The 124,169-nt window shown below is 44.4% G+C and overlaps 1 protein-coding gene across 1 annotated transcript; it reads right to left on the reverse strand.

The window, feature by feature from the left end:
• Positions 1-65,527: 65,527 nt before the first annotated feature.
• On the reverse strand, positions 65,528-120,700 carry UQCRC1 (ubiquinol-cytochrome c reductase core protein 1). The gene is made up of 13 exons (XM_078661780.1): positions 120,565-120,700; positions 109,773-109,913; positions 108,948-109,034; positions 107,385-107,514; positions 106,787-106,985; positions 100,756-100,835; positions 91,235-91,350; positions 90,101-90,244; positions 86,825-86,985; positions 84,189-84,274; positions 83,530-83,618; positions 81,669-81,744; positions 65,528-65,796 (listed from the first exon to the last, which is right to left on the reverse strand). The coding sequence occupies exons 1-13, from the start codon at positions 120,625-120,627 to the stop codon at positions 65,732-65,734; spliced, it is 1,437 nt and encodes a 478-aa protein (XP_078517906.1). The 5' UTR covers positions 120,628-120,700; the 3' UTR covers positions 65,528-65,731.
• Positions 120,701-124,169: the final 3,469 nt, after the last annotated feature.

Consider the following 124,169-nt stretch of genomic DNA (forward strand, 5'->3'; position numbering starts at 1 on the left):
CTGGATGCGACTAGGCAAGAGTAATATGCTGCCTAAAAAGTACCAACATCCTGGAAAAAGCAAACACTTATAGGGAATGCAAGATTAAGTTTAGCACGGGTAATGTAAGCAAGAACAACGGGGTTACCATAAAGCTTTTACACTCTATTCAGAAATCATTGAGGGCCCGATTCACAGAACTAACTTAAGACAAAATCCTAAATTTACTACTTTTGGTATTCACAGAAGTTAGGATTTTGTCTTAAGTTTGTCTTAAGACAAACTTAAGACAAAATCCTAACTTCTGTGAATACCAAAAGTAGTAAGTTTAGGATTTTGTCTTAAGTTAGTTCTGTGAATCGGCCCCTACATCCCTGACACACAGAGCCGCGGTACACATTTTCCAATCCACGGATTGCTGTACCTCCAGGATTGGTGAACTTCCCCCGCCAGGGACAAGAATGTTGTTCAAAGAAAGACAAGAAAACACAAGTAGCGCTTCACTGGCAAACTCTGTGCTAATGTGTTTGGGTGTGAATAAAATCAACCTGGAGCGTGGAGGAATGGTGTTTGTCGTGTTAATAGGGGTGCTCCGTCCCCTAGCACTGCCTGCCCTGTGAGACCGAGGCTTCTTTACGGGGAAAAGGATGTTTATTTTCGGACTTGGTGTCCAAAAGGAGCCCGACTCGCCTACATGATGCTATGTGAAAATAAAGGTATGAAGATTTCAACCGATTAAAAAAAGCGAGATGCAGGCAAGGGAGTGAAAGTGAGTTGTCTTTCACGATGGACTGGAGGCCACACGTGGGGTGTTCACAGACTTTGAAACAGTGGCATAGCGACATCATTTGAAAAATGCATGCATCATTTGAACACCTGCTAGAAGTTTCTTGAATGACTGCAAAGTCGCCGAAATAAATATAATTGGGAAAGTATAATGAATTGCACCAAAATGGCAAAGAAACGAGAAAGGTGTTACATTGCATGCTGGGGATTGTAGTAAACGTGGACTACTTTGGAACCTGGTAGTCTTCAAAAGGCGTGCAGTCATAACGCCACAATCCAGCTACTTACCCGTGAACAAGGCTGCCGAGTCAGCTGAAACGCGTTGGGTTTTAAAAGGACTTGCTGCAAACTGCCACTTTGTTGTATTTGAAGATTAAACCTTCGTGTGCCTGAAAGTCCCGTGAGCAGTGCCTTTCTTTCAAGAGCGTGGAGGAATGGTGTTTGTCGTGTTAATAGGGGTGCTCCGTCCCCTAGCACTGCCTGCCCTGTGAGACCGAGGCTTCTTTACGGGGAAAAGGATGTTTATTTTCGGACTTGGTGTCCAAAAGGAGCCCGACTCGCCTACATGATGCTATGTGAAAATAAAGGTATGAAGATTTCAACCGATTAAAAAAAGCGAGATGCAGGCAAGGGAGTGAAAGTGAGTTGTCTTTCACGATGGACTGGAGGCCACACGTGGGGTGTTCACAGACTTTGAAACAGTGGCATAGCGACATCATTTGAAAAATGCATGCATCATTTGAACACCTGCTAGAAGTTTCTTGAATGACTGCAAAGTCGCCGAAATAAATATATTTGGGAAAGTATAATGAATTGCACCAAAATGGCAAAGAAACGAGAAAGGTGTTACATTGCATGCTGGGGATTGTAGTAAACGTGGACTACTTTGGAACCTGGTAGTCTTCAAAAGGCGTGCAGTCATAACGCCACAATCCAGCTACTTACCCGTGAACAAGGCTGCCGAGTCAGCTGAAACGCGTTGGGTTTTAAAAGGACTTGCTGCAAACTGCCACTTTGTTGTATTTGAAGATTAAACCTTCGTGTGCCTGAAAGTCCCGTGAGCAGTGCCTTTCTTTCAAGAGCGTGGAGGAATGGTGTTTGTCGTGTTAATAGGGGTGCTCCGTCCCCTAGCACTGCCTGCCCTGTGAGACCGAGGCTTCTTTACGGGGAAAAGGATGTTTATTTTCGGACTTGGTGTCCAAAAGGAGCCCGACTCGCCTACATGATGCTATGTGAAAATAAAGGTATGAAGATTTCAACCGATTAAAAAAAGCGAGATGCAGGCAAGGGAGTGAAAGTGAGTTGTCTTTCACGATGGACTGGAGGCCACACGTGGGGTGTTCACAGACTTTGAAACAGTGGCATAGCGACATCATTTGAAAAATGCATGCATCATTTGAACACCTGCTAGAAGTTTCTTGAATGACTGCAAAGTCGCCGAAATAAATATAATTGGGAAAGTATAATGAATTGCACCAAAATGGCAAAGAAACGAGAAAGGTGTTACATTGCATGCTGGGGATTGTAGTAAACGTGGACTACTTTGGAACCTGGTAGTCTTCAAAAGGCGTGCAGTCATAACGCCACAATCCAGCTACTTACCCGTGAACAAGGCTGCCGAGTCAGCTGAAACGCGTTGGGTTTTAAAAGGACTTGCTGCAAACTGCCACTTTGTTGTATTTGAAGATTAAACCTTCGTGTGCCTGAAAGTCCCGTGAGCAGTGCCTTTCTTTCAAGAGCGTGGAGGAATGGTGTTTGTCGTGTTAATAGGGGTGCTCCGTCCCCTAGCACTGCCTGCCCTGTGAGACCGAGGCTTCTTTACGGGGAAAAGGATGTTTATTTTCGGACTTGGTGTCCAAAAGGAGCCCGACTCGCCTACATGATGCTATGTGAAAATAAAGGTATGAAGATTTCAACCGATTAAAAAAAGCGAGATGCAGGCAAGGGAGTGAAAGTGAGTTGTCTTTCACGATGGACTGGAGGCCACACGTGGGGTGTTCACAGACTTTGAAACAGTGGCATAGCGACATCATTTGAAAAATGCATGCATCATTTGAACACCTGCTAGAAGTTTCTTGAATGACTGCAAAGTCGCCGAAATAAATATAATTGGGAAAGTATAATGAATTGCACCAAAATGGCAAAGAAACGAGAAAGGTGTTACATTGCATGCTGGGGATTGTAGTAAACGTGGACTACTTTGGAACCTGGTAGTCTTCAAAAGGCGTGCAGTCATAACGCCACAATCCAGCTACTTACCCGTGAACAAGGCTGCCGAGTCAGCTGAAACGCGTTGGGTTTTAAAAGGACTTGCTGCAAACTGCCACTTTGTTGTATTTGAAGATTAAACCTTCGTGTGCCTGAAAGTCCCGTGAGCAGTGCCTTTCTTTCAAGAGCGTGGAGGAATGGTGTTTGTCGTGTTAATAGGGGTGCTCCGTCCCCTAGCACTGCCTGCCCTGTGAGACCGAGGCTTCTTTACGGGGAAAAGGATGTTTATTTTCGGACTTGGTGTCCAAAAGGAGCCCGACTCGCCTACATGATGCTATGTGAAAATAAAGGTATGAAGATTTCAACCGATTAAAAAAAGCGAGATGCAGGCAAGGGAGTGAAAGTGAGTTGTCTTTCACGATGGACTGGAGGCCACACGTGGGGTGTTCACAGACTTTGAAACAGTGGCATAGCGACATCATTTGAAAAATGCATGCATCATTTGAACACCTGCTAGAAGTTTCTTGAATGACTGCAAAGTCGCCGAAATAAATATAATTGGGAAAGTATAATGAATTGCACCAAAATGGCAAAGAAACGAGAAAGGTGTTACATTGCATGCTGGGGATTGTAGTAAACGTGGACTACTTTGGAACCTGGTAGTCTTCAAAAGGCGTGCAGTCATAACGCCACAATCCAGCTACTTACCCGTGAACAAGGCTGCCGAGTCAGCTGAAACGCGTTGGGTTTTAAAAGGACTTGCTGCAAACTGCCACTTTGTTGTATTTGAAGATTAAACCTTCGTGTGCCTGAAAGTCCCGTGAGCAGTGCCTTTCTTTCAAGAGCGTGGAGGAATGGTGTTTGTCGTGTTAATAGGGGTGCTCCGTCCCCTAGCACTGCCTGCCCTGTGAGACCGAGGCTTCTTTACGGGGAAAAGGATGTTTATTTTCGGACTTGGTGTCCAAAAGGAGCCCGACTCGCCTACATGATGCTATGTGAAAATAAAGGTATGAAGATTTCAACCGATTAAAAAAAGCGAGATGCAGGCAAGGGAGTGAAAGTGAGTTGTCTTTCACGATGGACTGGAGGCCACACGTGGGGTGTTCACAGACTTTGAAACAGTGGCATAGCGACATCATTTGAAAAATGCATGCATCATTTGAACACCTGCTAGAAGTTTCTTGAATGACTGCAAAGTCGCCGAAATAAATATAATTGGGAAAGTATAATGAATTGCACCAAAATGGCAAAGAAACGAGAAAGGTGTTACATTGCATGCTGGGGATTGTAGTAAACGTGGACTACTTTGGAACCTGGTAGTCTTCAAAAGGCGTGCAGTCATAACGCCACAATCCAGCTACTTACCCGTGAACAAGGCTGCCGAGTCAGCTGAAACGCGTTGGGTTTTAAAAGGACTTGCTGCAAACTGCCACTTTGTTGTATTTGAAGATTAAACCTTCGTGTGCCTGAAAGTCCCGTGAGCAGTGCCTTTCTTTCAAGAGCGTGGAGGAATGGTGTTTGTCGTGTTAATAGGGGTGCTCCGTCCCCTAGCACTGCCTGCCCTGTGAGACCGAGGCTTCTTTACGGGGAAAAGGATGTTTATTTTCGGACTTGGTGTCCAAAAGGAGCCCGACTCGCCTACATGATGCTATGTGAAAATAAAGGTATGAAGATTTCAACCGATTAAAAAAAGCGAGATGCAGGCAAGGGAGTGAAAGTGAGTTGTCTTTCACGATGGACTGGAGGCCACACGTGGGGTGTTCACAGACTTTGAAACAGTGGCATAGCGACATCATTTGAAAAATGCATGCATCATTTGAACACCTGCTAGAAGTTTCTTGAATGACTGCAAAGTCGCCGAAATAAATATAATTGGGAAAGTATAATGAATTGCACCAAAATGGCAAAGAAACGAGAAAGGTGTTACATTGCATGCTGGGGATTGTAGTAAACGTGGACTACTTTGGAACCTGGTAGTCTTCAAAAGGCGTGCAGTCATAACGCCACAATCCAGCTACTTACCCGTGAACAAGGCTGCCGAGTCAGCTGAAACGCGTTGGGTTTTAAAAGGACTTGCTGCAAACTGCCACTTTGTTGTATTTGAAGATTAAACCTTCGTGTGCCTGAAAGTCCCGTGAGCAGTGCCTTTCTTTCAAGAGCGTGGAGGAATGGTGTTTGTCGTGTTAATAGGGGTGCTCCGTCCCCTAGCACTGCCTGCCCTGTGAGACCGAGGCTTCTTTACGGGGAAAAGGATGTTTATTTTCGGACTTGGTGTCCAAAAGGAGCCCGACTCGCCTACATGATGCTATGTGAAAATAAAGGTATGAAGATTTCAACCGATTAAAAAAAGCGAGATGCAGGCAAGGGAGTGAAAGTGAGTTGTCTTTCACGATGGACTGGAGGCCACACGTGGGGTGTTCACAGACTTTGAAACAGTGGCATAGCGACATCATTTGAAAAATGCATGCATCATTTGAACACCTGCTAGAAGTTTCTTGAATGACTGCAAAGTCGCCGAAATAAATATAATTGGGAAAGTATAATGAATTGCACCAAAATGGCAAAGAAACGAGAAAGGTGTTACATTGCATGCTGGGGATTGTAGTAAACGTGGACTACTTTGGAACCTGGTAGTCTTCAAAAGGCGTGCAGTCATAACGCCACAATCCAGCTACTTACCCGTGAACAAGGCTGCCGAGTCAGCTGAAACGCGTTGGGTTTTAAAAGGACTTGCTGCAAACTGCCACTTTGTTGTATTTGAAGATTAAACCTTCGTGTGCCTGAAAGTCCCGTGAGCAGTGCCTTTCTTTCAAGAGCGTGGAGGAATGGTGTTTGTCGTGTTAATAGGGGTGCTCCGTCCCCTAGCACTGCCTGCCCTGTGAGACCGAGGCTTCTTTACGGGGAAAAGGATGTTTATTTTCGGACTTGGTGTCCAAAAGGAGCCCGACTCGCCTACATGATGCTATGTGAAAATAAAGGTATGAAGATTTCAACCGATTAAAAAAAGCGAGATGCAGGCAAGGGAGTGAAAGTGAGTTGTCTTTCACGATGGACTGGAGGCCACACGTGGGGTGTTCACAGACTTTGAAACAGTGGCATAGCGACATCATTTGAAAAATGCATGCATCATTTGAACACCTGCTAGAAGTTTCTTGAATGACTGCAAAGTCGCCGAAATAAATATAATTGGGAAAGTATAATGAATTGCACCAAAATGGCAAAGAAACGAGAAAGGTGTTACATTGCATGCTGGGGATTGTAGTAAACGTGGACTACTTTGGAACCTGGTAGTCTTCAAAAGGCGTGCAGTCATAACGCCACAATCCAGCTACTTACCCGTGAACAAGGCTGCCGAGTCAGCTGAAACGCGTTGGGTTTTAAAAGGACTTGCTGCAAACTGCCACTTTGTTGTATTTGAAGATTAAACCTTCGTGTGCCTGAAAGTCCCGTGAGCAGTGCCTTTCTTTCAAGAGCGTGGAGGAATGGTGTTTGTCATATATATATATATATATATATATATATATATATATATATATATATATTTATATAAAAATACCTGGATGCGACTAGGCAAGAGTAATATGCTGCCTAAAAAGTACCAACATCCTGGAAAAAGCAAACACTTATAGGGAATGGAAGATTAAGTTTAGCACGGGTAATGTAAGCAAGAACAACGGGGTTACCATAAAGCTTTTACACTCTATTCAGAAATCATTGAGGGCCCGATTCACAGAACTAACTTAAGACAAAATCCTAAATTTACTACTTTTGGTATTCACAGAAGTTAGGATTTTGTCTTAAGTTTGTCTTAAGACAAACTTAAGACAAAATCCTAACTTCTGTGAATACCAAAAGTAGTAAGTTTAGGATTTTGTCTTAAGTTAGTTCTGTGAATCGGCCCCTACATCCCTGACACACAGAGCCGCGGTACACATTTTCCAATCCACGGATTGCTGTACCTCCAGGATTGGTGAACTTCCCCCGCCAGGGACAAGAATGTTGTTCAAAGAAAGACAAGAAAACACAAGTAGCGCTTCACTGGCAAACTCTGTGCTAATGTGTTTGGGTGTGAATAAAATCAACCTGGTCACTTTCCGACCACTCTGTCTTGCTTTATTTTGCTATTTAATTTTCATACGCTTAACCTTTTATTCCAGAGGCTACACTTTGGAATAGAAACATTTCAGAACAAGATGACATTTACAACAAAAGTGTTATTCTTTTTTGGATCCATTTCACAGGGGATAAAATAAACAAAAGGAGGAAAGAAAGGGTGAGAACATTTCTTGAAGTCACGATTTACAGTGAGGAGCTTGTCATAAAGAGGGAATAAGAGGAAGAAAGAGAGGGGGGCGCTCACCTCTCACCTCAGAAGGCACTCACCTCTCACCCCAGGAGGCACTCACCTCTCACCCCAGGAGATACTCACCTCTCACCCCAGGAGACACTCACCTCTCACCCCAGGAGACACTCACCTCTCACCTCAGAAGGCACTCACCTCTCACCCCAGGAGACACTCACCTCTCACCCCAGGAGACACTCACCTCTCACTCCAGGAGACACTCACCTCTCACCTCAGAAGGCACTCACCTCTCACCCCAGGAGACACTCACCTCTCACCCCAGGAGACACTCACCTCTCACTCCAGGAGACACTCACCTCTCACCTCAGAAGGCACTCACCTCTCACCCCAGGAGATACTCACCTCTCACCCCAGGAGACACTCACCTCTCACCCCAGGAGACACTCACCTCTCACCTCAGAAGGCACTCACCTCTCACCCCAGGAGACACTCACCTCTCACCCCAGGAGACACTCACCTCTCACCCCAGGAGACACTCACCTCTCACCTCAGAAGGCACTCACCTCTCACCCCAGGAGACACTCACCTCTCACCCCAGGAGACACTCACCTCTCACTCCAGGAGACACTCACCTCTCACCTCAGAAGGCACTCACCTCTCACCCCAGGAGACACTCACCTCTCACCCCAGGAGGCACTCACCTCTCACCTCAGGATGCACTCACCTCTCACCCCAGGAAGCACTCACCTATCACCCCAGGAGGCACTCACCTCTCACCTCAGAAGGCACTCACCTCTCACCCCAGGAGGCACTCACCTCTCACCCCAGGAGACACTCACCTCTGACCTCAGGATGCACTCACCACACCCCTCAGGAGGCACTCCCCTCAGGAGGCACATGCCTCTCACCTCCACAGGGACTCACCTTTCACCTCAGGATGCACTCACCTCTTGATGCAGACATCTCCCCAGGAGGCACTCACCTCTCACCTCAAGAGGGACTCACCTCTCAAATCAGGAGGCACTCCCCTCTCACCTCAGGATGCACTCACCTCTCACCCCAGGAGGCACTCACCTCTCACCTCAGGAGGCACTCACCTCTCACCTCAGGAGGCACTCACCTCTCACCTCAGGAGGCACTCCCCTCTCACCCCAGGACGCACTCACCACACCCCTCAGGAGGCACTCCCCTCACGAGGCACATGGCTCTCACCTCAAGAGGGACTCACCTTTCACTTCAGGATGCACTCACCTCTGGATGCAGACATCGCCCCAGGAGGCACTCACCTCTCACCCCTGGAGACACTCACCTCTCACCCCAGGAGGCACTCACCTCTCACCTCAGGAGGCACTCCCCTCTCACCTCAGGAGGCACTCCCCTCTCACCTCAGGAGGCACTCCCCTCTCACCTCAGGAGGCACGCACCTCTCACCTCAGGATGCACTCACCACACCCCTCAGGAGGTACATGCCTCTCACCTCAAGAGGGACTCACCTTTCACCTCAGGATGCACTCACCTCTCGATGCAGACATCACCCCAGGAGGGACTCACCTCTCACCTCAAGAGGGACTCACCTCTCACATCAGGAGGCACTTCACTCTCACCTCAGGATGCCCTCCCCTCTCACCTCAGAATGCACTCACCTCTCACCTCTCACCTCAGGAGTTACTCACCTCTCATCTCAGGAGGCACTAACCTCAGGAGTCACTCCTCTCTCATCGCAGGAGGCACTCACCTCTCACCCCAGGAGTAATTCCCCTCTCACCCCAGGAGTCATTCCCCTCTCACCTCAGGATGTACTCCCCTCTCAACTCAGCACCCCCACTCCAGGCACACAGGTCAGATTAGCACCCCCACTTCAGGCACACAGGTCAGATTAGCACCAGCCCCCGAGGCACACAGGTCAGATTAGCACCAGCCCCCGAGGCACACAGGTCAGATTAGCACGAACGCTCGAGACACACAGGTCAGTTTAGCACCCCCACTTCAGGCACACAGGTCAGGTTAGCACCAGCCCTCTGGGCACACAGATTAGCACCAGCCATCGAGGCACACAGGTCAGATTAGCACCCCCACTCTAGACACACAGGTCAGATTAGCACCAGCCCTCGGGGCTGGTGAGCAGTAGCACCACGCCAAGGTTCTGACCCCCGCTACTGAACATTCACACCACTCACCCTGTCAACTGCGCTTTAAATCCACATAGTCAGTCACACCAGTCATATCCCAGCAGGCAGGCGTATGATGGCAGGCCCCCTCCGGAGCCCCCCAAAATATCGCTGGCAGGTCCAGGAGCTGGACTGAGTCCCACAAGGAGAGGACAGGTGCCAAAGAGAGGGTTAGGCCTGAACACGTCTCCTCGTGGGGGGCGAGGCTTCTAGTCATATTGCTTATGCAGTGGCGAAGCAAGGTCAGGTGGTACCCGGTGCGGAAAATGTAATATCTTCGTCTGACAATGAAAATTGCCAGACAAAGTTATTAAACTAGTTTTAAATAATATTATTTTGCCATTTTGTCACCCCCCTCAGTGAAGACACCTGGGGCGGCCCGCGCCCAACACCCCCCCCCCCTCCTACGCCACTGTGCGTATGCTGTCAAAGACTTGCCCAGTCTGCACCCTTACTGCCCCAACAACACTCATTGGTTCACAGTCCTCCTTGGGATATATAGTGGTCGTGGTGTGACATCACAAAGGTGGGGGGCAGGCTGTACAGGCCTGGAGGAGTGACATCACAAAGGGGGTGGGGGCTGGATGTGCAGGCCTGGAGGAGTGACATCACAAAGGGGGTGGGGGCAGGCTGTACAGGCCTGGAGGAGTGACATTACAAAGGGGGTGGGGGCAGGATGTGCAGGCCTGGAGGAGTGACATCACAAAGGGGGTGGGGGCAGGATGTGCAGGCCTGGAGGAGTGACATCACAAAGGGGGTGGGGGCAGGCTGTACAGGCCTGGAGGAGGGACATCACAAAGGGGGGGGGGCAGGATGTGCAGGCCTGGAGGAGAGACATGACAAGGGTTGGGGCAGGATGTGCTGGCCTGGAGGAGAGACATGACAAGGGGGGTTGGGGCAGGATGTGCTGGCCTGGAGGTGTGACATCCCAAGGAGGCTGAGTAGGAATGGAGGAGTGACATCACAAAGAAGGTAGGGCCAGGATGTGCAGGCCAGGAAGTGTGACCTCACAAGGGGAGATGTAAAGGCCTGGAGGAGAGACATCACAAACTAGGAGGGGGCAGGATGTGCAGGCCTGGAGCAGTGATATCACAAAGGAGAAGGGGGGGCATGATGGGCAGGTCTGGAGGAGTGACATCACAAAGGGGTGGGGCCAGGATTTGGAGGCCTGGAGGAGTGACATCATAAAGGAGGGGGCAGGATGTACTGAACTGTATCGCCTAACAAGGAGGGGTGTGCAGCCCTTTAGGAGTGACATCACAAAGGGGTCGGGAATGGGGTCAGGAAGTTCAGTCTTGGAGGCGTGGCATCACAAAAGGGTGGGGGCCAGGATGTGGAGGCCTGGAGGAGAGACATAACAAGGGAGGGGGCAGGATATACTGGACTGAATGAGTGACATCACAAGGGAGGATGTGCAGGCCTTGAGAAGTGACATCACAAAGGGGTGGGGGCATGATATGAAGGCCTGGTGTGTGGTGTCTTCTCATATGGTCTAGGTTCTGGACCAACACCTATGACATCACATTCGGAATATTGGGGGGGATTCGAATTTTGGAGAACTGTGGTGGCGGCAGTGGGGAGCTGCTGTCATTGGAGGTACTTGTGCCCCGCTCTCCTTCCGACAAAATAAAGGAATTAACTTACTCCAGACTCCAGCGTCGTACTTCACTACAATTCTGCGACGACTAATGAATTTACGCTCTGCTGCCTGTTTTCTCCTACTTCTATGTGAAGGTATTGTGGCAGTCTACGTTCCGCTGAATGGATTCTTCCACTTCGACTTGAAGGTATTTGTGGCGGTGCCTGCGCATCTTTGCGTCTCTCTCGCTGCCTCCCTTCTCACGTCTAAGTCTACCTACATCCATTTGAAGGTACCATTAAGGGGCTTAGCACAATTGTATTGTATTTAAGGGGCTGGAGGAGTGACATCACAAGGGAGAGCAGGAAAACACACAAGATGATGGACGGAATGTTGCACATTGGCAAAACATTCACCCCAGTCATAGATCTGGGTTTAATCCATCGTTATTTTGCTCTTCACGCCTCCCCAGTTCAGACATGGCCATATGCAAATCAGTCTTGACCCTGTGCCTCATGGGAACAGTCCAGCCTGAACTGCCAAGCCATGTCTTCCCTGGACCGGAATCAAGCATCCTAGGACCGGTTTCTGGCTATCAGCCGTCATCAGCCAGGATAGCTTGACTTCAGTGGCGTAGTGAGTACGGAACCCACGTCTGGGCATACTCTTCCCACATAGGGCGAACAACAAAATACATAAGATGATGGACGGAATGTTGCACATTGGCAAAACATTCACCCCCAGTCATAGATCTGGGTTTAATCCATCGTTATTTTACTCACCACGCCATCCCAGTTCAGACATGGCCATGTCTTCCCTGGACCGGAATCAAGCATCCTAGAACCGGTTTCTGGCTATCCGCCGTCATCAGCCAGGATAGCTTGACTCCAGTGGCGTAGTGAGCATGGGACCCTCGTCTGGGCATACCCTTTCCACATAGGGCAAACAGCAAAACACACAAGATGATGGACGGAATGTTGCACAGTGGCAAAACGTTCTACGTGAAGGTATTGTGGCAGTCCACGCTATGCTGAATGGATTCTTCCACTACGACTTGAAGGTATTTGTGGCGGTGCCTGCACATCTTTGCGTCTCTCTCGCTGCCTTCCTTCTCACATCTAAGTCTACCTACATCCATTTGAATGTACCATTAAGGGGCTTAGCACAATTGTATTGTGTTTAAGGGGCTGGAGGAGTGACATCACAAGGGAGAGGGCACAATATACTGGACTGGATGAGTGATATCACAAGGGAGGATGTGCAGGCCTTGAGAAGTGACATCACAGAAGATATGGCGGCGGGACACTCCATATGACATCACAGAGGAGGGGGGCAGTCTATACAAGCCCGAGGGAGTGAGATTACAGAGGTTGAGTAGAGACAGGATCAACAAGCCTGGGGAGTGACTACCTAGAGAAGGGGGGACAGGAAGTGCAGCCCCCGGAAGTAACCTCACAGAGGAAGGAAGTGGGAAAGCATAAGCTGGTCTGGGGAGTAACACCAGAGGCGGGGGCAGGATGTGCAGGTCTCAGGGTGTAACATCACAGATGCAGGGAGCGTGGGATATGCAGGTCCGAGCAGAGACTTCACATGAGGAGTATGTCATGGAAGAGAGGGCTGCCATAAAAAATAAGGGTGTGCCCTTCAGCTGAAAGAGAGGTAAGATATGGCAGAGTTGGGTGTTGTAATGACTTACTTATTTCTTTATGGTTATGCATTGTAGCTCGTGCCAGGATTGTTCCTAGTCTCCAAGGGGATGATTCGATCATGGCAGTTGGAGACTGAGGGCTTACTGGCTGGCAGCTGAAGTTGGTGGTGTAACACAGTTACTAATAAACGCCTACCAAACCAACTAGTGTAAAACGTTTTAACACTGGCGACGAGTGATGCTTGTTAGGGACAAGCTCACCACCAATTCCCCTGAGAACCCACGCACTTTTCTTCATGTGACTGGACGAATGAGGACGGCAGCCAACAGAAGTATTGGACTGAAGCGAAATCTGTTCAACCTACTTCCTACTACTCTGGGCAAGCATGAGTGTTATAAAGTGGACTGGAAACAGGTAAGTGAATAACTCCTTTATTACAGCCTCCACTCTGTCACCACAAGCAAGTTGAGCACAGGGCACAGCAACCAACAAACTCTGCCACTCAGGCTGCTCTTTTCAACATTCCAAGGCAACCTCTGGCTTACCAGAAGGAATGTACCAAGAGGTGAAAGGTGGAGGGGCAGGGGACAAAGGAGAAACCAAGACAGGGTTCTTAAAAAGTCCCACTATACAAACCCGGAAAAGGAAAGAGATTATAACACATCTCCCCCCCAAAAAGCAAGGAAAAAATAAAGGTTAACATTATTGCATCACAAAGTCTTTATGCCATTTAGGTGAAACTATGGCTCTTCTGATGCAGCTCCTTTGGTGAGTTGTCCAGTCTCCAGGTCAACAGAAGTCTGAGAGCTAGCGTGAGGGGTGTCCTCTGGCTTGGGCTCTTCGCTAGGCGGTCCATGCTCCAGTTCTGCCCATTCTCAAGGACCACTGTGTTGTTTTTTTGTCTCAGCTATTCATTTGGGTTCATAAAACTTGGATTTGTGATCCCCCGGGAGAGTGTGTCTTTTTACAGCCACCCAGTCTCCTATGGCCCACCTCTGGGGTTTGGCTCCGTAATCATACTGATCTTTGTATTTGGCTTGATAAGAAGCTATTCTGGATTTGACATTGTCATAAGAGTGCCCCGTCACCTCTACCCCACCGATCCAGTTGGGGTAGAATTTAGTACTGGGTTTTCTTCTTCTGAGTGACGAGAAGGGAGAGATACCCGTGATCAGGTTGGGAGTGGTGTGATATGCCCAGAGCATATCTTGTATAGCGTGTTCAACAGGTAGATGGTTGATGCAAGCTAGCTGTATGCTCTCTTTCACCATTCAGTTTCCTCTTTCGACTAAGCCATTGGCCCGAGGGCAGTACAGAGCGGTTTTAAGGTGGGTAATGGCTAAACCATTATTTTTATTAAGAATCCAAAGGAGAGGGAGGACAGGTACTGGAGCCAGTTCACTTCCCTTGGTATATATGTTTTATCAAAGAGAACTAGCTCTGGAGTGGGTACTCCAAGCAAATGTTTCTTTGGAAAGAAAACACATTACGTTTATAATAAAGCCCTCACTCACCAACCTAGTTGGTGACATGCTTCATCATCAGGCCCCACCCAAGGCACCAAGTGCAGCTTGGGTGTGCTACAATGCCTGGATATAGCGGAGCTGGTACTGTGTCGTGAGAGTGCTGTGAGGAGTGAATGTTAAAAAAGCGGTCCTAAGGGTCCCTGGAATAAAAAAGACTATTTTAATCAATGGGCCCTTGGCAGCTGATAAAAACGAGAGGTGGATATTTAAGGAGATGTTAGGTGTAGTGCAGAGTGAATGGCCTAAAACGTGTTATTGGAAGGCCATAAATGTGACACAAGCGCTAAGGTGTGGTATGTGGTAGAGGAGGATTTCCTCTAATGGCTCTTTCCTGTGGTGAAGGAAAAGGACAAACAAACATTTAACATACTGGTATAGTTGTTTCGGGAGCGGAGTGTCCGTGCTCTTATGTGGCCAAAGGCACAGTGAGCACGAAGTGTGGCGTAATTGGTTAAAGTAGATGCCTGGTAATTTATGCGGTACCGAGTGAAAATTTAGATTTTTCACAGCCTGCTGGGCAGAAAATCTGGATTTTATTAAGGACACGGAGGCTAATATTATGCAAATCTCCTTTATTACCACAGCTCAGCAGCAATAATGGAATAGAACTTTGTGAACATTCTAAAGAGAAGACTAGTCCCTCTCTGACCAGGCATCTTCCTTCTTGTCAGGCTGCGAAGAAAGATGATCAACGTGAAGAAAAGATTAAGGAACAGGATTCCAACGAATAAAGTTTCAGCATCAGAATTCCAACGAATAACATTTTCAGCTTCTAATCCAGTAGATTATTAATCTGAAAGAAGAAGAATACATTTCCTAGATATTGTTCAAACAAAAAGGGTGGGTTACAAATTATATTAAGAAATAGAGGCGGGATAATATTAGCCTCCGTGTCCTTAATAAAATCCAGATTTTCTGCCCAGCAGGCTGTGAAAAATCTAAATTTTATGGCACGACACGGAGGCCATATTATGCAAGTTCAAAGTGCATTAAGAACATTATCAATCACATTAGAGATTGGTCTAAAGTAGCAAGATCTAAACATAGTATCATTAGACCAGTCTGCCGCCTTAAGAATTTCTTGTAAACCACCACCAAGAAAATAGGCTTTAGAAGCAGAAGCGCCCCTAAGGGAATGCGCTCCAAAAATAGAGGTGTTCACACCACTTTCGTACATAACTCCTTTCACCCATCTGGCTAGAGTTGGAGAAGAAACTCCTTTATGGGGAAATCTAAAGGAAATCAATAACTGAGTTTCATTTGATCTTAGACTAGCAGTCCTCCTCTCATACTCTTTCAGACATTTAACCACGCAGAGTCTTTCATTCTGAGGAAAGAAAGGGTAGAAGATAGAGGAAGATAAAGTTTTAGTTCTTCTCTTAAGGTAGAAGCATACACCCTCTGGTTGAAAGGATCTGCTAGAAATATCTAGAGCTTTGACATCGGAGGTTCTTCTGAAAGATACCAGACATAATAAAACAGTAAGTTTGAAAGAGATACGTTTTAAAGAAAGGGAAGAGTTCTCCCCCCAGGATGATAAGGTTCGGAGTACCAGTGTTACGTCCCAAAGAGCGGTATATTTAGCGGTTGGAGGATTAATGACTCTCATGCTTCTCATGATCTTTTTAGTGAGTAAGTTCTGTCCAACGGAGAGACCATCAATGAGGGAATGCCCTGCAGAAATTGCAGATCTATAGACATTAACGGTTCTATAAGAGAGTCCTGAAGTAAAGAGTTCAGACAGGTAGTTGATAACATGAACTAGATCAACTGAAACGGGATCGTGATCTCGTTGAAGACACCAGCGAACCCATTTGTTCCATGCCAGTCGATATGCTTTCCTTGTACCTTGAGCCCACGACTCGGAAATGAGTCTGAAAGCATTCGGCGAAAGCCCAGGGATTTGCCATTGTCTCCTGAAATCCTCCAGGCCGTCAGAGTTAGAAGACCCTGATCCACGAGGGGATGGACGTCTCCCTCTGGACCCGAGAGTATTTCCCTGAAGGAGGGTATTAGAATTGGAAAGTCTATGCTCATTTCCAGGATGACTGGAAACCAGGCTTGGGACCTCCAGAGAGGAGTTATCACGGTCATAACCTCGGTGTAGCGTCGAGCATGAAGAAGAAGTCGAGGAAGCAAGGCAAACGGCGGGAAGGCATAAGGTTTCAGACCTTTCCAGTCTTGTAAAAAGGCATCTACTTTCCGAGCTAGAGGGTCCGGCCTCCAACTGAAGAATTCCTTCAGTTGTGTGTTCAGGCGATCTGCAAAAAGGTCTGTCCTGAAAGGACCCCATATTGATTGAATAGTCAGAAAAATTTGTCTGTCTAGTCTCCAGTTGCTCGAATCTTTGAAATTCCTGGAGTACCAGTCTGCGACACCATTGCTCAGACCCGGAATATGTTCCGCTACTACCGAAATACCTTTGTTCAAGCAATATTCCCAAAAACTCTTCGCAAGGTCCGTTAGGCCCTTGGAATGTGGACCGCCCAGCTTGTTGACGTAACGGACTGCTGAAACATTGTCCATGCGTAATGTCACACAGCATTTCGCTGTTTTGGGTGTAAAACAGCGAATCGCAAATGAACCTGCCAGTAATTCTAAGCAGTTGATATGCAATCTCTTCTCTTGAGTGGTCCAACGACCCCCTGTGGAGTATTTCCCACATCTCGCTCCCCATCCTGCCAAGCTCGCATCTGATTCTATTATCAGATCCGGTTGTTCCCCGAAAATGGCTCTGCCGTTCCATGCTTCCGCATTTCTGAGCCACCAGAGGAGTTCCGTCCTCGATTCTTGATCTAGGGAAATCATATGGGAATATGAATGGTTCGATCTTAGAGCATTCGCCTTTAGTCTTTGGAGTGCCCGATAATGGAGGGGTCCCGGGAAGATGGCTTGGATCGTCGAGGAAAGGAGGCCAACGATTCTTGCCAGTACTCTCAGAGGGAAGGTCTTTTTCGCAAGAGCCTTCCTCAATTCCTTCCTCATTTTCCTGACTTTTTCGGAGGGTAATTTCAGTTCCGCCTTGAGAGTGTCTACCGTAAAGCCTAGGAACTGTGTTTGTTGGTCGGGAATAATACAAGATTTCTTGGTATTTATGATGAAACCCAGATGTTCCAAAATTTGAATTGTAAGGTTGGTGTGGAGGGATGCAGTCTCTTTCGATTGGGCCATTATAAGGATGTCGTCTAGGTATATGATCAGTCTTACCCCTCTCCCCCTGAGCCAGGCGGTTACGGGGCGTAGTACCTTGGTGAAACACCAGGGGGCGGACGATAGGCCGAACGGGAGACTGCAGAATTGGTAGAGTTTTCCTAACCAAGTGAATTGGAGGAATTTCTGGTGAGGTTCCCAGATGGGGATTGTTAAGTAAGCGTCTTTCAGGTCTAACCTCGTGAGCCAGTCCCCTTTCCGTAAAATGTCTCTCAGGAGGTGTATACCCTCCATTTTGAAATGTTGGTAAACTACCCAACGATTCAAGTCTTTTAGGTTTATTACGGGTCTTTGTTCTTTGTTCTTCTTCTCCACTAGAAAAACATTGCTGAGGAAACCTCTTGTTTCCGTCTCGATTATTGCCCCTTTTTGTAACAGTTCTTGTACTTCTTTGGAGACTAGGTCTCGGTCTTTGAGAGAGAAAGTGATCTCGTGGGGGCGACGTGTTTGAAAGGGAATACCCAGAAAGTCTATTTTGTAACCCTTTACTGTATCTAAGACCCAGTTGTCTTGTGTTACTAAGTTCCAGTTCCCAGCAAATTGGCGTAGTCTCCCTCCCACCCTTGGAGGGGTATCTGAATGGTCTTTTAAGGTTCTTACCTGAAGAAAAGGAACGTTGTCTCCGTTCGCCTCTGAAGGTACGTCCTCGGTTTCTCTGTCTTTGTGGAAAGAATTGGGAGCCATAGTTGTTGGAGAATCTTCCTCCGCGGGTATTGAAGGGTCTCGAAGATTGAGTTCCGCGGCCGGGGAAACGACCCCGTATTCTCCCGGCCCTGGCAAAAACTCTATCATTGAATACTTTTTTAATATCTTTTTGCGATTTTTGAATCGAGCTGAAGGCGCTCACATACTTGGCCATTTCTTTTATGAAGTCCTCGCCAAAGAGGAGACCTTGAGAGTCAGCGCCTCCGTCTTTCTTGGCTAGTTCAATGAGTTTAGGATCTATTTTAAATAGGACTCCTTTTCTCCTTTCTGTGGAGATGGCAGTATTAGCATTGCCAACAAGGCATATCGCTCTTTGCACCCATTCTCGTAGCTCCTTGACATCAATTTGGTTATTCCCTACATAAGCCGATTCTGTCATTTCGAATATTTTGGTAAGGGGTCCTATTACATCAAGAAGGCGATCTTGACATGATTTTAGTCCTTTGTCTAGACCTTTCCTTGGGTCCCTGTTGTTTTTGGCTATAAAGGCCACAACCTTAGGGTCTAACTCTGGGGTCATAGCGATTTTATTTGGTAGGGATGGGCGTGGGCATTCAGATCTGAGTCTAGATCTGACTTCTTGGGGTATTTCCCTCCTGAGCCAGAATGACAAGTAGTCAACGATATGCTGGGAGGGGGTCCATTCTGGAGAGAGTGGGTGTTTAATTAGGATGGGATCAAACATTTCTTCCCCGAATGGGTCTAGAGGCATACTGTTAGAACCTGAGGCCTTAGAGGCTCCTTCTAAGCTTCCGCTTTGTCTAACGTTCTCATCCTCCACATCTGTATTAAATCCTGATGAGCATGATAGCTCAATTTCTTCTTCACAGCTTTCGTCGCTGTTGATGTGGATAGGGAATTCTGGGCCTATATCTTGCCCATCTGGGGTGCCCGAGGCACCAGTCTGGTCAGCGCCCCTAGGGCCTGTAGAGATAGAGCTCTTTAGCTTCTTTGCGCTCTTTTTGTATTGAGTCGTGATAATAGCCCTCTTTTTATTACTTTTAGATACCCCATTGGTCTTACTAGTAGAGGGTAAATTGGAAAGGGAGTCCAATTTTTTATTGATAGCGTCGTCAATTGAGCCTAGGGCTTTCTCTAGGGCCTTATTGACAAGTTCCTCTAGCTTTTGATCTAGAGATGGGGATGTAGACATGTTAGTAATTATGCCCCTTATTGGTAGGTATTCCCTTGTAAATAGGTATGCCTCTGCCCCTTTTTTTTTTTTTTTTTTTAGTATAGGGTTTATGAAGGGAAAAGAGCTAGTTAATCGGAAAAATTACCGATTAAAATCGCGAAGTTGGGGTGTTGTCCTAAAGAGATAGCAGATTGTGAGGAAAAGACCGTTGTCGCTCGTGAAATGCCGAAGGGAATGGTTGTTAGGAATACAAAATGGTTGCCACGCAGGTTGCGACGTGCGTGGTTCCCGCTAAGGTGCTTTCCTCTAAAGCACGTCATTGTTTAGGCAGGGATCATGTTTGTTGAATAATGTGCGCGGAGGATAGTGTGCGCGGGGACGATGCGAGAGGAATGAAGGTAGGATGCGAGCGGGAGCAGCGCGAGGCTGCTCAGCTCAGCGCGTGTAATCTTTTAAAAAGTAAACGACATCGCATGAGGAAAGGGGGGTTGCCCGGTCAATTTTGTTCGTATCCCAAGCCCAAACGACACCGCCTGAGAGAAAGGGGTGGCGCGGTCAAGAATATTTGTATCGGAAGGCCGTACAACGATCTCCGCTCGTAACTCTGGGTAAAGCAACCCATTAAGGATTATAGCGATTTGGAATAAGGGCGGAGTGAGGTCATTAAAGGACAGAGAAAAGGGGGGAAAGTTTCCAAACTAGAACTAGATGGTAAAGAGTCACTGCTGACAGAGCATTGCTGATAAGAAGTAATTAAATCATGCTAGAACAGATAAATACGTGCCTATAATAGTAGGATTGTCATATTAACATGGTATCAACTCTTAAGCATTCAAGCATTCGGCATACATTATAAGTAGGGCTAAATCATAAGTTATGGTACTAAGCTTGGAAAGGTAGTACTTATCTTTCTGAGCAGCAGCAACAAAGAAGGAAGATGCCTGGTCAGAGAGGGACTAGTCTTCTCTTTAGAATGTTCACAAAGTTCTATTCCATTATTGCTGCTGAGCTGTGGTAATAAAGGAGATTTGCATAATATGGCCTCCGTGTCGTGCCATAAAATCAAGGACGCGCATACCGTGGTGCATCGTGTGACTTGAACCAAGGCGAGAAAAGCAAAATATCTTACTCAGGAATTTGATGAGGGATTCGGTTGTGATTTTGTTCACCATTTTGATGATGTCCCAGTGTGAGTGAAAATCAGAACAAAAGCAAATCTTCTGATGACACCTCTTTAATTGATCAGACTGATGATGTCCAGTGCCAGTTTTTCCCAAGGTTTTTCCGGAATGGAAACTGGGGATATTGGTGCCTTCTGGGTGTGTTTAGTTTTGTCACTATTGGCACAAATAGTACAGTTCTTGACTTTGGGTATGACCATAGAGTCCATGTTAGGAAACCAGTAGAGTTCCCTAAGTCTAGTTTGTGTAAGGCTTCTCCCTAGGTGGTGCTCGTGAACCAGGTCTATTATTTTGTCTTTCAACCCTTCGGGAGGTATGATTTTATTATTTCTCCAGATATAATCATTATTACGGTTCATTTTCTGTCCGATTTCCCAAAATGTGCCTAGTTCTTGACTAACGCTATTGTGTGTAGCTGGCCATCCTTGGAGAGTGTACTCTTTAAGACAGGTCAGTGTAGCATCTTGGGACATGCTCTCGACCCATTCATTTTTAGTTATGGTAGACGAGTGAACCTGTAAAATGGGAAATTAAGGTGTTTCAACATTTTCCACCAGATCGAATGGTGCCCTTGAAAGAAAGTCAGCTGCTGTGTTGAGGTCGCCCACAACATATTCAAGTCTAAAAAATTAAATATTAAAGGCCCAGCTTCCATCCTGCTACTCTGGGTGTGCTGTTAGTCGTACCTTTGGAACTGAACATGTAGATGAGAGGCTTATGATCGGTGCGGACTGTGAACGTAATCCCCCATAAGTAGAACTTTAAATGTTTTATTGTCCAGAAACAGACCAGGGGTTCTCTCTTTCCTACAGAGTAGTTCCTTTCTGAGTCATTGAGTGTGCGGGAGGCGAATGCTACACTGCATTCTTTTCCACCGATGACCCGAGAGAGAGTTGCGCCTTGGCCTTTGTTACTGGTGTTAATGGTTAGAATGGTCTTCCTGGAAGGGTCGAAATTGCATAAGTGGGGGGCACTTAATATGTTTTTTTTTTAATGTTAGCAAAGGCTACTTGGTGCTTCTCTAGCCATTTGTAAGGCGTATGTTTTTTTGTGAGTTCCCTGCGATCATTGGAGAGATCGGCAAAATTCTTGACGAATTGGCCATGTATTCAGCAAGGCCTAGGAAAGATAAAAGTTCTTGTTTGGTGGTGGGTGCATGAGCTTTTTCAACAGCATCAAGGAGGCTCAATTTGGGTTTAAATCAGTCCCTTGATATGGTGTGCCCAAGGTAATAAACTGTTCCTACCCTCATTTTGGCATTGCTCTTCTTTTAGGGTGAGACCCGCGTCTTTGCATCTCTCAAAAATAGTTCTGAGACGAGTCGTATTCTTCACGTGTTGCTCCATAAATCAAGACATCGTTTTGGAAGCACATGGTTTTGGGTATCCCTTCCAATATGTGCTGCATTATTTTTTTAAATACCGCTGTCGCTGAGGCGAGCCCAAACAGCATCCTGAGGAACATGAACGACCCCAGCGGAGTGGTAAAAGCTGTTAATTCTCTGGAGTCGGGGTGTACGGCTACCTGATGGTAGGCATAAGAAAGATCCAGCACACTAAAGCACGTGGCTTCCCCTATGGTACTTAAAACCTTGTGGATTTTTGGCAGGGGGTGTCTTTCTATGATGATGTTATTGTTAAGGTCCCTGCAGTCGATGCACAATCTAATGTCATTCCCTTGAGCTTTCTTAGCGATGACCACCTGGCCAACTCATGCAGTTCAATCCACGGGTTGTATTATACCTACTATTTGTAATCTGGCTAATTCAAGTTTAAGAGGTTCCCACAGAAGGTGAGGTATGGACCTTGTTTTGTGTGTAATCGGTTAAGCATTGGGTTTCAATTTTATTGTTGAACATTCTTAAGGAGCCCTAGCTCAGAAGTGAACACCTCGTGGAACTCTTTGATGAAGGTTTTACCCGAATGGACAAGTCAATAGTAAGCACTTGTTCCGGCTTGTTGGGGTCGAGTTTTATGCCTAAGTTTTTTTGGGTGTTGCCAACAAAGAAGATTGGACCCCTCCTCCACTTTGCCTAGGGTAACACGGTCTTTGAATGTACGCGAGTTCTAATCATGCCCTTCATAGGGATAGATTCTCTAGTGTAGCTACTAGGGGAGATGTCAGCTTTTATTAACCCCTTTGACCACGGTGCAAATTCAGCCGTGGTGTGGGAGTTCTAATTAGTGGGTGGGCCTGTGTTCGCGACGGCCGGTGGCCGACGCAAGCACAGAACAGGTTAATTTACTTTCTTTGCAAATGTTCATGTTTTTAACATCTGAAATGTTCACAAAAGTGAAGGGGGAACATGAATCCGCATACATATTGATTTTCTTGCCATCCAATCCAATTTCACATTGTGGGTAGTTTATTTGGTTGACAATATTAGAGTCCCGGACTTGGAAGACAATTTCCTTACTGACTGGATTTTAGTTTCAGGTGTTACCACAGCACTATTTTGTTTACTAGGTAGACTGTGACAAACCCTAGCTAAGTGGCTTCTCTTATTGCATTTTTTGCACATAGCTTGGCAATTCGGGTTGTTGGCCAGGTGGTTACTGCTACCACAACGGTAACATTTAAGTTTGCTTGGGTCGTTGTCACGGGCAGGGTTAAAGGTTTTTCCATTTTTTAATTTTGCATATAGTATTTTCTGTGAGAGGATCAACAATCTCCGACACATGAATCTGGTCAGTATGGGAATGGTCGGGTGGGCAAGACTTGACCTAATTTCTTTCATACAGAGGGTGGTGTGTTCAATGGATTTGGCCAGTTCAATTGCCTCTTGTGGATTAGGTTGTTTTTGCAGTAATTTTTCTTGTATTTTCCCATTATTGGTGCACCTCACCATTTGGTCCCTTATTAGGGAATCGTTGAGATCTCCGAACTGGTATAGCTCACTTAAACCTCTTAGCACAGCTACGTAGCTTGAAATGCTTTCTTGTTTTACTTGGACTCTACAGAAGCACTTGTGGTGTCCCAGGACAATGTTAATTTTGTCTCCAAAGTGCATTTCCAATTTTATCAATGAGGTTTCATAAGCATCTCCCTCTTCCTCTAGGTCTGGTTCTGGAAGGGTGTTGAAAACTTTCCTCTCATGGATACCCAGGTTGTTGTGTTGTTTCCTTAAGGCGCGGAATTTCTCCCCCCAATGGCAATAAGGTATGACTCAAAGATCTTGATCCATTCTTTCCAAGGATGGTTTGGTTCCCCACTTTTATTAAGGAATGGGGGCAGTTGGGTCATGCTAGCAGCAGCCATGGTAGAATGCAGATGTTAAAATATAGAAATTGAAGAGGAGAATGACAAGTTTTGAGTAGTGAGTGTGCCACCATGAAGACGACAAGCTTGGATTCATGAATGTTCTTTTACAAGATAAAGTAGCGCGCTGAAAGGTGTGCGTGTCACCGTGAAGGGGAATGAAGATATGCAAAAATGTAGCACAGTAGGAAGGATGCCCCGTAAAGAGGCGCTAAGGACGATAGTGCTAGGGCAGTGTTCATATTACTGTAGGGGACATGGTGCGCCAGAAAATGGTGTGCGTACCACGGCAATGAGTAGGTATGATGTTTTAGAAATGAGCCAGGATCCTATGTAAAAATAAAATGCAGTAACAGTCCCAACCAGGATGACAGGCAGAGAAGTGCTTGTGTCACTGTAAGATGAAAAGAACAGTAGTGAGCGTGTCACTGAAGAGACTGTCGACCCAACAATGGATGGCACGCAGTAAAGTGTGCGTGTCACTGTAGACAGATAATAACAGGAGTGAGCGTGTCACTGAAGATACAGTAGACACGCAAGAAGTTGTGTGCGTGTCACCGCAGGACGGACGACGCTTCCTGCTCGAAGCGGAATTTGAGGGAGACACGCTGAAAGAAGTGTGTGATGTTCTTCGCATTTGTTGAAACGCAAGGAGAAAAGGGAGTCTCGTCACGAACACAGTAGAAATGTTCCGTGACAGCTGGGGAATTCCTTAGCAGCTGTGAAGTCAGGTGAGGAGTAGAAAATGAGCGTATTTGCCCAAAGCTACACGCCCCTAAATGCAGTAAAGGGAGGAGGCGTCAGGGCAGAGGCATGAAGGAGAATGGCACCTTTGGCCGACGTAGCTACAGCCAACAGAAATTTCAATCATTGGCTTGAAGATTCCGTAGATATCCTTATTCCCGAAAAGGAAATGAAAGTTAAGATTAAAAACCCTAAAAAACCTTGGTACACAGCTTCTCTCCATGAGCATAAACGGAATTGTAAAAAACTTGAGAGAGTGTGGAGAAAAGATTTTTCCCCAGCAACAAAGGAACAATATAGGAAGTGTATTAATATCTATAAAGCAGAAATTAGATCTGCTCAAGCCACTTTCTACAAAGAAAAAATTATAGCCTCATCTAATTCCCCTTGTGAGATTTTCAATATTGTAAAAATCCTTTCAAAGCTCCCCCCCAAACCCATCGCTCCGGATACTTCAGGAGCGCAGTGTGACATTCTTGCTGATTTCTTTCTCACCAGAATTGACACCATCTTATCCTCTTTTCACCCCCATAAATAAAGTTTTGGTATCTTTTTCTCCAGGTAGAACCCAGCCGCTTCTTGATGCACTTCCACTCTTAGAACTGCCAGAGTTAGAAATCCTGTTTGCTAAAGTCAAGAGCGGCTCACCTAAAGACCCTGTTCCCTTACGAGCGCTCGCGCAAGTAACAGGGGTAGTTCTCCCGGTCATCCTAGATCTAGTCAACTCCTCCCTTGCATCAGGAGTGGTCCCTCCGGCATGGAAGGAAGCAATGGTGAAGAAACCCTCCATTGACCCATTGGTCTTGGGAAATTATCGTCCAATCTCACTCCTGCCTGGGATTAGTAAAATAACGGAAAAACATGTCAATGCAATACTCTCTTCCTTTCTAGAGACCCATAATCTCCTCCACCGAACCCAGACAGGTTTTCGCCCTCTTCAGGGTACAGAAACTGCCCTGATCTCGGTTGTGGAGGAAGCTAGGAAAGTACTGGACTCTGGCGGCACAGCGGTAATCTTGCTGCTCGCCCTTAGTGCAGCTTTTGATACTGTAAATCATCAGATCCTAATTCAAAGGCTTCACGACCTAGGTATCTCTGGATCCGCGTAGGCATGGTTCCAGTCGTTCCTTGAGAATAGGTCCCTCAAAGTCTTCCACAACAAAGCTATCTCCAAGAAAACCCCTCTCTGCTGTGGAGTTCCACAGGGCTCTTCACTGAGCCCTACTCTTTTTAACGCCTACACTTGCACTCTAGCTGAGGCAGTTCTTCCTTTTGGAATCCACATCGTCACGTATGCTGACAATACGCAATTAGTGATTGGACTCAACACACCTGACAGTCACTCTTCTGATCCCTATAAGTGCCTCCAAGAGATAGCCTCTTGGATGAGGGACTCCTTCTTGAAACTCAACGGGGACAAGAGTGAAATCATGGTTTTGGGAAACCGCTCGCCACTCAATGTGAAAGATATTTGGCCTGCCATCTTAGGTCCTGCCCCTCTGCCTAAACCCCAGCTTAAAAGCTTGGGTGTCTGGTTGGACCAGGACCTGTCCTTCAAAACTCAAGCTAGGAAAACAGCTGCCACTTGTTTTGGCATCCTTGAATCTGCCCGAAAAATTCTTCCCATCCTACCGTTTGGGGCTAGGAAAATCATGGTACAGGCCCTTGTCTTGTCCAGGTTGGACTATGCCAACGCACTATATCTAGGGTCCCCGCTGGCCACTATTGCCAGACTACAAACCATCCAGAATCGGGCTGCCCGATTACTGCTGAATGTTCCCAAAATCCAATCAGCCAGACCAGCCCTTAAGGCTCTTCATTGGCTTCCTATCCAGGAGCGTATTAATTTTAAATCACTATGCATTGCCCATAAATCCTTCCATAGTCTAGGCCCACCCATCCTTAAGAACATTGTACAGCGGTATGAGCCTAATAGAACCCTCCGTTCTAAGTCACTAATCCTGGCATCTGTTTCTAAAATTCAAAAAGCCAGAAGTGGAGGTCGACTATTGTCTCTTAATGCCGCTAAACTGTGGAACTCCCTTCCACTCCATATTTGGGCCAAACCCAATCATCTTTCCTTCCGTAGATCCCTCAAGACGTGGCTATTCCCGTAAATCCCGCTAATCACCTGCCCTGGTTTCTACAAGCGCTGGGATGCCTTCGGGTAGCCAAGCGCTATATAAATACTATTTCAATTCAATGGCAGCGCTGAAAGGGGAGGCGGCTTCTCACTGTCATGCATACCCCCCTCGCTCTGAGGCAGGGTCAGTAACCGAAGGTTGTGTACAGCTGAGGAGAACCTTCCGTGGGCGAGAAAACAGGCGCGGCCTGCCACACTGAATAACCCGCCCCAAATCACAAGCCTCCAAATACGTGTAGAAGCCAGAGGAGAAAGGCATCAGAGGGGAGTGGCAGCAAAGAAAACCTCAGGGTTAAGAACGCCCTCCAAGGATCACCACAGGGCGAGCCGAGGTTATGGAGGATTGTCTGCGAAGGAAGGCAACACCCCAAAACGGCACAAAAAGTGACCCCGCACTCTTCAAATGTTAATACAGTGTAAATGCAATTTCAGCAATATATATTCATAAACTTCAATTGTTCTTATCGTTGTTCTCCCAAGAATTCCAAAATCAAGTTTCTTCGTCAGAAAAGATACTTTTATTCACAAATGATGATTAAAAGCAATAGCCAATGCGTTTCGTCCGTGACCGGACTTCTTCAGGGCTATATAAAAAATACAAAATATGAAATATTTACATATAAGAAGTTGCAACCGATTTAGAAACAATCTATATACATTTCAACTTCAACTTATATGAGCAATAGAAAAACCAGACAAAAGATCTAATTTACAATTTATCTACATCAATAATAAGTATGTTTGACCTATTCAGGGGAGAACAAGCTGAAAAAACTAATACGGTCATCATTTAGACACTTGTTCAGTGTCAACAACAAATATCTAACACTAACACCCCAAAACATTGTGCTAGGCAGAGGAAGTCACAGGAGGAGTGCTGATGTGCGTGATGGCAACACCTAGCAGAAGCAGGAAATCCTCCCTTTTTGATTAGACGGTGAACATTGTGGGAAAGCTGCCGTCCGTATGAGGGGCTTACACAGCACGCTCCGCAAAAGCAAATAAACAGTACTTTGACCTTGTGTGCCACAAGGTAATTACTCAACTGGGCATGGTGGATTAAAACAGAAGGGAAGGACAGCCATACTGCTTCCTTACGCAGCCCAGTCCTCGCCAGTGTTATAAAGCTGACTGGAAACAGGTAGGTGAAGAACTCCTTTATTACGGCCTTTACTCTGCCACCACATGCAAGTCGAGCACAGGGCATAGCAACCAACAATCTCTGCCAGTCAGGCTGCTCTTGTCAACATTCCAAGGCAGCCTCTGGCTTAACAGAAGGAATGTTCCAAGGGGTGAAAAGAGGAGGAGGACAAAGAAGAAACCAAGACAGGGTTCCTAAAGAGTCCCACTATAAAAACCTGGAAAAGGAAAGAGATTATAACAATGAGCAATCACGATTTGGTAACAATTTACCTTCAACTGGCGTGTTGCACTCCTCCAACGGTTCTTCTAGTGGCACGCGACAGCGCTCGCAGCTGCACCCTGCTCGCTAGTAAGCGTGCGCTACGTCGAACATGCATAGTCTCCTGACGTATGGAACCCGTGTCTCCACTCAAGTGCAGCCGCCATCTTTAATCTTCGATACTTTGTGTGTTTCCCAGGTAACAGTTATAAGGAGGCTACACGGAAGCTTCGATCTTTGCCAACTTTAACTCCGCCTCGCATCATTGCTTTTCCTCATCTTGTAAGCACTGGGGACTTGCGTTCTAACTCTATAAGGTACGTTTTTTGTATATTTTCTTTATCTTGTTATTGCATTTTGCTGCCAACATGTCTACTACATCAATGAGCCAGCCCCCTGCCTTTCTGTGTGAAAAAGGAGAACCCTTACTTCCCTGGAAAAAACTGTTTGATTCTTAACTTGTAGCTATCGGAGGTGAGAAGTTTTCTGCACATAGGAGACAAGCTATTTTGCTTTATAATTTAGGAATTGAGGGTGGCAACATCTATGAAAGTATAGATGAGTTACTAGATGGTGACCGAGATGGTGAACCCTCGGACGTTTTTGAAATGTCTATCAAAATGCTTGAGTCCTACTTTGGCCCACAAATTAATGTTGTGCTTGATCAACATAAATTCTTTATGAGAGTCCAGGAACCAAATGAAAAGGTTGGAAACTATATTGCTTTTCTAAAGACGCTTGTGCGCACTTGTGAATTTGGAGATTTAACAAACTCCTTAAAATGTGATCAGTTGGTCAGATGCACCAACAGTTCCAGGGTGCAAGAGAAACGTTTATCAAGAAACCCTTCATTGAAGGAAGCAATTGCCGTTGTGGAGGGAGTGGAGAATACTTCTGGCTGGGTTAAAGAGATTAAAACCCATAAGACTGCAACTGATGTCATTCCTACTCCCAGTAGCATTCATGAGGTGCCACATAAAGAGGTTCAACAAGACTCAGTAGAGAACATTTGTAAAGTGACTCATGGTACAAGGGTTAAGGTTCCTTCTGAGTCCTCAAAAATGAAATGCTATTGTTGTGGAAGCCTTGGTCATACTGCTAGTAACCCTAACTGTTATGCTAAAAATTCCATCTGTCACATGTGTGAAATTAAAGGCCACTATGCCAGGGTTTGTAGATCTGGGCGGAAGGTGCATACTGTGGAGTGTGTTGAAAATATAAAAGACAATCCGAGAACAGTGGTGTTGAATGTAAGAAGTGATGGTGTAGTAGATGTTGATTCTATAAGCATAAATACCACATAACACCTCAGGTCTAGAAAAGAAGAAGGAAAATGAGAAAGGCAGGGGTAAACATATGTTACAAGTTAAGACAACAGCCTCCACTATTCGAGAAGAGTACCTCTTTTGCCAAAACCCATCATTCACAGATTGTGATGTTTCATCATTTGGGTCTGGCCTCCTCTCTCAAGGGACCACAGTCTCATGAATTGACTAGGGTACCCTTAGCTGAGCGAAGCACTAGAGGATGGCTGATGACTCCACAGAGTATAACGAGGAACCCAAAGGCATATTTTATGCTATGTGAAAAAGGGTTTCTAAAGAAGAAAAGTGCAGCGCTAAATGATACGAAAAAGTGTGTTAAAAAGGACTAAAGGAACTCTATACCAATTTTATTCTAAGAGTGCCCTTGTCAAGATTAAAAAGCAGTATGCTAACACTTGAGATTATCAACTGTTGAGCAAAGGAATTAGGTCGACATGTTTCTGCCCACACAAGGATCTATTAGTACCGGGGCATTCTTCAGGACCAAACAAACAAAAATTATAAATAAGCTGCTGCTGAATGCCACAAGTGAAAAATGATACAGTGATAAATGTCAAAGCAAACATTTCATGTACTCCACCGGTAATGTCCAACTATGCAGGAGTGGAAGTAATTACCGGGAACCTGCAGAAAAAATATATACATATATTAAGGTATTGGTTACCCCGCCTCACACATTCACCAAAAAACAGCCTCTCTCGCATGCGAGGGCGTACATGAAACTCGAAAGTAGTTAAGAAAGAAGTCTAAATAGTACATCAACTTACCCATATCAATTGGGTATCACCCTCGCCTCTACCTGGTCACTACTCAGGGAAGGGGGCCCCGCTCTGTAACAGAAAGCAATGTCCATGACGCAATTTATCATGGCATATCTGACTGTCACAAAATTCTTACTCATTAAGCATCTGACACAACAGAACTGCACTCTCAAATGTGTGTAACTAAACACAATATAGTATCCTACGCTTGTTATTTAAAAGCAACTCCGAAACAACACATATATAAAAAAAGGTGTAATAAAATCTAATATGTACATTGTTTGTGGCGTGCAGTTAATGCAAAAGAAAACGTCAGGCGTACTCGGATCGAATTTGTAGTGGTGGTTGTCGAGTGTGAGTAGCTAAGTCAAACAACAGATGAATCTGCAGTCAGAAGAATACTGCCTCCGTTGTCGATATATATCCTATCCCTGTCATGGAGAAGCGGCATCTCACAGGGCACAGAAAAATACTAAACTTGCATCAGCTGAGTCAAAAGCAGATAAATCTAAAGTTAGAGGAATACTGCCTTCGTTGTAAATTGGCTTCCCACTGGCTTCCCATCCGGAAACGGGTAGAATTTAAGATCTGCTGTGTGGTGCACAAGAGTCTCCACAACCTAGGGCCGCACTATCTGGCCGAAAAATTTGTATACCACCGCCCTTCCCGCAATCTGAGGTCCAGCAATCAGCTGTTACTACAGATTCCCAGACATAATAAGACCAGACAGGGAGGCCGTGCCCTCTCCATCATGGGCCCTCGTCTGTGGAACAATCTTCCCCTTTCCCTTAGAGAATGCCCGAGCCATCTAGCCTTCAGGAAATGCCTAAAGACAACTCTGTTCTAGGATGAGCGAATGCCCCGACCTGTTCACTTCACAGCACCGCGCGGAGATACACCTTTGGGTGTGAGGCCGGCGCGATACAAACCCATAAATAAATAAATAATAAAATTAAAGTCCTATCTCTGTCAATGTGGAGACGCAAAGTCTCACATGGCCAAGAAATCTTCTGAACTTGCATTTCGGTAGCTCAAGAGCCTAAGAGTCGCGGAAATTGTTGTCAAAGAAGGCCTTACCTCTCCGTCGGTACCCCGAGGCGGTCATTGAATATTTACCGGAGGTACCGGCGGCGCCAAGACGCGATCTTTTAACCCGGGGTTGGCGTCTGCTCGTAAATGGGGTCCTGAAAGGTGTCCATTTCGTTGCCTGGTGGAAAAACGCAATGGAAGCTCACTGCGCATGTAACCTCAGGAGGGAAACTCTTGGGTTGCTAATGGTTACAACGGTCACATGATAGTCTGTTGTTCATTCCAATCGGAGCTTGTCTCAAGTAAAGTTTGATGAGACATAACAAACATTGCACACCCCCAAGAAAAACTCACTGGTTGCTCGTGACTACATCGATCACGTGATTGTGTGTTTTTTAGACCCACAGGCGCTGGTGCTGTGTTCATTTATTAGCCTCGAGTAAAGTTTCTTGAGATACAACCATTACGCAAATCTGCGCAATGGTAATAGAATGTATTGGTGCTACCTGCGCGTTTCTCTCATTTTCTTCATATTCACGCATTCTTTCTATCTCTGAATCAAGTATATTAACAGATGAAACAAGCATAGTGCAATGCACAAAGGTGCATAATGGTTATGCTGAGCGTTTCTCACATTGTCTTCATATTCACACATTTTTCTTTTCTCTGAATCAAATGTGTTAAACATGAAACGAGCATTGTGTAAAGCAACAGTATGCGCAATGGTAAAGCTATAACTGCCCAACCATTCTTTACTAAGCCATACGTGCAGACATACCTAGGAGAGGCTCCTGTATGTAAAGATTTTTAGTCTTCAGACAGAAGTTCACAGTGACAACCATGGTATCTCATCATTGAGCCCAACGAGATCACTTTTCAATCTGTATACCCATCTTTGTTCCCTACGCAAAAGCCTAGGTATGTCTGCACGTATGGCTTAGTAAAGAATGGTTGGGCAGTTATAGCTTGAATAAATGGATATGGATAGATCGCCAACCACTTCCCAATATTGCTGAATCCATTACCATGCTTGAGGGTGCTAACATTTTTTGCGTACTGGATCTATCCTCAGCGTATCAAGTACGTCTACACTAAGATTCTAGGCACTTAACATCTTTTGTGACCCATTTAGGTGCCTATCACTTTATCAGAATGCCATTTGGACTTGCCTCTGTAGCTGCTTGTTTCCAACGTGTTATGAAGATGGTTCTTGGAGATATGTCTAACATCTTATTCTTCCAAGATGATATTTTAATTTATGGTAAGGATGAAGCGGAGCACGATGGTGTATTGAAAGGTGTGCTGAGCAGATTATCTGACAATGGTCTCACTGTAAATAAGTTGAAATGTAAAATAGGTGTGACTTCTGTTACATACTTGGGGCATGTCATTTCTGGGGAGCGTTTATACCCAAACTGGAGTTGGCAAAAAGTATTGTCAACGCTCCTGCTCCCACTGACAAGGAGCAAGTAAGGTATTTTCTTGGATTTGCTGAGTTTTACTCAAAGTTTATAAAGGGCTTTGCTAGTATTGTTGAACCCATTAGAATTTTACTCAAAAAGGGAACCCAATTTGCTTGGTCCGGAGTGTTACATGGCTTTCAAGACAGTCAATCATGCTATTGGAAAGAAGCCCAACCTTGGTTACTTCGACACCAAAAAGAAAACTCACCACTGATGCCAGTCTTGGAGGGCTTGGTAAGGTTCTTACTCAACTAGATGGGGGTGAGGAGAAGTTTGTCGCATTTGCGTCTAAAGCGTTGAAGCAGGTTGAGCAACAGTATTCCTGTATTGAGAGGGAGGCTCTTGCCATTACTTGGGTAGTCAGGCACTTGAAGTTCTACCTGTGGGGCATTCCCTTCTTTGTAAGGACTGATCATCGTCCCTTAGTGTAAGTATTTCCTGTAATGAAAGTGGGAGATTGACACCCAGACTAATACGATGGAGAAAAGGTCTGGAAGAGTTCAATTGTCAAGTGCAATATCTTCCCGGTGTAGCGAATAAGGCTGCGGACTCTCTCTAGGCTGCCAATTAAAGGCAATTGTGAAATCTTTGATACAGAGCCTTCTGCAGTGAGTTGGGTAAAAGAACCTGTCATTACAAAAGATCAATGGGAAAAGACTAGAGTAGATGATGTATAACTCCCTGTGGTTGTTGACTTTGTTGTTAAAGGCTGGCCTGATTGCAAAAACTTAGATTCTGATTTGAAGCCATACCGGTCGGTGAGGGATGAGCTCACATTGCTTCACAATGAGCTCATGCGTGGAGAGAGGATTGTTCCTCCCAGTGGGTCGAGGTCCAAAATAATTAACCATGGTCACGAGGGACATTTAGGAAGAAGCCTCACCAAAGTTCGAGTCCATGAGAGATATTGGTGGCCAGGCATGGATCGTCAAGTGGAGGATGTGGTCAAAAAGATTTATCAATGTGCCTCTAATGATAAGTCCCGTGTCACCAAATTCTGCTCCCCTATCTCAGAGGAACGTATGTATTTTAATATAAATGCATGCATAAAATCACTTTATTTTTGTTCTATATTCACTGTCCCCACAATTGGGATTTAGGAGTGGCACATGCAGGGCTGGTCCCTGCATGGTCCCGAAGAAATGCTAGGGGTAGCATGAAACATGTCGACCATATTGATCACTGAGTCAACCACATTATAGGTTGCCCTACAGTGACATGAACCCCCCTTTTAAAATACCTGCATAGGAGCTCAATAAAACAGTTAGGCCCACTAAGTATGGTATTTTTAATACTCACACACACCCACTCCACTTATTCTTTTGCACCACACATAGTCATTCACACTGAAGTGCTCCTGCGTAGTTTGTGAGTCGCAGCACGCCCCTTTTCGTAGAGAACTGGGATGGCCCCAATGATGAAGCATGTCACCGTGGGGAAACCCCGGTGAGTGAGGGGACACTAGAAATACATTTTTCTTTCTTGAAGGTACAGTGATTCAAAGCAATCATACACCTGAGCTGAGCTAGGTCCTATGGTCCCAGGACTGTGATCCACTCTGTTTTGTATGGAAGAGAGGGCTGCCATAAAAAAGAAGGGCGTGCCCTTCAGCTGAAAGAGAGGTAAGATATGGCAGAGTTGGGTGTTGTAATGACTTACTTATTTCTTTATGGTTATGCATTGTAGCTCGTGCCAGGATTGTTCCTAGTCTCCATGGTGCTGATTTGATCATGGCAGTTGGAGACTGGGGGCTTACTGGCTGGCAGCTGAAGTTGGTGGTGTAACACAGTTACTAATAAACGCCTACCAAACCAACTAGTGTAAAGCGTTTTAACACTTGCGACGAGTGATGCTTGTTGGGGACAAGCTCACCACCAATTCCCCTGAGAACCCACGCACTTTTCTTCATGTGACTGGACAAATGAGGACGTCGGACTACAGCGACCAACAGAAGTATTGGACTGAAGCGAAATCTGTTCAACCTACTTCCTACTACTCTGGGCAAGCATGAGTGTTATAAAGTGGACTGGAAACAGGTAAGTGAATAACTCCTGTATTACAGCCTCCACTCTGCCACCACAAGCAAGACGAGTACAGGGCACAGCAACCAACAAACTCTGCCACTCAGGCCTCTCTTTTCAACATTCCAAGGCAACCTCTGACTTAACAGAAGGAATGTACCAAGGGGTGAAAGGTGGAGGGGGCAGGGGACAAAGGAGAAACCAAGACAGGGTTCTTAAAGAGTCCCACTATACAAACCTGGAAAAGGAAAGAGATTATAACACATCTCCCCCCCCCCCCCAAAAAGCAAGGAAAAAATAAAGGTTAACATTATTGCATCACAAAGTCTTTATGCCATTTAGGTGAAACTATGGATCTTCTGATGCAGCTCCTTTGGTGAGTTGTCCAGCCTCCAGGCCAACAGAAGTCTGAGAGCTAGCGTGAGGGGTGTCCTCTGGCTTGGGCTCTTCGCTAGGCGGTCCATGCTCCAGTTCTGCCCATTCTCAAGGACCACTGTGTTGTTTTCTATCTCAACTATTCATTTGGGTTCATAAAACTTGGATTTGTGATCCCCGGGAGAGTATTTTTTTTCACAGCCACCCAGTCTCCTACGGCCCACCTCTGGGGTTTGACTCCGTAATTATACTGATCTTTGTATTTGACTTGATAAGAAGCTATTCTGGATTTGACATTGTCATAAGAGTGCACGGTCACCTCTCCCACACCGATCCAGTTGGGGTAGAATTTAGTACTGGGTTTTCTTCTTCTGAGTGACGAGAAGGGAGAGATACCCGGGATCAGGTTGGGAGTGGTGTGATATGTCCAGAGCATATCTTGTATAGCGTGTTCAACAGGTAGATGGTTGATGCAAGCTAGCTGTATGCTCTCTTTCTCCATTCTGTTTACTCTTTCGACTAAGCTATTGGCCCGAGGGCAGTACAGAGCGGTTTTAAGGTGAGTAATGGCTAAACCATTATTTTTATTAAGAATCAAAAGAAGAGGGAGGAAAGGTACTGGAGCCAGTTCACTTCCCCTGGTATATATGTTTTATCAAAGAGAACTAGCTCTGGAGTGGGTCCTCCAAAGCAAATGTTTCTTTGGAAAGAAAACACATTATGTTTATAATAAAGCCCTCACTCACCAACCTAGTTGGTGACATGCTTCATTATCAGGCCCCACCCAAGGCACCAAGTGCAGCTTGGGTGTGCTACAACGCCTGGATATAGCAGAGCTGGTATTCTGCCGTGAGAGTGCTGTGAGGAGTGAATGTTAAAAAAGCGGTCCTAAGGGTCCCTGGAATAAAAAAGACTATTTTAATCAATGGGCCCTTGGCAGCTGATAAAAACGAGAGGTGGATATTTAAGGAGATGTTAGGTGTAGTGCAGAGCGAATGGCCTAAAACGTGTTATTGGAAGACCATAAATGTGACACACGTGCTAAGGTGTGGTATGTGGTAGAGGAGGATTTCCTCTAATGGCTCTTTCCTGTGGTGAAGGAAAAGGACAAACAAACATTTAACATACTGGTATAGTTGTTTCGGGAGCGGAGTGTCCGTGCTCTTATGTGGCCAAAGGCACAGTGAGCACGAAGTGTGGCGTAATCGGTTAAAGTAGACGCCTGGTAATTTATGCGGTACCGAGTGAAAATCAAGGACGCGCATAGCGTGGTGCATCGTGTGACTTGAACCAAGGCGAGAAAAGCAAAATATCTCACTCAGGAATTTGATGAGGGATTCGGTTGTGATTTTGTTCACCATTTTGATGATGTCCCAGTGTGAGTGAAAATCAGAACAAAAGCAAATCTTCTGATGACACCTCTTTAATTGATCAGACCAATGATGTCCAGTGCCAGTTTTTCCCAAGGTTTGTCCGGAATGGAAACTGGGGATATTGGTGCCTTCTGGGTGTGTTTAGTTTTGTCACTATTGGCACAAATAGTACAGTTCTTGACTTTGGGTTCGACCATAGAGTCCATGTTAGGAAACCAGTAGAGTTCCCTAAGTCTAGTTTTTGTAAGGCTTCTCCCTAGGTGGTGCTCGTGAACCAGGTCTATTATTTTGTCTTTCAACCCTTCGGGAGGTATGATTTTATTATTTCTCCAGATATAATCATTATTACGGTTCATTTTCTGTCTGATTTCCCAAAATGTGCCTAGTTCTTGACTAACGCTATTGTGTGTAACTGGCCATCCTTGGAGAGTGTACTCTTTAAGACAGGTCAGTGTAGCATCTTGGGACATGCTCTCGACCCATTCATTTTTAGTTATGGTAGACGAGTGAACCTGTAAAATGGGAAATTAAGGTGTTTCAACATTTTCCACCAGATCGAATGGTGCCCTTGAAAGAAAGTCAGCTGCTGTGTTGAGGTCGCCCACAACATATTCAAGTCTAAAAAACGAAATATTAAAGGCCCAGCATCCATCCTGCTACTCTGGGTGTGCTGTTAGCGGTACCTTTGGAACTGAACATGTAGATAAGAGGCTTATGATCGGTGCGGACTGTGAACGTAATCCCCCATAAGTAGAACTTTAAATGTTTTATTGTCCAGAAACAGACCAGGGGTTCTCTCTTTCCAACAGAGTAGTTCCTTTCTGAGTCATTGAGTGTGCGGGAGGCGAATGCTACACTGCATTCTTTTCCACCGATGACCCGAGAGAGAGTTGCGCCTTGGCCTTTGTTACTGGTGTTAATGGTTAGAATGGTCTTCCTGGAAGGGTCGAAATTGCATAAGTGGGGGGCACTTAATATGTTTTTTTTTAATGTTAGCAAAGGCTACTTGGTGCTTCTCTAGCCATTTGTAAGGCGTATGTTTTTTTGTGAGTTCCCTGCGATCATTGGAGAGATCGGCAAAATTCTTGACGAATTGGCCATGTATTCAGCAAGGCCTAGGAAAGATAAAAGTTCTTGTTTGGTGGTGGGTGCATGAGCTTTTTCAACAGCATCAAGGAGGCTCAATTTGGGTTTAAATCAGTCCCTTGATATGGTGTGCCCAAGGTAATAAACTGTTCCTACCCTCATTTTGGCATTGCTCTTCTTTTAGGGTGAGACCCGCGTCTTTGAATCTCTCAAAAATAGTTCTGAGACGAGTCGTATTCTTCACGTGTTGCTCCATAAACCAAGACATCGTCTTGGAAGCACATGGTTTTGGGTATCCCTTCTGTTAGACCTGTCTGCCTTTGGGTAGCCCCTCCTATTAATTATTTATTTTGTCCCCTTTTTGCCCCTCATTCCTTTTCTATCTTTTTGTGTCCACTGGACTATTTTTATGGAGTTGGCCTGGGGTATAGATGCTCTTGGGCCCTCATAGTTTTTCACCTCAGGCCTAGGTGCCTTTTCTGACTGGGATTTACCCAGATCAACAAAATGGTGGATATTAACTGCCACAACTGTCATCCCCTAGAAGGCCCCATAGGTTAACATAGAGCCTTCTGGAACCTTCTGGACCCTACTGGACCCTACTAGACCCTGGGTGGACAGTCTATAAAAGGGCAGGGGTCAGGAAGCCATTTTGTACAGTCCAGTGAGTTAAAGGAGTGAGGCAGTGGTGTGGGGAGGTGGGCGCGCAAGAAGTAGTTAGTTTGTCAGAGAGATAGACAGCCGCTTCGTGAAGACGTCCCCCCTCTTGCCTCTGACCAAACCCTCTCGTCAGACTTGGTTATCTGAGGGAATCGATTCGGCAACTGCTGTTGGTCCCTTGAGACCCTCTGACCCCCACTTTCCTAGCTGCTGACTGGGAAAACCCCCAATTTCCTCTCGCTGGATCACCCTACCGGTATCCCAAAGGAGAAGGCCAGAGCGAGTTGCAACGCCCTGCGCTGTCCGAGGAGCCTCTGGAGCGGAGGCGAGTGATTGTGTAGGCGTTGCCGGGCGAGGCGCATGAGCGAGGGAGCGCTGATCCTTGCGCAGGCCCAGTGGTACGGCTGTCAGTGGAGTGAGCCGGCGAAGCGCTGATCTCCGTGCAAGTCCAGGAGCGGTAAGCGTTCAACAGCGCGAGTGAGGCGGCGCTTAGCAGAGACGCTGCTCACCCACGCCTGTGCAGCGGCGCGATTGAAGAGGGAGCGGCGAGGACCGCGCGAGTGACTGGATCACCGGCAGCCTCAGACCGGCCTCCTCTCAGTGCTGGCGTAAGTGCGCTGGTCCCGATTACTGTGGGAGGAGCTGCCGGGAGAAGAGAGAGCTGGAGGTCTGTTCCCGCATTTTGCCCCATTCAGCCCCCAAGTAAGGTGGAGAAAGGGGGGAGAGTGACGAGTGACTGGGGAAATTAATTGAGAGGCCAGAAAGGAATTCCCTCACGCCCCGATCCCAGAAGCACTGGAGGAGCTCTCTAACTCCCCCCCCCCCCCCGCTGACTCCCTGAGTTCCTGTAAGACAGCCCTGGCAGTGCTCAGGAAGTGAACAGAGATATCGAGAATTAATAAAGTTGGCGGTTGGATTATAAAGTGGGATTCTCTTACAGAGGAGGAAGAGAAGAAGAACCTGTGACTTCATCCTAACGTTTGATTAAGATATAACTAAGCTGATTACAGTATTGCTTCTGACAACTGAATAGTTAAGGTCACTCATCTAAATGTGAGAAAAGTGCCATACAGTGGTTAGGAAGGTAACCTTCCAGGGTCCTGTGACCTGAACTTACCCATACTAGTGGGTTGGAGTGGGTTAAGTGTTAATGGTGGGAATTTTTCCTTTATGTAACCTGAAAATCTCAGCTGGTGTGGGCAAATTATTGCTGTAGGAGGTGTTAAAGTTGAATGCTGAGGAAGTGCATCCGGGATCAATTCTCTATACAAAGATTAATGAGCTACTGAAATGAGATCTACTAGGTCATATATGAAAAGTACTGATAAAACTGTACAGTGTAATTAAATGTAAAACTACAGAGAGGAGAGAAAAGCTAACAGAAATATTTTTATAAAACAGCTCATATTTTTCCACAAAGATTGGTGTAGCGTCATTTTTGTGTGGAAGTGCATTTTATTACTGCTGGGTGGTGTGCAACCTTTACACATGTGCCTCTGTTTAGTGACTGCCCTACCCTAGGCCAGGCTACCCTAGGTGACCTGACAACTCTAGGTCCAACACCTTCCAATATGTGCTGCATTATTTTTTTAAATACCGCTGTCGCTGAGGCGAGCCCAAACAGCATCCTGAGGAACATGAACGACCCCAGCGGCGTGGTAAAGGCTGTTAATTCTCTGGAGTCGGGGTGTACGGCTACCTGATGGTAGGCATAAGAAAGATCCAGCACACTAAAGTACGTGGCTTCCCCTATGGTACTTAAAACCTTGTGGATTTTTGGTAGGGGGTGTCTTTCTATGATGATGTTATTGTTAAGGTCCCTGCAGTCGATGCACAATCTAATGTCATTCCCTTGAGCTTTCTTAGCGATGACCACCTGGCCAACTCATGCAGTTCAATCCACGGGTTGTATTATACCTACTATTTGTAATCTGGATAATTCAAGTTTAAGAGGTTCCCACAGAAGGTGAGGTATGGACCTTGTTTTGTGTGTAATCGGTTAAGCATTGGGTTTCAATTTTATTGTTGAACATTCTTAAGGAGCCCTAGCTCAGAAGTGAACACCTCGTGGAACTCTTTGATGAAGGTTTTACCCGAATGGACAAGTCAATAGTAAGCACTTGTTCCGGCTTGTTGGGGTAGAGTTTAATGCCTACGTTTTTTTGGGTGTTGCCAACAAAGAAGATTGGACCCCTCCTCCACTTTGCCTAGGGTAACACGGTCTTTGAATGTAATGCGAGTTCTAATCATGCCCTTCATAGGGATAGATTCTCTAGTGTAGCTACTAGGGGAGATGTCAGCTTTTATTAACCCCTTTGACCACGGTGCAAATTCAGCCGTGGTGTGGGAGTTCTAATTAGTGGATGGGCCTGCGTCAGCCAACGGCCTTGCGCAGCACCAGTGAAGTAGTGTTCGCGACGGCCGGTGGCCGACGCAAGCACAGAACAGGTTAATTTACTTTCTTTGCAAATGTTCATGTTTTTAACATCTGAAATGTTCACAAAAGTGAAGGGGGAACATGAATCCGCATACATATTGATTTTCTTGCCATCCAATCCAATTTCACATTGTGGGTAGTTTATTTGGTTGACAATATTAGAGTCCCGGACTTGGAAGACAATTTCCTTACTGACTGGATTTTAGTTTCAGGTGTTACCGCAGCACTATTTTGTTTACTAGGTAGACTGTGACAAACCCTAGCTAAGTGGCTTCTCTTATTGCATTTTTTGCACATAGCTTGGCAATTCGGGTTGTTGGCCAGGTGGTTACTGCTACCACAACGGTAACATTTAAGTTTGCTTGGGTCGTTGTCACGGGCAGGGTTAAAGGTTTTTCCATTTAATTTTGCATATAGTATTTTTTGTGAGAGGATCAACAATCTCCGACACCTGAATCTGGTCAGTATGGGAATGGTCGGGTGGGCAAGACTTGACCCAATTTCTTTCATACAGAGGATGGTGTGTTCAATGGATTTGGCCAGTTCAATTGCCTCTTGTGGATTAGGTTGTTTTTGCAGTAATTTTTCTTGTATTTTCCCATTATTGGTGCACCTCACCATTTGGTCCCTTATTAGGGAATCGTTGAGATCTCCGAACTGGTATAGCTCACTTAAACCTCTTAGCACAGCTACGTAGCTTGAAATGCTTTCCTGTTTTACTTGGACTCTACAGAAGCACTTGTGGTGTCCCAGGACAATGTTAATTTTGTCTCCAAAGTGCATTTCAAATTTTATCAATGAGGTTTCATAAGCATCTCCCTCTTCCTCTAGGTCTGGTTCTGGAAGGGTGTTGAAAACTTTCCTCTCATGGATACCCAGGTTGTTGTGTTGTTTCCTTAAGGCGCGGAATTTCTCCCCCCAATGGCAATAAGGTATGACTCAAAGATCTTGATCCATTCTTTCCAAGGATGGTTTGGTTCCCCACTTTTATTAAGGAATGGGGGCAGTTGGGTCATGCTTGCAGCAGCCATGGTAGAATGCAGTTGTTAAAATATAGAAATTGAAGAGGAGAATGACAAGTTTTGAGTAGTGAGTGTGCCACCATGAAGGAGACAAGCTTGGATTCATGAATGTTCTTTTACAAGATAAAGTAGCGTGCTGAAAGGTGTGCGTGTCACCGTGAAGGGGAATGAAGATATGCAAAAATGTAGCACAGTAGGAAGGATGCCCCGTAAAGAGGCACTAAGGACGCTAGTGCTAGGGCAGTGTTCATATTACTGTAGGGGACATGGTGCGCCAGAAAATGGTGTGCGTACCACGGCAATGAGTAGGTATGATGTTTTAGAAATGAGCCAGGATCCTATGTAAAAATAAAATGCAGGAACAGTCCCAACCAGGATGACAGGCAGAGAAGTGCTCGTGTCACTGTAAGATGAAAAGAACAGTAGTGAGCGTGTCACTGAAGAGACTGTCGACCCAACAATGGATGGCACGCAGTAAAGTGTGCGTGTCACTGTAGACAGATAATAACAGGAGTGAGCGTGTCACTGAAGATACAGTAGACACGCAAGAAGTTGTGTGCGTGTCACCGCAGGACGGACGACGCTCCCTGCTCGAAGCGGAATTTGAGGGAGACACGCTGAAAGAAGTGCGTGATGTTCTTCGCATTCGTTGAAACGCAAGGAGAAAAGGGAGTCTCGTCACGAACACAGTAGAAATGTTCCGTGACAGCTGGGGAATTCCTTAGCAGCTGTGAAGTCAGGTGAGGAGTAGAAAATGAGCGTATTTGCCCAAAGCTACACGCCCCTAAATGCAGTAAAGGGAGGAGGCGTCAGGGCAGAGGCATGAAGGAGAATGGCACCTTCGGCCGACGTAGCTACAGCCAACAGAAATTTCAATCATTGGCTTGAAGATTCCGTAGATATCCTTATTCCCGAAAAGGAAATAAAAGTTAAGATTAAAAACCCTAAAAAACCTTGGTACACAGCTTCTCTCCATGAGCATAAACGGAATTGTAAAAAACTTGAGAGAGTGTGAAGAAAAGATTTTTCCCCAGCAACAAAGGAACAATATAGGAAGTGTATTAATATCTATAAAGCAGAAATTAGATCTGCTCAAGCCACTTTCTACAAAGAAAAAATTATAGCCTCATCCAATTCCCCTTGTGAGATTTTCAATATTGTAAAAATCCTTTCAAAGCTCCCCCCCAAACCCATCGCTCCGGATACTTCAGGAGCGCAGTGTGACATTCTTGCTGATTTCTTTCTCACCAAAATTGACACCATCTTATCCTCTTTTCCCCCCATAAATAAAGTTTTGGTATCTTTTTCTTCAGGTAGAACCCAGCCGATTCTTGATGCACTTCCACTCTTAGAACTGCCAGAGTTAGAAATCCTGTTTGCTAAAGTCAAGAGCGGCTCACCTAAAGACCCTGTTCCCTTACGAGCGCTCGCGCAAGTAACAGGGGTAGTTCTCCCGGTCATCCTAGATCTAGTCAACTCCTCACTTGCATCAGAAGTGGTCCCTCCGGCATGGAAGGAAGCAATGGTGAAGCCCTTGCTGAAGAAACCCTCCCTTGACCCATTGGTCTTGGGAAATTATCGTCCAATCTTACTCCTGCCTGGGATTAGTAAAATAACGGAAAAACATGTCAATGCAATACTCTCTTCCTTTCTAGAGACCCATAATCTCCTCCACCGAACCCAGACAGGTTTTCGCCCTCTTCAGGGTACAGAAACTGCCCTGATATCGGTTGTGGAGGAAGCTAGGAAAGTACTGGACTCGGACGGCACAGTGGTAATCTTGCTGCTCGACCTCAGTGCAGCTTTTGATACTGTAAATCATCAGATCCTAATTCAAAGGCTTCACGACCTAGGTATCTCTGGATCCGCGTAGGCATGGTTCCAGTCGTTCCTTGAGAATAGGTCCTTCAAAGTCTTCCACAACAAAGCTATCTCCAAGAAAACCCCTCTCTGCTGTGGAGTTCCACAGGGCTCTTCACTGAGCCCTACTCTTTTAACGCCTACACTTGCACTCTAGCTGAGGCAGTTCTTCCTTTTGGAATCCATATCGTCACGTATGCTGACAATACGCAATTAGTGATTGGACTCAACACACCTGACAGTCACTCTTCTGATCCCTATAAGTGCCTCCAAGAGATAGCCTCTTGGATGAGGGACTCCTTCTTGAAACTCAACGGGGACAAGAGTGAAATCATGGTTTTGGGAAACTGCTCGCCACTCAATGTGAAAGATATTTGGCCTGCCATCTTAGGTCCTGCCCCTCTGCCTAAACCCCAGCTTAAAAGCTTGGGTGTCTGGTTGGACCAGGACCTGTCCTTCAAAACTCAAGCTAGGAAAACAGCTGCCACTTGTTTTGGCATCCTTGAATCTGCCCGAAAAATTCTTCCCATCCTACCGTTTGGGGCTAGGAAAATCATGGTACAGGCCCTTGTCTTGTCCAGGTTGGACTATGCCAACGCACTATATCCAGGGTCCCCGCTGGCCACTATTGCCAGACTACAAACCATCCAGAATCGGGCTGCCCGATTACTGCTGAATGTTCCCAAAATCCAATCAGCCAGACCAGCCCTTAAGGCTCTTCATTGGCTTCCTATCCAGGAGCGTATTAATTTTAAATCACTATGCATTGCCCATAAATCCTTCCATAGTCTAGGCCCGCCCATCCTTAAGAACATTGTACAGCGGTATGAGCCTAATAGAACCCTCCGTTCTAAGCCACTAATCCTGGCATCTGTTTCTAAAATTAAAAAAGCCAGAAGTGGAGGTCGACTATGGTCTCTTAATGCCGCTAAACTGTGGAACTCCCTTCCACTCCATATTTGGGCCGAACCCAATCATCTTTCCTTCCGTAGATCCCTCAAGACGTGGCTATTCCCGTAAATCCCGCTAATCATCTGCCCTGGTTTCTACAAGCGCTGGGATGCCTTCGGGTAGCCAAGTGCTATATAAATACTATTTCAATTCAATGGCAGCGCTGAAAGGGGAGGCGGCTTCTCACTGTCATGCATACCCCCCTCGCTCTGAGGCAGGGTCAGTAACCGAAGGTTGTGAACAGCTGAGGAGAACCTCCCGTGGGCGGGAAAACAGGCGCGGCCTGCCACACTGAATAACCCGCCCCAAATCACACGCCTCCAAATACGTGTAGAAGCCAGAGGAGAAAGGCATCAGAGGGGAGTGGCAGCAAAGAAAACCTCAGGGTTAAGAACACCCTCCAAGGATCACCACAGGGCGAGCCGTGGTTATGGAGGATTGTCTGAGAAGGAAGGCAACACCCCAAAACGGCACAAAAAGTGACCCCGCACTCTTCAAATGTTAATACAGTGTCAATGCAATTTCAGCAATATATATTCATAAACTTCAATTGTTCTTATCGTTGTTCTCCCAAGAATTCCAAAATCAAGTTTCTTTGTCAGAAAAGATACTTTTATTCACAAATGATGATTAAAAGCAATAGCCAACGCGTTTCGTCCGTGACCGGACTTCTTCAGGGCTATATAAAAAATACAAAATATGAAATATTTACATATAAGAAGTTGCAACCGATTTACAAACAATCTATATACATTTCAACTCATATTTATATGAGCAATAGAAAAACCAGACAAAAGATCCAATTTACAATTTATCTATATCAATAATAAGTATTTTTGACCTATTCAGGGGAGAACAAGCTGAAAAAACTAATACGTTCATCATTTAGACACTTGTTCAGTGTCAACAACAAATATCTAACACGAACACCCCAAAACATTGTGCTAGGCAGAGGAAGTCACAGGAGGAGTGCTGATGTGCGTGAAGGCAACGCCTAGCAGAAGCAGGAAATCCTCCCTTTTTGATTAGACGGTGAACATTGTGGGAAAGCTGCCGTCCGTATGAGGGGCTTACACAGCACGCTCCGCAAAAGCAAAGAAACAGTACTTTGACCTTGTGTGCCACAAGGTAATTACTCAACTCGTGGTGGACTAAAACAGAAGGGAAGGACAGCCATACTGCTCCCTTACGCAGCCCAGTCCTCGCCAGTGTTATAAAGCTGACTGGAAACAGGTAGGTGAAGAACTCCTTTATTACGGCCTTCACTCTGCCACCACATGCAAGTCGAGCACAGGGCATAGCAACCAACAATCTCTGCCAGTCAGGCTGCTCTTGTCAACATTCCAAGGTAGCCTCTGGCTTAACAGAAGGAATGTTCCAAGGGGTGAAAAGAGGAGGAGGACAAAGGAGAAACCAAGACAGGGTTCCTAAAAGAGTCCCACTATACAAACCTGGAAAAGGAAAGAGATTATAACAATGAGCAATCGCGATTCGGTAACAATTTACCTTCAACTGGCGTGTTGCACTCCTCCAACGGTTCTTCTAGTGGCACGCGACAGCGCTCCCAGCTGCACCCATGCTCGCTAGTAAGCGTGCGCTACGTCGAACATGCATAGTCTCCTGACGTATGGAACCCGCGTCTCCACTCAAGTGCAGCCGCCATCTTTAATCTTCGATACTTTGTGTGTTTCCCAGGTAACAGTTATAAGGAGGCTACACGGAAGCTTCGATCTTTGCCAACTTCAACTCCGCCTTGCATCATAGCTTTTCCTCATCTTGTAAGCACTGGGGACTTGTGTTCTAACTCTGTAAGGTACGTTTTTTGTATATTTTCTTTATCTTGTTATTGCATTTTGCTGCCAACATGTCTACTACATCAATGAGCCAGCCCCCTGCCTTTCTGTGTGAAAAAGGAGAACCCTTACTTCCCTGGAAAAAAACTGTTTGATTCTTAACTTGTAGCTATCGGAGGTGAGAAGTTTTCTGCACATAAGAGACAAGCTATTTTGCTCCATAATTTAGGAATTGAGGGTCGCAACATCTATGAAAGTATAGAGGAGTTACTAGTTGGTGAAGGAGATGGTGAACCCTCAGACGTTTTTGAAATGTCTATCAAAATGCTTGAGTCCTACTTTGGCCCACAAATGCTGTGCTTGAACAACATAAATTCTTTAGGAGAGTCCAGGAACCAAATGAAAAGCTTGGAAACTATATTGCTTCTCTAAAGACGCTTGTGCGCACTTGTGAATTTGGAGATTTAACAGACTCCTTAAAATGTGATCAGTTGGTCAGATGCACCAACAGTTTCAGGGTGCAAGAGAAACTTTTATCAAGAAACCCTTCATTGAAGGAAGCAATTGCCATTGTGAAGGAAGTGGAGAATACTTCTGGCTGGGTTAAAGAGATTAAAACCCATAAGACTGCAAATGATGTCATTCCTACTCCCAGTAGCATTCATGAGGTGCCACATAAAGAGGTTCAACAAGACTCAGTAGAGAACATTTGTAAAGTGACTCATGGTACAAGGGTTAAGGTTCCTTCTAAGTCCTCAAAAATGAAATGCTATTGTTGTGGAAGCCTTGGTCATACTGCTAGTAACCCTAACTGTTATGCTAAAAATTCCATCTGTCACGTGTGAAATTAAAGGCCACTATGCCAGGGTTTCTAGATCTGGGCGGAAGGTGCATACTGTGGAGTGTGTTGAAAATATTAAAGACAATCTGAGAACAGTGGTGTTGAATGTGAGAAGTGATGGTGTAGTAGATGTAAATTCTATATGCATGCCTGAATGTGAAGGTGTGATTGGGGGTAAGCTGTTTATAGTTTTGGTGGATGCGGGTTCCCCCTATACAATGGTTGGTAATGAATTGTGGGACAAGATGTTTCCTGATATTCAACTCTCTCCTCCCGACATTAATCCAATAAGCTATGGAGGTACACATATTGATGTGGTTGGATATGCAGTGATGAGAATACTTTTCAAGAACAGAGAAACTATTGGTAAAATATATGTGGCCAAGCGCGGGGACAACCTCTTAGGGTGGAGGCATCAACGAGATTTGGGTATAATACTTAACCCAAATGCAGGCCTGGCATCTGATCAAGTCATGTTGGTGGATGATTGTAGGAGTCGAAGTAATTTCTTTAATGAGTTTCCGCAAGTGTTCAGTGATAAGTAGGGGTGGGCGGAAGTCGCGTAAGGGACTTACGCGGAGAGGCACGGAGATTGAACCAATCTCCATGCCTCTCCGCATTGTTCCGTTACGCGACGCCCGCCTCCCGCACGCAGTAATAAATTATATTAAAAAGCCTAAAATAAGATTTAAATAAAACGTACCTTATCGTGGGCGCATCTTTGTCCATCGCGCCTTCTTCTTGGAACTGCACACATTCCTCGCCAGGAATGCGCATGCGCAGTTCCAATAAGAAGGCGCGATGGACAAGGATGTGATAGAGCAAGATTTCGCATATTACGCGACTTGCTTTAAATCAAGAACCTCGAATAACTTATAATCCTATAATTCAACCTGTATGTCTTACTAATTTCCTTTTATTTTGGATGTGCGTGTATCTTAGTGACGCTTGCCTATGTGTTTTACTAATACGAATAACCCTTGTTCCTAAAATGGCCGCCGCTTGAGGGTTTCCTACTGCGCATGCGTTAGTCACATGCGTACTTGCCTCTAAAATGGCTGTTTGTGTCTTAACGTGGTGAAGCTTGCGCAGATGCTTTCGTGTTTTCGTCTGTTGCATTAATTATAATGCCATAGTATATTTTTAAATTTAAAGAGTATAAAGCAGCTATTCATGGTATATAGTGAATTCATTTATTTCTATGTTTTAATTTGTTTTCGCTTACTTTTCATGTACTGCGATAATTTGGGGGTCTGAGTGAGACGTGAACCATCTTGAAGGTCCCTACTGCGCATGTCCCGCAGCCAGGGAGAAGGCAACCTTGAGCAGTGGAACTCAGCCAGCTGGCAGCCACAGTCAAGATGCTCCTGTGAACACTTTATATATGCAACAGTGGTCCCATGCATTCCAGAAATACACGCAAAAGAATAAATATAGACAGAGTCAATCTATATTATGAGTGACATGTCCAGCCGGACAGCGGTCTTCCAAGTTTACTCAATAAACATTTAGTTAGAACACAAGAAGTACCTTCCAAAATTCAACCAGTGTGATACACAAGCCTGTGCCAAGCACTGACAGAACGGGTACATGTTACAACGGTAACATTTAAGGTTTTTGCATTTTTTAATTTTTCATATAGTATTTTCTGTGAGAGGATCAACAATCTCCGACACCTGACTCTGGTCAGTATGGGAATGGTCGGGTGGGCAAGACTTGACCTAATTTCTTTCATACAGAGGGTGGTGTGTTCAATGGATTTGGCCAGTTCAATTGCCTCTTGTGGATTAGGTTGTTTTTGCAGTAATTTTTCTTGTATTTTCCCATTATTGGTGAGCCTCACCATTTGGTCCCTTATTAGGGAATCGTTGAGATCTCCGAACTGGCATAGCTCACTTAAACCTCTTAGCACAGCTATGTAGCTTGAAATGCTTTCCCGTTTTCCTTGGACTCTACAGAAGCACTTGTGGTGTCCCAGGACAATGTTAATTTTGTCTCCAAAGTGTATTTCCAATTTTATCAATGAGGTTTCATAAGCATCTCCCACTTCCTCTAGGTCTGGTTCTGGAAAGGTGTCGAAAACGTTCCGCTCATGGGTACCCAGGTTGTGAAGAAGAATGTGTTGTTTCCTTAAGGCGCTGAATTTCTCCCCCCAATGGCAATACGGTATGACTCAAAGATCTTAATCCATTCTTTCCAAGGATGGTTTGGTTCCCCACTTTTATTAAGGAATGGGGGCAGTTGGGTCATGCTTGCAGCAGCCATGGTAGAATGCAGATGTTAAAATATAGAAATTGAAGAGGAGAATGACATGTTTTGAGTAGTGAGTGTGCCACCATGAAGGAGACAAGCTTGGATCCATGAATGTTCTTTTACAAGATAAAGTAGCGCGCTGAAAGGTGTAGGTGTCACCGTGAAGGGGAATGAAGATATGCAAAAATGTAGCACAGTAGGAAGGATGCCCGGTAAAGAGGCGCTATTGAAGATAGTGCTAGGGCAGTGTTCATATTACTGTAGGGGACATGGTGCGCCAGGAAATGGTGTGCGTACCACCGCAATGAGTAGGTATGATGTTTTAGAAATGAGCCAGGATCTTATGTAAAAATAAAATGCAGGAACAGTCCCAACCAGGATGACAGGCATAGAAGTGTGAGCGTGTCACTGAAGAGACTGTCGACTTAACAATGGATGGCACGCAGTAAAGTGTGCGTGTCACTGTAGACAGATAATAACAGGAGTGAGCATGTCACTGAAGATACAGCAGACACGCAAGAAGTTGTGTGTGTGTCACCGCAGGACGGACAACGCTCCCTGCTCGAAGCAGAATTTGAGGGAGACACGCTGCAAGAAGTGCGTGATGTTCTTCGCATTCGTTGAAACGCAAGGAGAAAAGGGAGTCTCGTCACAAACACAGTAGAAATGTTCAGTGACAGCTGGGGAATTCCTTAGCAGCTGTGAAGTCAGGTGAGGAGTAGAAAATTAGCATATTCTTCCAAAGCTACACGCCCCTAAATGCTATAAAGGGAGGGGGCATCAGGGCAGAGGCATGAAGGAGAATGGCAGCGCTGAAAGGGGAGGCGGCTTCTCACTGTCATGCAAACCCCGCGGGAGCCCGCGCATGCGCAGTTCCAAAAAGAAGGCGCGATGGACAAGGATGCGCCTGCGATAAGGTAAGTTTTATTTAAATCTTATTTCAGGCTTTTTAATGTAATTTAATACCGTGGGCGGCCAACTTCCGTTACGCCCCTAGTGTACGGAGACTTGCCCCGTTTCTCCGCCTTCATTACGAAAGGCGGAAGGGGCAAATCTACGCACATTCCGTGGGCGGAACAGAGATGTCTTCCCACCCCTAGTGATAATCTTGGTTTGCTGAAAGACTAAACACCGAATTATAGTAAAGAAGAAAGCTGAACTGTGTGTGCACAAGGTGAGAAAAGTTCCCAATATGATGTTGGGACCACTGAAGGATGAACTTGACAGGCTTGTAACTCTGAATGTTATCGAGGAGATGGAATCCTCAGAATGGTTGGCACCAGTGGTTTTGACACCCAAGGATGGTGGTAAAAGCATCAGGATGGTGTGTGGACTTGAGGAGCCTGAATAAATGGATATGGATAGATCGCCAACCACTTCCCAATATTGCTGAATCCATTGCCATGCTTGAGGGTGCTAACATTTTTTGCGTACTAGATCTATCCTCAGCGTATCAAGTACGTCTGCACCAAGATTCTAGGCACTTAACATCTTTTGTGACCCATTTAGGTGCCTATCACTTTATCAGAATGCCATTTGGACTTGCTTCTGTAGCTGCTTGTTTCCAACACGTTATGAAGATGGTTCTTGGAGATATGTCTAACATCTTATTCTTCAAGATGATATTTTAATTTATGGTAAGGATGAAGCGGAGCACAATGGTGTATTGAAAGGTGTGCTGAGGAGATTATCTGACAAAGGTCTCACTGTAAATAAGTTGAAATGTAAAATAGGTGTGACATCTGTTACATACTTGGGGCATGTCATTTCTGGGGACCTTTGACCCTGTCTACAGACAGGTCGCCCCCCCCAGCTGCCACATGGTCCTCCTGTGTCGCCGCCTTTGCTGTCGCCTTGCTCCCGCCGCTGATTGCTGCTTCGTGAGTCCCCCGGCCCCTGCTCATGTCCCTCGCTCTCTTGCTGCCTTGTTGCATTCTGTTTTGCAGTTTTTCTGTACCCCCTTTTGCCTACTGTGCTCCCTTGTTGCCCTGCTGCACTGTTTTTGGCGTTTTTTTTTGTACTCCCTTCTTGCATTCTGTGCCCCCCGCCTCCCCCCGTATTCCTCCGTGTCCTTCCCCGTGTCCCTCCTCTCCCGCCACTGCGTACCTGCGGCCCCGCCCCCGCTGTTCCCATTTGCCTCCCCGCTCCCGCCTCCCAGCTGCTCCTCCCTCCCACAGCCATTCATATGGAGGCCGCGCAGCGGGCGTGCCGCAGGCGCACCAAAGGCAAGCCCGTCTGCGCCCGTCCATGCCTGGACCGCGCCCAGTGCCAGAACCCATGGCCCCCGACGGAGCCAGGGAACTCGACTGAGATACGACTCCTCCACCCTCAACGCACTCAACACCGTTCGACAACCCACCTGTTACAGAGCGACCCCAAAGCGAACCCAGGGACCCTTCACCTGTCAAGCCTGCAAATTCGCCTGCCTCCAAAGCTGCAGACCACCCACCAGACTGAACATCAACAACAACCACCTCAAGTGCATCCTCCTCAACACACGATCCGTCCACAAACACGCCGTCGAACTCTGGGACCTCCTCGACACCACAGCACCAGACGTCGCCTTCCTCACAGAGACATGGATGAATGCCTTCTCGGCCCCCAACATCGCCATCGCCATAGCCATCCCGGACGGCTACAAGATCACCCGGAAGGACTGCATCAACCAAACCGGAGGAGGAATCGCCATCTTCTACAGGGACACCATAAACATCACGACCAACACCGAAGACACACTCCCCACCTCCGAACACCTACACTTCCAGATCCACACCGACCTGAAGACCACCCTCAGAGGAACGCTCATCTACAGCCCCCCGGGCCCGCGCACACAATTCAGCAAAACCATCACCGACTTCATCAGCCCACACGCCCTGGCCTCACCTGAATACATCCTCCTAGGGGACCTGAACTTCCACCTGGAGAAAAACAACAGCACCACCACCCTGCTCAACAACCTCGCCACCCTCGGACTCAAACAACTGGGGAACACTCCCACCCACCTCACTGGCCACACGCTCGGCCCAATCTTCTCCCCCAGCAACCACGTCTCCTTCAGCCACTCCACCGGGCTACACTGGACCGACCACAGCTGCATCCATTTCACCTACAAGAAGACTAAAACACACCACCGCACGCAACAAATCCCCCGTAGATCCTGGAGCAAAATCACCACAGACCAGTTCCTCTCGTCACTAAGCCAGAACCCGCCAGCTGACACCGCTGACACCAACGACGCAGCCCACAACCTCACACAGTGGATCGCCAACGACCTGGCTCCACTGAAGAACCCCCAAGAAAAACCGGCAACAGGAAAACCTCATGGTTCACAGACACCCTCAAAGACTCAAAGAAATCCTGCCGAACGCTCGAAAAAACCTGGCGCCACGAACGGACAACAGAAAACCTGTCAGCCCTCAAAAACGCAACGCAGCCCTCAGCAACAATGACATCACCCCATCACAAGACCTCTGCAACTCCCTCGCCACGTTCTTCCACCGCAAGATCGCAGATATACACGACAGCTTCAGACCCCAGACTCCGCCTCCAGCCACCGAAGCATCAACCCCCCCACCACCCTCAGCGCCTGGACCCCCATCAGCAAGGAAGACACAACCCACGTCATGAACACCATCCACTCTGGCTCCCCCTCTGACCCTTGCCCCCATCATATCTTTAACAAAGCTGACATCATCATCGCACCCCACCTCCGGAACATCATAAACAACTCCTTCTCGTCAGCCACCTTCCCTGAGAGCTGGAAGCACGCAGAAATCAACGCCCTTCTGAAGAAATCCACAGCGGACCCCAAAGACCTCAAGAACTTCCGCCCCATCTCTCTCCTTCCCTTCCCGGCTAAAGTCATCGCGAAAACCGTCAATAAACAGCTGACCGCTTTCCTCGAGGCAAACAACATGCTCGACCCATCCCAGTCTGGTTTCCGAGCCAACCACAGCACCGAGACCGCCCTCACCGCAGCCACCGATTACATCAGGACCCTGATGGACAACGGAGAGACAGCCGCTCTCATCCTCCTGGACCTCTCGGCAGCCTTTGATACCGTCTGCCACCGCACCCTAATAACCCGCCTCCACAACACTGGGATCCAAGGAAAGGCCCTGGACTGGATCACATTGTTCCTCTCTGACAGAACCCAGAGAGTCTGCCTCCCTACCTTCCGCTCCGAGGCCACCAAGATCATCTGCGGTGTACCCCAAGGCTCCTCGCTCAGCCCTACCCTCTTCAATATCTACATGAGCCCCCTCACCGCCATTGCATGCAAACACAACATCAAAATCATCTCCTACGCCGACGACACCCAACGGATACTCTCCCTCACCAAAGACCCAGACACAGCCAAAACCAACCTCCACGAAGGAATGAAAGACGTCGCAGAATGGATGAAGCTCAGTCGCCTGAAGCTGAATTCAGACAAAACGGAGGTCCTCATCCTCGGACAATCCACATCCGCCTGGGATGACTCCTGGTGACCCACAGCACTGGGCTCCGCGTCAACACCCACGGACCACGCACGCAACCTGGGTTTCATCCTAGACTCCTCTCTCACGATGACCAAGCAAGTCAACGCCGTCTCGTCATCTTGCTTCAACACCCTGCGCATGCTCCGAAAAATCTTTCGATGGATCCCCACCGAAACCAGAAAAACCTTCACCCAAGCCCTTGTCACCAGCCGACTGGACTACGGAAACGCCCTATACGCCGGAACCACAGCCAAACTTCAGGCACGACTCCAACGCATACAGAACGCCTCAGCACGACTCATCCTCAACATCCCTCGCCACAGCCACATATCCGGCCACCTGAGAAACCTGCACCGGCTCCCCGTCCGTAAGAGGATCACGTTCAGGCTCCTCACCCACGCTCACAAATAAGCATGAGCGCAAAATCCGCTCCGATCGCGGATTTTGCGGATTTTCGGTAAATTCGCGGTCCGCGAACTCTCGCGAATTTACCGAAAATCCGCAATCCGCGAGCGGCGGATTCCGCGGTCAAAAGCTCAAAGCCTAATTTACGATGGCGCCGGCAAGCTGCCAGCGCCATCCTCAAATAGTTACTTAATTAGCTTCAACAGGAAGCTCTAATAGATAAGATAAAGCAGGGGCTCGAGCGCCTGCTTTATTTTATCAGTTGGAGCTTCCTGTTGAAGCTAATTAAGTAACTTTTTCAGGAAGCTGCCAGCGCCATCGTAAATTATTTACGATGGGGAAAAACGATGGTGTTTTCTTGAATAAATATGAAGGGCAGGGTTCATTCTGGCACGACGGTCCTGGCACAAAAAATAAACCTCAACAGGAAACACTTGCAGATATCAATAAAGCATGTGCCCTAGTTGAAGCTTAAATTCAGTGACTCATTCATCAGCCCAAAAACAATCGTGAGCGTTGTGGAGGCTGGGCAGGTGTGCCTTCTTCCCAAATATACCATCGAAAATCCGCTGTGATGCTGGCCAGAGGCATTTGCATCTTTGACTTTCACGAGCGCAATCCCCGTGCTGTTCCTGTGACCAGGAGCTTCTGTCTCTTAATCTGCTGCTCTGATCGGTCTCTGACCTTTTATACACACAAGAGGCATGTGCGCTCGCATGGAAGCCCCGTCCGTTTGGCCCCGCCCACACACCCGAGGAAGCCCCGCCCCCAAATCCGCCGATCCGTGAATTCGCAAATTCGTGAATCGTGGATCCGCAAAATCCGCCCATGCTTACTCACAAAGCGCTAAACAAGGGTCCGGAATACCTCAACAACCGCCTCTCGTTCTACATTCCCACCCACCAGCTCCGCTCCGCCAGTTCCGCCCTTGCCACCATCTCACGAATTCGCAGAACCGCCACCGGAGGAAGATCCTTCTCCTACCTGCCAGCCAAAACATGGAACTCCCTCCCCGCACACCTACGACTGACCCAGGATCATCTCACCTTCAGAAAACACCTCAAGACCTGGCTATTCGAGCAGTAGCGACACCCTCCTCCCCCCAGCGCCTTGAGACCCTCACGGGTGAGTAGCGCGCTCTATAAATGTATTGATTGATTGGGGTGGGTATGCCCAAACTGGAGTTGGCAAAAAGTATTGTCATCGGTCCTGCTGCCACTGACAAGGAGCAAGTAAGGTATTTTCTTGGATTTGCTGAGTTTTACTCAAAGTTCATTAAGGGCTTTGCTAGTATTTTTGAACCCATTAGAATTTTGCTCAAAAAGGGAACCCAATTTAATTGGTCCGAAGAGTGTTACATGGCTTTCAAGACAGTCAATCATGCTATTGGAGAGAAGCCCAACCTTGGTTACTTCGACACCAAAAAGAAAACTGTCCTCACCACTGATGCCAGTCTTGGAGTGCTTGGTACGGTTCTTACTCAACTAGATGGGGGTGAAGAGAAGTTTGTCGCATTTGCGTCTAAAGCGTTGAAGCAGGTTGAGCAACAGGATTCCTGTATTGAGAGGGAGGCTCTTGCCATAACTTGGGCAGTCAAGCACTTGAAGTTCTACCTGTGGGGCATTCCCTTCTTAGTAAGGACTGATCATCGTCCCTTAGTGTAAGTATTTTCCTGTAATGAAAGTGGGAGATTGACACGCAGACTAATACGATGGAGTGAAGGTCTGGAAGAGTTCAATTGTCAAGTGCAATATCTTCCCGATGTAGCGAATAAGGCTGCGGACTCTCTCTAGGCTGCCAATTAAAGGCAATTGTGAAATCTTTGACACAGAGCCTTCTGCAGTGAGTTGGGTAAAAGAACCCGTCATTACAAAAGATGAATGGGAAGAGACTAGAGCAGAAGATGTATAACTCCCGGTGGTTGTTGACTTTGTTGTTAAAGGCTGGCCTGATTGCAAAAACTTAAGATTCTGATTTCAAGCCATTCCGGTCTGTGAGGGATGAGCTCACATTGCTTCACAATGAGCTCATGCGTGGAGAGAGGATTGTTCCTCCCAGTGGGTCGAGGTCCAAAATAATTAACCTTGGTCACGAGGGACATTTAGGTAGAAGCCTCACAAAAGTTCGAGTCCATGAGAGATATTGGTGGCCAGGCATGGATCGTCTGGTGGAGGATGTGGTCAAAGAGATTTATCAATGTGCCTCTAATGATAAGTCCAGTGTCACCAATTCTGCTCCCCTATCTCCAGTGGAAATTCCAAGTGAGCTTTGGACTAAGTTTGGATTAGACCTGATGGGTCTATTTAGACTACTGGGCCCCTCATAAAGGTTTGTAATTTTGTTGGTGGATTACACTTCTAAGTGGGTTTCCACAAGATGTGTGAGCACTGTGAGCTCTAGGGAGGTTCTGGAGTTCCTCAAGGATGAGTTTGCCAGTGAGGGTGTTCCCAAGTTCCTAGTCACTGACAATGGGGTACAGTTCACCTCACAGGAGATGCAGGAATTTCTGAAGGACTTTGGAATCACCCATCAAGGAAACACCCCTTTATGCACCACAGGCCAAAGGTCTTGGGGAACGCATGAATAGGGTGGGTAAGGCTTGTATTCAGAGAGCCCTAGAGACAAGAGTTCCACTTAAAGAAGTTCTGAGAGATACCTGGTGGGCACATTGCACTATTCTCAATTGCATCATGAAAAGTTCCCCTTTGGAAATATTAAGGGGCAGACTGGCCTTGTCAAAATTGAATCCTGAGTGGTTGCCATTAAAGAAGGGTGTTAATTTGGATAACGAGGAGGTGGGTGCCAGGATTGAGTCATATCAAAAGAAGTACAAGGATATCTATGATTTGAAGAAATCAATAAAAGACAGTAAATGGAGTGTTGGTAAATGGGTTTTGGTGAAGAAACCCAGGTGTCAGAGGAAGGGTGTCACTGAATGTATGGGCCCTTTTGTCATAAATTCCATCAGGAGGAATGTAGTGACAGTCCACACTGGAGGTATGTGGAGTATGTCTCGTCTTGTGAAGTACTATGGAGACAGGTTATTGCATCCCTCCTGTTCTGGAGCTAGTTTGGTAGGAACCAACTTGCCCAGAGCAAGCTTGCCTTCCCATCCTCCTCCAAGACGTTTTCTTCCAGGTCTCACTGAAAAAAGAAAATGACTTACCTTGCACTCGCCGCATCAATAACTTGGCGATGCAGCAAGCGCAAGGGAAGTGTTTTTCTTTTTTTTTCTCCGATTGTCATCTGTCGACTCCCCACCGCTCTCCTCGGCACAGGCCGTCACTGGTGGTCTGGCCACTTAAGCTGATTCAATATTAATAAAGATGGCAGGCGTGCTTAGAATTATAAACGTATAAATATTAAAGGAAAGGGAGTCCCAGGAATGGACAGTCTTGGAACATAATTCCCTTCTTCCTCCACCTCTCCCGCATCTCACTCCTTATGAAGAACCTGACTTTCTTCCTTCTCTACACTCCACTCTCACAGCATTGTTTCTGAAGATGTGTTCATGCTGTTTCTACATCCAGGGTAATTTTGGCAGCTCACAACACAGACATAATGCTCAATGATGTGGCTACATCAAAGAGGGAGGTTAAACAAGGTGAACGCGTTCTCAAAAACATTGCCTGAAGCCCAGGAGACAGATCAAAGGATGGTTCCTAATTTGCAGGCCTGTCAACCATGCCTACCCAATGAAGTAAACATACTTTCTTTCCATGCTCTAGCAAAAGAGAGAGGAACTTGGATGCCAAGAACAGAGGTTTGATTCAGCATGCCAAAAAGCAAGGTAGAGTGTTCCACCACTTTAAAGGCCTAGTGATCGACATATTTACCTCCACCAAACTTTGAAGAGAGCATCATGTATATTTTGTGCCCATACGATCCAACAAATGATGCCGAAAGGCATAGTCAAGCCCACAAGAATCCTCTCTCACAGGGTTAATGACTCCAGGTTGTGCCATGTGGAACAGTTGAACCTGGGAAGATACACTGCCATTTCAACATGTACACATTTATTAAGATGCTTTCTCTTCCACGCAATGACTTGACACACATTCACTTGCATGACAGTGTAGGATTAATTTCTCTGAAACCACATTGCTTACAACATCACTACGCAAGTACATTATCACGACACCATGAACATTTCGTACAAGGCCTCGACACACAGTGTGCAAATGTTATTTGTTATTAGGTCCATGAGGCGACACTGCTATCGAAGAGACATTAAACATTGTCAGCTAAGCTGGAGCATCGACACAGAAGCATGAATACTGTTATAAATACACACGTATTTCCATGCTCAAATCAGAGGAGCACTCTGCTGTCACTGTGAGGTCATCGCTGTGTCTGGTTTTCAGCTCAGCTGGTTCCGGTTTTCCTTCTGAGAGGAGGGTTGTCCAGTCTGTGACCAAGATGGGGACCTACATACCTTGTCTTCAGGCAAAGGAGGGTTGGGGGGAGGAGGGGTGGGTGCGGGGATAGATCATCCAAGAGGGGATTCTTAGAACACTCACCCTAGACAACTAGGTTAGGAAATGCATAGGAGTACACTATACCCAGTACTTATATGCCAGCAAATATATACAGTTTTAGCATGAGTGTGGAATTGTTTATTCTCTTTTCTGTCCTTATAGTGCAAATCACGTTTATCTGCGTATGTCCATTAATCATTGCAGCACATATATTTTATACAAGAATCACAATGGTTAAATAAATATTGAAAACTCCCCTTGGTGTATTTCTTGTATATCTCTCTGAGAGCTCGAGCGGCAGAGCGAAATAGGTTTAGATCTGTTACCACGATTCCTTAGGGGATCGGGTATGTATGATGGCACTGTGAGCTAACTGGCAGTGGTGTAACGAAAGTTGAGGGGGCCCCCCTGCAAGGTACTCAGAGGGGCCCCGCTCCGGATTAGATCCGGGGCTCTCAGGCCTGAGTAGTGCTGAGGGCCCCCCGCACCAAAGGGGCTGCAGGGTCCTATGTTACGCACCTGTAACTAAGGTATAAGCTGTTGGCATAGTCGAGCTTTGAGATTAAAAGAGTGAGGCTAGATTGGAGATTTTGTTGGTATTCAGAGTATGGAAAGATGTGGTGCAGTTTTTTCATTGTATAGAAGGGGGCCATGTGAGCTTGTTAACTTTCTATCAAGTATAGTTCTGGACCTACACCTAGGTTTCTTTCCCTCTCTCTCGATAGCCTCAAGAGCCTCTACTTCCTTGGGCAATATGACGGTAGTGCCAAATGCTGCTAAGTCCAGAAGCAATAAGGCAGGTACTTAGACCATATCATTTGAGGTATGTCATCGAATATGGATAAAAGGTTTGACTGTGCATTTAAGTGGTCTGAATCCAGATTGCTGATTAGACAGTCATTTTCCTAAGTAAACTTCTAAAGTTGAGTAAAAACTCCTCTTTCAAATATTTTACCTAAGAATGGGCCGTTGTATATTGGTTCGCCTGATCAAGGCTGTTTTTCTCGAGTAGTCCGATATAGATTTTCTACATGGATTTTATTTTCTTATAGTGCTTTATATAGCGCGAACCTGACCCCGTGGGGTATCAGAGAGCTTCACATTAAAACCATATATACTTAGTTTCTATTGTACATTTCCCACCAATACAGAAACCGTAACATTAACTTTATTCAGCAACAAAGACTCGTGCACATTCATAGAACGTAAGTCTGGCGGATCCCATTATTGCAAATTAGTTTGTTGACATCATTGAATTTAAATCCCTAATAATATCATGTGGGATTGGACCTTGGTACAAGATGTTAGTGTGTGGATTAAGAGGGAGTTTATAGGCGGGGCTGCGAGATTGTACGGAAAGGTTAAGGGAGGAATTTGCTCATTAGAAACAGCTTGGTTTCTTTCTTGGTTCTTTCAACTTTTGTTCTTCTTACGATACTTGGAGATAGAGTCGCTCCAGAGAATGCTCTGTGATATGTTTTTTTTCTTCTGGAACATCAGTGGCTTCAGTAGTAGATCTCTGAGGCTCCTTGAAGATCTGTTACCCCCTTGAAATTACCAGTTTCTTTGCTAGATACCTTGGTGTATTGAGGTGTAATACTTTGTGTGTAATGCATGCAATTTTGAGTTCAATTCTGGCTTTGTATGGTAGCCAGTTCAGGGCCTTCATGTGAGGAGAGATGTGGATGAATTTTTTGACCCTGTTACAAGCCTTGTTGCTGCATTTAGGCAGGCTTTTAGAGGAGCCGATGTAATCTTGAGAAGCCCTGAAAATGCAGTGCATCCGTCTTCGATACTCAAGATTACTAATGCCTGGACTGCCATTTTTAGGCCTGCGGTTTCCATGAATGGTCCCAATTTCCTAATTTAATTCAAGTGAAAACAGGCATTCTTAGCTAACGAGTTAATGTGGACTTGCATGTTCAGGCTCTGATCAACAGTAATTCCTAGTAATTTGGTTGAATCAACCATGTTCGTGTGCAGTCAAGTGCGGTGATAGAGCTGGTCCATTCGTTTACAGCGGTCACATTTCTTTAAGGGGGATAGGAGGAGGAATGCTGTGTTTTCATGTTTCATTTGAGCTGATTTTTGGTTAACCATAGCATAGCATATTGCCTCATTCATGGATTTGATCTCCTTCAAAGATGAAACTTCACGTTAATGAGTATCAGCGTACGTGTGGAAAGAGATGTTGGTAAGGCGCAGTATACCTGTTTGTTGTTCCATCTACAGGTTGAGTAGTGAATGAGAGAGGGTTGAGCCTTGTGGAACTCCAATCTGAGTGGGGGGAGAAGCTGATGGGAAAGAACCTAGTTCTAGGGACTTATTGAGACACTTCTAGTTTCCTCCCCTGCACAAGTGGTTCAAAGTATATTTTAAAGATTTTTGTAGGCGCTGGGTTTGAAGGTGATCAAGATGGTCTGCCTCAGTGCTTAATTTGAGCCGGAGTTTTCCGGTGCTGAGCAACGGCACCTAATTGGTTTCTGGTGCTCGGCACCTAATTATCAACACCACACTTAAGGCAGTCTGCCACAAGGTGGCGCTGCTCATGTAATTTAGAGACGAGCAATATAACAGTTGAAAACAATATACATCAAAAAAATGTACTAATACCTGCCTCCCCAGCCATTCCTTTAGCTTTGGGGACCTTGCATAATCTGAAATGTCGCATTTACAGGCGAGAGAGAAGGGTAATAGTTGTTTTGACAGAGGCGATGGGTGGTGCAAGCTGCAGTGGCCTCCTGGTCAGAACCCTGGCACTTAATATTATACAAATTAAGCACTGGTCTGCCTGCAATGAGCTCATATAATTATATGTACTGAGAGTACTGGAATTATTAGGTGGTGGAAGACTGGTGTTCCTCTTTGTGGTGGATGGACCATGTTTAGTGGGAGTGTTAGTTTCGTTCTACTTAAGTTTTTTTTTCTACCTTTTGAGTTTTTGAAATCTGTTCCATGGAAACTGTTGTCACAGAAGGTTGCAATTGAGGTGTTTCTGCGTTTGACTGTGGTACTCTGCTATAATCTTCTGAAGTTGCTTATATCAGCAGTTTGCTTTAATTCTGCATATGCAATATGGTCTTTTGTGGTACTTCTGTTTTGTATGCTGTTATACTGCTGACGCTTAAGGTTGGCTTTTTCCTCCCGTGCTTTTCTCCACTTGCAGTATACTCAGTTGTGTTAGCATTAAATAAACAATTAAATGAATCCAGGTGGTTTTCTTCTAGTGGTTAACTCTAGATTCGTTCCCATGTCTTTAGCCCTAGTTTCATTCCTGTAGGTTTTTTGGAAGCAGTAATACACAAACACTTGTTACTTTATTGACCAGGTTTGGAAGCTATGTCGAGGGCTTCATTTAGCCAAGCATCTTCGTAGGGTTCAGAGAGTTACCAACAAGCCTGCTGATGCAGTACGCCTACCTGTTGCGCGGTCAGGTGAGACAGTTGCTTTACAATGTGTAGGCAGATGGTGTGTAAGAGTAGAGAAAACCATTTATGGTACAGACAGTCTGAAAGAATGAGCTGTTCTTAACAGGACATGCAGATTACCATGAAATACAGTGTATTCTCCTCTAACTATAATGAAAACAGTGGTTTTCACAGCTTGAAACAGACAATGTGCTGTATATATACATTTCCCTGAATGTGCCATCATTCTTTTTCTGAAAGCTACAAATAGAAAGCACGAAAAAGAGGATTATTAGTTGGAGGGGATGAGAGTCCTCACCAATAGTCACACTTATGTACCTGGTCCAGTTAGGTCTCAATAATTTAAACCTGAGCTCAACTCTTAGAAACGGAGGTACACAGCATACAGGCTTAATTTAGGAGAACTGTATAAAGCATTTATCAATATTAAAACCTTTAAAAAGTAGACCACACAATAAAAAAATCCCACATAAATTTATAGAGAGAATAAAATTTAAGGAACAAATAGACAGCACAACAATAAAAATCAGATGTAGGGAGTAGGAAATTAAAAAAAAAATTCCATCAAAATAGCGCCAAGCACCAATCAAGGTAATCTGGTTGTGTTAAACCAGGTCCAAGTCAAAAGTTAGAGCAGTCCGCTTCTGCCAATCTGATACAGGGACCAGGTCCCGGTGGAAAGTTTACCTTCTAACTTGGAAGATTTTCCAGAGAAAGGCCATCGCCATTGCGTCATCTGTGGCTCTCGCAGCATGATGGGAAGGTTGGACGATGGCATTCTGTTAAAGTGCAGGTCCAGCGGGGAAACTTGGTGAGGTGAGTGTCCACGGTGGGATGGGCTCGATGATACTGCTCCAGTAAAGTGCGGATCCAGAGGGGAAACCTGGTGCAGTGAGCATCACCAGTTGAAAACTCTGAGCGGGCGATTTCCAAGGTTTATACCCAGGAAGGTCTCATCCGCGGTCTGATGCGGTTGGCCTTGAAGACCTTCTACCTTCGGACGCAGAAACTTTTCTGGAAGTCTAAACCATTTTAGCAGGGGAAACCGTCGAGTTGAATCTGACCACCAATTCAACATCAACGCTTTGGTACCAGTCGCCGATGGTTCTCTGGAGGAAAAGGTCTGAAAAACTTTCCAAGTGTCCAGTTTTGCAGGGGTCCAGGACCTTGTGTGCACCACTTGGGAATTGGGATGCACTCTCCCAGAAGCCACCAGCAGGGTAGGGGCAAATCCAGTTAGTAATGGTCAGCTTTGGTCTTGGAAAGTAGGCTTCTTGCAGTGTTTAGAGCCCTACAGCTCAACAGGTCAGCCAAGTGATCCTTGGAGTCCATTTCTAAGGTCATGGGTACAAGTGAGAGCAGGTGTTTCTATCCACAGGTTCAAGAACTGGTTCAGTACTACTTCTGTCTTTACACAGGTCGTGTAAAAAAAAGTATCCAAGGAAGCCACATTTAAGCCTAGCACTAGCTTGTGAGGTTACTCCCCGACCAATAGGGGGAAAAGTTCCCAGGCACAACCCTACCCACTTCGTCATCATATCCTAGGGGGGGTTGGCCCTTAACAATCAGACAGTGCACTGTTCTGCCAAAATCAAAAACGGTAGAACCTCTCTCCATCTGGGCAGAACTGGGAGTCACTCTCGAGGCATGTCTAGGGTAATGAGAAACTTCCCTTGCAAACCAGCTCGGACACATGCTTTCCCCTACTGGGTTTGGTATCGTCAAGACTACCTGGACAATAGAACAGACAGGCCTGGGTGTGAGTTACATCTGCCAGCGACAGAAGATGCCCATTTGAAGCTTGTGCAGTTGATGGGCATATTCCCCAGGTCATGCGGTTAGGTCAGCCCCCCCCACCCCACCCCCCTAATTTGATTTTAGCATTTCGTTGGATTTAGTTTAATTTCAGTGTTTGACATATTTTTCTGAAGTGAAGTGTATTATCTGCAATAAAATAATTTTGTGTTTTCTATGCACAGCCAGCCTTGCTTTAGTGAAAATACGGCTTTGGAGCCTTTTTCACCGTAATTACACTAAATACATATGTCCTACTTTTAAACTCTATGCAACCTGCCTTAGGGCTGGTAGGCCTACTTTAGGTATGACTTGCTACTTCTTAAAAGGAAAGTTTAGAAATGGCAAGAGTGCAATTTTGACAGTTTCAAGTGGTAGTTTTAAAAGTGGTCAGCTAGGCTGCTGTGGCAGGCCTAGTCATGTTTTACGTGCCCACTTGGTGGAGGCACTACGAGTGCTGCAGTCCACTAATTCCATTTAACTTACAGGCACCGTATACTAAGGACTTGCAGCTAAGTTGAATGTGGCAATCAGGGATATTAATCAATCCAGCAAGTTTATTATGGGTCAGAGCACATGCACTGGGGCCTGGTAAGCAGGTCCGACTGAACAGAGTTCAAAAAACTATCTGCAACAGTTAAATAAAAATGGGGGTGATCATGCAAAATCAGGAATGTCCTTACAGCAAATATTATCCAAATTAATCACTGCCACACTCAATTGCATTAATTTGGATTAGAACTCTGGACTTTTGGACTAAATGCATATCGCTGGCAAATGTGTTAATCCATTGGCTATTTCGTCAGCTTTCAGTGCTACTTTTGAGTGTGGGGGAGTGCTAAACAAATATGTATGTTCCTGTGCAAATGCAGTTACAACTGAGTGTAACTTGACTCCAGCAAAGTAAAAACAGGTCTACTTGCTATAAAATATTTCTATTTCTTCTTTACGGTGCCTCCATGAAGATCTTACCATTAAACAGAGGAGAAGGGAAGGTCCTGAGCTCAGTGTTCATTCTTCACTGTCTTTGCACACCTGTAACCTGGGTGGGCAGTACTTCTGCTCCCATTGAAGCTGCTAGCAAGCAGCTTCTCAGAGCGATGGGAGAGAGCCCAGTGCAGGGATCTCGTCTTCTGTAGACTTTGAGGGTCTACAGCTGGACACTACTGCCTCAGTAAGGTGGTAGCAGCAGCTGCTGGTGTGAATCTGCTCCCAGAGGAAGCAACTTGCAGAACACACACGAGTACCACTTGTATATCCCCTAACACACCCAGCAGACCTCGTCATCGGTTCTGGAGGTGCTTGCCCGAGAGTATGACAGAACTCTCCAGTGTTTAATGCTGTGGTTTGTGTTCAGCTTGGACAACAAGCCAGCTGGGAAGAACTTCAGCGCCTATACAATAACATTTCAATACGACGCAATGCATTCAACCCATTGATTAAGTACATTTGGTGAATACCTCTGATAAAGATAATTCTAGGTAATCCATTTTGTCAGCAACGTTTCAAAACAGGATTCTTTAATTCTGATTTCTTGACCAGCTTCCAAAAGTCATTTGCTTTTTGAATATTTTTGAAATAGCAAGTCTCCTGGTGCCAGACAGGACATTGCAGGAGCTGTAACCAACAAGCCAAATACATTTGCAGCCCAACAGTGGAGACAGTTTGGTGGGAACAATGCCAGGAGGATACCCATAAGCAGCCACAGCCCAGCATTTAGTTCTCCATTTAATTTACATTTATTCATCACATTGTTACACATTTGAAACTATTCAGAAAATAGTATTGTATATGCTTCTGCACACAGCTTTTCTGTAAAAGTACCCAGCATGTACAATGCAGGACAACTCTTCCACATTGGCGCCAGACTCAAGATAAATATTTCTCATACTCTTTTCAGAGGTCTCCCGGATTACACCTTAGAAGCGGAGCCAGAACATGGCACTGCGTATACGGTTGTAGTCTGGAAGCTGCTCGATAGGACCTGGATTTGGAGAAAAACAAAGTAAGGATTTAATAAAAAAATATTAACAAGACCAGTACATAATATACATAAAAAACGTAAATTAAAGATACTAGTTAAACAAAAGTGTGCTGTTTTATACAGATGCCAAAATACTGAACCTTTGAGAGGCTAACACAAATCTCTGCAGCTTTCAAAATAGTCCAGCATACACCTTTTGAACATGTCCTATCACTGCTGGGAAGCGTTAAACTTTCATCCTTGCTCCCTAGACTCACAGGCACCACTTCCCGTTCTCTCTGCAGGCATCCAGCTACGGGAATTGTGGCAGCGTGAAATCAGACATACGAAGGAAGTCAGTATAGCAACAACAAGCAGCTGTTAAGTTGTGCAGCTCCTGACATTACACAGAGCCCCCCACCCCCATTTTTTTTAAAAAGAAAGAAAAGTTTGAAAACGTCATGAACTGCAAAATCCGGTGAAGTCTAAGAATTAGAAAAATAAGTTTGCACTGCCACTAAGTAAAGTGCATCCTATTGCAAGTGAAGTGTTGACTGTAGCGGTCCATGCAGTAACAGGGTACTGATGATAGACAGCAGTGGGGCATATTCTTGCTGCTCCTATCTGAATGTTCAGCCTTCAGCTTTTTGCTGTACTAGTCCAGTGCAAGGCATAGTGCTGCTGTTCAATGACCCTCCTGGTAGTTGTAAACAATGCAATGCACCTGATGGCTTTAGCATTCAGCACCTTTTCCTTCTGGCTCACTTTCTTCTGATGGATACCTCTACCTGCATATTCCTTACCTGTAGAACAGATTTTAGAGCAATACCCTGCACCCAGAGGAGGGTTGATTGCTGGTGAGAGAAGAAATTCTGCAAAACAGATCTTGCCATGTAACGATCAATACACATCTCGGAAAGCAAGCAGTAGTTCTTGGCGAAGGTGTGTATGGACGCCCACTGTGCTGCCTTGCGGCTCTCTGGTAAAGGAATGCTTCTGGCACAGACAGACAAGGTGGATTTGGCTCTGATCCCCTCTGGAGGATACTTCACGGTCAAAGCATAGCAGGTCTTAAGACAGAGGATGATCCATCTCAAAAGAGTTCTTTACTGCTTGGCTTTACATTTTTTCACACCAGAGTAACCAACGACGAGCTGGCCATTCAGTCGTATGTTCCTGGGGTCCAGAAAGTAGTTGGCCACCCATCTAGGATTCAAATAATACAACTACTATTCCACCCAAGTGGGATGGGGCAGAGGATAAACGGTTGGGAAGGTAATAACTGACCTAGGTGGAAGGGGGTACACACTTTTGGAAGGAAAGCACACCTGGTTCGCAAACCAATATGTCAGGGTAAAAACAAGTGAAAGGAGGACGAGAGTGAAGAGCTTGTAACTTGCTCACCCGTCAGGCTGAAATATTACCCACCAAAAATATAGTTGTGTCAACATTCTCAAGAGACAACTATGCAGAGACTCCAAAAGAGACACCATTAGAAAGGCCAAAACCAAAGGTCCCACAGGGGCACAACAAATTGGGTCAGCAGATATTCAAATCTTTCAGAAAACACATAACAATGGGAACTTGAAATAGGACTGCAGGTCCAGCAGACGAGGAATGCAGACGGCACTGATGGATAGATCTATCAGGTTAGCTTGGACGCCCAGAAAAAAGTAAACATTTCAGAGCCAGGCATGTCTCCAGATAGAGACACAGCCCTGGCCACCGAGTCGTTGTGTCAAAATGTGTCCAAACCAGGCTTGATAATATGCCTGGAGGTGTTCTGGCAATCCTGAATGACTTCTTAGAAATGTGCCCTCATGTCCTACAAAACATAATGCACCACCATCTGTACCAAATCCCGCAAGGCATGGTTGTATCGTGCAAAGAGGCAGTTGGTGTTGATGAATTTCAGGGCCAAGCTCCCTGCACAGAAGGCCTTCTTTATTCAGGCTTCCAGACAGTTTGATTCTCTGTCATAAGGTACTGGCGGGAACACTAATCTTAACTGACTTGATGTGTGATGTATTCCTATAGGTTCTGTATCGATCCCCCTATTCCTGACCCTGTTCTGGTTAATAATTAACTAGCAGCCATCCCACGGTACAAAAAACAGTTATCTGATTAAGCCACACCACGGCACAGGAACACGTTATCTGATTAGGTCATAACGCTTGCCATCTAATTAGGCAAGCACTATTCCTCCAGCCCCTGATAAGGCATACGGAGTTCTCAAAACAAATCAAACCTATGACAACCTGGGAAAATCCCTGCGGCCATTGTTTTGATTTCACCGAGAACTTCAGCAAAAGAATGTGCGAACGAGCCCGTTCATATGACATCCTTATTGACGTATCCATGTCCATCCTTACGTCAATCTCGGCACCTTACAGGTATAAATATTACCGACATTGCCTTAAGCAAACACACGCGGTGGTGACGAGATCGGAGCAGCGAGACTTGCCGAAGAGGCCAGCACAGAGCAGACCCCACTGGCGCTGCCCCGCCTTCCTGACGTGCTGAGAACGAGACGCTGCTTTTCTCCTGCCGAGAAATCCAGCTCCGGCGCTTCCAAGCAGCCCTCGCAGGCAGCTGGAATATCAAGACCAGAGACGAGAGATACCAGCCCTCAACCATTCTAGATCTCAGGTACAGAACTGAATAACCCCTTGCAGAGAATTCTTGAGTCAGTCACTTGGCAAAACAAACTTAACTTAAACTGCTACTTATCTACTCCCGCCCACGTATTAGGCTTAGGTCAGGTACACTGGGGTAGGCGTGGTTAGAAGCACCAGTTGAGTACGATTAGTCAAATGTATATATGTATGTATCTATTTTATCAGTTTTAAATATCATATGGCTTAGAAACCATATCAATGCTTCTGCAGTATTATTTTATACTTCTGCTTTTATTGTATGCACTTTACTTAACCATAAGTATCGCAATAATATCGATTCATTTCTCTTGTACGAGAAAAGAGACTGATCAATAAATAACATCTTTTATTGAACACGCCCGTCTCTTCCTTTTCTCTACAATCTGGTGAAACTAAGAATGCACTGAACTGACTGAGTTAAATAAGTTGTCTTTTGTTTTCACACGACTCTAGAGATACACTCTTGATTAGGGGAGAGCAAAGTTGTCATGTTCTATGGTTGTCAGAAACTAAATCCCTTCTTGTCTATCCAGGGAGGTTAAACTCCTCCTTGCCTATTCGAGAAAGTTTCTAGTGAACTCTGAGCTAGCTGGCAAAACCAAAAGCTTTAAGTCTAATATCGTCAGTAGAAGACCTAGTTAACCTCTGTCCTAGGTCTATACTATTGAAGGTATTATTCCAATGCGCAGAGCCTATTGGGATAATAGGAACTACACTACATGGCGCCCAAACGTTTGGATAGGCGATAAAACTAACGCAAGACATTAGAGTAACTCAGTCGTGCTTTTTCACACAGAACCCATTTTTTCCCATAATACTCCAAAGACGTCTGGAGTGGGTGAAAGGTCATATCCGCCAAACCTCGCAGGAGGAGACTCCTATGTATGGTTCTTGGTTTAGTCAACGTTGAAGGATACACTGTTCCAAAATATTGTGCATCTAATCTTTGTTTCCATAGAAACCTGATCTGCAAACAAACAGAATAACCTTCCTGTCGGTAAAATGATAGACAGTGATGAAGAAAGGGAGACAGCTAGAATAGCAGCTGAACTCCTAGTAGCAGACAATACTCTGCTGGTAAATGACCCAAATGCAATACTCATCCCGGTCAACATAAGGAAATCTATAACCCTAAAACTTATAGAAAATGGACTGACACCAAGAGGTGGTACAGTCATATTCGTAATTGAGGCACACGAATATCGGCAGACAGAGGTATTCTATTCATGGATAAACTTTCCAGCAGCAAACGCTGTAACAAAAGAGTTCCACTATTATAAAATAGAGGAACCACCGGATATCTACACTCCTTTCGAGGAGGTGGAAATACCACTCAAATTCCAAGAGCACCTGCTCTTGTTTCATGGCGCCCTAAAACATAATAATCACATCACCAGGCTCGGTCCACTAGGTAGACCAGGAGCAACGTGGCCGGTCCTAGCCGGATATACACCACATCCAGACATTGAAGAAATGCCTGCAGCAGAGCTTTTAGCACAGCTAAAACAATTAATCAAAATACATAGACAATTAGTCCAATATGTAATGCGGACTTCAACAGTCCAACCAGCAGTTAAAATTCCACAGCTGAACCCTCATCAGGGTAACACAATTAAAATTACACCACAGAACATACAGTCCTGTCTGGGTAAAGTACCCGCAAAACGGGAACAAATACCCTTCTGGCTAGCACAAAAAATCACTCAAATAGAGGCGGTGTTTCCAGACACCACCCCGGTAGAAAAACACAGGATTCTGACTGTCTTCCAATGGGAATCGCACCACACGTGGAAGACTGTGACACTTGGGGTACAGTCTTTGCTTCCATATACACAAAAACACATGGTGTACCATCAATGTCAGTAATACCAGATGTGCTAAAACAAATTCAAGATGAATACGGTCCAGAACCCGCTTTAACTCTCGGTATGAAATTACTGAAGTCTTCAAGCAGGTCTCGGCTATATTATTAGCCAACATAAAGGGAGAAGCAGCAAACGTGGCGATCCGCCAAAGGTTAAAAGAGACAGATATAGCAGACCAACCAACTGAAATTGCCAGAATCATAGAGAAATCCTATGAAGAACTAGGAAGAGATAGTCTGGGTGGAATACCGGTAAAACCTCAACTGATTGAAAGTCCTGAAAAGATATTTATTAAAAATAATTTAAACACTCAAAAAAAGAGCTGGGATGGAAACAAACAATCCAATCCTAAAGAAAAAAGATTCCAGTCCAGAGGAAGGTCTCCTCGGCGGAATGAAAGATCTCCGAACCAAGGACGCAGGTCTCCCCAAAGTGAGCCCTCTGGGAAAAAATACAACCTTAGAAATAGGGATAATATAAAGAAACCTGATAGATCAAGATATTGATACACGTCCCTCTCAATCTTTTCAGACTTCCTCGCAGAAATCAGAAAGAAGAGGACGATCAGAACACAGGGAAGAGCACGTCAAGTCCAAAGACAAGGAACCTGCTCATCCAAATAAAAAGTTACAATTTCCAAAAAAGAAGGTAGCCAGTATTAAAGTAATCAAAGATGCCGAGAATACTGAGAACACAGCTGAAAACGGAGAATGGGCTCAGACAATGCTAGACAGCGCAGCAGAAGTGAGCATAGCTCGCAAAGTCCTTATGAATAATCTGGAGACAGTGGACACGAATGAATACATTCAGGTGGAAACTGCAGACACCAGAGATAGCAAACCTCATAAAATATATGAAATTACATTGCGTATAGAGGGGGATAAGACTAGAAAAATAAGGGGACTATTTTGGGATAATCTGTCCAAGGGCTATGACATCCTTCTAGCTGAACGAGACTGGCCTCCAGAGTTTGTCAGGGAGTGTCCTCATGGCGAAGAAATAATTATGCCTGCCTTCTCAAATCACATTCCAATTCATAAAAAATATACACTTGCTAGAAAGTGGGCAGTAGCTCAAGCTCCTGCTTTATATAAAAATCATGTAGGATGGGATGAGGACTCTCCTCCCCACAAAATCCAGTTAAAATCACAACCTACTGCACAGAGGCAGTACCCAATTAAGCAAGAAGCTAAAAAAACAGGTAAAAGAGATCCTAGATCAACTTGAATACCAGGGGGTGATTGAAACTTGCACCTCACAAATGAACAATCCTTTGTTTCCTGTCTCCAAACCAGACAACTCATATCGTCTAGTTTTGGATTACAGACACCTTAACTCATGTTGCAAAACCTTTGCAGTGCAAAACTCGCATAGTGCTGCACTAATGAATAACATAGTGCGCAAAAAATACAAAACAACATTAGACATCTCTAATGGGTTCTTTTGTCAAAATATAGCACCAGAGAGCAGATATTTGACTACGTTCTCGGTAAATGGCTCGCAAAAAAGCTTCTGCCGTTTACCCCAGGGGCACAAGAACAGCCCAGGATTATTCTCAAAGAGAGTAACAGAATTACTACAAACATACGATGACGAGGCATTATCATATGTCGAAGACATTTACCTAACAGATGATGACTTGGATACTCACTTGAAGAGAGTGAACACCATAATACTTGGGTTCGCAGCAGAGGGTTACAAATTCAACTTTAAAAAATCAAGAATTGCCCATCTAACAGTCCTGTTTTTAGGATATGAATTATCAAGTGAAGGCAAAAGCCTGGCTGACAATTTCCTAGAGAAATGTGCGGTACTCCAAGCTCCTAGAACACTAAAAAACTTACAATCAATTCTAGGCTTCCTAAATTTCGGAAGAACATACATTGCAAATTACGCAGAAAGGATCAAACCCCTTTATGATCTAATAAAACCAGATTTTAAAAGAATCAATTGGACTTAAAAACACACAGAAATTTTGAGATCTTTACAAACAGACATGTTAATTAAAACAAAATTAGAAACACGTGACAACACACGCAATCTTGTGATTCGAGTCATCCCAGGAAGATGCGGATTCACATACCTGACCTCTAATGAGGGAGAAAAGGTACCAATTGCATACAATTCACACTTGTACACAGAAGCTGAAAATAAATTCAGTATTAAAGACAACATTGTTCATGCAGTTCAAACTGCTATAGCAAGAGAAAAAGACAACGCTGACGGTAGACGTATCACAGTCAGAACAGCGGAGTCAGCCTTTGAGGCATTAACAACCCCATGTAATTTACCAACAACAGCGTTGAATCCAGAATGGATACAATGGGTGAATTCAATTACAACAGACAGAGTAAAATACTACTTTGATCAAGAATTAAAGGAATTAAAATATCTGGAATATGAAATGACATACCCTCTGCCAATCGACATTCTGCCTTTACGACAGTACGCCTGTGTAATACATACAGACGGGCATGCTCAACCCTCAGTTTGGGGAGAGCTGGCTTACAAGGCCACATGCGAAATTGTAAAAGAAGTGTGGCGCGGAGGTAAATTAAGACCTCTACTTACAAAAACACACTCAGTGGAAAATAATTCAGAACAACAAACTGAAATAATAGCGTTAAAAATGGCGCTAGATAATGCCGATCGCGAATTCCCGACACTTATTGTGTGCGATTCGTATTACTGCGTCAAATCATACAATAACGATTTACAGAAATGGATTCAAAACGGTTACAAAGATGAGACAGGTGCAACAATAAAGCAAAAAGTGCTTTGGGAACAAGTAGTTCTATTACAGAAAGAACTACCAAAAACTCACGTGATACACTCACTGAGTCATCAGCGTGATGGCGTTCACGTTGCAGGGAATTCATTGGCTGAGAAAGCCACAACGGCAGCAACTGAATCGGCTTCCGTAGTCAAGAAAAAGCATACAGTAAAACACATTGACGGTGAAACTTTGCTGGCGGTAAAAACGTCATCAAAAGGCGACTGCTCAGCACTACCGATCAATTATCCACTCAATTATACATACATAATCGATGCAAACTCAGTCCCTTTTGCTCGAATCCCTGGAGTGGGGGATAGAGTGATTCCAAACACGGACAGGAGAGGCTTGTTAATAGCAGACGCACATATGGGTGAGGGTCTCAGACACCTCAAACTAAAAGATTCTCTGGAAGAATTACAATCAGTGTACTGGTGGCCAGGTATGAGCCTGCATCATCACATCTTTGTAAAGAACTGCCCAGACTGCAATAGAGATCGCAGTGGCGAGAGAAACGGTATATTAGCATGGCGTTTCACTCCAGAATTGATCAACAATAAAAATCAATGCGTCCAATTAACATATAAAGACTAGTTTCCACTTGTGATGTAGACCCCAGCACTCGGCTGACGTCTGGACTGTTATAAAAAGGTTTGCGAGTCTATAATGGCATATACGCTAGAAGCATGCTACGTTTGGCTGAATGTTTTTTCGTCTTGCCCTAAAGCGTATGAAAAACATGGCCAAATGAGCATAGCATAGCGGGACTCTTCTCACTTCCTACCTGAGGGAACGGGATGGTGTAAAGAAAAAACCAAAGGCATAAAGCAATCTATAACAGCAAAGGTATTAGGTTCGGGAGCTGGGTGGGTCAAACATCTAATAAGTGTCCAACGTAGTCTAAATAACCTGCCAAGAAATTCTCTGAGGGGATTCAGTCCGTACGAATTATTGTTTGGAACTAGAATGATGGTCTTAGATCTTGACAGTCAGACTTCAGTGGTTAAAGAAAAAAGCTTTGATATCAAAGATCGTTTGGCTATTTTACAGGACTTAAACGAAACAAGGAAAGACCTGAGCAACATAAAGTTGAAACAACAGCCAACGACCACTGAAGAAAAACCACCTGTCCCAGCAAGAACTGTCTGGATTCCAAAAGTCGGGGATCTAGTCAGAGAAAAGATCGCGGTAAAGAAGGAATTTGGGCCTTCTTACAGAAAAGCAGTTCCTGTCTTGTCTATCAACGGGACAAGATCAGTAGTACTACCGCCCCTTGCTGGTAAAAAGGAGAACAGAGTTGTATCAATCGACCTGATAAAACCACAATCATGTGGCCGATAACGAACAGTAGGCCGAGTGGACTCCCGATAAGTAGTAGAACACCAAGGTTTGCTACAAACACAGAGGTTCAATCTAAGAGGCTACTCACATTTGAAATGCCAACAGAACAACAACAAGGACTATGCAACAATGCTATGGAACTTAAACCTCTAAAAACCCAAATAAAAACATTTAGCAGAGACACACCAATCTACAATGAAGTAACAAATGACTATGCTGCTGCAACAAAACACAATAATAAAGCAAACAGCAATCCTGAAACAATAGGAACAATAGACAGAACGGCATCGGGTTACTTCATCAACTTCAATGATTCATCTGAAAACCTGAGTGAATCAAAGGAACAAACATCAACAAAAACCTTTAAAGACAAAGCTAAGGAACTTTTTCAACATCTGAAAGAAACCTATCTGATTTCTCCGTGGATCGAATTCTGGGTGGCCTTAGGTGCACTTATCCTCATACTTTGGCTCATCATGGTACTATGTTTGGGACACTTCATTGAGGGAAAATATGCTAAAATGGACACAGCAAGCCAGAAAATCAACTTGGTCCTCAAACCACACACGTCTTCACACGTCGAGAAAAGAGAACTTTCTTCAGTCAACTTCACAGCCAATCCTATACCCGGTGGGGTAGCATGGGACAATACTGATTATGAAATCTATGGTCCGGTTGAAATCCTGAAGTATCCACATCAAATCAAGATCTCATTGAGTGACTTTGTAAAACCAAGCTCAGTTGCTGATGATTGGGACGTTGAAAGCATTAATAATATGATGTCTGCTAAATTTACAAAACATGATTATTTGCAGGGTTCGTCTAATTATGATAAAATGTTCTGCTATAATCACTATAGTAATCATTATCTGCATAAATCTGCACAACCTAGAAATGTTTTAAATTATAATCAATGGGAACACTGTGCAACCCCTCCAAAAGGTAGCTCAAGAACTTTTAATGACAAATATTCATATTTTTCAGGGTTCAACACAAGTAATGCAGAAACATTTTATTTCAAATTATCAAATAAGACCGGTACAAAGACCATGCTTACAAACACTAAATTGATATATTCAGACTCGTTTTTTGAGCAAATGAGTACATTTGGTTTTGATTACTGGGACAAAAATGTTGAAGTAAAAAGTGTTTGGGGTACAAAGGAATGGCAAGTACAAGGTATAGAATCATTGTTTAGAGCCTGCATGATCCCAGAACAAATTATATTTTTGAATGACACTGTTCAACAAACTACCTGTCTTGGCCTAGCCAAAATCAAAGACTTAAACAAACCGTCTATTCCAAAGCCATCAATGAACGGTAATATATCTCTAGATGAGGAGATAGACGTAAACCATATATTAAGCCAAAACAGAACACATCCTGATTGGAAACAGTGGTTGATCTGGCCCACAGATACTAATAACTGTCAAGACAGATTCCTGAACAAAATCCAGGGGTTCAAATTGACAAGGCCAGACCCTAGATATTCCCAAAGACAACACCCAGGGATAATTACCACGTACAGTGTGGGCAAGCTCTGCCTTCAATGGCTACAAACATCCACACTGGCAGAAATTAAGCAACACCTGACTTTACTTACTGATGGTGCTGACTTGCGTGATTTCATTATGGGACCGCGCAAACAGCGTCAAAAACGCTTCATAGCAGCCTCTGTATATGCAGCTTATAACGAAGCCTGGAAAATAACTCAAATTGAAACGTCAGAGAGAATACGGGAAATTGACCGTATTAATTTGGAAAAATCACTTTCTGTAGTGGACAATGGGTTAATGACTCTGTCCTCCAGAATATACTCTTTGGACAGCATTGTGTCTTCAGCAATCGACATAATATCGCAAGACTTACTGTTGTTACAACACGGTCAGTCCCAATTGCGTTCTATTGTACAACTTGGCTGGACGTTACAAAATTTGCGTTCAGGCTATGTGCCTTGGCGTTTAATCAACACAACGTCACTATTCAATATCGTTAACCTTACTGATAAACAAATCAGTATGGCACAGAAGGGTGCTGATTATACAATCCTGAGCATTGAGAAACTCGAGCGATTACCATTGACAATGTCAGAACGACCTGTCAGTGAATGGATAATACATGGAATAATTAATATTCCAATATCTACTTTCAGGTTTCAATACTGCCAAAAATATATACAGGTTGGCATGTACGAAAAATTGGGTAAAGGGTACATTAAGTCAACATGGAACTTGCCCTATTCACATGCTTGTGTCAGTAATAAAGGCCGGAAAGTGTTTCTTAGTGGCAATAATTGTGCCATGTCACTAAGCGGTACACTTCTGTGTAATGGTATTAGTTTACACGGAGCCTGTGAAGGGTCCTCAAATAACCTTTCATGTCACCAGCTAGGCACACCTGCGACACAAATAGAACCATTCTTTAGGAGACTATCGAACGGGAGTTACATTATAATTGTAGACCGCAGATGTTGTAGCTTGGTGCCCGGAATACCTTCTCATAAGTACGACTGCGAAGGTCATGTGCTGTGAACGAGTATTGTTCCCCAGCACAATGCCAGACAGGGAGGCAAGGTTATGGCCGAATTTGAAAATTGCTTCCATTCGAGTTGATACTTTCAGCAGAATGAAAACAGTGCTCCTTCAGACGCCGACCAGGCTCACGTCATCAAAAGAAACGTATGATCTCCAAGTTGCAAGGACAACGGCAGAGATTCATTCATTGTTATCAACTAATTCCCCCATACATTTCGCAGAAATCCTGAACGAAATCTTAAATATTTCTGATACCAGTGGAGTCTCAAATGTATTTAAGACAGTGTTTTCGGGGGCTTTAACACCATTTAAAGCCATTCTGGGTATTTTTCCGGACTTTGTCCATTCCATCTTTGGTGGACTTCCTCTCCTTTTGGGACTAGTGGCAGGAATCCTATTTTTGATCCTGTTATTTCGCTATGGCAAACCGTGTCACAGACAAAACACCTGCGACAAGGGAAGAAACAATCCTAGCCATTGGATACCGGGACCGGATATCTAAAATCCTTGGACTGTCCCGGCTTAGAGACCTGAACATGACTTGGTTTCTTTCATTTAGACCAATGTGGCAAAGCTGTGTTTTACCTGTATTAAGGTGCTTGCTATGCGGAGAAGAATGCGTGTTGGACACCTGTCTGACGCTACAATCGGATGCGCCAATGGATGCAGAAACTTTGTTGGGTCCGGTGACAGCTCATGCATTGTGCTGTCCCCAGCGGCTACCAATCCTGATGACGGCATTCGTGGAGACTTCACCACTACGATTGAGGGGTAGTGAGGTTCAAGATGATAGCAGCATCGATCAGGTACGACCTTCTGTCAGCTATGCTGATCGAAACATCAATGAAGGCAATCATGCTCATGAATGCATGGTAACATCTTTTTCCGAGTTAATGGAACTTTCACAGGAAGCTGTTGACAGCTTTTTCGAGAGTCTAAATGATATGATGTTCTCACCAGAGCAGAAATAATGGCTTTTGAGCAAGCTAGCACAAGGCGTTCCCAACACCCTGAATTTGGCCTTCAACTTTGATAATAAAGTATTGTGAACAATTTTTCTCCAGTTTACGGACAGCGGAACATAATTTTTTCAGCGGCCCCAAAATATGTTGCAATTTTTCGGGACACTCATCTTCTGCTTAAAGTAGAAACTATTCTTAGAGAACTAAAATTCTATTTTTAGGAACTTTAGAGACATTAGCTGCCCTCTGGCATGTTCAAATATATTTTATTTTGTGATGAAATGGTCTCGCATTTTTTTCTTCTGTCTTAAGAGCCATTTCATGTGTAATTTTCATATTTTATTAATAATGATGTATGAATATGCGTGATTTATTTAGCATTGTTATACTGCTTGAGTGCGTATAATGCATATATATATCTTTTCGTATATTTCATGTTTTCAAAATGCATATGGATGTATTTTGGGGTGGTACGGTATACACGTGCTCTACTAGTATATTTACTATGCCTAGATCTTGTACATATGGACATAGTCTGCGTGGAGTGGGTGTGATGTATCGATCCCCCTATTCCTGACCCTGTTCTGGTTAATAATTAACTAGCAGCCATCCCACGGTACAAAAAAACGTTATCTGATTAAGCCACACCACGGCACAGGAACGCGTTATCTGATTAGGTCATAACGCTTGCCATCTAATTAGGCAAGCACTATTCCTCCAGCCCCTGATAAGGCATACGGAGTTCTCAAAACAAATCAAACCTATGACAACCTGGGAAAATCCCTGCGGCCATTGTTTTGATTTCACCGAGAACTTCAGCAAAAGAATGTGCGAACGAGCCCGTTCATATGACATCCTTATTGACGTATCCATGTCCATCCTTACGTCAATCTCGGCACCTTACAGGTATAAATATTACCGACATTGCCTTAAGCAAACACACGCGGTGGTGACGAGATCGGAGCAGCGAGACTTGCCGAAGAGGCCAGCACAGAGCCGACCCCACTGGCGCTGCCCCGCCTTCCTGACGCGCTGAGAACGAGACGCTGCTTTTCTCCTGCCGAGAAATCCAGCTCCGGCGCTTCCAAGCAGCCCTCGCAGGCAGCTGGAATATCAAGACCAGAGACGAGAGATACCAGCCCTCAACCATTCTAGATCTCAGGTACAGAACTGAATAACCCCTTGCAGAGAATTCTTGAGTCAGTCACTTGGCAAAACAAACTTAACTTAAACTGCTACTTATCTACTCCCGCCCACGTTTTAGGCTTAGGTCAGGTACACTGGGGTAGGCGTGGTTAGAAGCACCAGTTGAGTACGATTAGTCAAATGTATATATGTATGTATCTATTTTATCAGTTTTAAATATCATATGGCTTAGAAACCATATCAATGCTTCTGCAGTATTATTTTATACTTCTGCTTTTATTGTATGCACTTTACTTAACCATAAGTATCGCAATAATATCGATTCATTTCTCTTGTACGAGAAAAGAGACTGATCAATAAATAACATCTTTTATTGAACACGCCCGTCTCTTCCTTTTCTCTACAATCTGGTGAAACTAAGAATGCACTGAACTGACTGAGTTAAATAAGTTGTCTTTTGTTTTCACACGACTCTAGAGATACACTCTTGATTAGGGGAGAGCAAAGTTGTCATGTTCTATGGTTGTCAGAAACTAAATCCCTTCTTGTCTATCCAGGGAGGTTAAACTCCTCCTTGCCTATTCGAGAAAGTTTCTAGTGAACTCTGAGCTAGCTGGCAAAACCAAAAACTTTAAGTCTAATATCGTCAGTAGAAGACCTAGTTAACCTCTGTCCTAGGTCTATACTATTGAAGGTATTATTCCAATGCGCAGAGCCTATTGGGATAATAGGAACTACACTACAGATGAGCAGGGAGCTTGTATCACCAGATGCTTAGGTGAAGCAAGGGTGGAGGGAATGGGCAGGCCACCCAGAGATGGGCCCATAACAGCATGCCACTAGTCTGTTGACCGCTAGGGTTCAAGATGGCTTCCCTAATGCTGCCATGACTGGATCCAGAATGGCATCATTGAATGGGAGTAGTAGCTCCACAGATTATGCTGATGGCAAAAGGACCTGGGTGAGGTCATTTTTCTTGAAATCAGTAGTTGAAAGCTGTAGATCGAATACCCTTGTACCCTTCTGCATCACTTCATGAAAGAACATGACCTCAGGCGTTGGCGGAAGAGTGGTAAACTCCATAGCCAGTTCAAGGGAGGTGTCCAGGCCACTGGCAGAAGACAGGCATTGGAACTTTTGTCTTTGATACTCATCCCGAACACGTATCCCCTATGGGTAAAGATCCAGGGGATCTGCGCAAGTACAGAATAGGCCATAGACCCTGTTCCTGTACTCCTATTCAATAAGACGATGGTCTTCGCTATGGGGCCTGCTTTATGGCACCGCTTCAGGGACTAGCGCCAATGGCATTGTGTCCGAAGCCAGAAGTGGAGGAGCATTGGGCCGAGCAAACAAAAGTTGCAGCACCATGTAGCGAAACGCCAGGTCAAAACTATGTGGTTTGGCTTTGCATACGAGGAGGGCAGAGTCGGGGCCATAGGCATAAATATCCGGTAGCCCTCAATCCCCTCTTGAAGATGGAATAAATCACATTAAAAAACACAGCTGGATCTGAGCTTGCAGTCAGACATTCTGTAACAGCAGGTGTCAGAAGCATGGGAGAGAATCGGCCAAGCATGGATGAGCCAGAGATGCTGGTTGGTCTGGGGCCTGGCTCAATAGGGTCACGAGAGCAGGCCCGCTTGGAGTGGGGAAATCGCCAAAGTCAAGTTAGCCAACCAACTCCCGCTCAGATGATGAAGGTCCTGTGGTAGATAAAGAGCGTAGTTCAACATGATTCTCAATACTGTAGCTGCGTGACAACCGTGGCCGATTCCATTCCTCCTGAAATCAGGTGCATTCGCTCAGACAATTATGAAATTTGAAATATGGCAGGCTGAATGCAAGTTGAGCTATTCAAAAGTACAATTCATTTGATTTTTTTAAAGTATTTGAATTTGTGCACTGTCCCTTGGCAAGAAGAACAGTGACACAGGCCCTCGTCAGCAACAGACTGGACTATGAAAACACTCTACGCAGGAATCCAAGCCAAACACCTACGACTACTACAATGCATCCAAAACGCCTCCGCCCGACTGATCACCAACCTCCCTGCCACAGCCACATCACCACCCACCTGAGAAACCTACACTGGCTCACCTTCAAGCTCCTCACCCACGCACACAAAGCACTCCACAACACCGGACCAGCCTACCAGAACAGCAGACTCAGCTTCCACACCCCCACCCGCCAGCTCCGCCCTGCCAGCCTCACCCTCGCCGCTGTCCCCCGCATCCAACGAATGACCTCCGGCGGCAGATCCTTCTCCTACCTCGCCGCCAAGACATGGAACACCCTCCCTACCCACATACGGCAGACCCAAGACCTACTCACCTTCAGAAGACTCCTCCAGACCTGGCTCTTCGAGCTGTAGCAGCACGGGTAATTAGCACGCTCTACAAGCACTCTGATCGATTGATTCCTACAATGTGCTCTCCAGGTTTACACAACTGGGTTTAACAACATTTCCTTACAAGACGTATAAACTTATACACAGGCCAGATATGTGCCAACTGGCAGTCTCAATTCCACCATTTAACTCTGCATGGAATCAGCTGTATTTAAAACTTCCCGCGTTTTCTTAGGAGGCTCCAGTGGACGTGTTTGATACATACCAACAGCAGACACTGCAGGGCACTTGTCCCAGATGTATTTCATACAGGCTGCTCTCACTTTCTTTGCATCAACAGCCTGATAAAAGACAAAAGCACGGTTTGTTAGGAATTTCAAACTAAACCAAAACATTCAAAACTGAACTTTAGTGGTTTGCCTCCAACTAAAAGCACTTAAATGTATTAACTAATTACTTGACATTAAAAGGTCCAAAATAGACTGGTTAGTAAAAATAGCAAAATGTCTGACAATGGTCAGTGTTGATCTCATGCAGTGGATAGTTTGTCATGCTTGTTTGATACGAACAAAAGAGTTATTCTAGCTTTAACCAGCTGCACTGTAAGTGCTTAAATGTATATCCCAAAGGACAACACATCTATCCTGGTGTATCTCAGAGCCTAATATAATAGAGTCTCTCTGAAGGCTATATTCAACAGATTAGATTAAGATAGACTTAACTCACATGTTTGCCTGCCTCATATTTGCTCTAGGTTTTTCTGATGCATGGTTTTAGGATTTAAGCTCCTCTCTACTATTTCACCCTTTTCTTCTATTATACCATTACTTATTTTGCCTCGCTAATGCGGTCAGGGATATTTTTCTTTTTCTCGGTTTAGGTTTCTGTTATTATGTATACATTATAAATTATTGCATTGGAGGACTCATATTTTTGATGAAGTACTAATCAACTCCATTGGTTTAAGATGCTCACCGAATATATAATCCTCTCCTTTAGGTATTACTCACTGAATCCCAAGGGGAAATAGCTTTGCATATAACTCAATGGACTTTGGACAAGTCTTAAGTTCTTATGGTAAGCACCATAGTATTTGTAGGATTAATTATTGAGCATCAATGTGAACATACACAATATGGGGTACAAATTGGAGTGCAAGATGGACCTAATTATATTGTACCACAGTATTGAAATTCTTTACATTTGATGTAAAAGTCATTTTTTCTCTTTGAACGAAGTAACAATTTTTTCGGTCTTGTCGATATAGAGATAATAAGATGTATCTGAAACTAATTAGGGTTGTCATAGTATTAGTAATATTTTCTTAGATAACTAATATGTGGTATCATTTTGTGTTTCTCATGAATGTAGTAGACATGCAGTATTGCTGGCAACAAGTGACTTATTTTTCTATAAAGATTAAATTATCTTTTAAAATTATATTTCCTACATTTTAGTCTTATTTAGGCTACATTATGATACACTCACATGTAAAACATTTTGTGTTTGGTGTGGTGTCACACAAACAAGGGTTATTGTTGATGCAAGTTATTTTTCAACAGTCTGCTCTATGTTGCTTTTAAAACTTGCCAATCCGTATTGCTTTCATGTGCATGGTAGGTATATGATCTATAACTGCTATTTGTATGTATTGTCTGCTTGCTTACAAGTTGTCTTACATGTTTATCAGCCCTGAACAAGTCCCTATCTATTTGGACAAAACGCGCTGGTTGTGTCCTTGTTCCTTTTTGAACATGGAAGCAAAGAAATAATAAGGATATAGGTGTTTTTTGGACTGACTGAAAAACTAATCTTAGCTAAGGTCACTCTGCATGTTATTGCCACTTTGGGATATTAGACCCAGTGTAAAACGTCTTCTGTAGACCCAATCATTTAACTAAAGGTGCTCCTTCGGTCTGTTGCGATTATTCTAGTTTTAGCCTGCGGCATTGGTTGTTATAGCACAGAGGCAGTAAGATGCCTCTCCTCCAACGATGCAAGCAGGAAGACCAAAGTCATTGATCTGACAATCGACCACATTCAGCTGTCAGTTTAACTAGGTCTTGTGGTCATATTTTACATCCCAAAAAATATGCATAGCATAAACACAACATCTCTATACATACATCAATCTTGTCATTCCATTCTTTCAAAGAAATACGATGACCATAATTCAGGATGCCTCGTCCAATATCCTCACACACTGGGGTTGTTCCTAAAATAATTAAACAACGGTTACATCACTTTAAAAAATAACAATTCACAGACAGGTTCTAATGTAGACTGGAAGGAAATGTGCACCTTATCCAACCTTTGCCATTCAAAGGCACAATGACATTTTCCAACACAAAATTCCACTTGAAGCAGGACTTCCAGTCAGTCCAATGACAACATTTACAAAAATACAAAGTTGAGGCTTGAGGGGGCAGAAATACAGGAAAGCAACATATTAGGAAATTAGATTGGCAGAAAGGTTTAATATAGAGAAATAAAATAAGGAGAACATCAATTGCTAGCATGCAATGTCTGAGATGGGGTTACAGATTACAGAATTAAGATCCAGGACGCAGCTCAGTGGGGAGGAGATGTGCTCAGCAATGACACCCAAACACAATGTCAGTTAAAGAGCCATATTGGAAAACGTGTAGGTGTGTCAATAAAAATCGAGGCAGTACAAAAAGGTGTATGGTGAGCACATTTTAAGTGCAAAACATCACACATGTCATGATAAACGTTTTAAGATAACAAGCATATTTGAATAAACTAAACCTCTACCAAAACTGACCATCGAGCTGCTTAACCAGGGCTGTTTTCAAGGCAATTTTGGCTCTGTTCACCTCACTGTCAGTCACACCAGTACAGAGATGCATCCTGAAAAAATATATAAACAGGTTCAGACTTTCTGCTCTTCAAAATTTAACAAAGGAAAAGAAATTCATACTTTCAACGTTTTCTCTACAGATTTAAGTCAGGAAAATAAATTTTAGGATCATAGGGATCCTAAAAATCATAAAAATGTTACTAGACCTACATGTCTAGTAACTGAAATAATTTACTCAACCTAACTAATGTACTAGACCTGTAAACTGGTCTCGATTGGGTGAATCCTAGGCTAATATTTAGTCACCAGGATTAGCCTTTTTCTTCGTCACCTAAGAGCACCTTCAAATATAGTTCACTATTTTTTTAACATTTGCTCCATTTATAATGTGATTTAAACCCACATATAGGGTACACATGATCCCTGGCTTGCCTCTTAGTTCACAAATAGCACTGTCATCTGGGCGGGAGCTGGAATATTTCTCAGTCCATGTTTAAAAACTCACTTTTCATAAATCTATTACTAAAGTATGGTTTTGTAGTCATTTACAGATAGCATATTTTCCATTGAAATGGCCACAAAACTTCCCACTAACATGTAGTTTTACTGATAAAACTAGAGTGAATAAACAAGGTTTAGAAATTGGGTTTTATAAAACTATAATTGCACATCACCGAGTAGTGTTCTGATTTTTTGTGATCCTATAAAAATCTTTTTCACCACAGAATTACAAAAAAATGTATCTTCATAACTAGTGAAATATATTTGCAATCTTTATTAAGTTCACGCGAGTAGGCCCTATGAATAGCTCGTCCTGATTGGACCCATTCACGTTTGTAATTTTTGATGAAAGCGATTCAGATTAATATTTTCCCCATTTTTCCCCAATTCAAGCTCTCTGAAATAATTTTAAATGCAGTCCGGGACCCATTACAAATCGCCCCACCCACTCAATTTCAACAATCATCCATGCTGGGTCTGGGGTTTCATTCACTGAATAAACCAACCATTTGTCTGACTCCGCGTAAACCAGCACCTCACCTACAGAGTTAACCGTTTTTTCACCTAGTAGACAACGCCAACTAACAACCTCATCAACTACCGGATCTCAACCATAGTGCCAGCTTGCCTCATCCACAGAGACAACCTCTAGCTATTCTCAATATCAAACCTAACAAGTGTTTTGGCTCGTAGTGTACGACATTGCAGAGACTAAAGCACCAGATCTTAAGTGGACCACAAAGTTATACTCTTATGGTAAGACAAGGCTTCGACCCGCACTGGTCTGCAGACTCACCTACATTCAAGCACACATTCTAACAGGGTCAAAATCTTGAGTTTGCATAGATAACAAATTAAGTTTCAGGGACCAGGTCAACACAGTTACATCATCAACATCATATATCCTGAAATCGTGCAAAAAAATCATGCCACTTCTTCCAAAAGACGCACAACAAACAGTATTCACTGCACTTATAAGGTCCAGATTGGACTACTGCAACAGCCTCTATCTTACGATCCACAAAGGATCGGTGAATAAACTACAGATTTTGCAGAATGCAGTGACCAGGTTGCTTACTGACACAAGTACGAGTCTATCTCAGCCAAAATAAAAAAGCTCCACTGGCTGCCAGTCAGGAAACAGACTAAATTTAAGTCGCTCTGTCTGGTTTTTAAGGCTCTATAGGGAACCGGACCTGAATTCAGTCTCTGCTGGTACACACCAAACGGAGCACTGTGCTCTTCGGACGCAAAACTTGTGAGGGTACCTAGGCCAAAAAAAGCCAACTGGGGTGGCAGAAGCTTCATTGTTAATGTGGCTAAATCCTGGAATTCTCTACCATTATCCATTAGAAAAATGTCCAATCTCATGGCCTTCAGGAAATCATAAAAAAAATGGCTGTTCTCCAATTGTTTTCTTTTTTAAACTCACACACCTACAGCAGGCCTTCACACAGCACCAGGACACTTTCGGGTAACAGTTGCGATCTACAAATACCACTAACATTAACACTGTGTGAACAATTTAAAAGATTATATCTGCAATCTTCAAGACGAAAACCCCTTTTTGCTCTCCAACCGATTGTCATTAATTGCATTAGGGCTGGAAGAATAAGGGGTTCAAATACAAGCAAGTTTAATTAAACTTCATTTTCTATGAGAATGCTATATACAGCATGGTGTGCACGGTCAGGATTCCTACCATCCCCCACTGCTCACCACCACCATAAAACAATGCAGTACATCATACACATTTTGCGATCAACTTAATAGGTCTCCACTTCACTTGAGTATACACCAGTCACATTACAATTTCCACCTATGAGCTCGCCTAGCCTTCCAAGTTCAGCTCACACTGTGTCTACATCAATCAGACTGGTTAAAACATTACCAGTTTCCTGTTGGGCAGATCCAGGGGGATAAGCAGTATATAGATTAGGGCAATGGACAAATTTAAAACTACTTATCCGAAAACCCATGGAAATAATGAACGGCATGATGAGGGCATGTTGTTGGGGCTCTTTTAAAGGATAATAATTTGACATCAAAGAAAAAGTCTCAGTACATATAAAGAAAATAAATTGAATATCCTTGCTCACCACTCAGCCTGGGCCACATGGAGCATGTCTTCAATGCTGTGCTTATCAGTCACAAAATGGATACCGAAGAGTCCAGTATCTGAGTAGCGAATGTTAAAGGTCTGGTAACTTTGGCAGAGGTTAAACTCTGCAGACGCTCTAGCCAAACTGCTCGAAAGGTTCTGGAAAAAGGAAAAATACAAGAGTATTACAGTATGGAAAATAGGTTTTATAATGATACAAAGAGGTTCTATCCTATATCCATCCCTTACCGAAATCTAAAAAGAAGTTTTGATAGTCACCACAACAAAACATACCATTTCACAATTTTCAATGCAAGTACCCCACTCTGCTGATGAATTCTAGTATAGGAAATCGGGGTGAAAAGCCTTTGGATGGGCGACAGTGAATCCCTTATTTCAGGTAATTAAAACTCTAAGATTTCTGAATTACAATATGAAGTGCGTAGTGTCGTCTTGAAAAATCTACTTGCTATGGTGAGTCAGATTTTATTAGGGTGTGCTTTTTTTGCACCTACTGGCCTGTTCTGGCGAGTCCTCCACCTGGCAAAGAAAAGGCGATCATTCTTTCAGAAAGTGCAACAAAGATGCCTTTAAACCTGACTGTTTATCCTGTCATGTACTGCTTGTTCAAAGCAGGGGTCAAAGGTCCGCTTATGTCTTCTTGCAAATTGCTTCTTATTTTATCCGGAGATTGGCATTTACTTCTTTCTCTCACTGCAAAGATAGATGATTTTATAAAATGAACTTTCTGACCCCCGTACCTGGTAGGGTAAAGGGAGTGTGAAATGAAAGGCTGTAGGATGTGATTTGTTTTCCCAACAGACATTTAAATAGCTTGCTAATGAACCGTATAAATATTTCAGAATATATAAGCTATTAGGAAAGCTCATTACTTGTAATTCTGAAGTGTGATAGAAACAAAGGTTTAAATAGGATCAAACCATAACTCCTACTTGGTGATGTGCTGAAACCCAGTTTCCACACACAATCTTTATCAGTAAAACTAGGTCAGTGGGAAAGTTTGTAGCGGTTTCAATGGAAAATGTGCGGTATGTATATGAAACTGTGCTACCACATCTTTCTTTAGAACTATATATGTTTTTTTAATGAGTTTTTAAACAAACTCAGACACATTTCTGCTCCTACCCTGATGACAATGCTATTACAGAACTAAATAAGCAATTCTTAGATGTGGGCTAGATTCTTACTATGCATGAAGAAAAAGATGCGTTTATTAAATCTAACAAGAGGTTTTTGTACAAATGATATGCTAAACTCAAATTTTGTTTTAAGGTGCCCTCATGTGATAATGAAGAAAAGGGTTTCTGATTTAGTGGATTACAGGAAGGTCAACTACATAATTCAAGTCACTAGACCTGCAGGTCTGGTACAAATTTTAGGAGTTCGAGGCTTGATATTGTCCAAAAAGTGCCTAGTGCAGACATTTTGCCATTAAGGTTCAGATATGACTGCAAAATGCAAATTGTTAAAATTAATATTAACCATTTAAAAACATTGCAAACAGTCTAAAATGACCATTGAATTACATCTCAATTACAAGATAGACGCCAAAAAGGGGCAGCAGGAAGGTTAAGAGCATGAAGTTGGTATGCAGTTTAGCTATGTGCCAACATGCAGCTCTTCCCACACGAACATCAAAACCTTATGTTGCTAGCAACCAAGTCCAGAAGCACAGTCAATTTTCTTGTTAAACTGTCACTAGCCCCTTTTAAGCAAGGTCACAGCAGCAAATTCTGCCCTCATGTAGAACATTATTGCTTTACTACACGATCTAAAGCGATATTGATTAAAAACGTTGTGAAGCAAGTATCCGTATATCAGAAATGTGCAAATGCAAATTTAATGAATCGGCAATATTTTTTGCTGTAAACACAATCTACATACTCTTGAATCAAGTTTTACAAACCATTTGGCAACAGATCGCAGGAGGAAAGGAGGAAAATGTTATTCTAAAATGGTCTTTGGATGCTTTGGTAAAATTACTTTGCGGCTGGAGAGGTTTGAATCTGTTAATCATTTGACAAACATGGCTCCTTTCGCTAAAGTTTTATCATTAGTAAAGGAAACTCAATTGAAGTGTGTTCAGGAATTTATTGAAACCAATATACGGCTGATCCTGCATCCATTTAGATTCAACCTCCACGGCTCAAAGAGCAACAGTTAAGGATAGCTCTCCGGCATTTGTCCAACACCACTTCCCCTATCCCTCCCCCCCACCCTCTTCTCCCCACCCCCAAAACTGCATGCACTTCCAGATAAACACTTAGTGTTGTTGCTGCTTTTGCGTAGCTAAATACAAGTATATACTTATGATGCTTTCCGGGCCAGTTGTTGGATCAATTAGGCCAAACTCCAGCCTTATTTGTACTTGAGAAGCATTATGAGGAATAAATGTCTGAATGCCTTGCATTACGATATAGATTGAGAAATGGCCCAAATGTACCCAGGTAGGCTTCTGTGGCAAAAAGCGATCACTGGGATAAGTTTTGCTTTCATGACTCTTATAGTGGAGTCGGAGATAGGCTAGTGGTCTTGCAACCACGGTTGTGCGTTCAGTAGGCATCAAGGGACCATCATCGGGGCCTGAGGGATGGGACCAGATGCCCCCAGCTCATAATCCAGACCGTAGCTCTTGAGCTAGCAAACTTCGACATTCTCAGCTCTCTGCATAAGCGCTGCCTCCTACACAGGTTAACGTGACAGAATCAACGTATGTGGATGGGTGATGCACTTTCACAATACAGATCTTTGAGACAACGAAAACTGCAGCCAGAAAGCCAGAGGTCGATCCACCGCCTTTTCTTAAGTGCACAGCTCAAATGTTGGGACCTTGCTAGCTTATTACTAAGCAAGATAAATCATAGTAACTATGTTTTTTATGCCCATTTAACATGCAGTTTGCAGCTTCTTAAAGACCCTATAGGTCCATGATTCCATGATCGGTCAAACAATTTGTACAGTAAATTACAGCCAATTGTCGTACATCCCTAGAAAGGTACACTGAACCGAATACATGTTCCTCCTACTTGTCTAAACAACTACAAAAAACATGCATAATTTACAAGACTTCCAAAACAAGGCAATGGGACAATCACACTTGCATTCTCAGTCCACTACAATGCAATAAAGTGCCAGGAACATACTTGCATCAAATACAACACAGAGGAGGGACTTTTTGGAAGGCCCACATCGGAATTGATCAATTTTCTCCAAAATGTTGGTAGCCTATTTATCTTGGACGCCCGCCCCTTACCTTTCCTCCGCCATAGGTGCAGTCGTAATTGCCGATAAGGGAGTTTGCAATAAGGAGGGCTACATTGTCAGAGTCATTCCAACCAGGTCCTTCAATCGCAATAGCAACGTGAGCCAGAGGTAGATCATCATTTCTGTACTGGATCTGAAACAGTCAGAGGAACAGAGTGAGATAAACAATAGGAACTTAACATACCCAAAAGGCTTTTGTAAACTAAATCAGTGAAATACAGGAACGAAGGCATGAAGCACACTGCAGCAGGTTTCACACTGGTTAATGTAGGCATAGGAAGTTGCACTGCAAATCATTCCATGTCAAACAGAAGTGTTGGGCATTCACATTAGGAGTGAAGCCAACAGTGTGCACAGGCAGTGAAACTGAAGAAGCACCTTTTGTTCGCACTCATGTTAAAACTTCAGATGTGGACGTTTTCTGCATCACTGCAGTATTAGAGAAGTTCCAAACTGATATTACAGCCTTAGTTGATCGATGATAAAATGGGACCCCTATGGAAACGGCGGTTTTCCTCAGACTCAAAGCTTTTTTTTTGTTTTATTTTATTTTTGGGAGCTAGGTGCTGAGATGCCATCAATAACCCCTTTCCCTGCCATTTTGGTATGAGACGGAACATACTGCAGAATGAGGTTCAGTGGCTGATACTTTAGTCAATGAGAGAAAAGAGATTGTGTAAGTGGACTGATCAGGTTTTACTTCCACACAAATTAGTGAAACGAAAATCTGGTTTCATGACCAAGCTGAAGCATAAAGGTGGTATGTTTTTTAAACTTAATCTATTATGTAATCTCACGTTAAAAGCCACTTGTAGTGTATGCCCCCACTCCTTAATAGAGTACTGCATCATGGAACCAAAAAGTTCAAAGAGGAGTGAATAGCATGGTTGAGCAGAAGAGCAAGAGCTTAGTTGGAATTGAAAAGTATTGAAACATCGCTTTGCAGGCATCTTCTCCAATAAGCAAATGTTTTTAACTTAACTTACCAAATCAAACTACAGATTCTTTTCAGGATTACAGAAGGGCAGCTTTAAACAAAATGGGACAGGGAGACCTAATACTAATCTCAAAAACATTGTGGTGCAACGGAAGGGTTGTCAAGAAGAAGCATGAAGTGCCATACCGCACTGCCTGTAAATCGACAACGTGTTAGAACGGGGATAGCATCCCCCTCGTACTGAAAGGAAAGTCCTCCGAAATGCCGCTGGGCAAGGCTGGCAAGCTCCTTGTGGTCAATTCCTGATAAAGACAAGGGAAATAGTTATTTCTTTGCAGCTTTGGTTCCTTTTATTATTCCTATGAGCACATCTGTTCATTTCCATGTGAGAAAATACATCAGGCACACTTGCGATTGAATGACCACTATCAACAAAGCCTTCAAATGTTAATACATTTTTACCATCTTAAATGTTTCAAGCAATTAGGTAAATTATTTTGGTGAATCTCACTTACTTGCTGTACCTGTTAAAAAGACAGACTTCACTACTACTATTCCTGCAAGGAAAGTTTATTTGAGGCAGTTTAGTTAATGGCTTTTCAAATAAAAATCAGAGTTTCAGGAAGGCAGCATTATTCTCATCCTAATTAATGTTACTTCTGGAGCTGCACTGTGCAGAGCGAACCAAAAGCAGGCACCACTTCAATGGAGCAATGCACAAGCACGCAGCAGACTAATGCAGCTTGTACACTACGCGAATCCGTTACCTTTTCATTCGGTTCTGACTGCAAGCGAAGTCAAAAGAGGCTTCATTATGTACAGAGCTGCAAGGAAACCTGGCCGGAAGCTGAAGGCAGGGGGAAAAAAAAAGAGGCAAAATGGGAGGATAGTCCCTGCAGGTGATGACTGGAGAAATGCTAGCAACTGCTTTGTTCTGGATGTTACGGTCACACATGCAGCACGGAGTGAAACACTGTAAACAACACGAGTAACGCTCAAGATTGAGAATACACGTGCATCACTAACCCTGCTGCCAAGAGGTATTTTGTTGTAATCAGTGCTGCAGCCAGCAGCCCGCTTAGCCACTGCCAACTGTTGTCCTATGTTCACCGGAAAGCCATCCCCTTAGGTTTTCTGCCACGCAAACATTCCTTATTGACGTCAGCCAGCTGCTCACTCATATAAAGCCAACACAACCTCTCAGTGACAAGCTCACCAAGTGGGCAGAAACTGTTCCTGAGAAAGGTTGAAAAGCACCTAAATTAGTGCAACTTAACAAAGTGATAACATACCAGAGCTAGAAAGGCAATGCTCCCAATAAGGTCTGCTGTGGCTCGACCCAGAGTAAAAGAAATCTGGACTTGAATGGATTAAACGCACAGGATGCCACTAAACTCCCACACCCAAAATAAATAACTGAAAGGAGGGGCATATAGAGAAATGAAGGGTATAGATCACAGTCCCTATTTCTATAAAAAGGTAAAAGAAATTCTCCCTCAAATTACAGGCCCATTTTGTTGCTAGATGCATTGGTCAAAACACGTGGTAAGATTATCTTCAGTAAAAAAAAAAAAATTCTGCTGCCCTGTTTTTTAATTTTGCTAAGTCCAATACGGGTTTCGCCCAGGCCCTACATTTGTCTCTGATCCTAGGTAAATAGGTCAAGGCCAGGAGAGGGGCGATATCCATTTTTATGGACGTCTCCCGTGCCTTTGATGTAGTGGACAGAGGCATACTATTGGACATCATGGGCAGGGCAGAGGCTAATCCCCCTTCATTGCATATTTTAAAAAGCCTACACCAAGATACCCATCATGAGGGTTCGTTATACTCAACGTGGAGATCACAAGCCCCCTATTCAAGTCAATCAAGGCATTAGACATTTCAAAACTGTATATTCGCCCCTTTTTTGTTAGCCTATATCAATGCTCTGGACACCTTTTTAATTTCTTGCACACGCAACGTCCATAAAATTGGCTCTCGCTTAGTCCCTGTACTAGTGAGCGCAGACGTCCCGTTTAGTTGCAATATTGAGAATGGATTTAAATTGCAGGACCATGCAGACATGGCCTCACCACAAATATATTGCACCCTGCCTTATGGCTGAGAGGCCTTCCAGAGGGGTAACTTACATATACCTAGGCAGTGCTGCTTTGGAATGGCACCCAAGGCTGTGTTCAAATTTGTAATGAAAGGCGCAGTCCTTGAATTTCTCCTAACCAAAGTATTACTCAATGTAATTATGACTTGAAGATGTTCACTTCATTGAAGCACGTTTTCGGCATTGTACGATGAGTTACATATTTCGAGGCGATTTAAGTGGGTTTGTCCATTATTTATGCGCTTCGACATCTCAAGATGGCCGCTATATATATTTTGAAGCGATGTTGTGGTTGGATAGTAGAGTTTCACAGCGCCATGATAGTTTCCCTGAACCTAGGAGTGTTAGATATCAAACTACTCCTAAGAATAAACCCACCATATCAGGGTAAGGTTCATTTAAAACAAGTATTTGCAATGCAATAGGTCTTGCATTAGGAAAGTGTGAGCTATTGGTATTGTACATAACAATTTTAATATGTTGGCTTTGGAAATATATAAATTAATAGCATTGTTATTCACAAAGCCAATAGCTTACACGTTCCTTATGCGAGTCCTATTGGCTATGGCAATGCTTGTTGGTAGCAAGCAAGGACAGTGCTGTTGTGGTCTCCCCGAGTGATGTGCTGGTCTCCCCGAGTGATGTGCTGGTGCCCCCGAGTGATGTCCCCCGAGTGATGTGCTGGTGCCCCCGAGTGATGTGCTGGTGCCCCCGAGTGATGTGCTGGTGCCCCCGAGTGATGTGGTGGGTGAGGGTGTGTGGGGCTGTGAGGTGGTGAAGGTGAGTAAGGGTGAGCGGGTTGTGAGGGTGAGAGGGTTGTGAGGGTGAGAGGGTTGTGAGGGTGGGTGGGGGAGTGAGGGTGGGTGGGGGAGTGAGGGAGGGTGAGGGTGTGTGAGGGCCACGGCCAACCGCCCGAAATGCACTGGGCAAGATTCAAAGCATTAGAATACATTGAATAATATGTTGTTTGTTCAGTATGAATATGTAAATATCAGAACATTAAATGAATCAATGAATGATAATTTAAAATGTATTTTGTTGTGAATGAGTTTTGTTCAAATGTAGTGTAAATATTGGTTTAAATTGTGTACTGTACAAATGAAATAGTGCATGAGTATTTGCTAATGTGTACAATGGTCAGGAAGAATAGACTTGAAGGAGGGTGCTTTAGTCACCTCCCCCAGCCTCTCCTATAGATGGAGAACCCCCCCCCCTACTATCCCAGCCCTTTTTGTTCTGAAGAAAGCCCAGAACCCCACATTAGCCAGGTGTTGTGCCCACCTCTACCAACTTCCACCCCTCTTGTCGGGGAAGGGAAGTAAAGCACAAAATTCACTTTATCATCTTGAGGATAGGGAAAGATAGTCAATAGTTTTAGGAAACTGCCCCCTCGCACTGGAGGCTGTCATTTAGGGGTTGTAGCCACCCCAAGATCAGGGGGCAATTGGCCTTTGAACTCTACTTCCCTGAAACACCCCTAAAAGGTAGCATTTAGCGGCCTACCTGAACCAGGAAACCAGCTTCTACGGACAAGACACCGAAAAAGAGGAGGAACTGCTGCTGGAGTGAGAACAGAAGATCCTGGGAGAATTTTTGGCACCAAACCCTTGCCTACCCCTCTGGAACTTAAGAATCGCCTCCCTCACCGACTCTTGCAGCTGCGTGGCCTCCACAAAACCCAGAGATGTTTGAAGATATCCAGAGATCTCCATCACGACAGAGGTACTTCTCCTCCCCCCCCCCCCCTCCTCCCCTGCAGTTGCAGGCACCAGAAATCCCTGAGGTTTAGTACAGCATTTTTGCTTTGCCCAAGGCCACAGAGGGAAGTGCTTTGACACAAACCCCCAGGAGGGTCAGATTTACCACCAAACCTTATTTGTTGGTCCCAGGACCTTCCTAGTCCAGCCACCACCAATATTCATGGTACCAGGGCACCGACCCAAAAATCAATGAAACTAGTCATAGCTGGCTCCCACTTGCCAGTGAGTCGGCACCGTTCCAGGGACATCCAGCCTCCAGAGACCCACTGCCTAAGTAGCCCAGAAGACTCGGAAACCCGACGAGAATCAGGCAGGTCATGACAGCAAGGCTCACCTTTGCGCACAGTGGCAAGTGGTAATGTGTGTACTGCTCCCTGCCGGTCTGGCCGGGATCTCCAAAAACCTGTGGTGGCCCCAAGGTCCCATGGCCCCTGCAACCTTCTGCCTTTTTGGAGAGACCCCCGACTTCCTTGGAAGTCCCTTTCTACTGCCTTCATCCAGGTGCCATCCCAATCCCCCCCTCCCCTCCCCCCTCTTGGAGAAGCACCAGCAGCAGTATTCCTTTATCCCGCTTTCCTTCCAAAACTCAGGCGTTTCCCCACGGGCAATCCTTGGAACCTTGGACCTCACCCCCAGACCGGCCTGCTCCTTGAAGGTGAAACCCTGCTGTGCATTGTAGGTTTTCTTACTGGCCAAAATTATTTTTAGGAAACGCACTGTGTACCATGGCACACCCTTGGGTAACAGTATCCTAGAGCCCGAATTGCCTCGTAAAAGTGTTTTCACTTGCGCCCCAAGCCTTGCACAGCTTTCTAAATTGATTTGCCCTGGGAAAGGTATTTCCAGTACATACCTGTTAAAAGTGTAAACCCCTTTTCCTTACATAGGATTGTACAGTACTTTTCTGACGTCAGTGCAACAAAGCCTTTCACCATACCTTAAAGTATTTATCTTACTGCAAAGTATTTTACTGACCTTGCAAAACAAATTACTGCATTTGAAAAGTTTCCCTGCTTTTGAAATGGTTGCTTCCTTGCAACAGAGTATCCTCTTGGTTCCACAAATAAAGTAACAACTTTCATATACCAACAATTGGTTTGTATTCAGTCTTTCAGTGTGCGACATCATTTCCGGGGGTCTATACTTCTTCTGAAGTCGAGACGGCGCTGACTTCACCAAGGCTAGCATCAGAAACAGCTCCATGGCCGGTTCCTCCAGTCCTGTGTACCTAGACCGTGACCTTTCCCTCCGCCGACAATGACATGACCTCGAAGATCTACGCTCACTGCAAAAGCGATGCCTCCCTCTGGATCTTGACCTTGGCTTTCTGGGCCTTGCAGGAACCACCGGCCCAGGAGGCAGCGGAAACGGCAGAGGCTGAGCCGGCGCCAAAGGTTTCGGTAGTGGACGCGGAGGTGGAAGAGATGAGGTGGTGGAGGAGGAAGTTGCGGAAGAGGAGGAGGCATAGGCGTCCGGGGCCTTGAGGGCGAGTAGGTCCTGGAATAATCAGAGTCCGGTGACCTAATAACTCTCCTCTTCTTACGAGCAAGCCTCGGGGAGGACGCTCTGGAGGAAGACCTCTCTCAGCGCGAGCGCCGCCGCGACCGGGGACTCGCCGCTGATGATCACTATGAGACGCTCACCACACAGGCACTAGACACCGTTCTGGGCCTCGACTTCCTCTTAAACGTCGACTTTTCCCTCCTCGACGTCGACCTCTTTGGCGTCTCTTCTTGACTTCGTTCTTCCTGACGACGACGAACTCCCCGACGTCCAGTGCCTTCGCCTCGACGTCGATCTTGCTCTCCTCAACGTCGATCTTCGTGTCGACGTTAAAGGTGAACGGCGGTGTCGCCTCGACGGCGAGCGCTTGCTTCTTCGGGACTCATCACTATGTCGATGGTGGGTCGACGCCAGTGAAGTCCTCGACGTCGACCTCGTCCGAGTTCTCGACGTCCTGCCCAGACGCCAAACGTCGACTCGACCCTGGGTCGACAGGGAACAGATGGTAGTCATACCGCTTGACACCGAAGCCATTGACGTCGACCAGGACCGGTGCCTTTTCTGGGCCTTTTCTTGACTGGGAAGCCCCCCAGAGGCCGATGAACGGGCAGAGGAGGATGACCGAGTCTCTCCATGCCCAGAAGTCCCACCTGGCTCTTGAGGACTCCTCTGCTCCAGGCCTTGGAGACTAATCTTCTCCCTGTCACACAGGGTCCTCCTGGAGAAAGAGTGACAGATATCATAGGAGTCAGGGACATGGGCAGAAGGGAGACAGAGTATACACACTTTGTGGGGGTCAGATTTAGCCTTCTTCCTACCACACTTAGGGCACATGTCAAATAAATCTGGCATTTCGACAAAGGAGGTGGAAAAACTGGTAAAACAAATACAGCAACTGGAAGAGGAAGACCCCAGACGTCGAGTGAAACACTCAAAGCACTGGAAACGCTCCAAAAATTGAAGAAATGCCCAAAAAGGTAGAGCTCAATGCTCCAGGGTCCCGCTAGCAAGAGCCGGAAAAAAAGAACTGAAAGTGAAAGGCCTTTGGCTGTGCATCCTGGGATACCGAGGGTCTCTGGAAAGTTCCTTAAAGACACGGTATCCCTTTTCCAGACACATAATGGCAGCCTATGGGCTTGTCTGTCCAACCCTTCCTCTCTATCATGACAAAGGATTTTAGTGAAGGGGAGTTTCTCTAGGTGTGAAACTTTACATAATGTGTAAAATTTAATATTATTTGGCTATCTTTTTCACTTCGAGATGAAGTGCTGGCCAATGTAGCCTTGTAGTTTTAGGCTGCATTATTTGTCTTTGATTTTCTCTTAAGTGTCTATGCAGGACTGCAGAAGAAGACAACTTAAGAGACTATTTTGGTTGCTCCGGGGTCCACGCACATGGGCAGGACTATTCACAAGATTATGACTATACACAGAGATCCCCTACTACAGAACTGTTAAGTATTTTCAGCCGAATTAGCTGGAGTCTTGGGGAGGCTAGTGCTTCCCGACAGTCCTCCACTTCTAGGTACCCCAAGTCTTCCTGCCAGAGTTAAAAAATAGAGTCAGGAAAACTATTGATTATCTTCTGGTATGTCATGTAGATTGCCCGTCGGTACATATGATCAGTCAGAAGCCTATCTTCCAGTGGGGACACCTCTGGCAGGTCCTCATCTGTTGGGAGGGCTGCCATAAGGGCAGGTCTTATTTGTAAATACCTTAATGTTTCCATAGCCGCCGTTATCGTACTCCCTCTGTAAATCTGAGAACGGGATCACACCTCCCCTCGCCCATAGGTCTCCCACCCTTGAGATGCCTATGATGTCCCATTTATCAAAGCCCAGGCAGCTACTTAGACCAACCTAGTCGTTCTGCCTCCCAAAGGGGCATAGCCTGGGTCATTTTATTAGGCCATTCCAGTCTCTTAGTTACTCAGTGCCACAGAGCGATCGCTCTAGTTTGTTAGGCCCGTCAGACGCTGGTGCTTAAGGTTTGTGTACGGGGCTCTTCTGTTGCCCCTGGGAAACCTGCCCATCTGGTATGGTGGCTCATTGTGCAGTCAGTGAGCCCACTGGTTGATGACTGTCAGTTGGGCTGCCCAATAATATGCTTGAATGTTAGGTAGTACAATCCCACTGTCGTATTATCCAGTCATACGTTTCTGTATGGCTATTCGCAGGGCCTTCCCATCCCAGAGTAGGGCCCTGACCTCACTCTCAATTATATTAAAATAGGCTTCAGAGACCTTGAATTGTGCTTTTTGCAGTGCATCTTGGGATCACGGCAACGCCATCATTTTAAAAAATGCCCCTCAGCCAAGTAAGAATAGGGGTAATGATCTCCTGTAGGTTGTGTGTATAAAAGAGGTCTGGGTCTGCTGTGGCAAAGATCCCTAAATAGCGGAAACCCTCTCTCACCACCACTGCCCCACAGGCTAATGGTAGAGTTGGAGTTGGGCCATGCAGAATAAATATTATGGATTTGGACCAATTTATGGTATAGCCCGAGCATTTTCTAAAGTTGGTTAAAATCTGCAGGACTCGGTTAATGGAAGACTGCGCAATTCAACATATAAGAGCACATCTTCTGCATACTCCTCCCTGCCTTCCGCCCATCGTAATCCCTAAATTAGTGGGTCTCCTCTTATCCAAGTCACCAAGGGCTCCAGAATCAGAGCAAAGATTAGTGGCGACAGGGGACAACCCTGCTATGCCCCTAATTTGAGAGGGAACGTTTGCGACATATGGCCATTTACCACCACATGCGCTAAGGGCTCTGCACATAGCAGTTTGATCCATGCCAAATATTTCAGGCCGAATCCCGTTCGTTCCAAGACTACAAATAGATATGAACACTGGATGGTGTCAAAGGCCATACGGGTATCTAGGAATACTATCACTGCGTCCTCCAATCAAACTGATTCTTCCCAGTACTCCATGAAGGCGGCACAGGTTTAGCACTGTATTCTGTCCCGCGGCAGCCGGATTGGTCTGGGTGGACCAATTTAGTCATGATGTGGAGCAGCCGAGATGCCAGCAATTGGCCAACATTTTTACCACAGCATTAAGTAGTCTGATGGACCAGTAAGAGCTGCAGCTCTCCGCCGGTTTGCCCCGTTTGTATATTGCTGCTATGGAGGCAAAACTGTGATCTTCTGGCAGGATGCCTTTTTGCCTACTCTCCAAGTAAATTCTTCGTAGGTGAGATGCTATTTTAGAGGCTGCAAGTTTGAAGAATTCCATAGGGAGGCCATTTAGTCCCATCGCCTTTCCTAATTGTACACTGCAGATCGCAGAGATGATTTTATCTTCCGTTGGGTCGCAGTCCAGTGGTAATCGATCATCAGGGGAGAGGGTCAGGAGGGGAAGGTTCACCAGCAATTCCCTAGAATCGACAGCCATGGCAGATGTAGTGGGAGAGAACAAGTGTGTGAAGCGGGTTGCAAAAGCCTCCACCATCTCCTGCACGTTTTTCAATATCTCTCCGGCATCTGTCTTTAATGTGGTTACCCAGCTGTCCGCCCCTTCATGTCTCTCAAGCCGAACCCGCAGCTTCCCAGCCCTATCTCCCATCTCGTATATTTTGTGAATGTGTCGCTAAGTGTTTGATCCCGGCTGGTACACAGCCATTCTTCCAAAAATAAAGTTATTCATGACAGGGACAGTCTTTACTATCGGGATACATTTCTGTATTAATTAGGTGGGGGTAATGTTTGTTCAAGAACCTAAAATTAAGAATGGAAAGGATGTACCCCTTAAAATTTGTAATCGAACTATGGCAAAACAGAAGAAATGCATTCTACCCCAGAAAAAAGTGGGGGCCTTTTTGTGCCACTTTTTGGAAATGTACAAGTTTCAATAGGGGTCAAAAGTCAAAATCCTAGAAGGACGTCAGCAATCAGCCAACGTAAAGTGCAGGCTAGTGATGGGGTCTGCTTGTCATCCATCGACAGATTGTATGCCAAATAAGCTAAAAGGAGCTTCAAGTCATATTCAATAGTTCATCAAACCGTTTCTTCGAATACTAATTTAACTTGGCTGGAGATGGGCCATTTTTCCTCTCCATCGCTACTACGGACAATGGCGAAACTTTGCAGAATACAGTGTTCACCTATTTGGTGCACCTGGTCAAAAATGTTTGCTTGTGGAATGTATACACCAACATTTCTAATAAACATATCTTTGACGAAAAATGTTTTATCCATACACAATAAGCAGCTGGCATCAGGATTAAAGAACAGCATTTCAAACATCACAGCTGTTAACCTTTAGGCAAAATTAACATGAAAAAGGGTGAAGACATATTGATGAAAAAAATGTAATTTCTTTAGTTGGTTTTTAAACTGACCTCCAGCAGCAGCAAGCACCATGCGGGGAGCCTTGTAGTGAAGGTTCAGGTACTCCACAAGATCTGCCCGTGTCAAAGTCCTACAATCAAACCAGACAATTTATAGAATGTCAAACATTCTTTCAAGCCAAGGCACCAAAGATATATACAACAGTGAGTTAACAAAGCATAGTTTAAGATATCTGGGCACCCAATTTCTGATCTCTTTTCAGCAAGACACATGCAGTTAAATACAGAGTGGTTGACTCCTGGTCTGCTCCCCATTTCCTCCTTTACCCAGTATGGTACTAGCCTACCATCTTAAGCCTTACTGCTTTATGTTAATGTAACAGATTTTCAGGTCGGGTCTGCACTAAATAAAATTCCCCACGCCCAAAATAAGAAGGAATAGCACCTCAACCACAGGGCAAGCAGCATACAAACACAAATTAAGATAAATCTATACTTGAGCCAGTCAAGGGAGTACATTGTTGCTGGGGAGGCAAGTTTTGAAGTGAAAATAAAAGAGTGGAGGTTGGAAGGGAAAAGCAGCACAGGCTGAAGACAGCAACACTGTGGGAAAAGGCATAAACAATCAAGGAAGGAAAAATACACATGGCAAGGGGAATAGCACACAGGGCACAGGAAGAAACATGCGAAAGAGCAACAAAGGGCAAGGAGAAGGAAGAAGCACATAGGCCTTTTCTAAGAACCTAAAAAAAAATTTGACCCACTTCCACTGATATGCGCTTCAAAGTATACTGAAAATATTGGCTTTCTATTGTTTCAATCATTTTTGCTTTGGGTATTTATTTTTATGCATTTAATAAAATGCAAATCATTTATTCCAGAAATGCTTTTACAGATTAACATGTCAATTCTCTTCTTCATAACCCTTTTTTCATGTAAATAATATTCTCTGCCTGTAGTGTGAGAAAGAAGGAGGCAGAAGGGGAAGTAAAAGAAATATATACAACGGTAGGAGGCGGCTGCAGTTCTTTGAAATGAGGCAAAGACATTTTGGAGCAGGCCTCAATCCACGGGGGAGAGGTGTGGCGCCGCGGCCAGGGCGACTGACGCTGGAATCTGGGGATCAGGGTTCGATCCCCGGCTCCGGCGGCAGGTTAGCCCAGCACCATGCGACTGGGCAATAGCTTGCTTAATCTTCCCGACGGCCCCCAGCGCCTAGAGACCCTATAGGGGGATTGTGCGCTATACAAATGTGGATTATTTATTTATTATCCCAGTTTTCTGCCTTCAGCACAAGTAAGTTTCACAATTACGTTCGAGTGGCACACAGATTTCTGATGTGCCATTCTTGGACATCGCTTTGTCATTATTTTACTCATTACCTTTGGGATTGCTTCATTATTTTCATTTGTGCACAGAATGGTTGTCATGCAATTCCATGTCAGAGGTGACGCAGTCAGTCCGCTTTGCTTGTTCAACAAAAGTTTATTGCATTCCAGGATTAAACAGTCAGTATGCACTCAAATTCCAGCAGGCAAATTTCTATTGGCTAAAAGAAACAGAAGACTCTGAAGGTGTAACACATGACATGGGGCAATGTAGGTATGAGAGAACAGTTCTCTTGGGCGCATCTGCTTCTGATCTGATCCCCTGAGGAGTGAAATCAGTAACTCGAGGAGATCACTGTTCTTCAGATCTACATTGTCTGCAGGAGATCGAAACCATGTCCATGGTATTACCATTCCCCTGCTTACAATTCTTATGTGTGTATACAATGCCCTTGAGTGCATCAGTTGTACCATGATCCTGACAAGAGAAAATTCAGCTGCCCCTGTGAACATCTGTGCTCAGGGGGAAAACAGCATTTCATGGGAGAGAGACAGATGTGTCACTTACTGAGACTCCTTAGGGCAGCCCTCTGTAAGGTGAAAGGGGGGAGGGGCTATGGACCACCCAAAGCACTCCCCTTACAGGTAGGTGCAGTGTCTCACTGCACCTACGTGCAACGGAACCTCGGAACCAGCTTTAAAGCACAGGCGGGAATTCTACCTGGGCAGAGAAACAGAGCTACTTTGAAACAGCTGCTCTATATTCTAAAGAAAGGACTGTCGCCTGGGTAGCACAATCATCATCATAAGGCGCATGTTAGAACTGGCACCATTGGCGTGGGTCTCCCTTCCATTTTTTGCTGTTGCCTCATGTGTTTTTGCTGGTGTTAGATGCTTTGGGGACTGTGCCACAGCTATTCAGTGCCACAGTGAGAGTGCTCCCTATTGTAAATTGATGTATGGATTAGTGATTCCATGTTTGGCTATGTTGGTTTACTTGTCAGACCCTAGTCTAGTGCACTGAGTGTGCCAGGGCGTGTAATCCAAATGCTGCTGGTGGGCCTGCAGCACTGGTTGTGCCACCCACAGAAGCAGCCTTGTAAAATGTGTCTAAGGTCTGCCATTGCAGAGTCTGCGTGCAGTCTGGTACGGTCATGCTAACTGGGCAAGTGCACCAACTTGCCAGTCCCTAAACCTTCCCTTTTCTTCATATCAGTCACCTCTATGGTAGGCCCAAGGGCATGGGTGCATTGTATGTATACAGTAGGACAAGCCCAGATGTGTGTGGCATGTCCTACTAGTGAATTACAGCCATTTTCGTTTTACACTATTGCAAGGCTACCTGTTCTCCATAGGCCAGAATGGGCTGTTAGAATGGTTACACGTTATAATCCTAACAGGCTCAGAGAACATGGTAGAAATTAGAGTTTAGTATGCCTGAACTCAGAATAATAAAACACATCTTTTAGTAAAGTTTATTTTAATACTCTGTGTTTGCAAATACCACTTTTAGAAAGTAGGTATTTGCTTGTCTAACCATTCAAACCTGCCTCTGCTAGTTTGTGTATTCCTATGTCTGGTTTCTGTGAGTGACAGGGCAGGGGGGCTGGGGAATTCCAGGAGACAGGCTGAGTTACCCAGTGGTGAATAGAGAGATCTGCATCTTGATGGGAGGGAGGAGTGCACCTGAACTCTGAATACGGCTGTGCCTGCGTTCCACAAAGCTGGCTCCACCCCCTGGGGAGCGGCTGATGTCTCTGCCCTGCACACTGAAAGAAGAGAGGGAGTCCTGTAAACAGAGTGCTCCAGGACTGTACTTGCCTTCCACAATGCTGGCTCCACCTCCTGTGGGGCGTCTGATGTGCATGCACTGTGAAAGGAAAGGAGAAGTCTTGTAAACAGAGTGCTTCAGAACTGGTTTGAACTGGGCAAAGGCCCCTCTCCCCTCAGAGAACAAAGGATTTCTGGGTATCAATATTGGGACCCTGCTCCCATGAAATTAGATCACTTTTGGACTACAAGAAGAAACCTTTACTGAGGAGAGGAACTTGAAGAAACTGAGGAGAGACTATTCACAAGCTGAAGTGCTGCTTGGGGGATTGGCCTGCAGTGGTTGCCTTACTGCCAAAGGAAGGAGAAAGGAACTTTGTAACTTTGCTTTCAACTTGTGAAGGATCTCCAAGGCCTTGGAAAAAGCTTGCCTCCTGCTGAAGTCTCAGGGACAACAGTCTTCACCCCCCAGATCCACAGAGTTCTTTTGGAAGTGCCTGCTGCAGTTTTGGGCCTGCGTGTCGCAAGGAGCTGGAAGCGCAACTCAACGAGAAGTAGTGTGTCGCAGTCGCTGTGCCTACCGTCGCAACTCCGGAGAAAGGAGGGTGTCGCCGCTGGAATTGTCGCCCTGCACCGCATCGGAGAGAAGCGTGCCGCAATGAAGAGGAAGTGTGTCACCTCGCTGCTGCTGCAACTCCGAAGAAGGAGGGTGTCGCCGCTGGAGCTGTCGCACTGCACCAGGAGAAGAATCTCGCAACGAAGTCGGAGCGTGTCGCCGATGTGCCTGCCGTCGCAACTCCAAAGCCGGAGGGTGTCGCCGCTGGAACTGTCGCATTGCACCGCATCGACTAAGAGCACCTCGCATCCCCGAGAAGCGCGCCGCCGTCTGAGCTGCTGCCGTCGCATCTTGGATGTCGCTGCTGTAGTTGACGCATCGAGCGGAAGCTTCACGCATCGTGGATAAGAGCGTCGCCGCTGGAGCTGTTGCCGTCGCATCGTAAGGGTGTTGCAGCTGCAGTCCGCGCATCAGACCGAGAACTCACATCCCCGAGAAGCGTGCCGCATCTGGAAGATCTTCACGTCTTTATTTCTTTGTATCTGAACTTTGCCGCATTTCCCATCGCTGCGACATTGCTTGTCGTGGAAGCGCAGCGCAACTTAAGGTACATTGACGCAGAGTGTCGTATCTAAGAACTGAACTAAGCTTAAATCTACCATCTTAAAGTAATCATAGTGTGTATTTTTGTCGTTTATGATCTGGTGGTAACTCTATATAAAGTCTACTTATTTTTTATATAACACCTGTGTGGTGTCGATTTGTAGTGTTGTCACTGGGTTACTGTATGTGGTCCCAACTGCTTAACTTACAATGCCTCTAAAATAAGCCTTGACTGCTCGCACCACGCAACCTAGAGGGTGAGCAGGGGTTATTTTAGGTGTGTTATCCCCTTTCCCTGACTAGAGGAGAGGGTCCATGTTTGTCACAAGTACCTACCAGTGCCAACCAGAGACCCCAAAATCTAACAGCGCAATATCCCGGTCTACATCAGTAACACCTTTTGAGAAGCGTGCCAAGGAACAACCAGACACTGGTGCCTACAAGAGAATTTTTTTAGACATCCATGTTTCTTGAAAAATATAGGAAATACATTCTGTAATATCTAATCAGTAACTTAGTGCAAATACATTATTTGATCAAACAATGAATCAAAAGCAGAACTGAAATCCATTCAGTAAGGGACAAAATTCAGCACTGGTGTATACTTCAAAGAGTCAAAATGTGTATGAAAAGGTGTTTTTATATTAAAGAATACAAACCTCAATTCACATCAAGGCAAAAGTAACAAATGAACATTGTATCATATAGATCTTTCTGGAATGAATAATTTTGCAATAACCCATTTCACAAGATGAACAAAAGGCCCAACATCGTTAACTAAACAATGAACATTTCCTGGAGAACTAAATCACAGAGAAAATGGGTCAAATTGTCGACGTGAAGGCATCTGTAAGACCATCTTCAGGATGTAAGCTCTTACATGTACTGATGACCCTGAACAATTAGGAACCTAGTAATGGGTTCCAAAGTTGTGTTAGAAAGCGGCAAAGGATTATTTTGGCTCGCCAAGATTTAAAGTTGAATTGAACAATGGCCAATGTGGGGCAAACGCTCACCACATCGCTTCATTTTGGGGAGACAACAGTCATTGTAGGAGTCTTGTATGTCATCTTAGCTTAAAATGTGTGTGTCCTCATACACGTCCTCACTGTCATAGCTAGTAGGTCATCAGTACACATAAGAGCTTGCGTCCTGAAGATGGTCGTACAGATGCCTTCACAATAAAGACTGAAACATTGACAATGTGAGCCATTTTCTCAGGCATTAGTTCTCCAGGATGTAGCAAAACGTTTTAATATAAATTTTGACTCTTTGAAGTAAACACATATGCTGCATTTTTTGTCTCTTACTGATGTATTTCAGTTCCGCGTTTGATTCACTGTTTGATCAATTTAATTTCTGACATTTGTTTGCACTAAGCTACTGATTAGGGCTTATAGATAATTTATTTTACAAGAAACATTGATGTCTAAAAGAATCCCCTGTAAGCACCATTACCAGATTGTTTAGATTACCCAAGCTTCAAAGGGTCTATTGGGTTGCCCATTTTTTGTTACATATGGCGCAAAGAGAGGCTGTGCGATTATATAATAAAAAATACGAGCCCATGACTAAAATAAAACTAAATTATAACACAAATTAAACTAACAATATTACCATGACAGTTAAAGCACTTCCACCATTATCTGTGTGGAGCACAATAAGCCATGTACTAACATTAAACAAGCAACACAAAAAGTTGGGAACAATCTGTGCTTCCAGAAGTTAAATGCCAAAACAGGATCTATCCGAGTTGAGACACCACAGCTTGCTGAAAAGCACACTTAATAGTATATAGTGCACAAATGCTACCTTTATCACTTACTGTGCATGTGCAGAGGTTCCTACGACAGTGCGACTGAGAGGGGTTCCTTGATAAGCAGTAGCATGGAGATAATCGAAGGTAACCTCTTCTAAATCTGCATCAATCTCCTCTATTTCACGGAGGAGAACACCGCGTTCCTTCTCAATCTGAGAATCCTCCAAGCTGACATTCTGCACAACATCGGCCAGTATTTCTACAGCTGTAAAAACAAGACTGAGCTTTGAAGAGCATGTAGTAGATGTGTATTAGAGAGCTCTATCTATTCTTAACCGGCAGAGGACTAGAAATGAACAAGATGTAAAACATTTATATAACAACATAATTCTAGTCTCCACTTCAAGATGCTCACAAGCACCAGTTAGAAACAACTCCAAAGAATTAAGAGGTGTCAAACATGCGCAAAGTCTGCCTTGTAGGTAGTGGGGCAGATTCTGCACACTTCCAGAAGTGGCAGAGCCACAGACAAAGGAGTAAGTTACCAGTCAGATGCTTACATTTTGCATGTTTTTACCTTTCCCTACAATCAGAATAGTAAACAAACCAGTAGTACAGGCATTCACCAGTAAATTGAACATCAACTCAGTGTTGATAAACATACCTTTCGGCAGGTCTTTGGATAGAGCTTTAATATAAATTGCAGTTTGCTCACGGGAGGTGTAAGAATTGAGGTGTGCACCAATGCTCTCTACCTCTTGCTCCAAAGCTGCCTGGGGACGTTTCTTAGTTCCCTGAAAAGAAAGAAATATTAGCGATGTATCAAAACAGGACAATTTAGTATTTTGATGTGGTCAAAATATGCCACTCCTCATTATCTCACAACTTGGATATCTTTCTAAAGTTTGGATGGCAATTTTTTTTAATGGTAAAAAACACAATCTTTCTAGACAGCAAACTCACTAGATGCTGCACAAAGAATGTAATAAGACTGCAAATATTTCCCTTCTAAAGACATACATAAGTTCTCGCAATACTAATGCAAATGTGTGCCTCGCCCTGCTGCCTAATATAAACAGACCTAAAGACACAAGAAGTTTTCACTTCTAAATTGGCAAAAAATCTAATATGAAAAGAGGTAAAAGGCTGAGACCTTTAAGTGGTGACATACTGCCCTCATTTTAAACCAGCATGATATATTCCATATAGGTACCCCAATATAGGCCTGGGTAACATCACAACGTTTCACCTATATTCGTCCCTTCACTACATACATAACGGGCTGCTAAGACTGACCCTTTACCTATTTTCAGTACTGCCTACGGAACGTGGTGTTGTCCCTGCACAATAGCCTCATACATTATGCATGAGGATCCTTGGAAACTCAGCAGGACTACCATCTCCTGCATAATAACTATGTACAAGGTTCATTCTCGACATCATCTTAAGTCCGACAGTAGCACAGAAAGGTAGAACACCTGGGGATACCTTTGGGTATATAAACATCACATCTTGATGAGATAGAGACGAGATCCCGACTTCCATGCAGACACACTGACGCGAGACGCTGAGGTTCCTGAATACAGATACTCCAGCTCGCAGTGGTCTGAACATCCCTTGCGGAATGTCCAACTCGAGACCAAGACTGGGTCCCACAGTCTTTCACTCCAGGTAATGGGGTTGACATTTAGGGATTCTTGGCTTAACACCTACATACCTGCTAGATACACTTAGGTACATTTAGATAGGGAAGCATCGTAGGAGTACGCATTTTTATGGTCATGTATTTTATACATGGTTATAGCAAGATGGTAGAAACGTACAATCCCTTTACCTTCTTTGTGCTTCTAATTGCTTATATCTGTTTCTGTCTAGTGGTTGTTTCAGCACACCTATGTGCCCTGCTTTGTTGATGCCAGTTTGCTACCAATATTGGTTTTGCGTAGAACTGCAGTACAAATGAAAAACCTATACTGAACAATTGTTATTTTGTATATTTCCAAGATTATTCTCACACTCCATGTGCACGCAACATGATGGCCATCTTCCAAAGGAGCAAAAATTAAGTGTAAAAAATATTTTCCTCAGTCTCCATCACCAACCTCTCCTAAGCAATGGTAAAAAACTGAAGGCTGAAGCAGGAATAAGCAGTACAAGCGATCAATAACTCGTCTATGCAATTACAACAAATGAACATTAAGGCATGATCAAGAAATAACATCAATACCTTAAATGCAAGGTGTTCGAGGAAATAACCAGCACCGTTGTTTTTTTCATTCTCATATCGACTGCCAGCTCCAATCCAAACCCCCACCTAAAGGCAAAAGAAATCAAATGAGAAGAAACTGAAAACGTTCTAGTAAGGGTATTATGGCTAATACTAATTAATACTAGGTATGTTTCTGGATACTTCATGCGACGTGTACCTTAAAAGCAGGTTCCAGTATTTTTAAAAATCATCTGATGTCAGGTCCTTTAAAAATATTTAGTTTTAAAGACCAACGATTTTCCAGATCAAAGTGCCTGTCATAACTACACACTAAAAAAAGAGAACATTTATAGAAAACTAAAGTATACACACTTTTTTCCCTCACAGAGTTTTATATCGCGCAAACTAGACCTGAAGGTATCAGAGCGCTTTACATAGACATATTTTACGTTTTTTTGGGGCATGGGGAGATAGTGATTTACCCAGAATCACTGCATTTCAGGTTCACCTGACATACAAATCGAAGCAGACAGAAGAACAGAAAAAAAGTGTATTCAACTCAATTTGTATCCAAATTATCAACCATCTCAAAATGGGACTTGCATTCCTTAAAATGGTCGGCTCTTTTCTCTGAAATCAAAGGCAAAAGGGAGTATTAAAGACATAAGAAACATTTAATGTTGTTTGAAAACAAAATAGATATAAAAAGGTGAATTGTTAAGAGCAAAGCTAAAATGGAAACGCGGTTTTACCACTCGAACGTGGTCTTTCCTTCTGTACGATTTACACTTTATTGTAAGAATTAAACTATCCGAATAGCACCCATGGTTAGATACAACTTACTGTGCAAGTTGGGTGAGCAGACTCCTCAGAGGCAACACGCAGGCCATTCTCGAGTGTTGTTACTTGAGTCTCAGGAATATTTTGTAGCGTCTGTGCATAGGAAGCAGTACTCTGGTTCTTCTTCGAGCTAAACAACGAGGGCTATTTGAGAGAGAAAAAATAAACGGAATAAACCTACAAGAACAAGTCGACCAAACTAATTCCATATTGAGCGCAGTCAGATGATCACCAGAAGCAAACACAGCGATGGTGGGGTTGGTTGGAACTTAATACAGTAAATTCTCCAAAGGATAAAAAAACAATTAACTATCAAAATATAGATCAGTGTTATCCACATGTTGGGTAAATACTTCATTTGGCTTGAACACAGCTAGTTAGATAAGTGTCCATTATTCATAAGTGTGAAAAGTAAAGTATTTCAGATGTGTTAAACCCACTTTTTAATACCTCCAATTAAGGAGCAGCATTCAACTTGCAGCCCAGACGCTCACTTTGCATAAATTCCAAAAACTAAAAATGGTAACAGTTGATCGCAACATATTGGTTTCATCCCCCCAGTACCACTCATACAAAAGGTATACTGATTCAAGCTCGCATACACCCAAGTAATTACGGTAGCAACTCAGGCAAGTTCAATCGAATTAATTTACTGCCACTTTGCGTTTCTCAGATTAGCCACAGTCATCTTTACAGATTTTTTGTACTTAACACAATTCCTCTCAGGTAGCGTTTGAGAAATAAGTCATGAAGGTATGTCACTTTGATGCCCCCATACATTTGGGTGCAGCTTATTTTTTTGTAAGAAATGCGGCTTTTTTGATGCTAGATTGTGGTTCCATGATATTGCTTTAAGATCTCTTACAAGCTGCTGAAGGTACAAGAGCACTTGTGCTGCTCAACTGATCATCCCAACCCAAAGATGTTTTTTACTATCCCTACGGCTTGAAGGTCTCTGGTCTTCATGTGTCTGGTACATGGCTGCAATGGAAAGCGTATCAATTTTCTAAAAAAAAAATATTTTTTTAGCCTGACTCTTGATAAAGGGACATTTTCTTCTCTGTAGTAAAAGAAACCACCCTGAAAGCAGTGATAAAAGTGTTTAGACCATGGTGAAGCTCTTAGGGGCTTTGCACCTACTTTACAAAAGCAAGCAGCTATCATAATACAACCATTATAAACATATGCACGGAAGGAAAACGCAGAGCTGTAATAAGATTGTGGCCAAAAGCAAACTTCAAACTAGCTGCTTCAAATGTATGACCACAGAAATAAGGATTCTCTTCTTTTGAAATGTGATGTTGAAAGCACACCAAGCTAAGAAGCACTGACAATGTGCTTGGCATTGTTCTAGAACTCTGAAAAAAAGCATTGTGGGGTCCATGGACAAAGAAAACCTTTTAAAATAAATTTGGAAAACAGGGCAACTAATTGACATACGACGTAGTGCCAAGGGAAACCTTACAACTAAAGAAAAAATATGGATGTCTAAAAAAAGGCAGAAATGAAAAGTAATCATTACATAAACGTGAACCATCTCTCAGGAAATTAAAATGCCCTCGTCAGGCGTTCATTAACAAAAAACAGAAAAGTATTCAGTGATTCAAAAAGATGAGGCGAAGGTTGTGTGTTCGCTCTTCAACCATTAATGGGATTGAATAGGACCTAGCAAACGGTAATTATGCAGCAAAATAAATAACAAAAAGTATAACGATAGCCAAGAAACAATGGCAAGGCAAGTGAATACCAAGTTGGTTACAAAACTTTCAATGTGTTTATATACCCTGCATGCTTCAGCAACAAAACGTTGGATTATTGTGAAGCAGTGGTGGAAATCGGCAATGCCTTATTTTAGAGAAAGGGGAAAATGGGGAGGGGGGGGGGGGGGAAACAGCCCCAAATACATATGCTGGGGAAACTCCACTGGTGCTTTTGCAAAAAAATGAAAACCCTCAAAATAATGTTAAAGTACCAGGAAACGGAAATGCGGGCAGGGTAATGTCACGAGAAAGCAAGTAAAGGGAAACTGGAGCACCAGTAAGACAACAAGCATTTTCGAAGCCAGTCTTGGTCATATTGGTGTTGCAAAAAATCTTTTAACCATGCTGTACTTTATCCCTCCTCCTGTGCAGATTGGGTAAATAAGGGAAAATAATTGCGTCATTTTGCATGTGCACCCACAGCTACAAAATTAGGCTGGCAATGTTTCCCCCCTTTTTACTTGCCAATTGAACTCGGATAGTGTTTAGTTTTTTTTGTTGTTTTATATAGTGCAAACTCGACCCGAAGGTATCAGAGCACTTTACATGCGCACCAGTTGTGTTACAGACGGCAACATTCCTCACGGTAGGCAGGGGGAGATTTAAGTGATTTGCCCAGAATTACAGGATATTGAGCGTCCAAGCCGAGGCTCGAACCTGGTTCACCAGCTTCGAGGTCGATCGCTCTAGCTGTTAGGCCAAATCCTCTCCCATTCAATTTCCTTCATAGAAAAATATACAATGTGAGAAATCCTTTTTTTTCATTTAAAATGTTGAGGGGAAGCAACACGGGCGGGGAACAGAAGCAACGTGGGTTTGAGGAACCACATGCGAGAGGGTGAGCAAATTGGAGGGTGGGGAGAAATGCAAACGCGTGAGAGAGAGCACTTGGGCAAGCGTCTCTCAGAGGGGCCTGGGGAGAAGCACACGAGCAACAGAGTAGAACAAAGAGAGGAAGAGAAGCACACTAGTAAGACAGCTGGAAAACACATACACTCTGAAGGACGGCTTAAACAAAAAGAAAAGCAAGCAGTCAAAGGACACAGTAATGTATCCATGCTCCGGGGAAGGGGCCAACATAAGCACAGGAAGGAAAGCCCACACAGGCAACGAATGAGTAGTAAGCAGATGAGTTTGACAATGAAGCCAACTATGAATAAGCAATGGGCAGGTTCTATTCTCACTGTAAACTAACAATACATAATAAACAGCGCATGAACTATTTAATAGCCAAGAACTTAAGGGATCACAGTGAATTAAGAGGTTCTATAATATAGGTGAGGCAGACGTACCCAGGGTGTGAAATTAATAAAATATCTACTTATCCAAGCGATGAAATGTTGCAGAAATTTACTTTACAGATGGAAAAAAAAGCACTTGTCCCATGTGGTGACAAAGTATGGCAGAAATCCATACTAATATTATAAAGAGAGAGCCCAAACCTTTGAGGTGGGTAATCTCAGTAACCACAGCACCAATCACAACACCCAATACAGCGTTGGAAAGGGCAGTTGCAGCAGAAGGACATAGGCTATGCAGACGGCCACCATATTTATTTATTGCAGAGTTTTATATAGCGCGAACTTGACCCGAACTGAATCAGGTATCAGAGCGCTTTACATAGCACCAGTTACGTTACATGAGGACACACATTCATTTTTGTTAGACACAGGGAGATTAAGTGATTTGCCCAAAAATCACAGGATGTTTGGCATCGCTACCAAGACTCGAACCCAGATCCGAGGTCGAGCGCCTTAGCTGTTAGGCCAACCCCTCTAAACATTTAAAAAGGTAAAAGAACCGTGCCAGCAAAGTAGTCCCTTATGGGCGTGTCTGCGTTGTGCTGTGGGCGTGGGCTGGGGGCGTGTGGTACGGCCATCACATCGTGGGATGTTGGCGTGTGCTGGGGGCGTGAAATGCTGGGGGCGTGTGTCCGGCCTTCATGCCATGTGAACGCAATTGCGCCGCATCAAGGGGCACGCTGGGGGCGTGAGAACCGCTGGGGACGTGTGCTACGTTCCGCCCTTTATGCCATGTGGGTCGTACATTAATCAGAAGATAGTCTGCTGTAGCCGTGTGCTGGGGGCGCGACAAACACGTTCACCTGGAGGCCTGGTAAGTAACTTTACTGCAGCCTCTCCTGCGCGCTGTTACTGAACTCTCTCATTCAACGAAATTACACGCGCCTGCTACCATCAACCAGGGCTTTAGCCGGGCTCAGGCGGCGGATCAGTACACTAATTACACACGCCTGATGACATCAACCAGGGCTGCAGCTGGGCCTCAAGCAGGGGAACACGTGCTTGCTAACATCAAACAGGCCTGCATCTGGGCCTCAAGCGGGGGAACACGCAAATGAGCGTGTCTGCGGGGACAATTACTGCAGCCTCTCCTACTCACTGTCACTCAACTCTTTCATTAAACGGATTTACCCGCTGCTGATAACTCTCTCATTCAATGACATTACACGTGCCTGCTAACATCAACCAGGGCTGTAGCCGGGCTCAGGCGGCGGATCACTACACCAATTACACGCGCCTGCTAACAACAACCAGGGCTGCAGCTGGGCCTTCTCCGTCCCTATTCTAATGAAACAAAAAATGTTGTCTACCGCGAGATTTTAAAATAAATTCCCTTGCCAAATACACACATTCTATTTCATACCCGGACAACGTCGGGACGGGCTGCTAGTCTCATTATAAAAGAGTGCTGCTGAAAGCGTCAGAATATGCCATGGCTTAGATGAAGGCCCAGATTATGCCATGTACTAACTATACCAGGGGTCTATTTAGGACAAGTTGTTAAATATTCGCAGACTTTTCAAAAGCAGAGGCGTGGTTTATGAACGAGATCACTGAAGGCCAGCATTCTCATCATGGGAGAGCTCTGAACAGGTCAGCCCCTTCATGGTTTACAATAGACCATTTTTCTGATGCTATCGCTGCACAGTTTCTCACTTTACTTTCTGAGAAAACATCTTATGAAAGCATTCACAAGATTACAAAAGGTTATTGTATATTAAATCGGGAGTTTACTTGTGGTCCAGTTTCTAGAATGCTAGCAGAGGGTTAGAGAGTCTGCTCCCAGTCACACCTTCTCCACTTGCACACAAAGAATCACGTATCTCATTGTGCCTCCGTTTGCTTGTTTGATAAGCCTTTGAACAATGATTGGACATTTACACTGTAGTATAGCTAGACGAACTCTGTAAGTTTAAGTTAAAACTCAAAATGTTATATAGTCTGTGAGCTTTTACAAATGCCTAAAAGTAGTAAATCTGCATCGACATGTGGGAGCACTCTTGACTTAAAGAATAAGGACCCAATTATTTTTTAGGTTGCCCATAATGGCTTTACAATGCTTCTACGTTATTTTTTTAGCTAATGGCATGCATCAAATTGGTTTAATTAATTAGGGTCCTTCAAAATGGTATACAACATGGTACTTGAAAACTGCACAGTAGTTTAGGAAAACTATTGCATGTGTGCCTTTTCAAAAGTTACACATATTCTTAGGTTTATTTTGAAAGCAAACTGCACAATAGTTTACAAATCTGTGTTCAACTTTTACCTGATTTTTTACCCGCTTATAAATATTTATGGATACATTTTATTTTTAAACCAAGCCACTCTATCTTGCTCCTAATCTGCAACTATTTGCAGATAATAAAGGAGCATTCTGGAGGAATTGGGAAAAGCCACAATTAGTATATTTATTTAAAAGAATACTTAATATTTATATTGGAACTGCTTTTATTAAGGCAAGTTTTACTGCAGCTTACTATTTTTTAGGTCTCGTCTGGCAATAGCAGCGCATGCGCTGCTCTCACCATGAGAGTGCCTTTTACAAATCGATGCTCTGAAAGCCTTACATGCAAGCGTAGGGATGGACAAAGATGGCTGCTCTCGCCATTTGTCCAGACCTAACAGCATGCGCTTGTACGTACGGACAGTCCGACGCCATCTTAGCTTTCATTGTCAAGGCAACTAAGCTTCATCACGCCGCTTTTTGAACACGCCGGCTTCATTCAACTGTGGCTCAACAGATGTGCATGCATGGCGGCGTGCTTTCACTTTAAACAATGAGCTGGGGTAGACAGCGTGCGTGAATCCTGCATGCCCTCAGTTTACGAGAAAGCTGGGGAGAAGGGGCATGTGCATTCTAAGCTCCCCATGCTCGTGCCCTAACCGGGCGAAGGCAGTGGCTCCGGAACCCAGGCAGCATGCCCATCTTGCGGCGGCAGCACAGCGCAGCGCTCTGCTCCATGGTCAGCGCACAGCCACCGCTGCAGCCCCCGGGCTCCCTCTACATGCCGAGCTACGTGGGAGCCCCCACACCGACGCCAGCTAGGTAACTGGCGCACTCTGCATCCAGGGTCTGCATGTGCACAATGATACCCTCATCTCCCTTCAAAACACGGTATGTGGGTGCACAAATTGTTTTCAAGTTGAACGCCTTTAAAGCTGTCATCTATGCATTTTAACAAGGATGAATCGCAAAGTGTGTGAAATACATGCAAGTGAATTGTATTAGCAAAATAGTGGTCATTTCTATGTGAAGGTCAAGTGAGTAGTTCGGCGATTGCAAGGCCGCTACTTTATGGCTGCCCACTAACAATTTACAGTGCATGTGTCTAACTCATCCGCACATGATGGCTCAGTAATTTAAACCTGCCCACTGCGAGCTGATGTGAGGGTCATACATTCAATTCCCGCCAAGGCCAAAGCTTCCTTTAAAATACCTAGGTTGATAAATTGAGTTGGGACCTAGTAAAGCTTCTTTTTTAACAGGGCTTAGGAATGTGAGGTACTGGGCTAAGAAACACACCTACATCTTTCAGCAAAGAAAGCGTGACAAACCGCATAAAAAATATACAGGATTCAAAAAGCATTTTCCTTAACCTACACTCGCCTCAATGCCTACGGCCGGCAGAAAACAAGAATGAGACAGGCCTTAACGACTACAAATTACGATGACTAGCCGAATATAACAGATTGGTGTGTTATCTTAATACCCCAACACTGATAAAATATGGCTAGATGTAGGTGTATATTATCTAAGAAGCATTGCTATAGCCAATATGCCTCATCTCTCGTTGGGGATTTGCCAGTGCCTTTTGTCTATGCTGTTCCACAGCGACAAAAAGAAACTAGCATTAAAAATGCAATAATTCTCGCCATTGATTAAGTTAAAGCCATTTGCTATACAATACCATTAGCAAAGCAAATGGCTTTAACTTAATCAAAGGCGAGACCTATTGCATTTTCAATGCTTGTTTTAATAGAGTTTAATATAGCGCAAACTAGACCCAAATCGGGTATCAGAATGCTTTACACGAGCACCAGTTTCGTTACAGAAGAATGCATCCATTTTTGTTAGGCACGGGGAGATTAAGTGATTTGCTCAGAATCACAGGATGTGGAGCATCGTTGCAGAGACTTTAACCCGGTTTCGAGGTCTTCCGCTCTAGCCATAAGGCTACATCCTCTCCCCAATTTCTATATTTCTTTAGCGCTCTTACCTTAGGTTTCTCATTAATGAGACCTATATACCATTTTGAACATCTTTTAGGTGTGAGTGTGCATCTGGCCCTTGTAGCAGAAAATCCCTCCTCCCTACAACCATACAGAAGCAAGGTAGACTGGAAGCCAAAGAACATGTGCCCAGGAAGCTAGGCCTACTTGCCCTTTGGACAAAACAAACAGACTGGTCGTCTATAAACCCCAACTCAGAAGTCCTGGGTAGAGGGCAACATATATTCAACATCTCTGTGGACTACGGTGTGTTGTACTGATGGGGTATTTAGATTACAACCAAGGGGAAGATATGCAGATACAGGTAGGGGAAGTTGGGTAGAAGTACTAGTGTATAGGTTGGGGTAGATGTGCTAAGGCACAGACCGATGCAGATGTGCTAGGGCACAGGCAGGTCATAATATGTTGGAGCATAAGTGGGGTAGTCGGCCAATGGTAGGGATACTAGGGTATAGAGGTAGTAGGGAATAGGCAAGGGTATATAGATAGTAGAGACACAAGTGTATAATCAGTGGTACTATGGTATAGACAGCTATAAAGGTAGTATTGTATAGAAAGATATTACAGATAGGAGAGGGAAACAGTCATAGGACACTAAAGACAGGAGAAAAGATAAATCTGCTGCAGAAAAAGATGGTGGCTTTTATCTTCTGACCAAGAAAGGTGGGAGTTACCTACTCTTCCGCTCTTTGGAGCTACCCTATTGTTTTGGGCAGGGGGGCTCCCATTTCCTACACTGCAGTAGCTGGCAGACAAAGCAATTGTGATAATGTGAATAAAGCAGGAAAGTTTAATTGGTGTAGAAAGACCATATGAATGCGGGTTAAATTCAGGGACATTTCGCCTTAAATCGTTGGGGGGAGGGGGACACAGGACACCAAGTTAATAAAAAGGAAAATAAACATTTTGTCATGTAAATCATAGTTATTTAAGACGCAGAAAGAATTTGGTGCAGATTCTTACAGACATAACCAGAGGAGGCTAGGAGTTAGTTCTAAAAGCTCACAGAGTCGAAGCGACTCTAGTAAATATGGATACTGAGGGGACTGGTATTTACAAAGTGTGCACTCAGTATCAGCAATTAGTACCAGACTTGCAATGGAAATTCGAAGGGCCTATTTTCCTGTCGCTGACTCAAAAGCCTTACATGCAGACTTGCCTGGTTACCTTAAGCACAGGCTGATGCATAATTAACCCCTCAAGTTACAAGAGCCTGTTGGCAAGGCCTACCTCCAAGCACAATAGATGTGGCAGAAAAAAAAATCATGACATCAATTTGTGCAACAGCCTGACAGAGGACCTGCACAAACTTTATTGTAACAGTGTTTAAACTGAATATTTAAATCTTTCCACCCTTCATGTTGTCCTCTAGACTTCTGGCAGAATAGATGGCTTTTAAATGTGTGGTAATATGGCGAAAAATGTTTTTTTAACAGTACCGTAAAAAGCCGGATCCACATTAATGAAATGAAAATACAAAGTGATCACACAATTCATTAATCGCTTCATAAAGATCCATATAAACAATATTCTTCATATTGACACTGCACAATGTTTCAGGCCGGAAATAAACAGTGCATTTAGCTATAATCTTCACTGCAGAAAAAGCACATACAGTGCATTACATCCCTTTAAATCCCTAAAATATTCAAGCACATCACTCCAACGTTACATCTTAAGTGACATGACGTTGTCGGACACAGCCATGCCAGAATGCAAGACATCACAAGGGTTGAGATAAAAATGTGAGGAAAAACAAAGCGACACATTTTCAAGTTAGGCTGCCAGGATATGAATAGCTTTCCCCAAAGACCTGTCCTAACCCTCCTGCACTTCAGAAAGAAACTGGTTTTCAGAAAACACTAAAAACATTAAACTTGAGATCAATTCTCACCTGCTGCTATATGAACAACACTTAAATGTATCCCACACATTGCGCATTGCTTTCCAGCTACATTTCACCAAGAGAAATATCCTTACACGCAAACTGTACTGACCTACTTCAGCGATAATGTTCTGGAAATAAAATTGTCAAGCTGAATGAATGCTTAATTTGAGCTGTAGGTTTAAGGGGTGCCCATTGGTACCCATTTTTTTTGGAAACCAGGACTCGTGTTTCATCAACTAGACCAAAATAGAGAAAATTAGAAGAGGAATAAAAAAAGCAAAAAAACAAAGTGACAAAGGAAAAAAGTAAAGATGAAAAATAACCCGAATCTGTGAGCTAGATGGACAGGTAGGGTATTGTTGCAGATGAAAGAGGCACGGGATGTGAATCAGACTAGACAACTTTGGTATTCAGAAAACCCAACAATCAGCAGTACTGGTGGTGGGCTGAGAAAAACATTAGCCTTGGAATCCAATTTATTATTATAATTTTTGTTTTGCAAATTAAGCATTGGATTAAGTCAATACATAAGAAAAATCGCTTCATAGTTAAGCTTCGAGAAAAATAGCAATGCATTTCCTAACTCAAGTAATCGGCATTTAAAGCGGCTCTAATAGTGCCCAGCTTTATCCATTTCAGCCTACACTAGTGCCAGAAACACATGCCCGTGTGTCACTGCTAAATTCAACATATCACCAAGCATGTATTTGTCAACCTATTGATTTAACTGAGGCTGAAGTCAGTTGTTTAGGAGGATGATCTTATTTACATAAATGGAGAATGCCCACCACACAAAAAGAGAAGGGAAGAATGGTTGCAAAAAGTCTAATCACTGGCAACTGCACTGGGTAGCAACCCATAATTGTTAACCGCCTGTGTCAGTCAAGACATAGTCCTTGCCTTATGCAAATCAAACTCACCCCTCTCCTCGTGAGACCTGTCCAACACTGTCAGGCAATGCCCCCTCCAAAAGTGAACACAACCAGCCCCAGACTGGCTTCGGCATTGTCAGTGTAGTATAGCTTGGATGCCACGGGAGCAAGGAAGGGACCTACGTCTGACCTTACCCACGGCTAGTTAGGGACGAAAACCAAATACAAACAAAAAGTCTAAGCACTGGCAGTCAATTGATCGTTATAGCATTCCAACTCCTCGTTTTTCACCCACATTGAAACTCTAAACAAAGGCCAGCCTTATGCAAGTCAGTACTGACCACAGGGTGACGTAGGTTTGAAAAGAGGGTCTAGTGAGGCATTTTGTTAGAGTATTAACGAAGGGAGGATGACACCTGCCAAACGAAGATGAGTTGATATGTACGCCACATACACAAACTCTGCGAATCTACAACCAAAAACCTCCTCGCACTAGTTTTGGGACACTTTACATTGACAGACTGGAAAACAACATTTCGCAAAAGTGAAACTGTCAACTGCCCCCTTCATTCGTCGGGTCTCAGCCCTACGAGAACCCTAGTCCTATAACCCAAATGACCTTACACTCAGACCCAAGTATCTGTCCCCGCCACTTGGGGGCTTTCCCCTGGCCCACGGGCACATATGAGGTCCGTCACGGCCTTTCACACCTTCCCGTTCCCAGGGAACCTGTAGACTCACCGCCCTGGTCCGTAAGAGTGCTCGACCCGCTGCACCACCGGCTCTACACACGGACGCCGCCATTTTCTCCCTGACAGAGGAGAGGACGAAAAGACGCGCAGGCGCAGTGCGGCGTGTCCGTGCTCCGAGCCGGGAGCGCGCAGACGTGGTCGCGCCTAGAGAGATGGTGGCCATCTTTAACTCTTGTATTCCTATTTATCGTTAACAAGGTACGTTTCTTAAATCTTGAAAATCTTCAATGAACTATACGTTTTGAAATTCAGTCTACTAAATCTTTGTTCTGTTAAAAAAAGACATCAAAATAATGTGTTGGTTTGGAAATGTATTTTTTTAATGTGAGTGAATACGTTTTATGAGAATTAATAGCAGGCAACAAAGTTGTATGAACTTTTCATGAAAAAAATAAATTACGGTGGCTGGTGTTTTTTGGGGGTGGTTGAGTGACAGGAGCGTCAGTGTTTTATGTGTTTTGTTGACGTTTGATGAGAAGGTGTTGCCAGCAGAGAGCGACCATGTAATATCATGGAGCTAGAAGGAGGACTAGATGATGATATGTAGCCGCAGTCGACTATTGGGCTGAGTTGTTTCGTTGTATCAGGGAAGGGTCGAGGTAAGAAAGTTGTAGCATCGTGCTACAAGATATGACAGACACAGCGTGTGTTTGGTACAGCTCCTTTATTCCACTTCTTCCTCCGACCCTGTCCCTACTCTAACTGCCCTCATCCTGTGCTTGCTCCTCCTCTTCCCCTCAACCCACTTAGCTCCGCCCCCAACTACTAGACTGTCAACTACATTATAAAAGTCATGTCTTCACTGAAGCTTATTTAAATATTGTTAGCGCATGGTGTTACCTGCCCAATTACCATACTCACCTGGCCCACAAACATACACACTTTCAACAGGTAACCCTTGCTAATCAGGATTTTAATTTTACTCTTAGGACTTATACCTAGATACAACTGACTTACCAATCCTATTCATCGGTACCTAGAGTCCTAAGGGATCAAGGGTGTTAGAATAATAGGTAGAAAAACAATATTTAATTCGTAAAATAACCACAGACTCGGGAAAAGTTTTAAACACTTCATCTATGTAAATTCTTAAATGTCAGTGTCCATACGTTTGAAATTAAAGCTTGTTCAATTAAGCAGATAATGCTCAAGGCAAAGATATGCAGAGATTTTATGAGGCTGTCTTTAAGCATTTGAACATAGGAAGGGTAGAAAAGGGAAACAGTACGATGACATACCCACACAGATTATATTTACCTAGAATGGTGTGAAGACCAACCCGGGGCACGGGCTGGGATAAAGGACAGGACTCCCGATAGTTCAGGTGCCAACAGGATAGAACAGGCTCAGATCAGGACAGGTGAAGACCAAATCAGGACGGATGCAGGTCGGGACAGGTACCCTCAGCTAAAGTGCAACGCCAGCGTTACACCCCTCTTTGCGGCTAACAGACTGACCCCGATTGGGTTATCGATTCTCCCCCCCAAACCCCGATTGGGTTATCGATTCTTCTGACAGAGTGCTCCGCCAGCACCTCTGCTCTCGATCGATCGCCTAATGAGTGCGTTGGGTCAGTGACAGGTCAGCTATTCGAACAATCTAACTAGCTAAGCCTACCTTAGTTATACCATTTTCCAGGGCAGTGTACCACCCCCCAATGTTGCAAATGTGTGTATTCTCAATTTTTATCAGTCAAAAGGCGAGGAGAGGTCATCACACCTTACCAGTTATGAGGTCATTTGATTCAATAATGCAAATGATCTTTCCCGCCCATAACTTTATTTTACCATGCACTTTTATTCCACCCAACAATGAATGTTCTAATAGTAAATACAATGTTAAACATTTTAACAGATTGACATCCTCTTGGAAGTTCAGTAGTTCGGGTTCCCATGATCATCGCAGGCAAGATTGTCACTGGCACAGGTTCAATGCCATGGCTTGTGGACTCTCAGGATTTTGGTTCATGCGCAGTCTCAGGACCCAAGATGGAGCAACATTGTACTTGATTGGTCCAAACACGAGCTAATAGCAAAGTCAAAGAAGAACAGTTTTAGAACAAAGAATAAATGAACGCACTGTATACCACTTATCTCTATTCCCATTATTTTATTTTATCTACAGCGTTAATAATTAGGCAAAACGAACAATGTTTAGTTAAAGCAGCAGCATAAGCATTAGCATGTGAAACATAGAGTAGCCACCTTTAGTTCTAGTGCGCAGAAGCAAAGATTTTCCACCAAAGCAGAGAAGACGTCATGTCACATGAGTGTGATAGACGCATGCGCAATGAAATTCCCGCGTTGCGGCGGCCATTTTAATGCACTCAAGTTATTATTAGTAAAAGCACATAGACAAGCTTTTCCAGCTTACTAGAAATGTTGTGTGGTGCAATTATTAGTAAAACTAAACATGTTGATTAATACATTAGAGGTTATTTAGAGAGGGTTGAGTCCGAGCAAGTCTCTTTACGTGTGAAAGCTTACTCCATCAATCCCCTCTTTGATGATATTTAATATCATCATGTTGTGTTTCTATCTAGGACCCTAATTCGTTATTCCCGGTTTATGCCCTTATATGGCTATAATAAATAATATCCTTATAAAGGCATAAGAATCATATCCATATTTAGTAATAGCCCATGCAGTCCAAACACGGCATGACTACTCCCCTAGACTCCTAGAAAGTACAACGCGTTCTTTAAACAAACCAAGCCTCCAGCAGCCCGGGAAATCCCCCTGCTCTTGTTTTGATTTGCACAAGAACTCCTAGAGTCAGAAAGAACTGTTAGTTCTTGGTGACGTCTTATGTCCAACCTTACGTCAAACCCGTCACCTTTCAGGTATAAATATACCAACGTTGCCTTAAGCAAACACACGATGGTTTGGAGCAGAGCGGCTATCTACTTGCCCGGAAGCCCAGCTGATGCGAGGAGCCGAAGGAAGCCTCCCCTCCCCTTTGACGCACTGAGGAAGACGCTGTCTTTTTCTCCAGCCGAGAAAATCCAGCTCCGGTGTTTCCAGCCACCCTTGCGGGTTGCTGGGATATCGAGTCCTGAGAGAGAGATACAAGACCTCCTTCATTCTAAAAACCAAGGTACGGAGCTGACTAAACCGTTAAGAGAATTCTTGATTCAGTTCCTTGGCAAAAACCAACTTCTCTTAAACTGCAACTTACTTACTCCTTCCCACGTATTAGGCTTAGGTCAGGTACACCGGGGTAGGCGTAGATTAGAAGCACCAGTTGAGGACGTTAGTCAATTTTTTTATGTATGTATATATTTTATCCATTTTAAAGTATCATATGGCTAAAAAACCATATCAATGCTTTTACAGTATTATTTCATAATACTCCTTTTTAAAAAAAAATCTTTATTAACATTAAGTCATAGTATACAGTTATCATGGTACGTTCAAGCTGTTATAATCGCATTTGTTTGGTACAGTTCTTGAAGTATTAGTTTGCATTATCCATTCTGCAGTCGTGTCTCAGTCTATCCGTCGAAAATCGGTATATGCTCTTCCGTATAACTATACATTAGTTATCAGAGTTTGTCTATTTTCTTCCGCTATGTGGTACCTAACATGTATATCT

The sequence above is a fragment of the Lissotriton helveticus genome, chromosome 9, assembly GCF_964261635.1.
Source record: "Lissotriton helveticus chromosome 9, aLisHel1.1, whole genome shotgun sequence".
In the NCBI taxonomy this organism is placed as follows: Eukaryota; Metazoa; Chordata; class Amphibia; order Caudata; family Salamandridae; genus Lissotriton; species Lissotriton helveticus.

Coding starts and splice junctions, on each gene's coding strand:
- UQCRC1 (XM_078661780.1), bottom strand. CDS start 120,627: ATGGCGGCGTCCGTGTGTAGAGCCGGTGGTGCAGCGGGTCGAGCACTC. Junction 83,619..84,188: donor CCTGGTTAAGCAGCTCGATG/GTCAGTTTTGGT, acceptor TAATTATTTTAG/GAACAACCCCAGTGTGTGAG. Junction 81,745..83,529: donor AATGGAATGACAAGATTGAT/GTATGTATAGAG, acceptor GTCTTTTATCAG/GCTGTTGATGCAAAGAAAGT.